The following is a 143,194-nucleotide window of genomic DNA, read 5'->3' on the forward strand; positions in this document are numbered from 1 at the left end:
AGGAGCTTCTTAATGATATTCCATACCTGTGACCAGGAGGCGGCAATGTTGGAACATGCAAAAAATCATGTGTACGAGGTCACCCAGGTCTGACAAAGTAAAGTGGTTACCAGTCAAAAAGCGATGCATCTTCAAAGCCCTGGTCATGACACACAAGAGATTCTACCAAAAAAAACCCAGCCTACATAGCATCCAAGCTACTCCTATACACCCCTAACCGCCCCCTACATTCCATAGCAGAACAAAGACTCAGCATTCCCGCAGGGAGATCCTTCCGAATGAGTACAGCGTACACACGATCCTACAGCCATTTCCTACCTCAGCTATGGAACCAACTACCCACACAGATCAGGTCGCTAGACTCACTAATGACCTTCCGCAGAGCAGTAAAGACCTTCCTCTTCTGCCAATCAGGCCATTAAAAACTGCCTCCTTAATATACTTCTCCTAGAACTCTTCGCTATGACAAGTCTGGGCTCTAGAATAAGCTCTATTTGTTGTCTTGACTAGTCTGTTTTCAAACGATTGTGAATGTCTACTTGTAACCCATTCTGAGCTTCTGGGAGAACGGGATAGAAATTGAAATAAATAAATAAAATTAAATAGTGATATTCAAGATGAAGTAGTGATAGTGATACCAGCATTGGTGAGCAGGTGCAGACAAAGAAAAATATAAAAGTCGCAATATTTATGTGATAGGTCTTTCAAAGGAGCAAAGACAGCTTTACAGTACAATATGATTAAAGCATTAAAAACTTTAGTACTATGTAATAAGTGAGTATTATCAGTAAATAAAATGTAGACTGTGAAGAAATAGGGAGAAATTGAAAACATATCTTTAAGCACTATATTAAAAATAATGCTAATATGAAGAAGAGCAGGTAATATTAGTATGGTATGAATAGTAATACTTTGAGAGAAATTTAGACCAGATAGTGAGAGCTATTTTCATAAGAGAGGCATATGCTAATAAGGAGAGCAACAGGAACAGTCCACTGAGACGCTAAGAGATATCTCTATTAGTATGCTACTGAGAGATTTAGAAAATATATTATAACTATATTAAGAAAGTTTTGTTAAATATAGCCCCATATAGTCACACTTGTTGAGAAAGCACTATAAACCAAGTACTTGCTTAACTATGAGAAACATCTATTAATAGTCATCTGAGACATGTACATAATAACGGAGAGAAAATTAGAGGGAGCCTTGGAACAAGGTAGAGCTGTCAATATTGTCTTGAGAGAGGTATAAATTGACCAGATGTTATAAATGCTAATATGTTGCTGAGAGAAGCATGAGAGTAGAAAAAAAAAGGGAAAAAGAACAGATATTAACAGTAGGAAATAGAATTCATTTGCCTACACAGATGCGAGAAAACGAGATGAGAATATACCTTGAATAGGGCATTGGATAGCATCAACCATTGCGAGGTACTGATATTCTGCTTGGTCCTTGGAGAAATTCATGTTGAACATCATTCAGCTGAAAGTTCATTGTGACTAAATATGAAAAAGGGAGCGGCGATTTGGGGTCCCCTTGCTAGGGCCTTGCTTAAGCTCACACCTATTCCCTTTTCCGTCAATAAGTGAGGAAAGTATGCAGAGTGCATGGCTCATGGAATTGTTCCCACCACCTCTGCATCTAAGATTACAGTGGATTACTGAATAGAGAATGGAGCTGCTAAACTACTGGAGGGTTTCTTGGTTTTTAATAAGATAATTCATTTGCTCCCTCTTCCCCCAACCATATTCTGAAACTTCTTCAGCCTAGAAATGTCTTTCAGGTCCTCTTCCCTTTCTATGACAACAGTTGTCTTCCAGCCTTCATCGATAGCTATAATAGAGGTAGGCAGGACTAACTTTGGCACATGGGCAATGGGGGTTGTGGCATCAGAAAGCTTGCAGGGTGGTGGCGTTGCAGTTGCAAGGGTGTAAGGATGTCGGGAGATGGAGAAACTTGCAAAAGTAGGATAGCCCACCTTTTAAATGGTCATGTCCTGCTACATTACATTTCTATGACACAGAAATAATTGGGATATTTTTTGTATTGTGGGAGGGGCTGCTTATTCCCTGTTGAACCCCTCCCCCTGACACACACTTTGCTTTAGCCCCTTTTCACACCAGATTTACCCTTTTACTAGTTTTTCCCAGTGTTAATTTTAGCCCCACATACAGACCAAGCATACAAGGACAGCGTTAAACATTCATAGAGCTAGAATGATGAGACTAAAAGATATGGGTGGAAATTTTACAGAAATATATATTCAAACAATGTGCCTCAGAGGCTATTTATATACGAGAAAACAAATCTCGCCCATGCTTATGTCTCTACAAAAGCGCAACACAATGGCGTCTCAACCCTGTCCAGCTGGTTTTTGAGCTTGGCAAGCAATAACCTTGCAGTACTGCCTCCATTCGGTGCAGATCTCGCACATGGGTAGTCATGCTGGAGATCCTGAAACACGACCTGGCTAGGTATGTCCTGAGAATTGGACCGAGAAGCCCCAGTGTAATTCCTAAGTTTAGCCCCTTCAGAGGAAATGCTAACAGTCCTTGGAGTCCAGGCACAGTGAAATGAAGGGTGACCACATCAACACTGCCGGCAATTCTCTGCTTCTGCCACTCCCAACTAAAATTCAGGCCCTTTTTTTGTCCACGACAGAAAGTGTCCAGGGCCGGCTACTCTCCACCCTCTTGTTACTAGGTTCTCCAACGTGGCTGGGCTATGCAAATTTACTCAGTGAGAGACCATGTTTACTTTCCTCTTCTTGTGCTTAGTGGAGGGTGCAGCCAATTTGTAGGGTAGTTCCACTTCAACACTGTTACACGATGTACTGTAGAAATAAAGAAACACACTTCAGAAACATCGCTTACTCACAGCAAACAACTTAGTAGGTGGCCACTACAACACTGGAGAAAGGACAGAAGGAGACTCAAGAAAAAAAATGATTGGAGGGAAAGAGGGGAACGGACTTAGAAGCTAAAGGCAAAGAAGGGATATTAAATTGCACTCTCTCACTTTACATTTGCTACAAATAAACATTTATTACATTACATTAGTGATTTTTATTCCGCTTGTACCTTGTGGTTCAAAGCGGTAAGAGGTACTGCCTCAGTAACTCCTTAGTGTAAAATGCTCCCTCCCTTAACAATCGGAACATCTAAAAAGATTTAGGGAAGGGTAAGAGGAATGAAGAAAGGAGGCCAGAGCACCTCCAATGTAAAGAGAGAGGATATAATCAAAACTGATAGTCGCAAGTGGGATGGCACCATTAAAAAGAGAGAACAGTCATTTTTTTTACTCTCAAAAATTACAAAGACTAAGGGGACACTTATTGAAGTTACATGGAAATACTAAGAGGAAGAAATATTTTTTCACTCAAATAGTTAGGTTCTGGAACTCATTGCCATAGCATATCTGGGTTTTAAAAAAGGGTTGGGCAAGTTCCTGGAGGAAAAGCTCATGGTCTGCTATTGAGATAGACATGGGGAAGCCACTGCTTGCCTCAGGATGAGTAGCAAGGAATGTTGCTACTATTTAGGTTTCTGCCAGGCACTTATGACCTGGATTGGCCAGTGTTAGCAAGCAGGAAAATTGGGCTAGATGGACCACTGGTCTGACCCGGTATGGATATTCTTAACCTGACAAAACATAGAAACAACCAGACTCCATGAAACGGATGACAAGCTGCTTAAAAGCAAAGTCTAGTTGTTTTTTTCATGAAGCTTAATGCCAGCGAATGTGGTCAATGGTGAGCAAGTTCTGGAAGTCCATAAACTTTTGGACAGATACGGTATGTGAAAACAGATCTATTTTTTAGTATCAGACCTGGACCTGTGGCCACTTATTGGATACAGAATCTCAAGTATTACGACCCTTCCTCGACGAAATTCACATCAAAACTAAAAACATTTTTATTCAGAGATGCATTTCATACATAACATACATTTCTCCTGGGGAGACAAAATTTACTCCTACAAGCTGTGTTTACCCTTTCCCCTTCCGTTTTATTGTAATTATGCCTCCCTTTCCCCCTTTTTTTCCCTCTTGGTTTCATGTTAGTTTTGTTTTGTCTGTGAAATCCCTTCAATTTGAAATAGATAAAAGAATAAAGAAAATACTCCTTAGTTACTTTATTGTAAACAGTCTAGATATTTGTGATAGATGGTATATCAAGAAAATATTAAACTTGAAACTTTTCTTACCGAATATACTTGAATATAAACCAAGATTTTAGGCCAAAAATGAGTAACATAGTAGATGACGGCAGATAAAGAACCGAATGGTCCATCCAGTGTGCCTAACCTGATTCCATTTAAATTTTTTAATTTTTTCTTCTTAGCTATTTCTGGGCAAGAATCCAAAGCTTTACCCGGTACTGTGCTTAGGTTCTAACTGCCAAAATCTCTGTTAAGACTTACTCCAGCCCATCTACACCCTCCCAACCATTGAAGCCCTCCCCAGCCCATCCTCCACCAAACGGCCATATACAGACACAGACCATGCAAGTCTGCCCAGGACTGGCCTTAGTTCAATATTTAATATTATTTTCTGATTCTAAATCCTCTGTGTTCGCTTCTTTGAACTCGGTCACAGTTTTACTCTCCACCACCTCTCTCGGGAGTGCATTCCAGGCATCCACTAACCTCTCCGTAAAGTAGAATTTCCTATCATTGCCCCTGAATCTACCACCCCTCAACCTCAAATTATGTCCTCTGGTTTTACCATTTTCCTTTCTCTGGAAAAGATTTTGTTCTACGTTAATACCCTTCAAGTATTTGAACGTCTGAATCATATCTCCCCTATCCCTCCTTTCCTCTAGGGTATACATATTCAGGGCTTCCAGTCTCTCCTCATACGTCTTCTGGCGCAAGCCTCCTATCATTTTCGTCGCCCTCCTCTGGACCGCCTCAAGTCTTCTTACGTCCTTCGCCAGATACAGTCTGTTTATATTCGGTCCACCTTAAATCCTGGTGTTCCAGTGGTATAGTAAGTCAAGCCGGGACAGGAGTGCTCCCTCCCTCTCCTGAGGTGGTGTCGGGTTTTGACCCAGCTGTTGAATCACCATGTGCCCCTCACTTCCCTCCCTCCCTGCTGTAGAATCACCATGCTTCAAGTCTCCCGAATTGCCACAGAAACTCATGGCAACCATTTTTTCAGTGACTGTGCAGGCAGCAGAGTAAGAGGATCAGTCCTGCCTCGACTCACTCTGCTGGCCTCCAGTAATTAAGGTAGGCCTGGGAAGAGAGCTACACTGCTTCTCTGAGGGGGAGCATGGTGATTCTACAGCAGAGGGAAGGGGTGTACGGTGATTCTACAGTCAGGACAGAACCCAACACCTCATCTTGGGGGAGGGGGGGATTGCTCATCCTGGTTTGGCTCACCAACTACTGGACAACCAGGATTTAAGGTTGACCCAGGAAAATGCCAGCGCTAGGATTCAGGATGGGTGGGTGGGTATACAGCTAGGTGGCACTTCAATATATAAACCCTTGATTTATATTCAAGTTAACATTTTCCCCCTTTTCAGTCTTGGTTTATATTCAGGTCATTTTATATTAGCATATATATAGTATGTTCTTAACTCAGCTCCTGCTTTTTCCATTTAGGACACAGCAGCAGAACACTTGACTAAGGGACAGTCATTTCAGAGAAGCGGGTCTTACCTAAAAGTCTCTCTGCACTCTTCCCCCTCGCTTTTTCTTTCAAGGAGAGCAACAAAGAAGCCATTAGTAAAAGTTTCTGCTGGGGAAGCTCTGAGGGTGCAAACAGCACCAGAAAAAGTGTCCAGGCCACGATGAGTCCAAGATGGGAGAACATTCACCAACCTGCCATAAAGGGAAAGAGTTTAGAAAGGCAGAAGTGATATTCCAGGTTGCTAGTCGCCAAGCACAATGCACTGCTAAAATGCCACGCTCCCTTCTAACACACATCCCTACAGGAATACAGACTAAAATGGCTGAGATGGAGCATATGAGGTCTGACAATTAAGTCCACCGTGGTCTTATGTGGCAACAGTGTACAATCAGTGTCTCACAGCTGTGTTCGTGTCAACGTGTGGCGGTGCCTTGCTGAGTGACGTTCATTATTGTTGTTGCATGTTTTTGTGTGCCCTTGCGAGAATGTCACAGCTTGAATTAGAGCAGTTAACAAACATTTAATTTCTTGTTAAACTTGGCAAGAGTGGAAGTGAAATCGGGGACATGTTAGTCCAAGTTTATGGGGATAATACCATGAAGAAAAAGTGTCACTGAAGAAGAGAGGTCATGGCGGCCAGTAATGAATAGAACTGACAAAAACATTGCAAAACTTTGTTGAATTGTGCGTCAAAATCGTCAGCTGACTGAGAAGCATAGCAGACCAAGTAAACATCGATAGAGAAACAGGAAAATTTTAACCAAAAATGGTCCCTCATGGCTCTTGCAGCAGCTCACATGGCACTGTCCGTGAGGGAGTTTTTAGCCAGTAAAGAAATGAGTGTATGGGAACACCCTCCCTAGCCCCCAGTGACTTTTTCTTTACCCAAAGATAAAGGAAGCCATTTTGATGACATTCAGGACATTAAGGTTAATATGACGACATTCCAGAAAAAGAGATCCAAAATTGCTTTGAAGGTGCTGGTGTCGGTGCACAGCTTCTCAAGGGGAGGACTTCGAAGGTGACCATAGTGATATTCAGCAATGAGGTATGTAGCCCTTTTTCTAGGATGAGTTTATGAACTTAATTGTCATGACAGCAGATAAGGACCACATACCCTGTCCAATATAAAGCCTTTGGTAATGCTACATACCCTGAAAGCACTACTCTAATTTTCTTCGACCTTTAAGAAGCCTCTTTGGCTGTTCCAAGCTAGCCTGTTGTTTGTTTGTTTTTTATGTAGAAGGTAATGAATACAAAAACTATTTCTTATGTTTACTTTTGAACCTATTGTTTGGAGCCTCACATCAGGACCTCTCTTTTCTAGAGATATACTGTATGCCCAAGATATATATGTGCTTAAGGCTCATAGAGAAGGAATAGTAGTAGCCATTTTCTAGGCTGCAAGTCCTTTCAGAGAAAGTACAATTTTGAAACTAAAGCTGTGCTTTAACCACTGAAATGGCTATCTGAAAACTGCTTCCCCTAATGAATGGGTGGGAACTTCAGTCCGAGAGTCGCAACCCAGTTTGGGTTTTCAGGATTTCTCCAATGAATAGGCAAAAGCTCTATTTGTATGCACTGCCTCTATTGTATACAAACAGCTCTCGTACATATTCATTGAGGAAATCCTGAAAACCCAACTGGGTTGTGGCCCTCAAGAACCTATACTCCCCCCCCCACACAACTTTTTCCTTAGGCGATTTTCAAATTATATGTTACTTTCATATTGAAAACTGGTGTAAACTCCACGGGTGAATTACTTGTGGCTGTCACAGATGTGGGAATATTGACGTTACCCTCAAAATCACACCAGTGGTATCACCAATACTTTGTAAGTTTTCCAAGGGATACTTAAGTTAGTCAGGAGTCATAACTGCATGTTGCACCTAATGAAATGGTCTTGTCCTTTAATTCATTGATGCATGAATTTTCAAAGGCATTATCCCTGCTCCCTATGAACCCTACCATTCCATCACTCTCTTTCATTAGCTTGAGAGGAGGTCTCTTTTTGGTGCACACTATTAATATATCATTCATGGCACGTACTGCTCATCTAGATTTCTATATCCCAAATGTTCAGTGCAGAAAAGTTCAGTCCGATACATAAGCAAATTCCATAATGTTTCTTCAGACCAGTTCAAGTTGGTTCTGCATGCCTACCAGCAGTTGAAGAGAAGTAATGCTAGCCTACAAAATCCCCGTGCAGCCCACTGCTAGCTAGTATTTCTCAGTCTCCAGCAGATGGTAGGTATCTGTGCAGCCCAGCAAGTGAGGTGGGCTGCATTTTGGGGAATTTGGAGGAGGAAAAGGGGGTTTCCCTTAGACTCCACAAATCCTTCTCTGCAGTCTTCTAGAGGTTTAAAAACACTTTCAACAGCAGAAATGCTGAGGGCAAAATCCAGGGTTTTACTAGGTCTTAGCCTTAGGAGTTTCACACCCAAAGCGACCAGGTCCCCCCCAACCAACAGCTGCTGCTCCTGTTGGGACCTGGAGAGTGCCCAAGTTTCTCTTCTCTAAGGCTTGGAAGGGGAACCTTAAGTGCTCAGAACTAAAGGTAGCATTATTAATAAACTGGGCTGAATAAAAATAGCACACACTGAGGAAGTCAATGTTTGAGCCTGTCGAGTGAATAAGATTAAGGGACTGCTTTTGACTTTCCAGTTTTGAAATGGTTAAAAGGTAAGCTTGATAGTTATTTTTCTGTTTTGAACTTGGTTGGATGTTTGTTTATAATCACAAGTCAGCACTTGTGAAAATATCAACTTGGAAGATTTTGAGACCAACAAGAGAGATGTGGAACCAATGAAGAACAGATATTACTGTAGCCTGACTTAACGGTTTCTGAAATCTTTTTCCTACCTTTAAAAGACAGAAAGCATTATCTAAGCATATTATTTAATTGAAAACAGGCTCTTTGACTGTGTAGTAGGGTTCCTATGGGTCTCATCCTTTGCTGGTCCTTCCAACATGGGCTATAGCCACCTGGTACTTGCAAATCAGGGCTCAGTTGGAGAAGCCATGTTGGTATTGGTCTTATAGCTAGTGCGATACTGAGATTGCTGGGGACTCAAAGATCTGGGCTTCTTTTCCCACTACAAAGCCATTTAAAACGGCTTTGTCACCTCTCTGACTCCTGCTAACCCACCCACCCCTCCCCTCTTCCTGTGAAACTACTCCTGAAATATTTTCATGTTTTCCTTACATATACTGATATTGTCAACATTTGCTTATTTCTGATCTGAAAAAGGGAGGGTTACCTTTGAAAGCTCATCATAAAGGGGTCCTTTTACTAAGGCACACTAAAAGACCCCAAAATGCATAGAGTTAGTCCAATAAAAAAGGTTATTTTATTTCTATATATTACCTGGGGACTCATGAAAATTCTGTGCTGATCAACAATTGGAAAGGGGGTGTAGTATTTGGAATGGACACAAAGAATGTGGCAGGGTAGCACCAGAAACATGCGGTAAGGATGCACCACCGTTTTGACTATGGCTTCCACTGAACCTATGGAACTACATATACTAGGTACACCTGACGCTCGAGTGGATGCTGCTCCCAGAGTACATCTTCCCCCCCTCCAACCACCACAAGTTTATTTCAGCTATATGTCAGGCATCTCCTCCCTGCAATACCTGAATGTTCCATTTCTCTCCAATGCATCTTTCACCACAGCCTCGTTTTCCTGTTGGTGCAACGAGCATGTGGAGTAAACCACACGCTGCACTGCAGGGAAGCTGAGTGCATGACTCAGCATCTTCTGCTGAAAGCCTGCCAGCGCTTGTAGCCGTTCCTCACATGAAGATTTCTCATCGTTTGTTAAATGGTTCAGGCGATCCACTATCCCTGGGTAAAAGAGAACCAGAGAGATGAAGCATTGCTCAGTGTTGGGGGCAACTCATCAAGCCTCCGCCCACAACCTGAAAACACGAGCAATGAAAGCCCTGCTCTGCTTTTGCCTTGCAATCTGACTTTCTGATTTGTTTCTTCCTAAGTTTCACTGCCCACTATTTCCTATTTCTGTGACCTGCTCCTTCCCCCCTTTGCCCTTCAAGTGTCAATGCATTACCTCATCTGGGCCCATCAATCTACACCCTACATCCACAAGCTGCCCTGCAGCCACTCACCAGAGCCACTGCAGGATGGGTCCAACAGAATGTGTGTCACGTTCATGTACTTAGGATCGCAGGGCTCCACCTGCAGAAAATCCTGATTGGCCATTTCATGACATGTGACGCCAGCACGCAGCAGCAAGGTACTCATGGTGGCTAAACGTTTTGTGTCCAGGTCAAAGGCAAATATCTTCCTGAAGTTAAATAAAATGAGAAGAGTCTGTTTCGCTTCCAAAAACATGGGTGAGAAGGTTCAAAATGCATAAGAGACAGAATATATGCCTTAAATCTCTGAACACTAGGCCACACCCTCCATCCACCCACCACAGCATTATACCAAAATATGCAGAATGCTCATATATGATCTCTGCAATGTGTCTGGCCCTTCATATTGCACCAGAATCCACAGACATCTAAGCCCATCAGAGCATTACATCTGGGCATGGTCAACTCCAACACCAGCTCCTTCACAGAGCTGCACTAGGACACCTTGCAAGGACTCACACAGTATCACCACAGACACCTAGCCACCTCCTGCCTAGACACTCACAGTGGTTGCTAATGGGGAAAAACATTCCATGTCTGGATCCATATAGTTCCCTACCAAAACAGACATTACACGCTTGGATCCTTGCTGTGTTACACAGCAAGATAGCCTATGTCCACCTCATCGGTGATATACTGAGATACCAAATCTGATGCATCCCAAAATACAGGGCATACGAAGCCCTTCAGTATTACTCCAGCAGTTGGCGCTACACATTACAATGGACCCAAAAGTGCATCTTGTACAATCCTTCCTAGCATTATACCAAGTAACCTCACATCAGGCTCCTTGTGCTGCCCCACAGCACACAAACACCGTACTCAGCTCGGTAGTGGGATGGTACTCTCTCCTCACTCACCCAGTGTTCTTAAGGATTGCAGCCAGGTGACTGGTTTTATTTCCAGGAGCAGCACAAGCATCAATCACATGGGAGCCCGAGGGGGGATCCAGAAGGAAGGCTGGAAGGCTGCTGGCCTGTAACCATAAGCAAGCAATCAGAATGATCCACCTCCCCAAAATGCGCCGTCCTTCTCGCATTAACCCAACCCTTCTGCTTACTCTCCTCACTTCACCTTATCCTGCAGGATGATGTGTCCAGACCGGTACAGAAAGTCCTTGTGGAAGTCCGTCCTGGGGGAGAAAACCAGCAGCTCAGGCACATGGCAGTCTGTCAGGAACTGCTTCCCTGAGAGATGGCCCAGCTCCTGCACACTGAGGAGACAACACCAATCAACCGAGAAGAGCAGAAAGGTAGAATATCAAATCCAACATAAAAACCTGGAAAATGGAATAGGAGAAAGAAGCAGCAGATAATTTACTGCACCTGGATGCTTGGCCCAAATAGGTATAGCCCTGGCGCTTGAAGTAATCAATGACATCATCGGTGCTGGTTTTTAAGGTGTTGACACGTGCATACCGTGGCAACAGAGCTGCAAAAAACAACAAAGAATTTCATGATATGAACCCTGCGGTGCCATCACTTGTAAGAGAGCTGTCACTAGCAACTGCACAGCATGACAGAGACTGACAGGACAAGGTGTAGTGCTAGCTGATGTTTCCTGCCTCTCCGTGTACTGCACTACCATCCCCTAAATCACCAGGGCACCACCATCAATTCCTCCCCCAGCTATATTCAGACTCGTAGAGTACCACCCTCCGACCTCCTCTGCCATCCAAAATTCACATTGAATGAATCTGGATCCTCCTCCTCTCCCCCCAAATCCACCTTCTGCCTGCACTCCTCCTACAAAGTCACCTTCTCTCTCGCCTCAACCCTTTTTCCACTTTTAGCTATATCTCAAGTGTACAGCCATCTTCTGCTCTGTCCTTCAAGAGACAGTGCCTTGAGAAGTCACCTCACCCTAAACAGTGGCAGAACCTCAGATGGACCCAAAATGTAACTATCGGAAAGCATTCATGATAAGAAACAGTAGAAATTCAGAGCTATTATATACTATAACAAAAAAGGTGCTAAGTCAAGTCTTATGTAATCTGATCATTTATATGGGGATGGAGATAAGGGTAGCAACAGAAGGTGCATCGCCTCTTCTGCCCCCTAATCACCTGCCTCTGCATTAGGAACCCTTTAAGAAAAAGCTCCGCAAGTTTCTTCAGCATGCATCCAGTTGGCATATTTATAATCTTGAGATAAGTAGTAGATTCACTTTGATCATGTACTTTATACTTGTTCCTCCAGCAACCATGCATTTGTGTGTGGTTCATAACAAAATATTTTTTTTTAAATACATTTTTTGATTAGAGAATGACACAGGGACTGTTTACCGTTGTAAACCGTGGTCACCGCAGTAAATCCGCAGGAATGGAGACATTTGCAACTGGTTCACCCCAGGAATGGAGACAAGACTTTTTACCGCCCTGTGGGAGCGGTGAAAAGTCTTCCTCCAACGGTAAAAAAAATTGCGCCCGTGTCAGACTCGGCATCTCCTCCCCAGCTCCTCTTGCGCCTATTTTACCTTCAGGAGCCAGCCATGCCATAATGAAGACAGAAGGAAACCAAAGCCTGAGACCAATGTGATTTGAAGAATAAAATTACCAGACAACAAAAGGTAGAAAAAAATAAATTTATTTTATATTTTGTGATTAGAATATTTCAGATTTGAAATCTGTATCCTGCTAGAGCTGGCTGGTATTAGACATAACTGGGAACTGCAAAGCCCAGGCTGTGCTTCTTTAGCTTCCAGCTGGCTTAGGGCTCTCTCTCTCTCTCTGACCAGGGGGCAGTTGCCCTAGTTGCTCTCCCCTAACACTATTCCTGTCATGTGTGACTGAAGTATTCTGCTAGCTTGATTTTTCTATGTAGCATTCTGTAGTAATTTGGTTTGTTCAGTTTTCACAATAGTGGAGGGGATATTTGTGAAAGGGAGGGGAGACAGGGGTTTTGTTGATCCTTGTTCTGTATTATTTGTGTTTATGACAATTGTACAGAATATTGTCTCTTTTTATACTTTAATAAAATAAGTTCAGTATAAAATCATAACTATTCAAGGCTTATGCAGATGGGATCTGACAGTTTGCAGGACGGGAAGGGAACGATGATAAAATTTTTTCCCCATGTCATTCTCTATTTTTGATAACTGATCTACCTGTACTAACAACCCTACTGAATGCCTGCATTAATCTGTCCACTGTAACTTCCTGGGCAACTGACCCGACTTCTTGTAATGTAATCCGACCTTGAACTGAATAGGTAAAGGCGGAACAGAAAATCTGATTAGCACTACATTTTGGACAAAGACATTGCATGATAAGTGTAATATCAAAAGGTGTAATTCGGCATCAGGCTATGTCCGATGCCACTTCACTATTATACGAGCACAATTTTGTAAACAATTTTTTTTTTTATTATAAAGTTGTTGTTTTTTAATATGTGGAGGCTTTTCCTTTATTAGCGGCTTATTTTCCCCCTTCTGTTTTGTGACTCTTTGTACCTTCAGCAGTCTTTGCCACAGGGGCAAGCAGATCCTCATTTCTGCTAACCTTCCGTCTGATCTTCAGCCGAGCAAGTTCTGCCTGCAGTCGAGCATGATGCTTCTGCAGCGTTGCCTTCCAACCACCGCTGCCCTTCAGTCCCTTGCCAAAGAGCAAGTCGTAAACCAACACCTGAAGGAAAAAAAAGGGCCGAGTCCATTATGAGTCAGAGAATGGGAAAATGAAGACATGGAATCATAGCAATCAAGGGAGCACAGCTTGCCCTGAGCTTTCCCTTTGATCAGGCACATTCTAACTTCCAAGAACATGCTTCACTCATTTCATATTTTCTAATCCTAGGAACAAAAGGGCACCCTGCACATATCAAAGCCTCGAATCTCAGGAGGAAAAGGCAGAAGAGCAAGGGACAGCATGGAAAAGGTGCCTATAGAATAAATACACAATTTAGAAGGTCTAACCAGGAAAGCCATATTTAACACTCTTTAGACAAATTTTCCAAGTTCAGGGGCAGTAAGTTTTCTTGCATTGTACTACAATGCTATATGCTTTGTAGCATTCTCCCTCTACAGAGGAAAACAAAGGAGAGGAAAAAGGTGGCAGTGGGACAGCCCCTCAACTCACATTCAGCGCATTGGTGATGATAAAGCTTCATAGAGAAAAGCCTGAGGGATCTGGGAAGCCAGACGTTCAATTAATAGTGAACATTTGGATTATTGTGGAACCTCGTGATTGGATATAGGACTTGAGGGAACTGAATGCGAATTAGAAAGAGAATTTTGATGTAGGACATGAACAGGCGCTCACACACTTCTAGCTGGCAGACAGGATCAGTTCCTCTTTTTCTATCCGAGTGGAGTACTACGAACGGAAGAGCAGCCTGGGATACAGCAGGAAAGAGAAGTGGAGTGGCGAGGCAGGTTAAGCAGAGCTAGAGGAAGGGATGGTACCTTTGCTAAGTTCATTTTCAGCTTCTTCTCTTCCTTCAGAAGCTTACTGCTGGATATGATTTCCTGCAAGATGTCCGAGTAGCGGAGGGTCTCACACACCAGTGCATAGAGCTGCTTAATGTTCTGCTCCAAAAGAAACATGAACATCAGAAGGGGAACAAGTGGCATAGGAGTTACTTCACTACTGTACACATTTCAAACTATAAAGCTCAAAGCTTCTTTCCACTCTCAGAGTCTTCACTTCAGTATTTGCTGCCCAACATAAAGAGTGCAACTTCTTTTGAAACATCTTTCTACAGCACCATTTTTAACGACCTTGACTAAAGAGTTTTCCCAATAATATGAGAAGCATCAACCTAGAAATCTCCCCTTCTCCAGGGTCAGCTCTCTGGCTGCTACAGAACAAGTTTGCCAGCTTTCTCGTTTTCTAATTTAACTTTTAAATTTCCTCTATGGCTGACTGGTGGAATGAGAAGGGGAAGGGAGCAGTTTGGAGTAGGGAGAAACTCTCTCTCTGGTTGATAGTTTTGTGGAGATGGCAGAGAATTTCTCTAAGCAGCTGGCTACCTCTATACATCAGTGTCTCAGAACCCTGAATATACTGGGAAAGGGGGAATTTCTATTTCTCCTATTTAGCCTCTTTTTACCCAGTACTGTTCTTCTGGCCTGCCTCCTGTGCACATAAAAAGCCAAATAAACCCCAACAGATATTTTCAAAAAATCTATTATCATTGGTGCATGTATTTTAAGTTCTGCTCGATTTATGTTTAAAACTGTATCCAAGGCCAGAACAAATGTGTTAAGTGCTCTAGGCAAAACTTCAACCTTGCATGCCTTACTCTCCCCTCCCCAAAAGGTGGCCAGCATCTCATCTCCAGTTTTTGAAGCCACCCACACTGGTCTCAAGAAGTCCAGTAGAAGCAACCCATATGCCCTGTATATCCATATATGTCCTTAAATGTGCTCCGATGAACGCACTACCAGAACATCTTGGACTTTAACTAGCACATCTATGTAGTAGGACAATATAAAACACACTTATTAACAAAAATTATTGGTCTAGTACAGTGGTCTCAAACTCGCGGCCTGCCAGGTACTATTTTGAGACCCTCAGTATGTTTATCATAATCACAAAAGTAAAATAAAACAGTTTCTTGATCATATATCTCTTTAGCTATAAATGACAATATTATTATTAAGACTTAGCCAAAAGGAAAGATTTATAAACTATAAAGAGTTTTACCTCTTGCAAAATTGTCATTTCTTTAATAAGACAAAAACTATTTTTTCTGAGGCCCTCCAAGTACCTACAAATCCAAAATGTGACTCTGCAAAGGGTTTGAGTTTGAGACCACTGGGCTAGTACATTTATTTTTATCAGTCACTGGCTGGTTTTTCTGGCAATCACAAACAAACAAACAAAGTTAAGAATTGTTTTATTCTCCCCTTTTCAAATAAAGGGTAAAGGGGAATGGGATTTGTATAGCACTTTTTGTTTGTGGGGTTAAAATCAAAGCGGTTTACATATTTTAGACTGGTACTTATTTTGTACCTGGGCCAATGAAGTGTTAAGTGACTTGCCCAAAATCACAAGGAGCTGCAGTGGGAATTGAACTCACAACCTCAGGGTGCCGACGAGGCAACTGCTCTAACCACTAGGCCACCTATGCTTTTTCTTATTTAATGGAAGATAATACACCCTTACAAAGGGAGGTACTGATTGTTCAGGTACATTTAGCACTTTCAGAAAATATCTCGAGGAGATATTGTAAGAATTTTTGGAAAGTTTATAAAACGTAAATTATTAGCCTGATTACTGTTCAAAAGATTCCATTTTTCTCCTTATGATATTACTATCTTTAATTTGCGCTTCTTAATTACTTTAAAGTCAGTAATCATACTCTAAGTCTCACTTTTACATACTAACACTTCTTGTTTCAATACGGATATATCGTCTTTCTGTGCATTCAGTTTTTTCTCTATTTCTTTTACTTGAGGAGAAAGTGTTTTCCCAAATTCATCACTAGGTCCCAGAGTAACTTCTGGAGGTTTAATTATCAAAGAAAAATCCTGCAGTGCAGTATCCATTTTACCAGATACAGGTTTTACCTCCATTTTCCTGGTTCTGGCTCTTCAATTGTTCTTTCAGCCACAGGTAGCTCCTGGCGATTTGAAAAATCCTCCGCCGACTCCAATGGCAAGTCCTCAGATGAATTAGCCTCTCGCGGTAAGAGCGCTGCCTCTCCGGACATGCTCAGATCACACGGAGAGCTTAATTGCCGTGGCTGTGGAGGTGGAACACTATTGTCTGGGCTCAGAGTGGCATCCAGCCCCAGGATATCCGCAGCGGCGTCACTCACCGCCAGCGTCTCCAGCAGGCGATTCCCAGACAGGCTCAACTCTCTTGTAAGTCGCCACTGAATTTAATCAATCGTGTCAGTAGAAGGGGTCATCGGGCTTCTGGAGGCTCCACTGGCATCTTTCCTCCCTCTTTTCGGCATTATGCATATCAAACAAAAGAAACTTTTGGGAAAATTTCTATACGTCTCTCCAGTTAACAGGCTGCAGTGGCCATCTTGGATCCGTTTCCCTTTGATCTAACTGCTGCTTACTGCCAACTTTAATTTACATCTGGAAAGTGTTGTTGATTCTAAAGGATGTGATTTTAGGGTTTTTTTTTAGAATCCATAGGTCTTAGTTGGTCCATGGGACCTCAAATGAGTTAGACACCTAGGGACTGATTCTATAAACTGTCCTACTGCTGTCTGGCGGCTAATTGGGATGCATGTTTATTTACAAAAACAACCAACCCAAGCCAGGCCGCCTACAGTGTAGGCGTTTGTCACGGGTGCAGGGAGACACCTAGGGACACTTAAGCTCCCCCAAGACTGGGCGTGGTTTTACCCAGAAGTGGCACTGGGCATCTCCCTAGGGCCGCAACAGACATGGCCAGCTGCACTAATCCCAGCAAGGGAATCCCCGATCAGCTGAACCGACAGAATCCAGCTCAGCTGATTGCGAGGAAAATATCCCTGTACGATTAGCTGAGCAGCTGTGGCAGGGCAAAGTCACCCAGCAGAAAGGCTGCCCACTCCCTCCTGCCAGAACCCCCAAAACCTCTGCCCACGAAGTCCCCAAGAGAGATGCCCACTTCTTCCTGCGAAACCCTCCTCCCCCCCCTTGCTGGGATGCACTGGGCCAAGTTCAGTTAAGGGGGGGGGGGTTCAAGTAAGTTACCCGTCACTCAATGGAAAAGGTGCTTCTTCTGCTCTTTTCAAATTAACTTTGCCCCAGTAGATTCTGTTCTAAAACACAAGGATCCGGCTGGGCTTACTTACCGCGTACTTGCTGTTATAAACCAGGCTCTTCACTGCGCCCTGCCTTCGCTGCGCCCGCTCCAGGAGCCCAGCCGCCGTCTGATACAGCCCCGCCATCGCCCCAGCCCATGTGCACCCGCGTCGCGGAATGCCGACATCATCAAGGCCCCGCCCCGCCCCTTCAGGCGGAATGATGACGCGCGCGGAAGGGGCGGGGTCGCCATCTTGTTCTGGCCATTTTTCAACTTGCCAGTCGCATCTCCTCCTGCTTCCATGAACTTCAACTGTTCTTCACTAATCCTCTTTTAGCTCTTGATAATATCGAGCTAATTTGGCCCTAATGGCTCCCAAATCCAACAAGTCCCTTCTCATTCCCTCACCAGCCTCAATAGCAATCACCCTGTCCCTAGCCATCTGAGCCCAAAGTTTAAATGCCTTATTTAATGTAATGTAATTTAATGTAATTTATTTCTTATATACCGCTACATCCGTTAGGTTCTAAGCGGTTTACAGAAAATATACATTAAGATTAGAAATAAGAAAGGTACTTGAAAAATTCCCTTACTGTCCCGAAGGCTCACAATCTAACTAAAGTACCTGGAGGGTAATAGAGAAGTGAAAAGTAGAGTTAGAGGAAAAATAAAAATAAAATAAAAAATTCTGGAGAAATTTAAATGATAGAAATAGAACAAAAAAATATTTGAAATATGGCTGTTGTGCTTTTCTCAAACTAAAACTTATATTTCCCATAAACTATATCTTAGTTTCCACCTGCCTGCAATCAGCTTCTGGATGATTCTAGTTGGCCTCTGCTTATCTTGCTTCTCTAGCTCTGAAATAACATAATGTAGGGATGCTTTTTCTTTCTCTCCAAGGTTCATAATACCAATTTATCCCTAACTAAACCTTTTAGCCCAGTGGTTCCCAACCCTGTCCTGGAGGACCACCAGGCCAGTCGGGTTTTCAAGATAGCCATTCAGTTGAGGATGGGCTGGGATGGTTTAGATGGGCTTGGAGTGAGCGTTGACAGAGACTCCAGTAGATAGAACCTAGGCACATTGCCAGGCAGAGCTCTGGGTTTCTGGCCCAGAAATATCTAAAAAATAACAATTGAAATGAAATCATTAAATTATAGAGAGAGTGTATGTTTGGCCAGACTGGATGGACCATTTGGGTCTTTATCTGCCGCCATTTACTACTAAATACAGGGTCGTCAGGAGGACAAAGCAGGCATTCAGAAACCAGCTGCTACCAGGCAAGCACATGCCTTTATTAGTGTAAAGGAGGAGCTTATCTAATGTAAAGAAAGTGCTTCAACTAGAGAACACATTTCTTTTTTTCCGACATATTTATTTGTTCAGAATTTTGAACTACAATTCACAGGTATCCACTTGCTAAAGTAACATGGAAAGAAAACTTACATTTAAATCCTCAAATTTCCCATTAGAAATGATATACTTCTCCTATATTAGACCACAAATTAAGGGGGTCTTTTACTAAGAGTGCTACCCGATTTAGCGCGCGCGCTAAATGCTAACGCGCTAATATTTAGCAGAAGCTAAATCGGCTAGCGCTCCTTAGTAAAAGACCCCCTAAGTGAATGAAGGAGAAATCATTAAAGGATAAGGAAATCCAAATTTAGAAACATATTCAATAAGGCCTTAGACTTTCCAGCAGTAATTTTTATATACCAATACCCTCAAACCTTAAGCTATTTTCTTAAGATCTGTAAAGGCTTTCAATTGTTCAGGAACAAAAAATATATATTTTGAACCTCCCAAGAATACCCAACATTTGCAGGGATAAAGGAGCCTAAATGTAGCCCCTAAGTCCAAAGTCTCTTGTCTATATGCAAGAAAAGCCTTTCGTCATTCCTGTGTTACATTTGTAACATCTGGAAAAATCCAAAGTTTTCCCCCAAAAAAGAGAGTCTTAGAATTGGGAAAATGCTTGAGTACCTGATTGTAAAACCGCTTAGATAGCCTTGATAGGCGGTATATAAAATCCTAATAAAACTTGAAACTTGAAAACTTGAAATAGATTTTCATAACATTATTTAAGTCTCGTTCAAAGACAACTAATGTAGCTCTCTGAGTAGATTCATTTATTGACTGCTCCAATATAGCTGCCAAATTCTTTAGGTCCAATTCTTCTTGTCCTGAAGATTGAGACGGTTGCATCATTAAATCATCAGGGCTTTTTCAAAGCCCCTAAATAGAATACCTTATTTAACAGGGGAATTATAACTGAGGAAAAATGTAAAACCTTAGGGAACACATTTCTAGTCACTGTTTTCTTGATGCATTACATTTCCTGTTCAGTCGTCGGTATATTTGTATTGGCTAATGTAGAAAGGCTGTAAGTGAGCATGTAAAAATAGAAGTGTTAGCATATAAGGTACGGCTCTCACCCCACAATGTAGACACCGTGCCCTCTATCCCTTCATGGTAAAGAAATCTGCCATTGTTGAAGTCATTCAACAATCAAAAGCATCCCACCATGATAGCACACACTTATCCAGTTACAACAGGCATTCGTGTATCACCTGTGTACCCTTTTGTAACAGTATCATAAGGGTTTGGGGCTTGTAAACATACATTAAGAGATGACCAGCAATAGGGCAGAAAAGTTCTTTATTGACTCAAAACACAAAACTCCACAAATCCTGTTGCTTCACAGGATTGAGCACACAAAAAAAACAACAGACCTGAGCTGAGGCTGGAGCTGGTACTGCCACATCCCACACACAAACACAGACTGTAAAAGTCTTCTTCAAAACAGGTAGCAAGGTCTGGTCCTAGACTGACCTTAGAATAAAGCTCCCATGTATTTATTGGTCCAAAACTGGCTTACTTCAACCAAGCAGAATGTTGACGATAAGCAGTATGCTAGGGCCACTTCTTCCTCCTTCTCCTCTGGGCATCTCTAACTTAATTCTGGTCCTGCCTTGTATACTTCCTGGAAGCTGCATCCCTGACTCCTCCTGCTCGTGCCACTTACCCCTAAGGAGGATCTACCTAGGTTAAGGTGGTTCTGACAAAATGAGGGAGTATCCAGCAGGGGGAGTGGTAGTGTCCTATAGACTCTCTCCCCCTCAGCTCAACCGTGCCTGGTTGAGCACCTGCAATGTCCAGATACACCTCCTGAGACAAAGCATTAGCAAGCTGTCGGCCTGCCCAAAGTCACACTTGAAAGCAAAGGAACCACCTCATTATGCATGCATTTAAGTCCTTCTGGTGAGCCATCCATTGAAGAGGTGCATGGTCTATGGCCAGCAGGAAGTATCATCCCAGTAAATAATATTAGAATGTTAAGAACATAAGAATTGCCACTGCTAGGTCAGACCAATGGTCCAAGGCTCATTTGACAGCTAAGGCTTCCTTCTCAATCACTGCATATTTCCTCTCCCTAGGTAATAGTTTGTGGCTAATGAAGGCCACTGGGTATTCCTCTCCATTTACCTCCTGGACCAGGACAGCCCCAAGACCAACCTCTGGGGCATCTGTTTGCACCACAAAAGGGCTGTTGAAGTCTGAGTTGGCCAGTACTGGCTCTGAACAAATGGCCTCCTTTAGAGCTCAGAATGCAGCATCCAGTTCCGATGACCACTGAACCTTTTCCGGGGCTTTCTTCTATAAAAGGCAGGTCAGGGGCTCAGCTTTCTCAGCAAATTCAGGGATGAATCACCTGTAGTATCCAATAAGCCCTAGGAAGGCATGCACTTGTTTCTTGGTTTGGGGGTAACAGCTTCTGGGTAATGGCTTCTTCTTTCCAAATCTGAGGTTTAATTTGGCCTCTTCCCACCAAATACCCCAAGTACTGAACCTCCTGTTCTCCCAGGAAGCATTTCTTTGGATTGTTTGTCAACCCAGCAATCCTTAAAATATTCAGAACTACTTCCACTTGAACAAGATGTTCTCCATTCTTTACTATAAAAGACAATGTCGTCTAGGTATGCCGCTGCATAGTCTGGTGTGGGGGAGAGTGTGGTGCAGTGGTTAAAGCTACAGCCTCAGCACCCTGAGCGAGTCCAAAACCCAGAAGAACGCCCTCCAGCCAAGAAACTGTCTGGACACCCAGACAGTCCTCTAAAAAGAGGACATATCTGAGTAAATCCGGACTTATGGTTATCCTAAAGAAGACCCTCTGGAGGGCTCATCCACTTCCGAGCATCCTCCACTGAGGAGTGCATAAGTATATGTTCATTGGTCTTTGGGAGCTAGTACATGGGGAGAGGGCAATGGACAGCTATTATTTAAAATAAAAAAATATAAACACTGATCAATGGTTTCAAACTGACAAGCATTAAATCCACAAACTAATGAATGATTAAATAGACCACATACTGGTATTATGTACGATGTGATATCCATCATGGCTTAAATCAGGGGTGTCCAACCTTTTGGCTTCCCTGGGCTGCATTGGCTGAAAAAAATGTTTCTGGAGCCGCGCAAACGCTGCAGCAAGACAGAGGAGGGGGCAGCAGAGGAAAACACTGCATCACTCTCGACCAGGGCAGCACAAAATAGTTCACGGGGCTGCATGCGGCCCTCGGGCCGCAGGTTGGACACCCCTGGCTTAAATCTTGCATATGAAATGAAAAATTCAAAATACCTACTATGGTCATTTTAAAATAATTTTTTTTTTCACCAACAACTGAATCGGGCTGTGTTAGGGAAAAGAGGTTCAGAAGAGTTCAGACCTTCCAATTCTGTCTTTTCTGATGGTCCATATACACAGAAGCACTATCCACAGTTTATAACAAATACGCAAAATTTCATTGTCTTTTAGACAATTGTCCAGTGGAAATATTTAAAACTTCTCCTATACATTTTAAAGCTGAAGTACTAGCTTGGATTAATTTACAGTTGCAACATGATAACTTTCCTTCAAGTTTAGGTCATATAGGGGGGGGTCTAGCACGCTTTAGTAAAAGACCCCCATAATGATCACTCCAGTTGTTAAAGACCATAAATGTTCGCCATCTCTTGTAAGTAATTATAGGCCAATTGCAGGAATTCCTTTTTTGATAAAACTTACTTAGTGAATGTAGAGCTTACCGATTATCTAGAATGCTTTGCAGTTTTACATTCTACTCAGTCTGGTTTTCGCCCTCATTAGAGTACTTCTTGGGTTACCAATCAATACAAACCAGGGCTTTAAACTAATTAAAGCGGCTTCTGCTAACTAATACAGAAACATATAAGAAGCCTTCTGTCAAAAATCTAATATTTTTAAATAACACACATTTATATATATATATATCATTTAAATAAACCACTGCCCACACCTAAACTCCTCATAAAAACTCAATGGAGAATATCCCCATTGAGACAGAAAACCTGGACTGGATTAGAATCTTTCAACCACTGCTCCTTTGATCGCTGCATAGATTTCACCCAGCCAGCCTGAGATCAAAGGCGTTGGTGGAGGGCCAGGATATCATCATTTACAACTAAGACTGCTGAGACTCTACTTTTGGTTTGGAATACAGCAAGTAACATTGAGATACTAAGAGAACTGGTTATGGTACTTTGAAAGGAGCAATGGTTGAAAGATTCTAATCCATTCCAGGTTTTCTGTCTCAATGGGGATGTTCTCCATTGAGTTTTTATGAGGAGTTTAGGTGTGGGCAGTGGTTTATTTAAATGATATATATGTGTGTTATTTAAAATATTGATTCTTAATAAAATATTTAATTTTTGACGGAAGGCTTCTTATAGTACTGAGACAAAATTAACTTCCATGCTTGATAATCTCTATCAGTTATTTAGTGTAGGTACAAGTGCTATGATCATATAATTTGATCTTACCAGTGCCTTTGATCTAATAGACCATCACGTTTTGTTGAGATGCTTCGAAGCCATTGGATTGTCAGACAATGTCTTAAATTGGTTTAGAGGCTTCCTGGACAATTCCTTCTTTCAAGAAGACGCTGCCAGAGGTTGTGGTAAAAACAGATAGCGTAGCTGGTTTTAAAAAAGGTTTGGACAAATTCCTGGAGTAAAAGTCCATAGTCTGTTATTAAGACATGGGGGAAGCCACTGCTTGCCCTGGATCGGTAGCATGCAATGTTGCTACTCTTTGGGTTTTGGCCAGGTACTAGTGACCTGGATTAGCCACTGTGAGAATGGGCTACTGGGCTTGATGGACCATTGATCTGACCCAGGAAGACTATTCTTATGTTCTTATAAATGGAAGAACTTATGTGGAGTCCCACAGGGCTCTCCTTTATCTCCCACACTGTTCAATCTTTATTTAACTCCACTTGGGTCACAAATTTGCTCTCTGGGTATAAAGCTCTACAGTTACGCAGATGATATCACCATAATAGTGCCATTGACAGCTTTTACAAACAATTATTTAACTTTCATTCATTCGATTTTTTGCAGTAGTAGAAGCATGGATGAATGACTTTAGGTTAAAACTTAACCCAGACAAGATAATTTTTTTATTGTCTTCATCTGATACAATCAAGGAAGACTCAATAAGTTTGAATGGCATTATTTATTCCATCTTGCCAAGTATAAAAATTCTTGATCGCAAATTATCCTTTGACTTTTATATCACTTCCTTAGTTTAAAAAATCTTACTTCCTATTATGGAAATGAAGAACAATTAAGCCATACTTTCATTTTTTTTTCATTTAGACTATTGGTAGTCTCTTATTTTGAGTACCTTAGACTATTGTAATATTCTCGATCTCTAAGAAAAATATAAAAAGGATGCAAATCATTTAAAATATTGTGTTACAGTTGATCTTTGGATTGAAAAGATCCGATCACGTATCACAGTATTATCACAGATTACATTGGTTGACAATAGAGGCAAGAGTGATTTTTAAGTTCTGATGTATTTGCTTTAAGGCTCTGGATGGACTTTTACCCAGCTACCTTGTCGATCACTTTAATTTTGCTGATAGAAAACATCTGCACAAAGTACAATTTTTTGACTTTCCATCAGTAAAAGAATGTGTTTATAAAAGATTCTTTAGCAAAATTTTGGCATATTGGGCAGCAATGTGGGATAAACAAGTAGGTACCTATATATCCATTTCTGCTTGTTATCTGGTTTTCAGAAAATCGTTGAAAACATACTTGTTTGGCAAATATTTTGACTAATCTACTGTGATCATACTGTGAATGGTCAGTACCTTCTTAGTTTGTTAACCGCACAGAACTGCAAGGTAGAATCTATGTTATGTTACTACAAACATAATTACAGGTAAATAAATTTTGAGCAAAGAACAGCGATGGCTGGCCTATACTGTGAAACTGTTAAATCTGAATTTGAGATAGAGTGTGGAAGATGTTTACATTAATTCTTTATAATTCGAGCAGGATACCCCAGGAGAGGGGTTGAGTAGAGAGAGATGTTCTGTCAAACTACCACAAGCTTCAGTTCTGATTGTGGCTAGTCCTCATGGACCAAGTTCCCATTGTCACAGGTTCTCAGATCCCAAGGGTCAAAGACAGCTTGCTCGATACTCCTGAATTAAAATGTTCCCTCTTCATCTGGGCCTCCAGTCCTTGTGCCGACAACAAAGCAAGGTGCATAGAAATGTCAGAGAGAGGCATTTACACTGCAGGAAATCCATGGACACGAACCGGTCAATATGCAAAGCAATTTAAACAGCTTCTGGCTAGTTAAATCATCCGTTTGGAATTAACCATTCATTTTCAGTAGCAGTTAAGAGGTTAGTACCACTGAAAAGGAGCACTTAGCGCCAAACTGAAAGCTGGCTATTTTGGGAGTGGTCCAGGGGCAGAATATTCGCACTTAACCATCCAAAGTAACTGCATAAATAGGACTGAGTAGTCCTATCTTTATACGGTGTGCCATAGCTGGTTAATTGCTGAATATCGTACTTAACTGACTGGTTTAGCTGGCTCTATAAAGCTGGAAATCCAGTGCCGGAGTGTGGATATGGCCCAGCACTGAATTTCTGGGTTTAACACCGGCAGCATTTTAGAATCTAACTGAGTGCCATAAGCAGAAATTTTGGACCCATTTCCATCTCTAGGAATATCATTAGTATCGGAAAAGAATCTCTGGAATGGCAACTCATGCAGGATATAACACCTCTTCCCATCTCCTTATGTGCAGACAATGTAGAAATGTGGGTCGATCTAAGTCACTGCGTCCCATTCTTACTTCTGGAATCCAACAAGAAATAAACGTAAGCTCTCTGGTCATGAAGTCAGCATGCTACTCAGTGCTTAGGGGTCTATGGATGTTTATCCCAGTACAGGGTTTCCATCACTTTGCTGTACAAGAGGCTAATGTGTCAGCAGATTCCTCAAACTGCCTCTCTGGGTCGTTACACGGCAGGTGAGGGTAGGATCAGAGGAAGGGTGTTGGTGCCCCTTTCCTGCCAACAGGTATCCAAAAGTGGGTACAGCTTGCCCTGGAATTCTGCCTGGAAGGTATAGATGTGGATGAGCTCTGAGTTGCTGTCAGCATTGTAAAAGGACAGCTCACCCTTCTCATAATCCAGGAATACTCCGATCCTCTGTGGCCGTGCAGTGAGCGGCAGCACCACCCGGGTGCTGGTGAAGGCTTCATAGATCTTGCCTTCTTTCAAGCCAATGAGCCACACACCGTTGTCAGGAGATTTCTGCAGCTTGCCCTTGCGACTGGCAGTACCCTTGATGATGCCAAGGCGCCACTTTTGCTTGGCTCCAACAATTATCTCCCAATAATGCTTGCCTGTGGAGAAGCCCTTGTTGGCCAAAACGCAGTTGCTGTAGTCAAAACGCTCAGGGTTGCTGTCCCGGCGGGTGTACAGGAGACGACACTGCACCACTGTGTCACCTTTGGACAGATCCAGGAGAGGATGAGCAGTCATAGGATCTAACTTCAATACCTCTGGGGCTGACAGAAAGGAGAGGGAAAAAAATATTGTATTACACAGTTTGTGGTACAGTTTGGCTTCCACTATGAGAGACTAGGGACTAGGCCTGGGTGACAGAAGATGGTGGTAGAGCCTCCCATATGACAGGGTGAAAGGCAGAAGTTAGAACTTGTGGTGCAAAAAGCTGGGACTAGACTAGAGCTTTATATGTGAAAGGCTGATCTGTAGGCCAGGCCTGCTACATGAAAGGCTAGAAGCAAAGACTGAATGGTTAGTGGGACAGATACCTTCAGTATATTTGCTTCCCTGTATCTCTATGTGATTGTAGAGACTTCTAAAGTTCTTCTGTGGTTATAGCTAGAGACCTCCAATCATTCTACTAAAAGTAGTGTTCTAAGACTTCTTTCTGCTACTTTCCAGATCTGGGAAGGCTCTCCTTACATGTGAAGTAATGGTAAGAGGAGACCTCAGAGGGCCTGGTATAAACACCCAGCTAAGCCACTGCCTCAAGAGCTTTCTACCTCTGCTTATGTTCATGTTTATTTAAAAACTGGATGGATCACCAAATTGAGAGAAAACAAGTTTAGGCAATTTACAAATAAGTCAAATAAAAAATATAGAGGTAGAAAGTGAACTCCATAAGATAATACAAAGTACAATCTCATAAGCGTAAAAGTCCAGGCAGTCAGAATAAGTCATCATGCCATCTGGTCAAATCAACCATTGTATCACGCAGGCCCTGCCATTGAACCAGCACCGTTGGGGTGGGGAGGGTTGCTTAGGCCACTGCACTTCACAGTATTACGCTGTTCTGGTGCACTAAATGAAGGAAAGAGAAGAGGAATAAGTTTCCACTGATCCTGCAGGAGAAGAAGAGGAGTCAGCGAATGACCTTAGATGAGATGAAGAGGACCAGGGGTTAAATCGAAGGGAATGCCTACATCTGTGTCCAGATGTACAATGTACAAGGAGTGTGATCCAGGACACTGTTCCCTCTAAGCTAAGCAGCAGTTCCTACCAATGGAGAGGGCTATTTCACTACTATGGGCATAAGATAGCCTCAGGAGTAATCTAAAGAAATACTTATTTACAGAAAGGGTGGTAGATGTGTGGAATAGGCTCCCAGTAGAGGTGGTGGAGACAAAGATTGTCTGAATTCAAGAAAGTGTGGGACAGGCACGTGAGATCCCTTAGGGAGAGGAGGAGATAGTAAATGGACCATTTGGCCTTTATCTGCCGTCATGCTTCTTTGTTTCTGTGTGGCTGTCCAGGAACTAGGGAGTGCACTTGAGTTTATAATGTCCATCGTTGTTACTCTAGAACAGTTATTACCATTCAGGATTTCAAACAGGAGGTTTTGACATGCATTTTATTTCTCCCCCTAGCAACAGGAAAAGTCTAGTCCCTTATTTTTGATTGCAATTGATTAGTGGAGGAAGGGAAGAATGGCCATTGTCTTTTCTCTTCCACCTTATCTCCCTCCTGCTAATCCACATGTACCGTCTCTCGCTCCCTCTGCTTCCCCAATTTTGACTTCAGCAGCACTCACAGCTCTATGACCTGTGCTTTGGGAATCTCCTTCCTCTCTCCTATTCTGCTCTCAGCTGAGTCTGGAATCTACACAACACCAGGCTGAGTAGTGTCTATTCCAATCTGACTTCTTCCCATGTGGGGTCTATTTAGACAAGACAGGAGGAGTGAAGTTGACATCAAAACAGCAGAAATAAATTGTTCTGCTCTCTTTTCCAGCTCCTTCTTTTCTGTTTCTCCCAACCTGCTGCCTGTTGACAGGGAAAGAGTGTGAGGCTGGAGTGGTCACTTCAGAGCAGAAAACTATAGCTATTCTCCCTCTTCCAGCTCTTTTCCCTGGCCGAAGTGGAGGGGTTTGAGGAGTGGACAGTGGAGCTCTGGCACAGCTTTTCAATTCTTTCCTCAAAGCTTGGTAATCATACAAATTCTGGGTCAGTCCCAAAGTATTCCTAGGGATGGGGATCAGCCCAGAATTGAGGAACTGGCTGATCATGTTTCAGATATGGGATCAGAATAAGGCCTGGGACTAGTTACCTATGAAACAGGCTTGTCTTTTGGTTGGGGTCCAGGATCTGGCTGGTTAAGAGAATGAGAATCAAGATGGGACCCAGCTTACTGTCTGATAGGCATGGAGCTAGGGGTATGGCTTGTTGCAAGATAGGTCTGGGATCAGCATAGGGTCCATGAGCTGCTTGACTGTGGGATAGACATGAATTTGGCAGGGGGTTTAGGCTAGCTGGATGTGAGTCAGGTGTGTGACTGTCATGGGACCCAAAAGCTGACTGACTATAAAATGGGCAAGAGATCAGAAAGTGACCTGGTTCACTGTGGGATTTAGGTAGGAACCTGAGCTTACCTGGTAGCACCCTACGGAACATGCGTTTCCATACAGTAATCTTGATGTCATCGTGACGGAAGCCTGGCTTGAAGGATACTGCACTGAAGACACCATCTATAGGGTGCTTTTGAGGAAGCTGAGATCTAAAGCAGAGGGCAGAACATAAGAACATTAAAATACTATTCTATGTCAGAGTGATGGTTCATCAAGCCCACTCTCGTTTTTTTCCCACTTAGAAGTATCTGCAGGTCCAACTAGGGAGGTCCAATCCTTCTTATAAGAGATGGGGATTGCCTGGTTAATTGTTCAAGGTCCTGATCTCTATAAACTTCTTCAAAACTTTTTTAAAACCAGCCATTATTAATTTTGACCATAACATCCAGGAACAAGTTCTACAGAGTTGACTGAATTGCAACTAGAGTGTAAACCAGTGACTCTCAAACTATTTTGGCTCTGGCACACTAAACAGAGCAAATGTTTTTCGCGACACATTATAATTTCAATTATAAAATTGCAAAACCAGCAAAAAATTAAATTTGAGAGTTATTTATTTAATGTTCTTTAAGCTAAGTATAGAATTGCTAATCAATGCAGTGGATGTGCTTGATTTTGATTACAAATAAACTCAAAACGCAGCTTGATAGTCGACAAGCAAACACACATTTCATCATCCACCATCTGCAGTCATTCTCTTTTTTTAATTTAATTTCTGTCAGAGCTGAAAATCCAAGTGTGCAAAGATAAGAAGATTCAAACGGTAGCAAAGCCTTGATTGCTTTATTGCTCAGGTTAGGTTAACTACTGCATAAAAACGAAAATGTTTTGCCATTAGTTTTCAAGGAACAATCACACCAAAGAATGATGCTTGTCTGGGTGGTTGTTTCCTTCTGCACACAGACGCTCATAACATTGACTCTTGCGTACGTGACGTACATGTCATCTTTTCAAGTGTACTCTTCAATTTTATGCTGAATAATGTACAGTTTACTATACCGGCCTCAGAGCCACCACTCCACCGCCTAGTAAGAATTTCAAGCGGGAAGAATTATATGGCTCTCTCATCATCGGCCCTAGCTCTCTAAGAGTTCTAGGAGTCGGATGACAATAGCAGCCGCGGGGGACCCTTGATAAAGCGCATTTTGCGAAACATGTTGGGTTATTCCCTCCCGGGTCACGCATAAGATAGTAAAAACACAAACTATAAAGAGTAAACAATGATAAGTTGAGGTCAAAAGCTATTTAAAATGCCAGTGAATGATATTCATTTATTTATTGAATCTTAAGTCATTTATCGAGAACGTATAGGGCCGATGATGACGCTTGAAATTCTTACTAGGCGGTGGAGTGGTGGCTCTGAGGCCAGTATAGAAAACTGTACATTATTCCGCATAAAATTGAAGAGTGAATGTGGAGGGAAAGTGCTGAATTTAATTGGGCTTAAACCTCAAGATTTGATGTATGCCTATGAATGGAAATTTTAAAAACCCACAATTTGAGAAACACTGGTGTAACCTATAGAATCAGAGCCGTTGCATGCATAATGTAGTTTAATAATGAGCTGATAATTGTTAATGACCAATATAGGCTATAATTGGCACCAATTAATAGCTGCCCTTAGTCGCTATTCTATAAGTTGCACGCTCAAATTCCAGAGCACGCTACCTTGAAGGGGCCTAGGCCTGGGAGGGGTTTGAGCAGTCAGGTTATAGAATACCATCTTTTATGCGCACTGCGTTAGCTGTTATAGACTTTGCACTTGGGGCTCCTTTTATGAAGGTGCGTTAGGGCCTTAACGCGCGGAATAGCGGGCGCTAAAACGCCAGGCGTGCTAGCCGCTACCGCCTCCTCTTGAGCAGGTGATAGTTTTTTGGCTAAAAATGCTAGCGCACCTTCGTAAAAGGAGCCCTTAGTGCCTAAATTTTGGAGACCTTCTGAGAATTTATCCCTGTCCCTTCTACATCTCGCACCCTCCATTGCTGTGGCCTCCCCTACCATATTGTTCATCCCTCTCCCCAATCTTTTTGGTTTTATCGTAACCGCTGGTTCCCTTCTTTCCTCATGTTTTCAATTGTAGTTTACGTTTTGTTTAATTTATATTGTAAACCACTTAGATTTACCTTTGGTTTTATATTTGCGATATGTTAAATAAATTGAACTTGAACATATGTGGTCCTTTCTGGTCTGCTCTCTCTCCCTTTAAGCTCCCTTTTCATAGCCACAGAAATCTATGTTCTTTTGTTTTGCACCCCATTCCTGTTTTCTTACCTTGGAGGGAGAGAGCTGTATTTCTGTAATTAAAAAGAAACAGGAGAATGTTGAGGAGATGAAATGTGCAGAGAAATTGCAAAGCCTAACTGGAATATAACATAAGAACATAAGGATTTTCATACCAGGACAAACTGAAAGTCCATCATACCCAGTACCCTGTTTTTAAAAGTGGCAAATCCAGGTCACAGGTACCTGGCAAGAACCTGAGTAAAACAGATTTTTTTTCTGCTTGTCCCAGATATAAGCAGTGGATTTTCCCAAGTCCATCTGAATAATGGCTTGTGGACTTTTCTTGTAGGAACTTGTCCAAACTTTTTTTAAACCCTACTAAGCTAACTGCTTTTACCACTTTCTCTTGCAACAAATTCCAGAGTTTAATTACATGTTGAGTGAAGAAATATTTTCTATGATTTGTTTCAAATTTACTGTTTAGTAGCTTCATTGTTTGCCCCCTAGTCCTTATATTTTTGGAGAGAGTAAACCAGCATTCTGTTTGCACTGGCGCGATGTGCCTTGAAGTGCAGCACAAGCCTGAACAAGGCAGACAGCTTTCTAAGGCCTAGCACCATAGGTCCATTTTCTATCTATTTCAAATGTAAAGCTAGCTATCCTCTTCATAACCTCTAATTTCTTATTATGTCCTTCCCTCATTTATTGAATTACCTGTAAACCGTGCTGAGCTCTATCTTTAAGATTTAGTTTAGTTTAGTTTCTCTTCCTCTCTCTCTCTCTCTCTCTCTTTTCTCTCTTTCTCTGTCTCCTTTTTTTCTCTCTCTCTTTGTCTCTCTTTTTTTTCTCTCTTTCTCTTTCTCTTTCTCATTAAAAGGCGTCATGTATGCAGGTAAATTAGGAAAATCCCCTTTCTTCAAATTCACTGAGCTTTGGAATAACCTCCCTGCCCCGCTGCGGAACCTAGGCTCATTCCAATTATTCCGAAAGCATCTGAAAACCTGGCTTTTCTCCAAAACGTAAAGCTATCTATTTAAAATGTAAAGCTAGCTATCCTCTTCATAACCTCTAATTTCTTATTATGTCCTTCCCTCATTTATTGAATTACCTGTAAACCGTGCCGAGCTCTATCTTTATGGAGATGATGCGGGATACAAACTTAAGGTTTAGTTTAGTCTACAACAACTGTCATATCAGTTTCAGTGCTAGCTGTGAGTTAGAAAGACATTTCATCAGAAATCCACTGGGTAAGCATTCACACTATCCAGGCTGACCAAAACATGGACTCTGTAGAAGCAGTTAAACATGAGAAAAGTAGCCAAGACAGCATAACCTGACTCACTGCAAGCATGCATAACAATTCTGTATCCTTACTAGTATTTACACAATACAGCTTTGTGCTCTCGGCCACACTGATGCAGCACTGCCCTCTTGGCTGTGGGTACACTATTCTCTAGCTTCACACTAGGGGGGCCGATGCTCAAAACACTTCCCCCTCCCCATTCGCGGTTTCCCCAATCTCGATTTCACATAATCACAATTTTTTTGGGGAGGGGGGAAAGAGGAAAAACCCCCACATATTTTTGTCTTCCCCCCGGCATCCCGGCCTTACCTGGTGGTCTAGCTGGTTTTCGGGGCAGGAGCGATCTTCCTACGCTCCTGCCCCGTGCAGATAGCCATTAGGAAATGGCTGTGGGGAGTTCCCGTAGTCATAGGAAATGGCTGTGGGGAGTTCCCGTAGTCTCTCGAGAGACTACGGGAACTCCCCACAGCCATTTCCTAATGGCTATCTGCACGGGGCAGGAGCGTAGGAAGATCGCTCCTACCCCAGGTAAGGCCGGGATGCCAGGGGAAGGCGGAAGGGAGGCGGGGGTGGGTCAGAGCCAGATATTCGCGGTCCGGCTCTGCCCCTATCCCCCGCGAATAACGAGGGAGAAGTGTTTTGTAACCCACCTTATTAAAGGAGGGATATAACCAAACGAACTATATTCAAATATATTTTATTGAGCAATCATGAAAAACAACAGAATGCCACAACAAGAGCAAAACCAGCTCAAAAGAGTTTGAAGTATTCCCCCCAAAGAGCCTCCCTCCCCACCACCCAACCCAAGACATCCCTCCCCCACCCAGTCCCACCCCTGGGTCCTCCTTCCAATTACCAAAAATAAACAAAGAACAAACTCCACACAAAAGTAAACAAAGAATATGCATTACAAAAAGCATCAATTAAGTATCCGGCTACGAGCCAGAGGGGTCAAAGTAGTCCAGAAGGGTTCCAAACGAACTATAAACTACTGCCAGCGTTAATGTATAGTTAAAGCCAGGGTTGCGCACATGCTATACAATGCCAAATGCTTAGCAGGCTCACGCACTAGTGTTAACATTCGTACTAAAGATAGCTGTAAATTGTATTTAAATGTTTATTAAAACTTGAAATTCCGCCAAATCTTGCAAAAGTTCTAAGCGGAATTCTAGAGCATCGGAGCTGTTACCGCAATGACCGGTGTTAAAATCCGGTTCCATGTCAGGTGCCTGCTTTTCTGCGCTTAAATATGAGGCTTTCAAAATTTTGAGGCTCATATTTAAAAGCACAGAAGATCAGCGCCAATGTGTCCTCGTACTTCCAGTTTTCTCTGGAAATGTGCACAAGAGCCTAGTTTTAGCACTGAGCGTTAAGCCCAGAGGTGAATATTGATAGAAACTGGGAAGATAAAAGACGAGTGGAAGAGGAGAGCAGAAGAGGAGTTGACAGAGAGGTCTGTAATGGAGGGCTACTCACTCGAATAAAGTTCAAATGATTCTCATTGTTCAGTATTTCAAGTGTCTTCTGAATCTCCATAAACTGCTTGAGGGTTTCAGTTGTCTGCTGGAGCTGGGACTCGATAGAGGCAATGAGGTCTGAAGCCTTCCTCTCAGTGCTTTCAAGGAAGTGAGTCTCTTCGTCCTTGATGTACCTGTGCAGCTCTTGGAACTCCTTCCGGATAATACACTTAAAGACGTCCAACTCATTCTGCGGGAGAGAGATTGGGAGATGCATTAGATACAGCAAATTTTCTGCACAGCATATCAGGAAGGGCATGTTATCAACAGCAAATGAGAGAAGGGGGGAACATATTTGGTAGATACAGCACACATGAGTCAGGGCGAGACACATTACATTCAGCTTATATTCTGCAGAGGGCTTGAGGGGAAACGTATAGAGTGCATTTGAAAGAGCATGCAAGGGCAAGCAAGTTAGGCTTCGCATGTATTCTGCAAAGCACAAGAAAGAGAAAAGCATGTTATGTCTAGCATGCAATCTACAGACCATGTGAAGAGGAGGACATGAGAGAAAACACATATTCTGCTCAATGTGAGAGGGGCTGGATCTATGACAGCACTCTAAGAAGGTAATTCTAAAGGGTGAGGCAAAATGAAAAGAAACCCCTTTAGAGTGTTCTGCCATTTTCAAAAAAGATTTAGCGGCACTAGAAAAAGTTCAAAGAAGAGCGACCAAGATGATATAAGGGGATGGAACTCTTCTCGTATGAGGAAAGACTAAAAAGGTTAGGGCTCTTCAGCCTGGAAAAGAGAAGGCTGAGGGGAGAAATGATTGAAGTATACAAAATCCTGAGTGGAGTAGAAAAGGTACAAGTGGATCGATTTTTCACTCCGTCAAAAATTACAAAGACTAGGGGACACTCGATGAAGTTACAGGGAAATACTTTTAAAGCCAATAGGAGGAAATTTTTTTCATTAAGAGAATAGTTAAGCTCTGGAACGCATTGCCAGAGGTTGTGGTAAGAGCGGATAGTGTAGCTGGTTTTAAGAAAGGTTTGGACAAATTCCTGGAGGAAAAGTCCATAGTCTGTTATTGAGAAAGACATGGGGGAATATTGCTACACCTTGGGTTTTGGCCAGGTACTAGTGACTTAGACTGGCCTCTGCAAAGAAGGGATACTGGGCTTGATGGACCATTGGTCTGACCCAGTAAACATAAAAGACTTTTCCTCTCTCCATTAGGTCCTTGCTCACGCACTTACTGTGTAACACCTGCTCTGGCAGGATACACATTTCAAATCTGACATTGTAATCAGTGGCGTACCTAGCATATGTGACACCCTGGGCCTATCATTTTTTGACAACCCCCCCCCCCCACATCTCTATGAAAAACATGATTTTTATTAACATTCCACATGTTACACAAGAGTGTGCCTAGGAAAAGGCAGCATCTTACATACTGCAGTGAGCAGTACAACATCAATACACCCACTGTAAAACTAAACAAGCCAGACTAGTACAGATCAATCCTGCACAGTCGATTCTAACAGAATACCATGTATTTCAAACACACAGAGCACAGAAAACACCTTCGCCTAGTATGGAATATGTAATCACAAACTAACCCCTCCCCCTTTTACAAAACTGTAGTGTGGTTTTTAGCCATGGTGGTAACAGCTCAAATGCTCATAGAATTCTGAGCATCAGAGCTGTTACCACCATGGCTGGTGCTAAAAACATGCTCTACAATTTTATAAAAGGGTGGATAAAATAGAAACACATACACAAAGGTTAAATTGAACCACCAAGAAGCTGGACTCTGCATACAATGCAACACCACAGAAACAGCGATGCATCTCCCCTAAAGCAAAAAAAAATTAATAAATAGAATTTTTTTTTCTACCTTGTCTTCTCTGGTTTCTGCTTTTCTCATCTTCTTGTCACTCTCTTCCTTTCATCCACTGTCTACCCTCTCTCTGCCCCTTCTATATGGCATCTTCTCTCCTTCTATTCCCCTCCCAGAAACTTTATACATCCCCTTTCCATCTCTTCCTTCACCCCCATTGATCTGCATCCATCTTCTTCCCTTCCCTCCTCCAATGATCTGGCATCTCTCTCCTCTAATCTTCTTCCCTTCCCTCTCCCACACCCCCATGTTCTGGCATTTTACTCTCTCCTCTCACCCCGTACCCCCCCCCCCACTTCCATGAGCATCTGCCTCCCTTTCTTTCCCTCCAACCCAATTCCATCCAGTATCCTTCTCTCTTATGTCTCTCTCTCCTTTTCCTGCACACCCTTCCATACCACCCTGACCCCCTTTCTCTCCCTCCACCACCCTTCCATACCACCCTGACCCCCTTCCTCTCTCCCTCCAAACCAGCAAGGTCCCAAGATGACTGCTTCTGCTGCCTCTGCCTCTGGAAGACGTAAGTAACGTCGGAGGGGGTTGGCTGGCAGACACAGGGAGTTCGGCAAGGTCCCGCGATGACTGCAGCTGCCGGTCCACCCCCTCTGATGACACTTACATCTTCCGAAGGCAGAGGCAGCAGATGCAGTCATCATGGGACCTTCCTGCACTTCAGCACGGCTGCTGACTCAGCTTCAGAATAAGTACTTTTAAATTTATTTTCATATCTTTGCATATTTTAGCGTGTGAACCATCGTCCTTGGCTGCTGCTATTTTCACCTTATCCTTGAATAATTTTTTGAACATTCAGAATAAATACGGCAGATGCTCAGAGGTGCAGGTGTCATTTAGAGCAGTGCGGAAGGTTCCGGATCTGGCTGGCTGTGCACCCCCCTAGGGCTGGCACCTGGGGCGGTCCGCACTCTCCACCCCGCCCTTGGTACGCCACTGATTGTAATCACAAAATAGAATGATTTTTTCTAACTTTTGTTGTCTGGTCATTTTATTATTCAAATCATGTTGGTTCCCTGGTTTCTGTTAACTCACTCGCCAGGGTCCCCTGTCCCCTGCCCATTTGATGTTTTCTTCTTTCTTCATGCTCATCATTCATCTTCCATCTCTGTACCTTCCCTTCCACTGCCATATCCAACATTTCTTTCCCATTGTCTACTATCTCTCTTTCCCTCCCTGCCTTGTGCCCTGGGTCAAACAGCTCTATTCCCCTCCATGCAGCATCTCTCTTTTCCTCCGCTCCATTATCTTGTGAAATATTTCTTTCTCTCTCCCCGTTCACCATCTCTCCCTGCCCTCCACCCTATGTCCCCTCTATCATATGCAGGATTTCTCCCTCTTACCCCTTTCTACCTCTTTGTTGCACTCCCTTCCACCCCATGTCCTACAATTCTTCCTCTTTCTTCCCATGTGCAGCAGCTTTCCATCCCTGCCTCCCATCCCCCTGTGCGGAGCTTCCTGACTGACCCTCCTCTATCCCCCCCAACATCTGACATACTATCAAGTCTCCTAATGCCGCAGCAGCAGGGGTGGACGGCTAACAGATGCAGGCTCTGAACAGGTTGCTTGCAGCCTGCCCTGTCAGGGCTTCCCTTTGTCGGGTCATCAGTGACGCGGCAGAGAGAAGGCCCTTGTGGGGCAGGCTACGAGCAGCCTGTTCAGAGCCTGCGTTTGCTAGCCATCCACCGCCGCTGTTGCTTTAGGAAGCCATGGAGGTATGTCAGGCCTTACCAGGGGTGAAGGGTTGTTCACTGAATCGATGAGTCCAAATTTGGGGGAAAACAAATAGATTCAAATCAATTCACAGAAGTGAATTGGTGAATCAGGCAGCACTACTAACGTGTTTCCCCCAAAATAAGACAGTGTCTTATATTAATTTGGGGCCCAAAAAAGGCACTAGGTTTTATTTTCAGGGTACATAAGAATTGCTGCTGCTGGGTCAGACCAGTGGTCCATCATGCCCAGCAGTCCACTCATGCAGCGGCCCTCTGGTCAAAGACCAGCGCCCTAACTTAGACTAGCCCTAGCTGAATACGTTCTGGTTCAGCAGGAACTTGTATAACTTTGTCTTGAATCCCTGGAGGGTGTTTTCCCCTATGACAGACTCCGGAAGAGCGTTCCAGTTTCCTACCATTCTCTGGGTGAAGAAGAACTTCCTTACGTTTGTACAGAATCTATCCCCTTTCAATTTTAGAGAGTGCCCTCTTGTTCTCCCTACCTTGGAGAGGGTGAACAATCTGTCTTTATCTACTAAGTCTATTCCCTTCAGAACCTTGAATGTTTCGATCATGTCCCCTCTCAATCTCCTCTGTTCGAGGGAGAAAAGGCCCAGTTTCTCTAATCTTTCACTGTATGGCAACTTCTCCAGCCCCTTAACCATCTTAGTCGCTCTTCTCTGGACCCTTTCGAGTAGTACCGTGTCCTTCTTCATGTATGGCGACCAGTGCTGGATGCAGTACTCCAGATGAGGGTGCACCATGGCCCGATACAGCAGCATGATAATCTTCTCTGATCTGTTCGTGATCCCCTTCTTTATCATACCTAGCATTCTGTTCGCCCTTTTTGCCGCCAGTACACATTGCACAGACAGCTTCATCGACTTGTCAATCAGAACTCCCAAGTCTCTTTCCTGGGAGGTCTCTTCAAGTACCGCCCCGGACATCCTGTATTCGTGCATGAGATTTTTGTTACCGATATGCATCCCTTTACACTCATCCACGTTGAACCTCATCTGCCATGTTGATGCCCATTCCTCGAGCCTGATTATGTCAAGTTGCAGATCTTCGCAATCCCCCTGTGTCTTTACTACTCTGTATAACTTCGTATCGTCCACAAATTTCATCACCTCACTTATCGTACCAATGTCCAGATCGTTTATAAAGATGTTGAAGAGCACGGGTCCAAGCACCGAGACTTGCGGCACCCCACTGGTGACGCTCTTCCAGTCCGAGTATTGTCTCCATTTCCTATGCTCCAGCCAGTTTTTAATCCACGTGAGTATTTCACCCTCGATTCCATGGCTCGCAATTTTCCAAAGTAGTCGTTCATGCGGAACCTTGACAAACGCCTTCTGAAAATGTCGACCGGGTCGCCCATTGTCTATCTGCTGTTTACTCCCTCAAAGAAGTGCAGCAAGTTTGTCAAACACAATCTGCCTTTGCAAAAACCTGCTGACTGTTCCTCATCAGCCCGTGTCCGTCAAGGACTTATTTTTTTCATGTACAATGATCATCTCTCCCTTTCTCTCCTTCACCCCAATTCTTCCTCTTTCCTTTCTCTCCCCCACATGTGCAACATCTTTTCACCCATCCCCTTGTGCCTTCCCTCTACAGCATCTTTCTATCTCTCCATCCCTCCCATCCCTTGTGCAGGAGAACCTTTGCCCAGCTTCTATCCTTCCCTCCCTCCCACTCCTTGTGCAGGAGAACCCTTGAGCTCCTGCCCCCGCTGCACAACCAAATGCCCACTGACCCTCCATCCTTCCCTCCTATCCGAACCCCTCCGACTGTGACCATAAATACCTTCCAGCAGAGCAGCGTCAGGCCAGCAGCACTCTAAACAGGCCGCTTCATGGCCTTCTCACCGGGGCCTTCTGTGTGCCATGTTACTGATGACATGTATAAATGATGGGGAATGAACGTAAACATCCACTTAGAACTCAGAGCAAAGACAGAATCTCTTTATGGAGACTAAGCAATGAGCAGGTGGGGACGCTGTAAATATTTGTCTTGCGTGGGAGCCAGGGCTGACCATTGTTGTGTTATCTCTCTTCCAAGGGCACTGCGAATGTCACCCCCTAGGTCTCAATGTTCCGTTTCTCTTTCTAATCAAAAGGTAAATGTTTTCTGGGCTATTATTAGGTTTCTTTCTTTAGTATATCACTTTATTGCCTTTATCCAGCATGAATGGTCCTAGCTGGCTTCCACTGTCTAGGGACAGAACTGTGCCATATGCTGGACATCCAGGTTTGGTCTCAGCCATTCGGCTGAAGGGGTGAAAGACATGGTGGAGAGCAATCATCAGGATGTTATATTGCTCTCCTATGGACACAGCACTCATGCATGATATTATTGCTTTGTGGACACAGTACCTTTAATTTGCCTTTTTCCAAGTTTACCTCATTGATTGTATTTTATGCTTACATTTGGTCATAAGTTTCAAGAAACCGAGAGAAGAGGTTCACCTCAAAAGAACATAAGAATAGCCATAATGGGTCAGACCGTCTAGCCCAGTATCCTGTTTCCAACAGAAGCTAATCCAGGTCACAAGTACCTGGCAGGAATCTCAATGAGTAGCAACATTCCATGCTACCAATCCTAGGGCAAGCAGTGGATTTCCCCATGTCTATCTCAATAGCAGACTATGGACTTTTCCTCCAGGAACTTGTCCAAACCTCTCTTAAACCCAGCTACGTTAACCACTGTTACCACATTCTCTGGCACCAAGTTTTAAAGCTTAACTATTCTTTGTTTGAAAAAGTATTTCCTCCTATTGGTTTTAAAAGTACAAGGTGTTAGTACCGCTTTTGACATTGTTGACCAAAATATACAAGCACGACTCATATAACATAACAAATGACGGCAGATAAAGACCTGAACAATCCATCCATTAGCAGCACAGTACTTGTTGTCTGGTTCAAATCCTATGAGATAACCAGCAATCCATAATATCTGATCTGATCTGCCTGATACCACAAGGACTGATACTGTAACTTATTCTGTTCAGTATCTATCTCAAACCATTAGCTGCGCTACATCTTTTCAGATGACCTGCAGCTACTCATATCTGTTGACCCAGACTTACCTACGGCATTGAATAAACGCACTATCAATTTAACGGTACTGTGGGGTCTAGGGGGGCAGAGAGCATGCCTTCGGTGGGGGGGGGGGGCTACTGGCAGGAGGGACTGGCCATCCCTCCTGCTGATGATCATAGGGAGGGTGTTGGGGGGTACCAGCAGGAGGGACTGGACATCCCTCCTGTCTTGGTGAGGTGGTGGCAGGAGGAATTGGGCACTCCTCCTGCCGCAGACATTCGGGAGTGGTGGGGATGGCTTTGGGGGTTCTGGCAGGAGGGAATGGGCATCCCTCCTGCCGGTAGTCTTCGCAGGGGGACAGGTTCCTGGCCAAGGCTGTTAAACTGATTGCAGCAAGGAGATTCCCTGTGATTCTATATAGGTCGCCCGTGTGCGAATCTCAAACGCCGCTTAGGTGGCTTCTGAGACCGGGTATCCTATAGAGAATCCAGCCCTTAGACCTGGTTTTACATTGTCGAAGTCACAACGCATAAGTTCCATCCAGTTCCATCCATAAAACTTTCGATTATCCCTGCAGTACGATCAACCCATGTCCTGCCCTAACCACTCCTCCAAAAACGCCCCTTTCGGCTCTGAGTGCACAGCAGGATTCAGAGGCCTAAAAAGTCTCTGAATACGTCTAAAAACCCGTTTCAATTATCGGCACTTGGACGACCCGACTTCGACCTGTCTTTTAGGTCATCCAAGTGCCGACTTGGGCGGGCTTTTAGACATATTTTTATTTTGATTATGAGCCCCATAGTGTTTACTTGTATATCAAGCTATATCTGTTGTATACTGCCTTGGTGACTGACAGTTATTAAATCTTAATAAATAAATATCTGTTAGCTGAAGAGAGAAACTGTCCTAACAAGCTCTTTGCGCTGATGGGGGGAAAATGGTGTATTGGTTCTCTTATGGTTACCAGATGTCTGGATTTCTCTGGACTTGTCCTCCTTTTGAGGACATGTCAGGGTTCGTACAGATTTTCTAAACCCGGCACATAACTAAGAAACTATTTCCAGTTTATTTTATTTCCCTTTGACCTTCTGGTAAGTTTCTATGTTTCCCAGTTTGCTTTTCTTCATTGAAAATCTTGGTTTTCAGAACTGAACTTCTGTTCGAATAGGAGGCCGAACGAGCGTTTAGCTCTCTGGATAGCTGCACATGGCAGAACAGAACAGGCTTTGCTTACCACAATGCGAGTTTTGTTGTTGATCAGCTTGCTGACATGCTCTTCCAGACTCCTCTTCTGTGCCTGTACTTCCGTTATCAGCAGGGAGAGCTCTTCCTGGAAGGGAGAGTTTAAAAAAAGGATCATCTTAGTGAAAATACACATCAGCAGGATAGTGGTTTCAGGCTTCAGCCTCATCTCTACTTTGCTATGTCACTCCTAACCAGTAACACAATAACACAGTAGATGACAGCAGTCCAAGTGGTCAGAGCTGTGCTCGCCACTCTATGTAGGTCCCAGTCACCTGTGCTTAAATACTGGTTGTCAAGTCTCCAAAAGAGATGACCAAGGCAGTGGTTAGAGCTACAGCCTCAGCACCCTGAGGTTGTGGGTTCAAATCCTTTGCTGCTCCTTGTGACCCTGGGCAAGTCACTTAATCTCCTCATTGCCTCAGGTACACTAGATAGATATGATAAAGTACCTGAATGTAAAACTATTAGGATATAAGTGGTAGATAAATAAATTTAAAAGAAAAATCTGTCTAATATACTCAAAGCAAAACAAGAAGAGGACCTGACACTGGCTGTGTTTCAGCTAATCCACCTGCATCAGGAGTCTATAGTTTGTTAAAGAAGAATTGTATTAATGATGTATCATAAGCTAGGTGGGGTTAATGTTAAAACAACGAAAATCTTGGCATCCACTATGCCAACTCTATAGGCAGCCAGCATGTGGCTATCTTTCTCTTTTTCTCCCCTACCTCAGTGGCACCTACTAGTGCCAGTTAGGACAGGAAGAATGGGGTGGGGGGAACTGTAGGAGAACAAGGGGGAGGAGGAGGTGAATGCTGAAATGTGATGAGAATGATTGCATAAGTGAGAAGGAATGAATGCTTTACAGGTGCAGAAATCCAAAAGATCTGGATGCAATAGGAGCTGACGGGCTAATGAACATGGATCAGGAAAGGGACCTCGGGGTGATAGTATCTGAGGATCTCAAGGTGGTGAAACAATGTGACAAAGCAGTGGCCAAGGTCTGAAGGTCTCAAGATGACCAACAGAAGAAAAGAGATGTTGATGCCCCCGTACTGGTAGTTGGTGAGGCTCCACTTGGAGCATTTGTTCAGTTTTGGAGGCCATACCTTGCTATGGCCATAAAAAGACTTGAAGCAGTTCAGAGGAAAGTGACCAAAATAGTAGGGGGTCTGCACCGGAAGACATATGAGATGAGACTTGAAGACTTAAATATAACATCATAAATTCACTTCTATACTGCAGTAGCCTCTCAGTTAAAAACAATCAAGAAACGGTAATCACATTCAGAAGAATTTGTCAAATAAGTAGGTCTTAAGCATTTTTCTAAAGGAAAGATAGGCGTTAGAGTTTGTTAGCAGAACAGAAAAGGGTTTATCCCCTGATCCAGCTTGAAAAGATAAAGTTCTATGGAAAAATCTTTTGTATATACAATCGTTTACAATAGGAAATGTAAATAGTCTATAATGTCGGCGCCCCTTTTTCCCCGCTCGTTTATGACAGTGAACCCTGCTGTATTGTAGACTACAAGGTCCTGTAATTTTGTAGTTCTTAAGTACTATTGGCTCTTTTTGAGCACATGCGCTGTGTTCCCAGTTGCTTGTGGGTTTTCCTTATTGGCCTGTCCTGTCTCCAAGCCTACGCTACCCTTTCTCATCCCACACATGAGCAAGCATTATTTTTAAACTTCTTTATGGAATATTTGACCTTTGGATTCCTTTATGTCGGAATATATACAGATCCTGTTACATGAGGAACACACCAAAGTATAAGTTATCGTTTCCCTCTGTTAAGGGAATTAAATTAACTGGGAAACTCTGTAAGTCCTATACTTTCAAGTTAGTAGAGATTTGGAACGGACTACCGGGTCCTATTAGAACGATAGGCCAACTACAAGTATTTCAGAAAACCTTACAAACTCTGCTTTTTTCACAATATTTAAAAAATTTACCTGCAGAATCCACTAACTGATAACAATGCAAGTTCGATTTTATGATAGCTTCTAATTTAAACACTCTACTCTATTCTACGTCATTTATGTACATTCTAGTCTCCTGACTATTTGTAAACTGAGTCAAACTCTGTCAAGAGATGACTTGGTATATAAACAGAAGACTAGATTAGACTAGGTTATGTTAACATACTGAGTTTTAGCACCAAAAGGATGAGTGTGTATCAGATTTCCCATGCATATTTTCCTAAAATATACTGACTACTGCAGTGACTTCTGACCCCACGTATGAGTGCTCAGAGTGTATGTCTTTTGGCTTTTATCTCTCTCTGTTTATTTGTGTTTTCCCTACCTTCATTCTACTATAGACGCTGGCGACTGGTGTGATCTGGTGCTGCCGGTGGGTGCCAATGATGCCGCAGAGGCCACAGATGACCTGATGGTCCTTCTCGCAGTACAGGCTCAGAGGGTTGTGGTGGTCGGGACATGACTCCTGATTGGGCTCAGAATCGCTCAGACTCTGCAGCGTCTCTATGATGCTGGCCAGAGACACGTTGGGAGGAGAGCTGCTGAAGTCCACCTCCTGCCGGCACACCGGGAACAGAAAAAGGTTCTCCAAGTCCCCCGAGAGGGACATCACGCAGCTCTTACAATAAGAGTGTCCACACTTTAACATCAGGGGCTCTCTGAAGACCTCAAGGCAGATGGGACACCGGAGCTGGTCCTCTAGCACAGGGAAACTCATCTTACGAGCCATGCTAGCTCTTCAGATTTCGTACAGCTGTTTCACTCTACTCTCTGGATCCTTGACATACAACGGCACCTTTGTGACAGGAGACAAAGGGTTAATGCTTCAGTCAAACTTATTCCACTACAGATACCCCACCACGAGGTTTTATCTGCACACTTAGCATTGCTTCCACAAGAGCTTTCATTTTGCCTTTTAGATAGGATTATCATATGGCTCCAGAAAAAGGAGGATGGATTGAGACATCCGGGTTTTACTTCCATTGCTTTCAACAGAAGTAAACACCGGATATCTCAATCTGTACTCTTTTTTTCTAGATATCTATGCTCTCATCATGGACAGTGGCAAGTAGCCCAGGTTTGCTCTGAGACACTTGACACATTCTTATGTAACCAGTCTGGGACTAAAAGGGTCTACTTTACCCACCTCACGGACAGAAGAGACCAAATCAAAAAGCGCATGCCAAATAAAGATGGTACTAAGACCAGTTCCGAGTCCATCTTATCTTGTCTTTGATGGAGGGGAATTATGTAGCATTTTCATTTTTATAACTGCTTATTGATTTTGTAGAAACAGCTTATACAGAGTGCAACAATTATCACAACAAAAAAATCATCAAACAGCACTTATATACTATGCTTAAATCATGAAACAACCCATCCCTCCTCCCTCCCGTCCTGGGTGTGTAGGAAAAGTAGCCAAAATAATTCGAATCGAGTAGATATCTGAGGTGTTTGACAAACGAATCTAATGAACCCCAAATCTCTTTAAACTTCCAGGATTTACCTGATTGTTCTGCTAACATTCTTTCAAACCGATAATACATACAAAGTGTCTCCCACCAAAATGGAAAATTTAAACGGTCTCAACTTGTAATCAGTTGCAAAGCAACTCCAGACATTGTAAGAAGATGTACAACTCCAACCAGCGCTGGTTCATAGGTTATACCATCTAAGATAAGTGTTGCTTCTTCTCTAATTTATTTTTGTGACTAGTCATTATACAGTTTAGTTCAATGATAATTTATAAAGCACACACTTGCAGATGCAGCTTTGTAGGTATTACACAAAATACATAAGAACATAAGAAGTGCCTCTGCTGGGTCAGACCAGAGGTCCATTGTGCCCAGTAGTCTGCTCACGCGGCAGCCCAACAGATCCAGGAGCTGTGTAGTGGTCCTCTATCCCCTTTTCATCCAGGAAAAGCTGATAACAGAAACATATACACAAATAAAATAACACTAGACACATCAATTGTTCCCTCCTTCCCCAGTCCAAGACCTGTTCATTTGCTATTGGCGATAACACAGTATTAAAGACCAAACAAGGTCTGCCTGGTGTCCTGCTGGTGTTGTTGAACATTCACACCAAAATGTGACATAGAGCATAGGGTTACCATATGGCTCCAGAAAAAGGACGGATTGAGACATCCAGGTTTTACTTCCACTAAAAGCAATGGAAGTGAGGAGGACAGATTGAGAAATCCGGGTTTTACTTCTACTGAAAGCAATGGAAGTGAGGAGGATAGATTGAGACATCCGGGTTTTACTTCTACTGAAAGCAATGGAAGTGAGGAGGATAGATTGAGACATCCGGGTTTTACTTCCATTGAAAGCAATGGAAGTGAGGAGGATAGATTGAGACATCCGGGTTTTACTTCTACTGAAAGCAATGGAAGTGAGGAGGATAGATTGAGACATCCGGGTTTTACTTCTACTGAAAGCAATGGAAGTGAGGAGGATAGATTGAGACATCCGGGTTTTACTTCTACTGAAAGCAATGGAAGTGAGGAGGATAGATTGAGACATCCGGGTTTTACTTCCATTGAAAGCAATGGAATTAAAACCTGGATGTTTCAATCCGTCCTCCTTTTCCTGGAGCCATAAGGTAACCCTAATACAGCAGGGCTTGCCACACCCATATACCCAGTTGTGAGCTCCCCAGAACAGATCCTCACCAGGGAGAGCAGGAACCATTCTTTATTCTCCACCTGATTTTCATTCTACCTGAGATTGGAATGTTTTTTTCATACGTCCACAACATGTGGACTCTGATACGGAAATATCTATTGAGCTGGGAGCTGTATAAATAGAAATATATTTATATATACACATTGTGTACTTGTAGTTTCTCAAGACTACATAGAGTTTTGGCAACCTTAGTGATAGTTAAACTTTGAAGTAAAACAAAACCTAAGTGGGCATCAGCCACTTCATCTATTATGATAATAAAATGAGAACATGCAAAACATCACATGTACAAGCAAGGTAATGCCATAAAATGTTTTCTAGATTTTTGCCATTCTCTAACACTGTAGCACCCATGTGTTAGGCCTCTCTGAAGACAGGGATCCTGGATAGTCTGTTTACATTTGCAATAAGAAAGGAGTTTGTAGTACGGAGCTCTTGTCTGGGGACAGGTGACAGCAGCTCCTGTTTCCTCGCAACAGACCCAGTGAAAGCAGATTAGGCAACCTTCAGCCTCACACACCCTCAATTAATTTTAAAGCCAACTAGCTCCTCTCCTTCCTTCCAAGACTTTGATCATTAAACTCCCCCCCCCCCACCTCTAATATTCAGCCAGTGATGGTCAGCAGAGTTTTGGAGTTTTGTTTTTTTTTAAACCTTTAAACTAAACTTAAACTTAATTTTATAAACTGTGTCATCAACCAAAAGGTGCTCGACTAAATTAGCCCCCAGTATTCAGTGCCGGGCCATGTCCATGTATAACAAAAATAAAACTTGAAACTCAAATGTTAGCAAGCTGGGTCTGGGAAGCTTCATTATTCCATCCAAGACACCGTTTTTATTCAGTTGCTGAATGGCTCAGGTACTGGCAGAAAAAAGCTCTTCCAGAGATTCAAAATGATGTCCACGCATAGGTTGTTTCAACTTTGGGAAAAGGTCGAAGTCTGGTAGACTCATGTCTGGACTGTAGGGAGCATGAGGTAACACCTCCCAGCCGTATTCGTGTAGTTTTTCAATGACAAGTGGAGAGCTCCATCTTCCCCAAGGCCAAAAAAATTTAGACGAGCTCAATCAAAAGTCAAACAAATGATGATTTTTGCTTATGATCATGAAGGCGTCATCATTACAGACAAAGTTCCATGTGGAAGAAGTGTCGCAGCAGTGTATTATTGTGATTTTTTTGCAATAAATGCACAAAACCCGACCTCAGTTGCTCTTGGCTGGGCCACTCATTCTTCACAACAACGCTCGCCTGCACATAGAGAATGTCGTCATTGAAAAACTACGCGTATACGGCTAGGAAGTGTTATACCTCATGCTCCCTACAGTCCAGACATGAGTCCACCTTTTTCCAAAGTTGAAACTGTTTGGTTGAAATAACCATATAGACAGGCTATCTATCTGAACATCATTTTGCATCTCTGGAAGAGCTTTTTTCTACTGGTACCTGAGCCATTTGGCAACTGAACAAAAATGGTGTCTTGGATAGAATAATGAAGCTTCCTGGACATTGGGACTCGGTCATTGCAAAGCAGGGAGACTATATTGAAGGATTGTAAATAAATATTTGGGAAAAAAAAAATTAAATTTTAAAAAAAATAGTGTGCATTATTTATGAAATGACCCTCGTATATTTCATATAACTTTCATAACAGTGTCAAAGTGGTTCACAATCCAATAAAATTAAGCAAAAACTTAGGCAAGACAAACAGAGATTATAAGAAGACCTCAAAAGGAAGTTACAATGTGTTGTTTGCAAACAAAAGGACACAAGGAGAATTCAGCACCGCTTCTAAGCTTCATTTCTACCATGATCTTCAAGAAATGGAGAGTAGCCCACAGATGGTGGCCTGAGAACCTAAGAAATGGAGGAGTAGCCCTCAGGCGGTGGCCTGAGAACCTAAGAAATGGAGGAGTAGCCCACAGGCGGTGGCCTGAGAACCTAAGAAATGGAGGAGTAGCCCACAGGCCTGAGAACCTAGAAAACTTGTTTCAAATCCCACTGCAGCTCCTCGTCATTTTGGCCTAGTCACTTAACCCTCCATTGCCCTGGGTACAAAACTTAGATTGTGAGCCCAAAAGGAACAGAGAAAATACCTGAGTACAATATATGTACCATACCATATTGTTTCTTATACCCAACAAATATTAACTGGGAATCATTGCGGCTTACATAAGATTCTTGAGGTTAGCAACATAAACGTTATGAATCATAACAAGACTATAATGAAAACAGCACCTTCCTAAATTGAAGATAGGAGGAGGTCTGATGTAAACTGCTTTAATTGTACCACAGAAAAGTGGTATATCAAATCCCTAACATCCTTCATGCTTTAAATTCTCAGAATGGCAAATGCGCAGCAAGAGCCCAACCCATTTATTCCCATTCCTGATTTATTTGGATATCACTGAAAGAAGTAGCTAAGGATGCTTTCACCCATTTTGTTCTGTATATATCTCTTTTGAGTAGAGCAAGGATTCCCAAACTGAGCTCCATGTATCCCTAGGATTCCTCAAGAAATTAGATTGTAGAATCTGTTTTACATTGAGAGTTCCTCGGTATATGAAAAAATATTTTAAGGGCTTCACCCTAGTAAAAAGTATGGGAATCAGTGGAGCAGAGTAACATGCAAATGCTTGGCACGGGGACAAATTTGTCCCCAACCCCACAGGAATTCAATTTCCATATCCCATCCCCGCAAATTTTGTCATTGTCCCTGTCCCATTCCTGTAAGTTCTGCCTTAACTGCACAAGCCTTGAACACTTATGATTTTAAAGAATTTGAGGCTTGTGCAGAGGACAGAACTTGCAGGAATGGGGCAGGGACAGAAAAAGAACTCGCCCGGACGGGAAAATTAGTTCCCACAGGGAAGGGGAAAATTTGTCCCTGTGTCATTCTCTACCCTAAAGTTCAATGTATTTGAAACCACAAGTGTGTGCTTCTACCTGTACACAGGGTGCATAGTAACATAGACTACTGTAACACATTCTCCTAGGGTCAACCTTAGCCAACCTGTCCCACCTGCAGTTAATGCAAAACACTGCAGCTACACTTAACAGGTGCGCCCATTAACGACCACATTACGCTGATTCTATTTAATCTGCATTGGCTGCCAATAGCTAAATGGATCAAATTCAAGCTACTTTGACTAGTTTTCAAAGCTTGGCATCTTCTGCTTCTATTATCTGTACAAGAAACTGGCCAGATATCAATCTAATAGAACTCTGAGATCATCACATCACAATCGATTTGAAGTCCCTGCACCAAGATTAATAAAACTTACAAACCAGAGAGCTTTCTCATATGCAGGTCCTAACCTTTGGATCTCCAGGCTTCATGGCTTCCTTGAGGAAACATCCTACTTCTCCTTCTGGAAACTAGTTAAATCAATTCTGTTTCATCAACACGATGGAACTCTATGCAATACTCCCCATAATCTGCAAACGAACGTCTCCCACTAACTGCAATTTCTCTCTCCGACTATTCATACCTTATTTCATTTTTATTTTGGGTTTGTCTTATTTCATTTTTTTTTCTATTTCTTTTCTCCTGCCTGATATAGTAATTGATATTTAACTAGTTCAGGGGTGGGCAACTCCGGTCCTCGAGGGCTGGAATCCAGTCGGGTTTTCAGGATTTCCCCTATGAATATGACTTGAAAGCAGTGCATGCAAATAGATCTCATGCATATTCATTGGGGAAATCCTGAAAAATCCAACTGGATTCCGGCCCTCGAGGACTGGAGTTACCTACCCCCTGATCTAGTTAGATTTACTATTCTGTCTTTTTCTCTCCAATGTAACCACTCTGCTTCACTTTCCCTGGTTCTCTGCATCTCCTTCCTCCTTCTCATCTTCTTTCTATTTTTATCTTTGAATATATGAATGATATTCTTTTTCTCTTAGGTGCTTTAGTTTAGATTGTGAGCCCGTTCGAGACAGAGAGTGAAGTCCAAAGTGCCTAATGTATTTAGTTTTGCAAACCGCTTAATACTCTTGTACAAGTGGCTTATCAAATATAATAAATCCAATCCAATCTGCACAGTCCTGCCAGAGCTGCAGCTGCTACTCTGTCTGGAAATGTACAAACAACTCAATCCTATCGGAAAATTGCTGTTTTAAAGGGCTTTGAAAGTGAGACTTGTTACGTACTTCATTTCACTGCTTACCTTCCAATCTTCTTGCACAGCTGGGCTCCTGCTAACACAGCGCTTGCCTTTCAAACTGCTTGCATGCCCAGCCCCTGCTAATACAGCACTTACCTTCCAACTTTCTTGCACATCTGGGCTCCTGCTTAATCTTCAAATGTGAATACTTCTTTACAATCTCTCTCGCCACCAATGCCCTTTTAGGTTTCCCAATCCGCTCTCAAGGTTTCCAGACTGGCTAGCAAGAGCTAACTGGGGCAAGAGAGTTGGCAGGGTGGAGACTTTTATGTTTCATATGGAAATGAATCATGTTTCCAAACAGAAACTCAGCAAGCAGCCAGCACAGAAGTCTATATAGTTCCTGGACAAAAAAATTCCATCAAGATGCCTGCCCTTGCCAAGTCCTGCTGTTGTTAACAGTAGCTGAAAAGTTCTGTGCCAGCTAAGACCAGCCTCCCAGGTGCGTGGGGTTCCTTATCTGGCCAGGGACTGCCTGTGGCTGGTTCCTCAATCATATGAGGTGTTGACACGTGCATGCTGATGATAAAGACTTGGCAAGGGAGGTGGCAGGTTGTACATACAGAGTGATAGTGACAAAAAAAACAACAATTACATTGAGAAAGAGGTATGGTTTAACAGTTACAGCACAAAATTGCAAAGAAAAACACATGTATAAACAACGAGAGTAGAATGGCAGGGGAACAAGCAACTGGAAAGAAGCAGACATAGGGGTACTGCAGGGATCCGCTATGTCACCCATGCTATTCAACTATCGTATTTCAAAGAGTAAATTATTTTTTCTTTATTGCTATGCCTCTTAATCACAATAATCACTCATCAAAATAGAAAAAAAGAAAAAAAAATCCATATCTTCCTCCAATTGCTGGGGAAATTCATCAGAAAACTGGGATGGGAATGCTACATCTACGTTGACGATGTCCAACTGATCAACCCACTGAAGAAACAGGACATGAAGAGTAAATGGTGGCTCAAGACAGGCCTAGAGAAAATCTTCGGTTGGTTCCAAACAAATGGACTAGTAGCTAACAAGGATAAAACAAAACTACGTCTGATTAACAAATGGGGAGGAAATAGCCTGAGATACCAACTAACTCTGAAATCATCCACGGAAGGGGTGAGGAACCTAGGAGTATGGCTGAACCCGAACCTAGACATAACATTACAGATGAAACACATCGTGAAAAATGCTTACGGCAAACTCTACTGGGTTAGAGGACTTAAACCCTCTCTCACCCATCAAGCAATGTCCAACGTAATAATAGCCCTGGTACTTTCAATCTTTGACTACTGCAGTGCAATCCTGCTGGGCGTTCCGAAGTGCATGATCAGGAATGGTACAAATGGTACAAAACGCAGCAGCAAGATTTTCTGCTGGGAAAATCGAGGCAACTGAGTGCCACCCCGCTACTGAAAGAGTTACACTGGCTCCCAATTGAAAGCAGGGTGAAATTCAAGATCTTGTTGCTGACACACAAAATCATTCATCTCTAGGGACCTCAATATCTAGTGGCCAGACTACATTACCACACACCAGCACGTGCCCTGTGCTCAAGCCAAGAATACCTATTGGAAATACCCCCCGTCAGAGACATCAAATACAAGAATATTCTCAGTGATGGCTTCAAGGTTGTGGAACTCCCTTCCGAAGGAATTCAAACTGGAAAAGGACACCAGAAAATTAAAGAAATGGATAAAGACCATCCTCTTCACAGACTACTTTAACTAATAAAGCAATATAGAGGAGATAGCTGGCTAGTCCCCATTAGGAACACGACATAGAACACAATACAGGTATTATGTATGCAAATAAGTAGGATTTAGTATGAACATAGCACACAATACTAGTATTTTATGTGTATACACGTAGGATTATTGATTATGGTATAAAAGTGTCTTTATTGAAAACCACTATCTCTGTATTGTAACACCATTACAGCTCACGTAAACCACTCTGAATTGACTCCTCAGGATGGGAAGCCAAAGAAGTGATTTAAGAGTGGGGGTGATTTAAGAGTATAGCAGCTCTCCTGGAATATGAGTCATGCATAATGTGACCATACATCCCGTTTTGAATGGGACCATGCTGTTTTTAGATAGAAAGTCCCGTTGTTCCCAAGCACAGCTTCGGGACGCCGAAATGTCCCATTTTCAGAAAGAGAGCAACCCACTAGAGTCTGAAGCTGCAAGTTGATTACGAAGCCTGGGCTCTTTCCCTGCTTCCCCGCCGCAGCAACAGGGCAGTATAGAAGCTTTCAATAAACCTAAACATAAAATAAGTACCTGTACATAGACTGTGAGCCCGCCAGGACAGATAGGGAAAAATGCTTGAGTACCTGATTCTAAACCGCTTAATACACCTTACCCAAGTGATATATAAAAACCCTATTCCCTTTCCCATAATATGTAAACCACTTGATTGTAACCACAGAAAGGCAGTAAAACTCTTATCTATTTAGCTTACAATGTGGTAAGGCAAGGACATACATTTTAGGCAGATGAGGTCAATAGATTGTACACTGTTTTCAGTTATGTAGGCCAGAGCAATATTTTAAACAACAGTTAACTATTTCATGACCCTACAGTTGTACTTGTAACATATGTATAACTGAATTTAAAAAAAAATAAAATAAAATAAAATTGTTCATACAGGTGCTTTAGTCAGATTGTGAGCCTTTGGGACAGTTAGGGATATTTCTCTAAGCACCTAATATTTGATTGCTTTATTGTTTGTGAACTGCTGCAAACTTCAAAAAGGTATTGATAGTATACAAATAAAAATTGTATTGAAAGGCATACGCAGCGCTGTACATTTAACATGTAACAGATGGTCCCTCCTCAGAAGAGCTTACCAATCTAATTTGGACAGACAGGAAATATAAGGTTAGGGAGTTTCTTGCAGAGAGAATGATAGAATGAACATAGTTATCTTATGGTGAGTGGGAGTTAGGAGTTGAATGTAGCCTCAAAAGAATGGGCCTTTATCTTGAATTTGAATACTGTTAAGAGACAGCTTGACGTATTGACTCAGGCAGTATCTGTTCCAGGTATATGGTGCAGCAAGATAGAAGGGACAGAATCTGGATTTGGCAGAGGATGATAACGGTATGGATAAGAGGGACTTATCTGATGAATGGAGTTCATGGGGGGAGCATAGGGGGAGATAAGTAAGGAGAGATATGGGGGGGGGGGGGGGCTGCAGAGTACCAAAGAAAGGCCTTTTGATAAGAGAGGTTAAAGAGGATCTGAAACTGATGTCTTCTTTTGGAACAGTAAATCAGACTGTTTACTGTAAGAAAAAAACTCATTTAATTTTCAAAAGGTTGACTATGATAAAATGAGGAAAATTGTCATAAAGAAACTAAAAGTATCAGCCACAAAAGGTTAGACCTTTAAATCAGGCATGAACATTGTTTAAAATTATCATCTTGGAAGCCCAGACTAGATGTATTCCACATTCTAACAAAGGTGGAAAGAAGAACAAATGACAGTGGATCCAAATCTGGTTGAGGTAGACACAGATGTAGGAGGGGAGAAGAGACACACTAGATTGGGGGGAGGGGGGTAGAGAGGAGATCAGAAGCTGGATGGGAGGGGAGAAAGAGGGGGTAGACGCTGGAAGGAAAGGAGGAGAAAGAGAAGAGGGCAGATGCTGGATGGAAGGGAGGAAAGAGAGAGAAGGAAGCAGATGCTAGATGGAAGGGAGGAGAAAGAGAGAGGAAGCAGACGATGGATGGAAGGGGCAGGGAAAGAGAGGGGGTCAAGTGCTGGATGTTAAAACAGGTATAGCCCCAAATATTCAAGTGGAAGAAGAAATTTAATGTGGACAAATGCAAAGTGATGCACACTGGGAAGAATTAGGGGACCTGTAAAAAGAGGACATGTAGCCCTGCCCTAGGGCTCCCAGATCTTCAGTAACGAAAATCCAGACCCATGGTCCTGCCCATTCCGCCCAACCCAGCCGCTAGATGGGAGGGCATCTGCGCATGCACTGGTGTGATGCAATGACATCACACACATGCGTGTGACATCACTGCATTGCATCTGTGCATGTACAGATGCCGTCCCTGCTAGCTGGAATCTTTTCAAAACCGGGACAAAGTGCTGGGCTTTGAAAAGCTGTCCGTGGAAATCCGGACATCTGGTAACCCTACCCTGCTCTGTTGCACCACCAGTGGTGCCCCATTGTGTCCCAGCCCCACCCCCACATAACTTGGGTCTCCAAACATGCAACCATGTCTCCCATCAGTGCATGCTTGGAGGCTCTCCAAAACCCAAAGTGACCAGACATCTGGTAACCCTAATCCAAATCATAGTCACCAGATGCTAGGGTCCATCTTAGGAGTCAACACTAAGAAAAAGATCTATTATAAAGTGTCATGGGCGGGCCTAGACCCACCCAGTACTTAAACTACAGTTGCATTAAAGGACTGCCCGGAAGAGTAGTTTTTCTCGGTCTCGGAGCCCGCAGTGTGACCCTGTCACCAGCCTCCTTTGGACCGCAACTCCCAGAAGTCAGTGGGCCAGAAGGGCGCGCCCAGACACTTCCGGCAGCGCCGCGTGCGGCTGCCTCGCGAGGAGAGTTTTGTCCGCGGGGCCTGGGCTCCGCCTCTGGCAAGTTCTACCGTTCGCTGCGAACATGTTGATGCTGCAGAAGAGTCCGAGAAGGGGGAGCAGCCCGGTGAGTGAGCCCCCCCCCCCCACAAGTGCTCCTCCCCAAACCCCCATCCTCCCCCCTCCAAGATGCGCTGCTCCGGATTCAAGATGGCCGCTGTGAGCTCTAGAACCCGGATGCAGCAGCACCTGAGGCTCTGAAGGTTGGGGCTAGGGGAGCTCTGGCATTGAGGCCTTCCAAGGCAAGACAGCCTGCAAAAGAAAATAGAAGTAATTTATAGTTGAACACACTACTTTGGTTTATCACTAATTTTTTTTTCTACTTCCTGTCTAGCTTGGTTTTATTATTGGGTGGGTAGATTCCTAGCTAACTAATATCTTTTAGATGACCAATGGCCACAAAGAGTTATGTCACAACAGTTTGGTTTGTACTGGTTTTCTCTGTGTGCTTTATAATTTGTATGCTTTCAATTTTTCAATAAAACAAAATAATGGCCTAAGATTTTTATCGTTAGCATTGATAGATTTATATCATTGTTTCTTCCAAAAGCAGACATTTTTCTGATTTATTAAAGTGCAAATAAATGAGGGTTCTTCATCTAATGTTGCTTTGGTTATATCTTTTTTTTGTAGTCCCTATACCAGCAGCTGAGATGTCACATGCAGGACATATCAGGAGATGGAGGGGTGATGAAGGAAGTTATCCGTGCTGGTACTGGAGAATTGGTACCTCCTAATGCTTCTGTGCTAGGTATGAAATGACTGCACACTTATATTGAAATCAGTAGTAGAACCTTGGTTATGAGCATAAGAGAAGCCTTACTGGGTCAGACCGCTGGTCCATCTAGCTCAGTATCCCATCTTCCTCGCTGGCCAATCTAGGTTACAAGTACCTGGCAAAAACCCAATACTGTTACATCCACTCTGGAGTCAGTACAGTAGGTCTCAACCCATGAACTGGGTCTTGCAGAAAGCCATACATTTTTTTCCTGCTCCTCCTTCTTAGCAGAGGAACACAGAGCCCCTACAGTTTTTATTTCTGCAAGCATCTGATCCGCTCTGCTTCTTTTTCTTATGTTTTCACTTAAGTTTGTCCTTTTTTGGTGGCTTCAGTGCCTTGAGACCCCTTTTGGAGGGGGTTCTCTGCCTGGAAAAAGAAGCAGTTTCCGTGGAGCCAGGCTGCAGCTTTGCAAGTCAAGCTTTGGGTGGATCTGTGGAGCCAGTCTGCTGTGTGCAACCTCTAGGCTCAGGGTCCGTTCCCCTGGGAGTAAGCTTGCCTCTCACCTTGTTAGAGGCTTAAGTGGAGGCCATTTATCTCCTGAGTAAGAGCCCCTGGTCGCATGGTAAGGTTCCGAGGGGGTGGAGGTTTCGGTCGGGATCTGTCGACTGTCAGCCTGAAGATTGGACTGTTTAGAGCAGTGGTCTCAAATTCAAACCCTTTACAGGCCACATTTTGGATTTGTAGGTACTTGGAGGGCCTCAGAAAAAATAGTTAATGTCTTATTAAGGAAATGACAATTTTGCATGAGGTAAAACTCTTTATAGTTTATAAATCTTTCCTTTTGGCTAAGTCTTAATAATAATATTGTAATTTATAGCTAAAGAGATATATGATCAAGAAACTGTTTTATTTTTGTGATTATGATAAATACCAAGGGCCTCAAAATAGTACCTGGTGGGCCGTGAGTTTGGACAATATTTGAGGCAGAAATTCCTTCCCTTCAGTTGTACAGACAAAGCTTGACTGGCATTTTGGAGACTGTGAGCTTCTATGTGAAAATTTTTTTTGGGGGGGGTGTCTAAAAACATGATTTTTAGCAGTTTCTGGGGGTAGGGGTCAGGTCTCCCACCTCCAGAACCCCTATTTCAGCTTTTTTTTTTTTTTTTTTTTTTTTTTCAAATTGTCTCCACCAGCTGTTTTTGATGCTAATTTACTGGTGGCAGCCATCTTGGATTTTATTGATCTTTTTAAACTTCTTTTTACTGCCTCATTACCCCTCGATTTTGCAATTAATTGTCAGGGATGGACTCCTCAACCTATCAGATAAATTCATATGTGGATCTTGCCGGACTACCGGTGGAGGAACATCCATGTACCGTGTGCTGTGGCACATGTGAGAAGGGGGCAGGAGCTTCGGGCTTTGCCTACTCTGGGTCCTCTAGGGTTGGGGAACCGGTGCGGTTCTGGGAAATGGGTAGAAAATCCTGCCCGGTACCTGTTTTTGGAGGCAATGCAAAACGCAAGCGCACTGAGTCCGGGGACTCCTCGCAAGTGTTATTTGGGTTCTGTTGGGATCCATCATTGGTCCTGGTGTGTGGCTTTTCCTTGGGAATTTGTTCAGCTTATATGGAGAGCATACCTTATGAACCTGGCTCAAGTGCAGCCGGAGAAACTTCCAAGCCAATGCATTCCTTTGTGGAGGTCACTGCCCAGTGTCTATGTTCCTACAGACCAAGGCTGCCTTAGTTGGCACACTGATAACTATGCCAGTTTTATCACCAGACGCTGTTTCCACTCTGGACAACACCGATGCCCTTTGTAGAACAGTTAAACAGGACTCCATGGATTTACAGAATGAAGGGCAAACAATGGCTTCGCTCATGTCTGTCTCAATAGCAGACTATGGACTTTTCCTCAAGGACTTGGTCCAAACCTTTTTTAAAACAGCTACGTTAACCACTTAACTATTCTCTGAGTGAAAAATATTTCCTCCTTTTGGTTTTAAAAGTATTTCCCTTTAACTTCGAGTGTCCCCTAGTCTTTGTAATTTTTGACAGAGTAAAAAACTGATCCATTTGTACCCATTCTATACCACACAGAATGTTGTAGACTTCAATCCTATCTCCCCTCGGCCGTCGCTTTTCCAAGCTGAAAAGCCCTAACCTCTTTAGTCTTTCCTCATACAAGAGGAGTTCATCCCTTTTATCATCTTGGTTGCTTTTCTTTGAACCTTTTCTAGTTCCACTATATCTTTTATGAGACAGTACTTAAGGTGAGGATGCATCATGGAGTGATATGGAGGCATTATAAAATTCTTAGTCTGTTCTAATTATTCCTAATGGCTGGGATGGGTTAGATGGGCTGAAGGAGCTTGACGAAGACTACAGTAGATGGAAACTAAGTATAGTACCGGGTAGAGCTTTGGGTTCTGGCCCAGAAATAGCTAAGAAGAAATAAAATTTAAATTAAATCAGTAATTTAAAGAGTGAGTAAGGTTGGGTAGACTGGATGGACCATTTGGGTCTTTATCTGCCGTCATCTACTATGTTACTATGTATCTTGTTTACTTTTTTGGCTGCTGCCGCACATTGGGCGGAAGGTTTCAACATATTGTCTTCAATGACAACCAGATCTTTTTCTTGGGCGCTGACCCCCAAGGTGGACCCTAGCATCTGTCTTCCCAATGTTCATCACTTTGCTTTTGTGCACATTAAATTTCATGTGCCATTTGGACACCCAGTCTTCCAATTTAAGAACATAAGAATTGCCGCTGCTGGGTCAGACCAGTGGTCCATCATGCCCAGCAGTCTGCTCATGTGGCAGCCCTCTGGTCAAAGACCAGCGCCCTAACTGAGATGGTCTGCCTGCAAGTTTTCATAATCTGCATGCGTTTTAACAACTTTGAACAGTTTTGTGTCATCTGCAAATTTAATCACTCTTTCACATTTCCAGGTCATTTCTCAATTGGTTTAATAGCACTGGTTCCAGTACAGATCCCTACAGCACTCCACTATCTGACTGGGGATGGTCTGAAGAATGTAGGAACCAGAAGAGCTCGTCCTTGCCTGACCTCATCTTCTATTCTGTCTTTCTCAAGGCTCTTATTGAGAGCCTGCAGCTCCTGTTAAATCCTTTGTAAAACAGGCTTCCCTCATAAAAACTTAGCTGATCCACTCATTCACTTTCTAAAAACATTTTGCTTTTTAATTTCAAACTAGATTACTTATTTTACCACAAACCCAACATGTTTTTTCAATATTACATTTCTGGAAAACACTGTTAGGTCTAATAGCATACTTCCTTGAACTAGCAGGATGCAACAACCAAACTACTAGTAACATAAGGCAATAGAGCCTCTTTGTGGATGATGCCAAAATCTGCAATAGAGTAGACACGCCGGATGGTGTGAATAACATGAAGAAAGAACTGGCGAAGCTTGACGAATGGTCTGAAATTTGGCAGCTAAAATTTAATACTAAGAAATGCAAGGTCATGCATTTGGGCTGCAAAAACCAGAGGGAACAGTACAGTTTAGGGAGTGAAGAACTTATGTGCATTACGGAAGAGCGGGATTTGGGTGTGATTGTATGTGATGATCTTAAGGTGACCAAACAGGTTGAAAAGGTGACGGCGAAAGCTAGAAGGATGCTAGGTTGCATTTGGAGAGGTTTGGCCAGTAGGAAAAAGGAGGTATTGATGCCTCTGTATAAGACTCTGGTGAGACCTCATTTAGAATATTGTGTACAATTCTGGAGGCAGCACCTTCAAAAAGATATAAAAAGGATGGAGTCAGTCCAGAGGAAGGCTACTAAAATGGTGTGTGGTCTTCGTCGTAAGGGGTATGGGACAGACTTAAAGATCTCAATATGTATACTTTGGAGGAAAGGCGGGAGAGGGGAGATATGATAAGAGTCGCTTAAATACCTCCATAATATAAATGTGCATGAGTGAGGTCTCTTTCATTTGAAAAGAAACTCTGCAATGAGAGGGCATAGGATGAAGTTAAGAGGTGAGAAGGCTCTGGAGTAATTTAAGGAAATACTTTTTTTTACAGAAAAGGATGGTAGATGCATGGAACAGTCTCCCGGAAGTAGTGGAAATAAAGACTATGTCTGAATTCAAGAGGGCCTGAGATAGGCACGTGGGATCTCTCAGAGAGAAAGAGATAATGGTTACTGTGGATGAGCAGACTAGATGGGTCATTTGGCCTTTATCTGCCATCATGTTTCTACCTATCAAGCAATATCTCTATAGCCACTGGATCAAACACAGAAGCAATATCCAAGAATACCATACCTGACGTATATTTGATCAAGCATCGATATCAGCACCTGAATCCAAAGCTTGCCTCTGTTCTTTGAATAACAATTGAAGCAATATCGCTTCTCAATGACCTTTGCAAGGTTTTGATTCACTGAGGTTATTCTCCCATTTGTGACTGAAGACTTTATGAATTTGGTCCCTGAGCTGTATATAGTTTAAAAAAAATGTGTGAGATTAATTTCCAAAATGCATTAACTGATTTGGAGGTGAGATTTACAGAGGGAGAACTTGTATTGTCAAATTATTTCTGTTTGAGCAATGTCATTTCAAAATCATTTTTCCCTTTCTATTTCCCTACAGTGAAATACTCCGGTTATTTCGAATATTCAGATAAACCTTTTGACACCAACTGGTATAGAAAGAACCTCCGCCTGATGAAGCTTGGAGAAGGTGAGTTCAGCTTGGGGTGGGATCTGACAGATTCTGGGCTCACTTATGCAGCCTCCTGGAGCAGTCACCTGTACTGCAGAAAGGCAGAAGAACTGCTGATGTTGTAGAAAGAACCAGAATATACAGATAAGGTCATTTTAACATGAATCTGAGAAATTTTTTAAATTTTATTTTTATTAACAGCCTGTTTTACAAAGCCACGCGGCAACAGCTCCGAAGCCCTTGAAATCTCTATGGGCTTTGGGGCCGTTACTGCACGGCTTTGTAAAACAGGCTTTAAGTTTTAAAGAATATTGACAGGAAGAAATCCTTATAGAAATCAATCTTGAGCAACAAAATAAGTTATAGAAATACAGTATGTATAAAAAAAGGAAAGACTTATTTCCTCATGGAAATACCTTAGTTCACAATTGTAGATATCCCAAGAGCTCAAACTAGTCTAAGAAATATTAAATATTAGTGAAGTAATAACAAATAGGGAGAAATACATAGTTCTTTCATTGCAGATACATTCAAGCAGGTTTTCTCATATGCAGAGTCCCATACTGTGGCTGTGCAGATACACCAGCTTCAACAGTCTTACTACTCAAAAACATTTTTAATTGAGCAGGTTCAAAGAAAATACAAGTTTTCTCTTAGTATTTCACAAGATATTTACAGGGAAGCTTTCAAAATAAAGAAGGCCCCTATTTCCTTCACCCCAGGGCGAAGGTACAGAAACTCTTTCTGATGCCTTTGAGTGTCCTTTGCCACATCAGGGGTAAGAAAACAAGAAGGCAGCTGGTCCACTAAATCCACCATGTGGCAAAACAAAAAAGCAGATCCAATTGAAAGGTCTTTATTCAAAATACTCCTAGGAACACAAGAATGTGCTCGACATGGCCGTGTTTCACTTATATGACTGCGTCAGGGGCAAACTAAAACCATAAGAAGACCAGAAATAAAAGGCACAATTCATAAACATTTATAATAAAATACACTGGACAACAAGTTTTTCCAAAAGTTTTGCTTTAAAACAAACTGGTGATTATGACAGACCCCTTCAAAATAAACAAATATAATTTCACACTGACTATCACGTAGGAAGTGCACCTGGAACACCTGCGGTGATCTTAAAACTCATAATTGAAGCCAATTTACTAATTAAGATAGGTGCTTAATTTTAGACACCTCTTATAGAATTTGCCTCATTGCTTTGAGAGGTCTAATTAGACCTTGGTGCCATCAGGGTTAATGTGGTCAATATGCAAGAATGTCAGAGATGTAAGCAGTCTCAAACCTTTCATTCTGGGTGTGCCACGGGGTTGTTCCTCCATATCACTTCCAGAACATTCTGGTCCTAATCTTTTGGTGCAGCACCAGCAGGTACAAGACCTATTCACCCTAAAAGTTGGTACCTAATTCTGCTGTTAGAGAATTTGTGCAAATCTTAACACAAATGGTAGAATCTTTAAGAAGGAGAAGCAAATAGAAGCAGACAGGAGTTCTTCCTTTTGAGGATGCTGTGTTGAGTGTTGTATTTTCTTGTCTTTCTCTCTGGCAGATATTACACTTGGAGGCATGGAGATTGCGCTGCTCACCATGCAGAAAGGCGAGGTATCTAGATGTCTTTTCCTGCCTGCATATGCATACGGGAAGATGGGATGTCCACCACTGATCCCTGCCAATGCCACCGTCCTTTTCGAGCTAGAACTGTTAGACTTCCTGGATACTGCTGAATCTGATAAGTTCTTTGATTTAGCACCTGTAAGTTACTTTATTTTTTTTCCCTTGCAGTGTTTTGAATTTACAATTAGTGATGTGTGTGCTGATGATCTGTACTGCAACTGAGCTTTGACTGCTGTAAGTGTCCAACTTCTGCATGTATGTGACATAGACTCTCTTTCTATCTCTCTCCATCCTCAGCTTCTAAAAGCAGCCCCTGTTCTCTTTGCCTGCCGGTTCAGCTGATCAGGGCAGGGGAATCCCCAATCAGCTGAGTCAGCAGGATTCCCCGAAGCCGCCATTGACAAAAAACACCACCAAATTGCTTACTGTGAGCCATTTTCTCCATCTCTCACAACAAAGAGGTATTTGCAGAGAAAATCTCTGCCCTTCCAAGGCTTGTGCAGTCCAGCCAATTTCACTTGGGCAAGAAGAGAAGGGATTCTATTCCAGATACTTTTGTACAAAAGAAGATAAGGGGGGAGGGAGGGATGTGTCCTCAATAAATATCTGGTCAAAGAAAAGGTCAGAATGGTTTCCCTAGGCTCCCTTCTCTCCATGATTTAGGAACCCAATTGGCTATGTTCTCTGGACTTAAAAGGATGCTTACATGCATATCCTGATAACTTCCAGGTCACAGGAAATATCTCATTTCAGGTGGGAACACACCATTTCCCTGACTTTTGCCATTTTGCCATTTGGTCTTGCAGGGTTTTCACCAAATGTTTAGCAGTAGTCTTGGCATCGCTATACAGACTGGGAGTCCAAGGAGGGTGCTTAGGAGTCCATGAAGAGAGGTTTTCAGGTTCTAGAGCTACTAAGGTTTGTTTTAAATTACCTATGTAACTCCAATGCAACAGTTGGAGTTCATGAGAGCCCTGGATCAGGCAAGAATAGACACTCTTGTTGTGCTTTCCTCTTAGGTTTGCACCTGCCAGCAGGTCATGGCTTTGCAGATGTTGAAGCTATTGGGTCACATGGTCTCCTTTGTGCTTGTCACTCTTGGCATATAAGAACTGCCCAGTGCACCTTAGCTTCCCAGTGGTCTCAAGCCTTGGGAACCTAGCAAATGTCAACCAGGTGTCCCTGGAACTGGCTCACTCTCTCTTCTCCAGTGGACATTTCAAATCAGTTTGACTATGGGACTCCCATTCCAAATTTCTCAGCCCAGATGCTGCTGATGACAGATTCCTGGGGTGGGGAGCTCATTTAAATGGGCTCTACACAGGGTGTTTGGTTAGCCCAAGAGATAGAGCTACATGTCAATCTTCTGGAGTGCCAGGCGATCTGGAATGCTCTAAAGGATTTCAGAAATTGGCTGCTGAACCAATTTGTGCTCATCCAAATGGACAATCAGGTTGACATATACTGTAGTACATCAACGAGCAGTGAGTTACAGGATCCTACCCTCTGTGTCAGGGGGCCGTCCAGAATGGTATAGTTCTCAAAGCCACTTTTTCTGGCAAGGAAGTCTTAATAGCCTGGCTGACACTGAGCAGGGTACTGTAACTGCATGACTGGTTACTAAGTATGGCTATGCCAGGAAGATTTTCCGAGAGGGCGGTACTCCTTCAGTGGATCTCTTTGCCTCTCCTAACAGTCACAGAGTCCCTCAGTACTCCAGGCTCAGGTCTCATAACAGATTAGTGTTAAATGCTTTCCTTCTTCACTGGAGGCTGGGCCCCACTTCTTCATTGGAGGCTGCCCCCCCCTCAAAAAAACCCCAACAAACTCAGTGCCATAGAACAAGTTCCCCTGCAGGAGAGGATCCAAGGGTTATATTCCAAGTATTCCCTCATACCGAAAATTCTGGACCTCCGTGCTCAACAAATACTTAGTGAAAGAGAAACTTTCAATGTTCTCTCTGGGAACTCTGTTACCACTGTTAGAGAAGAAGTGGGGCCCAGCCTTCAGTGAGAGGCTGTTCGGTTGCTCATCCGGACGTTGTCCGTTTTCTTAGGACATTGAGACTTTGTTTCTGCTGTGGCTATCCTGTCAACTTGGAATCTCAAGCTAGTTCTCCAATCACTGGCTCATTCGCCCTTTGAGCCTCTGGAGCAGGAGTCTTTAATGGATCTCACTGTCAATACAGTTTTCCTGGTGGCCATAACTTCAGCCCACAGGGTTTCCAAGCTTCAGGCTTTATCCTGCAGAGATCCTTTTCTTAGGATTATGGATTCCAATATGTTTCTGTGCACCGTTCTTTCCTTTCTTCTGAAAGTGGTCTCCAGTTTCCACATCAGCCAGGAGGTCCGACTACCTACTTTCATGCTCTCCAGTTTGAGAAAGAAGGTCCGAGTGTTGCGGTCGCTGGATGTGCGCAGGCTCTTGTTGTGGTACTTTGAGGTCACAAATGCATTTCAGGTTTCCAACCACTTGTTCATACCGGTTTTGAAAGCCACCGTTTTGAGGTGGATCCGTAGCCATTTTATCTGCCTACATCGCAGCCGGAAAGAAGCCCCCTTTTTCTAAGAGAGCTCATTCCATTTAGAAACGTTTCCTCTTCTTGGGCAGAGTTGTCGGCAGTCTCTTTGGAGGAGGTTTGCAGGGCTGCTACCTGGTCTTCCTTGCGTACTTTTACCAAGTTTTACTACTACTACTTATCACTTATATAGCGCTGAAAGGATCAGTGTGGATACTGCTTTTGGTCCCTCTGTTTTTGCGGCAGGCTCATCAGTCCCACCCAACTCCACAGGACAACTCTGTTAACGTCCCACTTGTCCAGAAATAGAGCGAGATTGTACAAGAACGAAAGATTAGGTTTTTACCTTTGCTAATCTTCTTTCTTGTAAATCCACACTGTATTTTTGGAAACCGCCCTGAGAGTTGCTAATTCGCCGATTGTCTGCCTTAATAAGTACTGGTAAGCTGGACTTATGGTTCTTGACCAGCCTTTCTAAGAGTACCATCTGAATATGTTAGGCATTGTGCTTTGGAGGTCCCTAGCTGTGGTGCTCTCCTCTGTTAGTGCAGGCTGTGTCTCCTTTCAGGTCTATATTGTTTAATAACCTATTTCAGTTGTTCATGATTGTTATGACTTTTAATGTTATGAGTAGATTAGACTTATTTGTTGAGGAGTGTCCCCGTACCCCTCCCTTTTGTCTGTCCTCTACAAGTGTCACTGTCTGCTTTTACATAAATTGGAAACCTGAGGACAGTCCTAAAGTAAAAGGGGAGGATCTGAAAAAATGATGTAAATGAGGCTTCCTACAAGCAGTCTTGTGACATGGGATACATAACCCACTTATCCAGGAATAGAGCGTGGATTTACAAGAAAGAAGATTAGCAAAGGTAAGAACCTAATCTCACCAGATGCTGCTTGGTGTATATGTTTTATTGTCATCTCTGTCCTGTCTTGATTATATTGTGGATGTACTTTGTAACCCATTCTGGACTTGCCCCAAAATTCAACAGTTTTGGAGACATATAGGACATTATAGTACGATGCTTTGGGGGAGGCGTTGGCTCCCACAACCGAGAGCATTATTTGGGTACTATAATATAGCCACGCCTAAACCCAAAGGAATGTCAGCTTTTATCACTAGAGTGCTCCTGATGGGGAAGAAAGCAATTCTCACTAACTGGCTGTCCTGAGATCCCCCTTCCTATGCCCAATGGAGAGTCTTGATGATATTACACGCTACGCTGGAGCGGAGACTGGTGGGAGACTTGGATCATGGGCCAGGTCGTAGATTCTGCCAGACCTGGGAATGTTTCTGGCAGGACCTCAGACTCTTGAATCAATAGGTTTACCTCCATCTCTCAATCTTTGTTTTGGCACTGGACTCTTGGGGTGGGGTGGGATGGGAAGGGAGGGGGGAGGGTGTGTGTTTGCTCTGTTATTTCCTGAAAAATTTGTTCACTGTATTCGTTTGTTTATTGTTGAAATAATAAAAATCATTTGAACATTGTAACCCATTCTGGGCTCCTTTGGGAGGATGGGCTAAATAATTGAGCAAATAAATACATTTTGATGCATGGGTTCAGATAACATATATCCATCTGTGATGACTTCTGTCTTACTGTCCACGTCAGATAATCCATTACAAATAAGTTGATTTTCATGTTTTCCAGGTTCATATGGAGATAATTTTTCATGTCAGCAGCATACCCTCTAATTTCTGGAAGTTTTTTTTTTCTGTGTAGCTGGAGCAAGATGCATTTCCATTGGAGAAGGTATTGAAGGTGGCAAACACAGAACGGGAATTTGGAAATTACCTTTTTCGACAGAGCTGTTTCTATGATGCCAAGGACCGGTACAAAAGGGTGAGGATATGAGGGAGGTGGGCACATAAGATTCCCCCGGGGGCAGGAGCACATGCTTGGTGAAGTGTCCATTTCTACCAAAGCTGAATAAATTTTGGTGAGAATGACTGCCATTTTGTTCCTAGACTGAGTTTTATGTGTGCACACAATTCAGGAAAACCTGGAGGTGGGGGAGAAGGGTGGGGAGCTGTAGGCTTTGAGGTGATGGCTGTGCCTATAGGATAATGATATCTGTCCCTGGCCTTGGGGTATCTTTCTGCTGGCAAAAAACCCCTGAAATGACAATTCTGTGCACAGAGTAATTTATTGGCATTATCAGAAAACTTAAATCATTGTAACAAAATAATTACTGAAAATAGATGCTGGCCGAAACTGCTTTTTTTTTATTCCTTTCTTCTAGTTTCAACTGAAGCTGTAGCTAAAACTTATAACCTATAAGCCAAAACCGAAATCTAAAGATTGGTTGTGTGAATGTTACCAGTGAGGCCCACCGGGGATTGTTAGAGCTTGCAGTCTGCAGTCCTCTGCTAAGCCCAAAAGAGATTACCCTCCAGTCCCAGGAATTGCAAGCACAGGCTAACTAGGAGAGTCATTTTAACAAGGGTTTCTCATTCTTGCCATGTGTAGGTTCCCAAGTCAATGTAGATGTAGTGAGACGGGAACTTTGTGAGAGAAAAAAAAATCATTGATACCAGCTTTTTATGCTTATCCAAACTACACAAGTTCCCATTTTGTATTTAGTTATAAAACTGATTAAGGAGACACAAGGCTATTAACAGAGAAAGTCCAACCTACTGGAATAACCGACTAACTCAATCCTCTTCAACCAGGCACTCACTATTCACACACCCATCATCCAAAAATGTCAAACGAAAAAAACTATATGACAACCTAATAGCCTCCAAAGCAGCTAAACTGGACAGAAAATCACCACTCTGTTATCATCGACCACAAACTACAAAATCTTCAAGAAAGATATTAAAACCATACTCTTGAAAAAATACATAAAACTCATCTAGCACGACCAGCCCCTCCCCAACCCTCTCTATACCCTTAATACTCTCTAATGTGCTTCTAACTACCCAACAAAGTCTAAAATGCTTCTAATTTACCCAATACTTATCACCTTAAGATCTCGACAACTCTTTGATACTTCTTAAGTAAATATTATGACATCGCTTATGCTGTTTAATGTAAATTCTTGATAACTTTGATGTAATCCACCTTGAACCACAAGGCATTGGCGGAATAGAAATCACTAATGTAATGTAATGTAACATGAAATAGATTCTTACTAAAATGTACAGTAAAGGAGTCCAGACACTGGTCTACACTGTGGACATTATACCATCCTGATGCATAATTCAGAATAAAAAAAATCATATTGATGCCATTAAATGTGTAAGGATTATATGCTCTGAAAAATGACAATATTTTCTAATATATAAACCATTTCATGTAATTTAATTTCATTTTGTATCAAAAGCATTTACTTGAAGCACTCTGTTTGCCATATAAACTACTATGTAAGATCATAATTGCATTACTTGTGCGCATATTGCACAAAAAAATGAAGGGAAAGGGTCATGATGTTGATAATGTGGTACAACCAAAGCGATCTACATATTCTAGACAGACCAGACATGATGTCCCGGGAGGTATGCTGTCTGGAATGCTCTTCCAGAAGTTGTGATAGGCCAGAGCACAGTATAGGGGTTCAAGGAAGGTTTGGATAGATTCCTAAAAGATAAAGGGATTGAGGGGTACAGATAGAACCAGAGGTAGGTTATAAGAATGGTCAGGAACCACTTCACAGGTCATGGACCTGATGGGCCACCGCGGGAGCGGACCGCTAGGCACGATGGACCTCTGGTCTGACCCAGTGGAGGCAACTTCTTATGTTCTTATGCCTGGTGCCAAAATCAAAGATGTTAAGGGGAACTATGCTGTGCTATGCTAAGATCCATTTATATTTCCTGGAGTGTGCATCAGGTTTTTATGGCTTTACCAAATTCACCTTATAGAACAAACAATTTGCCATGGCTAGCACTCTCCCAATTACTGTTTATGTCCTGCTGGGCACGATGGACCACTAGTCTGACCCAACAGCGGCAATTCTTATGTTCAGTATTTGCTTGGATGTGTGATGATGCTTTCAAAAGCGTGAATAATCGTGAGAGATTTTACACTTTAGCATATTGAACTTGCCTTTTGTGTAATTTATATTGTCATCTGATTGAGGACAAATCACAGCCAGACTTCTGCTTAGGAATCCTGTTCGGAAGGTTTCCATTTTTGTTTTCTTTAGGCCTCCAAAATCTTGAATCGCCAATCTGTTGGTAGCCATGAACACCATCTGATTAATGCAAGCAAGCTGCTGGTGTTCCTGAACTTGTCACTCACCTACTTGAAGCTGGACTTCCCTTCCCGGGCATTGATCTTCGGAGAGAGGGCGTTGGAGATTGACAGCAAGAACGCAAAAGCTCTCTTTAGGTGTGGCCAGGTGAGCAGTAGGTGACTAGATGTCCATAGGGGAGGTCAAAAATGAAAAGCTGGAAGCTCTGAATTTTCTAGATTGCTGGCTGAGAATATGTAGCTTCTGTTCCTCAAGGACTGATGTTTTCTTGTGGCCTGCATTAAAAATACATTTCAAGATGTAATTATCTTATTTAGCTTATATGGAATCGGCCTTATTCAATGTTTTAATTTTTGATCTGCTGGTTAATATTTGGCCGAAATATCAATATGAAAAACATCACTTAAGGAATGAACAAATAACAAAATGTAATAAATCCTTAAGGAAAAAGTTAGTTTCACAGGGGCCACACTTGGATGATCTAAAAGACAGGTTGTCCAAGTGCCAACCATCAAAATGGCTTTAGATATATCCAGGGACTTTTTAGGCCTCTGAATGCCGCTGTGCACCCAGAGCTGAAAGGGGCGTTTTTGGAGGAGTGGTTAGGGCGGGATGTGGGCCGACCTAGAATTAGTTGTCCTGCAGGGATAATCGAAGGTTTGACGAGACTGCCTAGATGGACATGCTACGGTAAGTAACTGTGCTTTTTCTTGCCATGTGCATATGTAGAAGTTTTCTCTAACTTCTCTCTTGTTCTTCAATGGTAGGCTTGTCTTCTTATGACAGAATATGAAAAATCACGTGACTTCCTTATTGCAGCCCAGAAAGTGCAGCCTTATAACCAGGACATTAATAATGAGCTGAAGAAACTAGCAGGGTATGTAAACACCACTTCTTGTACTACATGGGGAAGCAGGAATGTTTTGGCTTTTCTGATTCTCCACATGGTGAGGTGAAGGAGTTGAGGTAGTTACACAGTATTTCTACCTCTCCCAGTACAGACTAGAAAGGTGGAGAAATGGAAATACAGCGGTACCTTGGTTTGCGAGCATAATTTGTTCCCGAAGCATGCTTGTATATCAAAGCGAGTTTTCCCCATAGGAAGTAAGGGAAACTTGGATGATTCGTTCCACATCCCAAAAACAGATCCCCCCCCACCTCCCGAGGCCACTGGCGCTGATCACTTCCACCCCACCCCGGGAACCGGCTTCTCTCCCCCCGCGGCCCACCCCCAAACCCTTACCTCCAGCAGACACTGGCACGTACCAACCCACAGGACATACACGTGCCAGTGCTGAAAGAGGGTGTTGCTGATGTTCCATGCCGGGCTGCTGCGGGGCCTTGAGCATCTGTGTATGCTCAAGGCCTTCTGGTTCCAACTCTCTCCGAGATTCTCGGAGAGGGTGGGAGCTAGAAGGCCTTGAGCATGCGCAAATGCTCAAGGCCCCGCAGCAGCCGGACATGGAACATCAGCGGCAGGCTCTTTCAGCACCGTCAGCACGGGCACATGTATGTCCTGTGGGTTGATGCGTGCCGGTGTCTGTTGGGCTATACCAAAGGTACTTGCTAAAAGACAGAGAAAATAAAGCTATAAACGAATAGAGAATATAGATGTTCGTTTAACATTCAGAATGAAGAGATTGTTGCCACTACTACAAGAGAGGATGCAAACGGATCAGAAATGATTCAGATGATAGCTTCTTGTCAAAACACCAAAGAATGATACAATTGTTATGACTTTGAGTCTCTGGCTTTCTGACCTCAAAAGAGAGAGATTTTCTAATGGTTACTCATCCGGTTCTACCTACTATTTACATGCTTCCAAAAATTCACAAATTGCTTGAAAATCCACCTGGTAGACCTATTGTATCAGCAATCGACTCTTTTAGAACCACTCTCAAAAGTTTGCTGATAAATTTTTAAGGCCTTTTGTTTCCCATGTATGATTATATGTTCACGACGTTACATGTTATTAATTTATTGCCTGATTTTGATGCAGATACATCTGATCTTGTAATGGTAACTTTCGATATAGAAAGCCTATATACAAATATACCTCAGGATCAAGCCCGTAGAGGTCACTACTCAGACTTTAAACCATACGACAACTAACCTCAGGGTTCCTACAACCTTCATTATTAAGCTTGCAACATTTGCACTGAAAGAGAATTATTTTTGATTTCAAGGTAATTTTTTCAAACAAGTCAAGGGAACAGCGATGGGAGCTGATATGGCCCCAGATATAGCTGTATTATATGTTAACCGTTTTGAATCTACCTTTTTGGGAACTCATGCCTATCAAGATGAGGTTCAACTCTGGAGACGATATATAGATGACATCCTAATGTTTTAGAAAGGAAATATTGAGAAATTTCATGAATTTCATGTATGGTTCAGGTCTTAAAATAATAACTTGAAGTTAACTATGTACTATGGGGCTCATAATCGAAATGAAAATACGTCTAAAAATCCACCTAAATTGGCACTTGAATGATCAAAAAGACAGGTTGTCCAAGTGCCAATAATCGAAATGGGTTTTTGATGTATCAAAAAGCAACTTAGACCTTTTTACTGCCGCTATGCGCCCAGAGTGAAAAGGGGCATTTTTTGAAGAGTGGTTAGGGCAGGATGTGGGCTGACTTAGACTTAGTCGTCCTACAGCGATAATCGAAAGTTTGTTTGTTTGTTTTTTTTTTTGTTTTTTTTTAAAACACTTATTTTTATTAAGATTTCTTCACTGCCTAGACAGAACTTATACGTTGTGACTTAGGCAATCTAAAAATAGGTCTAAGTGCCCAGAAGGTATCCAAAGTGACCTGATAACTACTGTAGACACAAAGTACAGACACACACATACTCCCCCAGTGATCACTGACCCCCCCCTCCACCATAAAAATTGGAATAAAAACGTACATACCTGCCTCCAGAACATCAGCACCTGGCATAGGAAAGCCTAGTAGAGCTGCACAGGGGTGGCTTAAGTAGTCTGGGGGTGTGCTAGTGAACCATAGAGGAGGAGGATGCAGGCCCATTAGCCACTCTAACAACAGCATTTATGGTGGCACATGTGCACCCACCAAAACCCCCCAAACCCTACTCTACTGCCATATAGGTGGCATCTGCAGCCATAAGGGCTATTGGGGTGGTAGACAGGTGGGTATAGTAGGTTATCCCAGGACAAGCAGGCAGCATATTCTTGACTGATGGGTGACGGCACCGACGGAGCCCCGGTACGGACACTTTTAGAGTGATTGCACTCTAAGAACTTGGAAAGTTCTAGAGACCGCACCGCGCATGCGCGAGTGCCTTCCCGCCCGACCCCGACGCGCGGTCCCTCAGTTTCTTAGTTTCCGCGGAGCTAAGAAGTCGCATGTTTCAACGGCTGTTGAAAATTTTTTCCTTCGCCTTCCCGCTCGCGTAAACTTGTTCGGGTTTTTTTGCCCTTCCTTTTTTCTTTATTTTGTAAAAAAAAAAAAAAAAATTCTTTTATTTTTTCGAGTTTTCTTGATTTGCCCCGGCGGGGCCTACTGCCATCATCGAGGCCTCGGCCTTCGATTTGGCAGAAGCCGTTTTTCCGTTCATGCCCCCCCAGCCCGGGTTCAAGAAGTGCCAGCGGTGTGCACGGCCTATTTCCCTTACAGACCCACACAACTGGTGCCTACAGTGTCTGGATCCGGAACATCAGGCCTCCACCTGCACCCGCTGTGCCACTTTGAAAAAGCAGACTGGGTATAGTAGGTTTTGGGGGACTCACCATGACCTGCAAAGGAGTTGTGGTGAGATGTTTGTGGCACTCTTTTTGTGAAGTTCACAGCAGTGTCTTGTCAGGTGCTGCACTATGTTGCCATTTCTGGGTGGCCAGTCCTATCACTTTGCTGACCCCTCTCACGTCCAAAAAGTCTTGTTCTAGGCGTTTGGGACTTGGACGAATTTTTCGACAAGAATGCGATATAAAGATAGACGACTTGGCAGTCTGGAGAATCAAACAGCTGGACGTAGAAGTAGACAATTCTCAAAAAAAAAAAATTTGGATGTAGTTTTTGAGAATGAACTTTAGACGCTGCCGACTTTGGGCAACTAGCGTTGTAGGCCCAAAACAGAATTAGATGTTTGTTTTTTTTATTATGCCCCACCACAATTTTAATCAGATTACATTTTTAGATCTATGTATTAGAAAAGATACATATGGTTTTGAAACTACAGTTTTAGAAAAACAGCTGCTAATAACCATTTTTTAACATTTTCAGAGTTTCCATTAGGACCTAAAAGAAAATCTCCATTTTTCACAGTTCTTGAGATTATATAGGTTATTCAGCAGTTTTGATGAATTTAAGATCAAACTTTACTTATGACTCAGATTTGGAAGAGAGTATATCCTATGGAATGTATTACTAAAGGACTCCTGATATAAACAGACCTGTACCAGACTTTTTGTATGCAGTTTAAGATTTTCCAACTTTCCCAGAGGCATACAAAAAATTCTGAGAAAACATTGGCACTTAATAGAGGGACATAATTATTTTAAAGATAAGAACTTAACTCTAATATATATGCATGGCAAAAACATCAAAGAAATAATTGCACCTTCAGCATTATCAGTTCGGACACAATGCTTCATTAACATTAGGGCATTTGTGTGCTGATGGATGGCCTCCTGCATGTTTTTCCCCCATGGCCGATGGTAGGCAGAGTCCTTTGCATTGCTTGTCACATCGGCTGTGTGATATTGGTAGCTCCGGACTGGCCCAGGTGCCCGTGGTACACAGATCTGGTTCTTCATCTCGTGGCAGATCCTCTTCCACTGCCCCTTTCGCCCGACCTTCTGACGCAGGGTCCCATTCCAATGTTCAATCTGGGTCCCTTTTGTCTTATGGCTTTGCTCTTGAAAGGGAACGCCTAAGTAAAAAAAAAGGTTATTCAGATAAAGCGATCTCTACCCTCTTGGGTTCCCAGAGACTTTCTACCTTATGTGCAAGTTTGGTGTCTCTTTGAGGAGTAGTGTTCTGCACCTGGCATGGTTCCCCTTTGCGCTTCTTTGCCTCACATTTTGGAATTCTTGCAGGATGATCTGGACAGGGGCCTTGCCTGGTCCTCCCTCCAGGTTCAGCTTTTGGCTTTTGTCTACATTTCACGGTTTGTTGCAGGGTCGGCTTTTGGCCTCTTCTCTAGATGTGGTTCGGTTTTTGAGGGCAGCAAAATTGCTCCATCTTCCAATGTGGCCTTCGGTTCCAGCCTGGGATCTCAATCTGGTTATTTCCGTGCTCATGTGCCCTCTTTTTGAGCCTCTTGGCTCCTGCATGTTCAAGGATCTTAAAGTGGTCTTCCTGGTGGCCATTACTTCTGTGAATGCTAAAATTCTATGCCTCTGAATTAGTACTGAACAATACACCTCCAGATGAAAAGTACTAATTTAAAAGCTGAAATCTTATCATACTTTCTATAGAGCTTGATGTACACTGCTTATCATATAGTGGCTACATATGTAAGAAATTATTGTATGGACCTTCAGAATGCAGCTGTGCAATACATCCTACCAGCTGCTGGAGTCTTCATCGGTCCAAATTTTATTGAAAAATTTTTTCTTCAATATCTTAATTTAAACTTTTTCATATTTTTTTGTTTTTCTGTACATAAAAAAGTTTCACAAAAAAAACAAAAATATGACTCTTAAAGTTCAAGTGGCAGGTGTTTTGTGTTTTCGGGCACACAGTGGTTCCAGTTCACTGATGACTCATCCAGATGTGACTAGATTTCTTAGAGAGGCGCTTCACTTCCATCCTTTACGTCAGCCTTTTCCTAGGTGGAATCTTATATTGTTCTGCAGGGTCTTGTGGAAGCTCCTTTCGAACCATTGAAGGATGCTATGCTTTTGAATCTGATCATCAAGACTGTCTTTCTTGTGGCTCCATACAACGTATTATGGAGATTCAGGCTCTTTTGTGTAGAGAGCCCTTTCAGTGGATTACAGACTCGGGAATTGTTCTCCATACTTTTCCCTCCTTTCTGCCAAAGGTGATTTCAGATTTTCATGTCAACCAGGAAGTTTGTTTACCTGCTTTCTGCTCCATAGGGTTGGTGTGAAAGGATAAAATCTTGTGCAGAATCCTCCTCCACTATTTGGGAAAAAAAAACTAATGATATTCGCCTTTTGGATAAGAACATAAGAATTGCCGCTGTTGGGTCAGACCAGTGGTCCATCGTGCCCATCTCTTTGTCTTGATGGCCCAGCCTGCTGAGATAGGCCAGTATACCTGGCAGGGCCTCCGCGTGTGCGGATCGCCGGACTTGATGGACCGAAGGTCTGATCCGGAGATGGCGCTTCTTATGTTCTTATGTTCTTATCTAAGGCTTCTATTTCCCATTGGATCCTTATGGCCATTTTGTCAACTTGCATCACCCACAGCAGGCAACTGCCAGTTTCTCTCAAGGCCCTCTTGACTAGAAGTGTTGCTACATCGTGGGCAGAAGCTCAAACAGTTCCTCCAGACAAAATTTGCAGGTTGGCTACTTGATCTTTTCTCCATACCTTTACCAGATTTTACCGAGTGGATATGGCGTCGCTTTTGGGACCTCTGTGTTGAGGGCAGGCTTTTCTGTCCCTCCTTAGACAATGCCATTGCTTTGGTATATCACCTTACATATAGTGTCTGGAAGGAACGTACCAGAATGGAAGATTAGGTTCTTACCTTTGATAATTTTCTGATAATTCCTGGAGGATTTTGTGTGACCTGCCCTCTTAGTTTTTTTTTATGAATCACCTGCCTTTTTCTGCCTCTGTTTTGTTCTCCTTATAGGCTGAAGTATCTTTCAGCTAGCAGACAGGCCCTGTGGTGGGGATTTCACTATTGTGAGTACAGTCGTTGCCAATGGCAGGTTTCCAGTGGGTGCTTGTTGCACACAGCAGGTCAGTTCTACATTGTTCCTAACTGTTCTCTGTGTTGCCCGTTGACTGTGTATTAATTATATTATGTCTTGCAAAGCAGAACAGAACAGATCGTACTTAGATTTCTGAGGAGTTTCCCCGTGCCTCATTTGTTGTTGCCTTGTTCCAGTTTGGCTGCTTGGTTTTTTGACATAACTACAGGGGTTCTGCCTCTCTCTCAATAGTATAGAGAATGACACAGGGAAAAAAATTTGCCCCATCCCCGTCACTGTCCCATCCCTACGAGCTCAGTCCCCGTCATCCCCGCAAACCATCTGATCCCATCCACGCAAGCCTCGAATAGTTTTATACTGAACTTACCGTATTTTTCGCACCATAAGACGCACTTTTTCTACCCCAAGAAAGGGGGTGGAAATAAGGGTGCATCTTATGGAGCGAATAACCCCCACCCCTGTTACCTTTTTATTCATTCTGGCGCCCTCTCTTGCTGGACACGGCTGGCTGCCTGCCTGGTCTCCGTGAGCAGTGACTGCTGACGCGGTTGCCGCTGAGTCATCTTCTTTTTCCTTGTGGCAGAGCGGTGCACAAGGCTGCCTGCCCAGTCCCACGTCGCTTCCCACAAGAACTGAGTTCTCGCAGTAAGCAGCACAGGACTGGGCAGGCAGCTTTGTGCATCGCTCTGCTGTAAGGAAAAAGAAGATGACTCAGCAGCAGCTGCGGCAGAAGTCACTGCTCGTGGGGACCAAGCAGCCGTGTCCGGAGAGGGAGGGCACTAGAATGATAAAAAAGGTAAAGGGGAGAAGGAGAGGGAGTCCGGGGCCTGCATGCCCTGCTGAATTAAATATAGGGAGGGAGCAGGGAGAGGCTGGGCCTGCCTACGGAGCTGCCTGGGAGGAGGGGGGCTGCCTAGGAGGGGGGAGTCCTGCCTGCCTGGGGGAGACCTGCCTCCGTGCCCTTTCCCTACCTGCCTGCCCTGTCCCGGCTTACCACTAGACCACCAGAGGGGGAACAGGATATAGAGCCTGGCAGGGAGGGGGGACAGGGTACAGAGTTTGGCAGGGAGAATTTGTTCAGAATATTATTTTTCTCATTTTCCTCCTCTAAATCTAGGGTGCATCTTATGGTTAAGTGTGTCTTATGGAGCGAAAAATATGGTATTTTATTAAAGTATAAAAATAAACAATATTCTGAACAATTGTCATTTTATAAATCAAAGTTCTGGCTGCTGAACTAGAGAAAGAGATATTCAGCTGGCAGGGCTTTGTTTATAAATGTTTATCAACACAACTAATATACTACTTTATCCTAAAGCAAAAGAAAATAACTTTTTAACTTTTTTCTGGTTTCTGCTTTCCTCATCTTATCTTCATTCAATTCCTTCCATTCATTGTCTGCCTACTCTCTGCCTCTTCCATATGCTCTGTTAGTGTGCCTCTTCCTTCCATCTCTCCCTCCCCACCCTTTCTTCCCTCCATTCCCACCCATAGTCTGGCATCTCTCTTGCCCATTTCTCTTCAGTGTCTTCTCCCCATTCTCCTCTCCTCTTGCCATTTCCCTTCAGCGTCTTCTCCCCACTCTCCTCTCCTCTTGCCCATTTCCCTTCAGCGTCTTCTCCCCACTCTCCTCTTGCCCATTTCCCTTAGCGTCTTCTCCCTTCTCTCCCCTCGCCCATTTCCATTAAGCGTGTGCGGTCCAGCAGCCTCCCTCCCGATCACCCTGAATCTTAACAACATCCATTAAAATAAAAAAATCTTGGGTGCGATCCAAGATGGTGTTAGTACCCGACGTGCTCTGAAAGCTCTTTCCTCTCTCATGGACAGGGTGTAGCATCTCACTGTTAAACACTCCCTCCCTTCCCCTCACCTTACTGCGGCGACCCTTCAGCTCCTCCCCGTCTCCCAGCTGCCTGAGCTGGCCCCCATCAAGACATGTGTGGCCGCTGAAACCGCTCCCTCCGACAACCGGAAACACTAAACACTCCCTCCCTTCCCCTCACTTTACTGTGGTGACCCTCCGTCTCCTCCTCATCTCCCAGCTGCCCGAGCTGGCCCCCATAAAGTTGCGTGCAGCAGCCGAAACCTCTCCCCCGACGCAACTGGAAACAGGAAGTTGCGTCAGAGGAGAAATTTCAGCAGCCACATGCGAACAGACGAAAGCTGGCTCAGGCAGCTGGGAGTCGGAAAAAACCCAGAAAATCACTGTAAGATGAGGGCAATGGAGGGATGGAGGAAGGAAGGAAAATGTATGTTGATCGGTGACCGTGCAAGTTTGCTCTCATAACTGTGGAGACAAGGCTAGTCACTGCTCCACAGGGCAGCAAATGGCCTTGTCCCTGTGGCGATGACGACTTTTTCTCCCACCGTTTCGGCGGGTTACCTGCGAGTAGCTGTGGGTAACAGCCACCATGTAATTCTCTATAGTAATAGGAGGAGCTCATGGTGAGAAAAGAGTGGATTTCTGCAAGTCCTGGATCGGGGGAATGGATTGGACACCTTGCGGAAGGACGTACCAGAAATTCTCTTTATCATTAGCTGTTTTTGTTTACCTTAGCACCAATGTTTATTGGTGTTTCTGTTATCATTGAAAGCACACACCGCCAGAGGAATTGCTACCTCGTGGGCGGAGACTCAGGCAGTTTCACCTATGGAAATCTGTAGAGCAGCTACATGGTCTACCCTTCAAACCTTTATCAGGTTCTATAATAGAGTCTATGTAGCAGCCAGGAAAGACACTGCTTTTGCATCCTTCATATTGAAGGCAGGCTTGGTGCGCCTGCCCTAGACTCTGAGGAATGCTTTAGTACGTCCCTAGAGTTCAAGACTACTAGACACATTGCACTAGAAAGAAAGATTAGGTTCTTAGCTCAATAATCTTTTTTCTTGTAGATCTGTGTAGTAGTCCTGAAGCCCTGCCCTAAAACCAGTCTAGATTTGGTAAATTTTCTATCTCACAGATGAGCTGAGATAAAAAACACTCAAGAAAGTGAAGTCTGGCTGAAGTTTCTGCTCGATGACAGGACATGTGAGTAGCTATGAGCTCTATATAATATTAGTTCTAGTTGCACGCAGTTTTGTATCTGTTTTGATATGTGGTTTTGAATGTTATAATTTTCATTGGGAGGGGATAGAATTCTGGACAGGCTGGCCGCCCAAGAGGTCTCCAAGGGTTATAATTGGCTGACATTGAAGAACACTGCTGTAGGGAAATATTGATTCACAGGAGTTCACAGAGCTCCATAGGAGTCTTTATGGTTAGGGGAAGAGTAGAAAGTGTCTTTATAGTTAGGGGATCAATGACAAGAGAATGGATAAGGGTGTCCTCTAATATGGATGCAAAGTAAGGCCATTCTCTCTCCTTACAGCTTTTACAGAGACTACATGGAGAAACAAAAGACCATGTGCTACAGAATGTTTGCTTCTCTGAATTCTAAAGTTTGACATCATTTCAGGTAAGAGAAATGAAGACAAAAACAGTGTTTATATGAGCAGATTGATGCCCAGAGGAAAGGATTATATGTGGAGCCCTCACTATGTAGTGGGGTGAATAGCAGACAAGAAAGGCAAAAAATTGCAAAAATTAATATTGATATTTGCTGCCATTTTGTTGTTGGGAATTTTTCATGGTTTCATGTAGAGAGCTGCATGGGAACAGGGACGATGGGAATCCTCTGGGGACACATCCCCTGAGGTCGTGGGGATCCCATGGGGTTGGATGCACCTAGAGGGGCTCAAATATCTTAGTGCGCCTCCTTTTCATGCTCTCCATCTGTACTCGCTTCTCTACAAGGCACTCCCAGCACACCGCCCTTAGCCGACCTGGAAGCCTTCCCTCTGACATGAGAGCTGAAGGGAAGGCTTCAGGTCAGCCACGTGCAGGGCTCATGGCCCTGCAAAGTGTGGCTGGAAGGCAGGAAGGAGGCAGCTGACTTGGACGGCTCTGGTAGTTTGCAGGAGGGGGCACCGAAGTAGTTGGATCACAGAAAAAGAGGGAGGGAGTGAGTGCATGCACTGGACTAAGGAAGGGCGAGAGAGGAGGCATGAATTTGATATAAAGGAGGGAGCACGTTGGGACATGGGAGGGGCCCAAACCTGGGACATAGAAGGAATTGAGGGAGGGAGGGGGCATGAACTTGGGACAGAGAAGGGAGAGAGGAAGGGGGCACGAACTTGGGACATGGAAGGGAAAGAGATGCTGAGGTGGGGGAGGGAATAGAAAGAGAGAATTGTTGGGTGTGAGTGTGTCAGTGAGAGGGAACGAGATGGTGCACATGGGGAATGGCAGAAGGAGAATTTGGGGGCATAGGGAGGAAAAAGAGTGAGGTACAGAATGCATAGGGAAGAGAAAAATGAGAGGGAGAAATGTGGAGAGGGAACAGTGGAACAGATTAAAAGGGATGCAAGAGGGAGGAATGTTGGACATAGTAGTGGAGGGAATGGAGGGAGAGATGGGGCATAGTGCTGGAGAGGGGTGATAGAAGGAGAAATGTTGGGCATGGGGCTGGTGGGAAGGGACAAAAGATGCTGCACATGTACGTGGGATGAGAGAGGGAAACATATTAGATGTGGCAGTAGAGGGGATGGGAGAGATGCACCCTGGATCCCTCTTTCTTTAGCAAACTCTCCAGACCAGTATAGGCTTTAGATCTTACAAATGGGTTATATCTCATCATGACCAGCAGGTGGAAACTGAGAACTTTGGAATAGTACATATGTGACCCTCCCTTATTCCATCAGTCTTCATTCAGTCTCCAGCAGGTGTGAGTGAGTTGTACCCACCTCCCTTGGTTAGGGCTGTTGGAATTTGTTTAGGGCTCCTAGTCCCCGTTTTGGTGCCAGATTGAGCTTGGGTGGGCCCTGTTTGGAGGTCATCCAACCTCGGGGGTGTCAGTGAGAGGTTTGAGCGAACATGATGTAAGCGGCTCAAAGGGAGACTTCATGAGAGCAGATAATACCACGTTAAATCCCAAACAACAGAAGCAGGACAAGATGGCGGTTGAGAAGAGTGTTTGAGCTGTTATCTGCCCATGGTTTCTGATCCCCAGTATGGAAAAAGAAGGGGAAAACCCGGGGTATTCCCCCTGACACCCCCCTCATGGCCCACAGCTCAGCACTCTTCAGCTTCATTTTGGTTCAGTACTAAAATGTCCACAGATCACACCTGCCTGTTCCCAAGTAAGGCCAAATGCACATGCCAACACAATAAACTATCATACCTTACTTGCAGCCTCCCCTTCTGAAATCCCCACCACCGCATACTAGAATCAAATAGAGGAAAGGGGGTAATGTGCTCACTTCAAACACCCTGAACAAGTCCCAGTATGACAGCTCTGTAGGAAACCTTGAGAGAATCTGGAATGAGGCAGCAATGAAGGCTTTTTTTCCCTCTTCCAAAATCTTTAATTGGTTGGCACTTTATCTGGCCCCCTCCCGTTGCAGCAGAATCAAAGATGCTTCATGACAAAATCTAGTCTTCGGTCCCGGACATCCTTCAGGACAACCCCGAGGGCAAAGAGGTACGTTTAGTGACCTGAGCCACCGCCAAATCCACCCTCAGTGGGACTAAATGCTTGGAAAATTCCAAAGCCATGGGATACAATTTAGCCATGGACCCTCAGGGGACCCTCCGGGGCCTCCCAAACCTCCAAGAGCATTTCTGCTAAATCCGTGTGATCTGGAAATGCTGCGGAAAGCGGGGGCTTAGCCCTCATGATGGAACACTCCGCCTGAACTGCTAAGTCAGAATCAAGTTTCAATATCCGCAGGGATTCAGAGATAAGATCAGGAAGGCGACTGGACTTAAAGAGTTTGTGCACCGTCTGATCCTCTCCCAGATCATGGAAATCAGTGTTCTGGGAATCCCCGAGATCCGCTAGGTTAGCCATGTCAGCAGAGCTTGCCGAAGAGCCGTGCAATAGCAATGGGATAGAAATTGACCCAGGCACTGGAAGCAATAGTGGGAAGTTACCACTGGCTTTCAGGCAGACCAGCAAGGGAGCAGACTAACATACTGGAATTCAAAGGCTACACAGACTGCCGCACCAGAGTCTGAGAGGGAGACACAGGCATAGCCCGCTTTCTCATGAAAGCCTGATACATCATATCCACAAATTCCGGCAGAAAATAGTCCCTGGCGGTCAGATTTGGAATGTTTTGGAGACTTGAGACTTTTCCCCGGAACTGCGCCCTCCTCGCCCAAATTTGGCATCCCGGAAGCTGGGATTGCGTCTCCGGCGGAATCAGAGGAAAGCAGTGCCTCCCTGGAGGATAATGCGGGATCCACACGGTTCACGCCCCTCACAGGCCGCAGCGCATGTGATACACAGCTGCAAATCCATCAGGCATCCTCCACATTTACGGCATGAATCCATGCCATCCTGTCCTGAGGCAAAAACGAAGCTTCTAAGACCAAAAAATATAGTTTTAAAAACTTTAAAGAAAATCCAAGGTGGCCACCGTGGGTGCCGATTTTGACTGAAAAATGGCCGTTAATAATGGGAAAAATGGCGATTTTAGGATTTTACAGGTGGGAGGACCAGAGCATGCAGGGAAACCCCCCAAAACCACGATTTGAGCACCCCCCAAAATCGGCAAACTCTGTGACTCACAGACATTAAACAGACGTGCTGCAATGAAAGTCTATGGCAGCCTGCAATACACAGTACAAGCAAGGAGATCAGTATCTCAGGAGCTGATTAAACTGGATTTTTTTTTTCAGGTCTTCTGACCCCTCACTTTCCCTGTCACCTCAGATCATGACCACCAAAAACCCTCAGAGAAATTAGGGAAGACACGTGGTGTGGTTCCGATCCTAGCTTACCTCCACAGAACTGCAGCAGCCTGCGCTCTACCCCTTTGCAGACAAACCAGGGGGGAGATGGCTCCCGATCCCGGAGACCCGAGCCAATCTGTAGGCTGCTCAGAGGGCTTACTGCAGTTTTAAGCTTATAGAGCACCTTCCAGAAGCAGACAAATTTTAAAATGTATGTGATCACCCGCCGAAGGATCACTCGCATAGAGTTGATCCGTAGCACGTGGGCAAACCCGCAAAATAAAGACTAGAAATTGAAAACAAATCACGAACAGAAAAGACCAGGGGTGTCAAGTCCCTCCTCGAGGGCTGCAATCCAGTCGGGTTTTTAGGATTTCCCCAATGAATATGCATGAGATCTATTTGCATGCACTGCTTCCATTGTATACTAATAGATCTCATGCATATTCATTGGGGAAATCCTGACAACCCGACTGGATTGCGGCCCTCGAGGAGGGACTTTGACACCCCTGGAATAGACTGCTTTCAACCATGCAGAGAAGCTGCAGGATCAAAACTGAGCATGACAGGAAGCTCCCGGGCAGATAGCCCAAGGGAAGTGAACAAGTTTTAGTAGCCCTGCAGCAGAAGCTATCGGATGTTCAGCCTCCGGAGGGATTGTACAAGAACTGCTGTTACCTCATTCTCTGGGAAGAGGTTCAAACTTAACTACGGTATTAGTTGAATGAAAAGCACAGTTACTTACCGTAACAGGTGTTATCCAGGGACAGCAGGACCACGAGGTGGGGATGCGCCCTCTAGTGAGCAAGAAGGCATGCACATGCGTGGTGCAGTGTAGCAAACTTGAAACTTCAATCAAGTTTGCTTGAAAAGCTGTCCGCGCTGGGGCTCCTTAGATCACGTCACCCACATGTGAGAATATCATGCCTGCTTGTCCTGGGATAAAAATATTTCTTTCTATTGGTGTTTTTTTTTTTGGTCGTCTTTTTTGTGGGCAACAAGTTTATTTTACGACCATCTGTTGTTTGCAGACATCTTCAAACACAAACTTTCTGAAGCTACAAGCTAATTTTGCTTTCTGCTTCTTTTTCTCATTATTTTTTAGGTTTCTTTATTCAAAATCTGCATAATGACAAAACAGTATACAAGTCTCAATCCCTTTCCTGCATCGCCGTTGAGTGTCTTGTCGGATTTTGTTGTGCCTTCTAGCTCAGATTATGTTTTATTATTTGATTCCCTGTGATGATGGAGTGCTGGAAGAGAGAGTTCTGGGCATTTACTTGTCTTCCCTTTGGGGCTTTGGCATATTATGCAAACTTCAATTACAACTCAAGTATAACACTTGAAACTGAAAAAGAACCATCAAGAAATTATCAACAAATATTATAAAGGAAAAATACAAAGAATGGTTTAATATTGTACAACCTCAATAAGAAGTCAGCTGGGGGGGAAGCAAAGGAAAATGGGGCAGAACATTAGTAGGACAACCTACCCCCACAGACTAAACAATAAAGGAAATTTCCAGAGGCTGTCAATTACCTATAACTAAGAGAGATTTATTTATTCTGCAGAAACAACATTCGATTTGGGAGAAGACACTGCTATCAGAACTGGAGTCTTCCTAGCTTCCAGGTTTTTAAAAAAAATGATCTGGGCCATAAAAGGCAAAAGTTTTAAGCCCCCACCAATTTTATAGCACACTTACTAGGAAAGTGAAGAAAACATGTCTCTACCAGAGTCAAAACTTGAGGCTTAAAAGCCAAAATAAAAAAGGCTTTTCTCCTCAGTTCTACTTTGGTACCTATATCCCACTTTTCTTACAAACAAGCTTGTATGACTTGGTGTAGCTTTCAGTCTTGGTTAGCTCCTTGACTTCAAGGTGAAAGAGCTGTGCCTTACATCTATTTTCCTTCTCTCCAGGTACTTTTGCCAAAGGAGATGAAAGCATATGATCAGTCAGGAGGAAATCTCTTTCCTGTGTTTGATACCATGAACACTTTGTAGCTCTGCAGTTAGTACAGTCTAGAAGAAATAATGGCTTGTAATTCAACTGTTGGTTCCACAAAAATGTACCATTTTGAAGAAAGTACTGAGTTGTAAATTTTGTTTTCTCTCTGCTGCTGAGCTATTTTGTAAAGGTTTGAGCTCATTTTGTTTGTGTGTGTGAGAGAGACAGTTCCTTTGTGTAGTCAATTATTGCTGAGAAAAAAAATTGATACGGGGCTGAGGAAGTGTTTTCTGTAACTGATGTCTGTCTTGCATCTGGGTGTGTGCTATGAACGTCAGAATGTACAATCCTGCTCTATGTATTCCATATTTCTGTAACAGTTTGTATAGGAATTAAAGTATAAGCAGCACACAGATGAGCTGGAAAATGTACAACCACCATGTGAAGGTTCAAGCCTAGGGCAAAGAATAATTGAGAAAAGATATCAGAGCCTCTTGATGTTTTCGTAATTATAAACAGAAAACGTTGATGTAAAATGAATTAAATTAACACAATATTGTTTCTGAATCCAATAAAAAATTGTAGAAAAGGTGGAGAGCACTCCCAGTTGTCTTGCAGATTAACTTGTTTTCTGTCTGTGTTCTTTAAATCAGTTTCAGGAATCCTAATGGACACAAGGCATAATCAAAACATACATTTAAGTCCAATTTGGCCATATGGCGCTAGTTGCCCAAAGTCGGCAGCGGGAAAATGCCCATTCTCAAAAAATACATCTAGAATCAGGCTATTTGTCCAGACTGCCAGTACATCTGTCTTTATACCACGTTTTCATCCAAAATTTCATCCAAGTTCCAAACACCCAGAACAAGACCATTTAAACTTGGGAGGGGCCAATCTTGTAATGGACTGCCCACCCAGATATGGCAACAGAACAGTGGAGCACCTTACAGGGCACTGATGTGAACGTCACAAAAAGGGTGCCAGAAAAGAAACATCTCACCAGAACTCCCTTATAAGTTATGGTGAGCCCGCCAAAATCCACTATACCCAACTGTCTACAACCCTAATAGACCTTATGGCTGCAGGTAGCACCTATATGGCAGTAGAGTAGGGTATGGGGGGGCGTTGGGTGCAGATTGGTGAGTTGTCTGTCTACTTTTGCTGCTCTGGTGGCCATTAGGTTGTCATATAGTTTTCTTCGTTTGACATTTTTGGTTGGTGAGCGTGTGAATAGTGAGTGGGTTCTCCTGTGTCTGATTGAGGTGGATTGTGTTAGTAGGTTGGGCTGTCTCCGTTAATAGCTTTGAATAGTAGGCAATAGAATTTGAAGTGGACTCTTGCTTGTATTGGGAGCCAGTGTGAGTTGTGGTATGCCTCTGTGATGTGGTTGTATTTTTTCAGTGAATAGATAAGTCTTAGGGCTGTATTTTGTATTGTTTGTAGTTGCTTTATCATGGTCGCTGGGCAGGGGAGGGTATAGTATGTTGCAGTAGTCTATTAGTCCAAGGATAAGAGATTGTACCAAAAGTTGGAATTGTTTCCTGTAGAAGAATTTTCAAATTTGTCTTAGGTTTCTTAGTTGTGAATGATGTTTTTATTATTTTGTTGATTTGTGGTTGCATGGTACAGCCTCTGTCAATCAGTACTCCAAGAAGTTTTAGTGTGGGTTGAAAGGGGTATGAGATCGAGTTTGTTACTAGGTTTGTTAAGGTTGGGGTTTTGCTGTTTTCTAGGAGGATGAAGTTTAAGTTTGTTTTGTCAGAGTTAAGTTTTAGTTTGTGTTCTGTCATCCATGTTGCTACTGTTTTGAGTGTTCTGTGTATTATGCCTGTCATGGTGGGCGCTGGATGGTCGAAGGGGAGAATGGTGACATCATCTGCATAACTGTATGAGGTTATGCCATGTTTGTCTAGGCAGGAGCTGAGGGAAGCTATGTATAGGTTGAATAGTGTGGGAGACAGAGGTGATCTCTGGGGAACTCCGCAGGGGTTGGACCATGGTTCTGATCGGAGAGGTCTAGTTGTATGATCAGGATTTTTTTGCCTGTACTGAGGTCAAGTTGTCTATCTGTGTCCATGAGTGTTCCTAGTAGGGTCTCAGTGCTATAGTTGGTTCTGAAGCCAGACTGTGTGGGGTGGAGGAAGTTGTGGTTTTCTAGGTATGAGGTTAGGGCTTTAGCTACGAGGCCTTCCATCAGCTTGATGTACAGTAGGATTGAGGCTATGGGTCTGTAGTTGGATGGTTGGTCCGTTGTTCCTTTGGGGTCTTTTAGTATCGGAGTTATGATGATTTTGCTGAGGTCTTGAGGGAAAAGTCCATTTATGAGTAAAGATTGTATCAATTGTAGAAGCAGGGAGTGGAATAGTTTACTTGAAGTTTTCAATAGGTATGGGGGGCAGTGGTTAAGGTCACAGGCTACGTGGCTGTATTTATTATATAGTTTGTTGAAGTCTGACCATTGTATGGGTGAGAAGTGGGACCAGGTTCTGTCTGCTGCAATTAATTCTTTCTCTGGGGGAGGATTTGAGATCTCTTCTAGGTGTGTGGGAATTCCATTGAACGTGGCTCTGATGTTTGCGATCTTGTTTTTGAAGTATGTGGCTAAGAGGGTGGCTGAGGGAGGGGGGAGTTGCTGTTGGTTAGGTAGAGTGTGGTGTCTGTGAGATCTTTTAGTAGCTGGAATAGCTTTTTTGTGTCTTGGGGTCCTTCTATTTGCTTTGTGTAGTATGTCTTTCTTTTTTCTTTCAGTTTTTGTATTTTTGGTTCAGTATTCTCCATGCTGTTTTTGCGGATTCCTGGCTGCTTTTTCTCCATTTTCTTTCTAGTTGTCTGTATTGTCATTTTTTTTTTTTTATAAATCTTTATTGATTTTCAAACTTTGATAGTGCAATACAAATGATAAATTAGAAATACTGCACAACACACACTATTAACTATATAATTATTACATTAAACAATCATTTTCTCCCATCCTCATCTTCATTCTTAAAATAATAATACATATGTGAATACAATATTATAATTTAACTCTTCAAAAATACATTTCCTTCCCCCCACCCCCCCTGGATGTGTAAGGAAATCAATGGAAAAAGAAAGAAACATGTCCCTTACTGTAATGTAACAAAATTAGTCAATGGGTTCCAAATATCATTAAAGAGCTTACTAATCCCCAAATGTTCTGCCGTCATTCTTTCATATTTATATGTGGTACACACATTTACCCACCAAAAAGTGTAATTAATCCTGTCATGGTTTTTCCAATTATGTGTGATCAATTGAACAGCTATTCCCGTCATTATCAGGAAAAGGCGACTTTTATACTTATCTAAAGTAGGCTTAAAATGTAGTAACGTACCACAAATTACAGCTTCATAGGATAAAGGAATAAGTCTGCATTGTCTTTTGAGTAGGAGGAGTAGTTCATTGATGAAGTCTTTGGGAGTGTAGTCTTGGATTATGGTGTCTGCTTATGTCCAGAATATGGTGGGATCGATATGTTTGCGTGAGTTGTAAGTTATTTTTTGAGTATTTGTGAGTATTTGGAGTGCTTTTGTTATTGGTCCAGTTGATTTTGAAGGAGTAAGTGTAGTGATCTGACCAGAGGGAACGGTTCCATTTTCCGTTTGGATCTCTGGTTGTGTGGGTTGTTGGGACATGTAGGCTGCGATGTCGAGTTGGTGTCCTTTTTCATGTGTGGCTTGAGGGTCTAGGATTTTGTATGTTAAGGCCTCGAGGTATGATAGTAAAGTTTCTACTTGTTTGCAGGATTGGTTTTCGAGGTGGAGGTTGAGGTCTCCTAGGTAAAGCGGTATAGAAGCTTTCAATATGGAGTTGGTCTAGAGCAGTGTTCTTCAACCTATGGACTGACGGACCAGCGGAAATTAAAAGAATTATTTTGTGGACCGGCAAACTACTGAGACTGAAATTAAAAAAAAAACATTTCTGCCCGGTCTCCACGAGCTCGGTCCCCGCAAACCATCTGATCCCATCCACACAAACCTCGGTTATGATTTTATATTGAACGTATTTTATTAAAGTATAAAAAGAAACAATATTCTGTACAATTCTCATTTTATCAACACAAATAATACAGAGCAAGAATCAACAAACCCCTGTTTCCCCTCCCCGTCACATATATCCCCTCTACTATCAAGAAAACTGAATAAGCCAAATTTATTACAGAATGCTACACAGAAATATCATGCTAACAGAATACCGCAGTCACACATGACAGGAATAGTGTTAGGGGAGGGCAACTGGTCACAGAGAGCCCTAAGCCACCTGGAAGCTAAAGAAGCACGCACTGCCTGAGCTTTGCAGCCCCCAGTTATGTCTAACACCAACTCTAGCAGGATATATATTTCAAATCTGATATATTCTAATGACAATATGGAAATAAAATTATTTTTTTCTACCTTTTGTTGTATCTGGTTTCTGTTTTCTTCTTTTCACTCCCTTCCAGCATCTGCCACTTCCATATGGTATCTGCCTTCTTTCTATGCCCTTCTCCCCTTTCCATCCAGACTGTGCCCTCCTCCTTTTTACATGATTCATTCCAGCTTCACTGCTCTCATTTTTATCTCTCCTACACCAGATCTAGCATCTTTGTCCCTCTCTCATTTCTCTGCTGATCTCCTTTCCAGAATCGATCTCTCTCTACTTTTTCATTCCTCTCTCCCTTTTCCCTCATCTGATCTCTCCATTCCACCCTGACTTCTTCCCCTCTTCTAATCTCCCTGCTAGCCGTTTCCTTCTCCCTTCACTGTTGGAGGCTCCCCTTGATCTCGCTCGCCCCTTCTCCCAAACTCCCACGCGCGCCCTGCACATTCGTGGCCCCCCCCCCCCCCAAAAAAAAAAAAACCAAGCCGGCGCAAACAGCATTGCACTGCAGGCCCTGCTGCCCAAGATGAGCCGGAGACCCCTACACGCCACCCTGCTGTCAAGTCACCACTTGTGAGCAGCTCAGGGCCAGCGCCACACCGCTCACTCACCTGCGGATGCTGTTAACAATCCGGCAGCGGCCAGCGAACACGGCACGACCCTACAGCCACATGGGCTCAACCTGCTGCACCCTCTCAACTGCTGGGTGCCCGTACATGGGCAGACTCTTGTCGCATAAGCGAGCTGTTGTGGAAGGAAGGCCCAGATACTGTCGATGGCCCCAGTCCACATGCCGGCCCTCCTCTCCTCTCCACCTGGAGCCCAAAGCTGGGTGGAACCAGCAGCCTGCTGCCAACACTACTGCAGTTGGGGAACTTAAGACTGGTGCCACACTGCTATAAACCCTTGCAGGAAATTTCAGCACGTTGATCTCGCCGGCCCTGTGCAGACTGGCAGGAATTTTCTGCGGACCGGCAGTTGAAGGACACTGCACTAGAGGGTGGCTATTGAAATGGTCAGTGGTTGTCTGCTATTTAACACTTCTATAGTGCTGAAGTGATTAAATAGACGGTCCTTGCTCAGATCTTTTTCTTAGGTGCCTAGCCCCAAGATGGACCCTAGCATCTGTGTTCATCACTTTGCTTTTTTGCACGTTAAATTTCATATACCATTTGGATGCCCAGCCTTCCAATTTCCTAAGGTCTGCCTGCAATTTTTCAGTCTGCATGCGTTTAACAACTGAACAGTTTTGTGTCATCTGTAAATTTAATCACCTTGCTCGTTCCAATTTCCAGGTCATTTATAAATCAGTTAAATAGCACTGGTCCAAGAACAGATCCCTGCAGCACTTCATTATCTGCATGATACCTTTTCTGCTGCTGGATTATATCTATGGAATAAGCTCCAGAAAGAGCCAAGATTCCTCTTGCCCACATCAGCATTTAAATGATAGTTTAAGATCTTTTGTTGTTTTCATGGGCCTTTGCCCAAACTACTTAACTTCAGTGCTCACACCACCATGGCTTGTCAATATTTTAATGACTTTTGGCTTGATAAGCTTTATACCATGTTTTTTTCCTGTGGCTTCAATTTTTGGTACTATTTAATATTTGAACCATTTTGGCATTTGCTTTGATGTACTGGATACCAGCACTATTTACTCATTTGAGAGTTTTAACGTTTTGTGTGCTAGACTGTTTTAAGTGTGTATGTGATATACCCAGGATTTTGGTTGTCTGCTAACGGCTATAAATAAATTATTTTAATTACAGAATTGGGTGGAGGAGAGAAGCTGGTGTTTAGAACACCATAATCACATCCCTGCTTAGAATTAAGCTAGAAAATAAAGAGCAGAAAAAGGAGAAGTACTAGGCTAAGAAAAATGTTTTGATTGTATGATAAAGAGGTCTTATTTGCAACGTAACACTCAGTAAAGTGCCTATTACGAGCTTCTCCACTTTAAACAAATGGGTGAGATGTTCAAATCTTTAATATTCTAACATAGTATGTGCCAGAAAGACCTGGTTCATAGCAGTATGCAAAAAAATAAAATTAACCTTGTCAAATCTTGTCTCCACAAGGCTATTTTTGTACACTTGGTATATCTTACTCATGTGTGAAATTTCAGCTTGATTAGACAATATTTAGAGGTCACCCCAGCATGCAGTCTTTGCTTCTGTGTGCATAATTAAGTTGTATGGTGTCATCTAGTTTGCGATATGAACCCAAAAACTGGCTCCTTGGGAAGTCAGTCTGTCAGCTGGCAACTGCTGGACTGCCACACGGACTGGATGTTCAACTGATCAATTTTCATCACTATGATGAAGGAAAACCTTCACAAGAAAGCTGTAAGTTGGCATGTAAGTCAGTAATGGCAATATAGGATTGAGCCAAGATCCCGACACAACACGGACTGTTGTGTTAGAAAGCTGAAGAAACTACACAAAGCATATTTGTCTGTAAAGGAAACACAGAACTCATCAATGAGGTGACAGAATGAAGAAATCTTTAAAAGTGAATGTACAATTGCTTGATATTTCAAAAAAAGATGTGACAACTTGAAAATGAAGAGACTTCTTCCAGAAGTAAAGGCAGCAGATAAAATTATGTCCTTACCTGATAATTTTCTTTTCTTTAGTCACAGCAGATGAATCCAGAGACTAGTGGGATTATGTCCATCAACCAGCAGGGGGAGATAGAGAGCACTGAATTGTCCTCAGGTATATCTTAGAAGCACATCCTCCTGGCCAATCAGTATTGGTATTCTCAAAGCAGTTGAAATAAATCATATAAAATAAATCACATCAACCGCATTAAACATATGAGACATAGGATACCTATGGAACTTCTTCCATCACATGCACTACCTGAAGCATTGATACCTCAAAATCGAGACTGCAACTTTAGGCTAAAGGCAAGCCCAAACCACTCCTGAAAGCGACAAACCCTGCACCAGGGTGGGGCTCTGGATTCATTTGCTGTGACTAAAGGAAAGAAAATGATAAGGTAAGGACATACCTTCCTTGTCATCAACAGCAGATGAATCCAGAGACTAGTGGGATGTACAAAAGCAGTCCAAACGTAGGGAGGGAAAAACAAGTGAACTGAAACCCTGCCCTGCAGCACATGGCTATGGAGATACGACACCCAGAGACTACGTATCCTATGACCATACAGAGGGCAACCCCTCTAGCCCATGTGAGCAGGAGCAATCCGTGCCTAAGAGCACCATACCGCATAAAACCCCAGCTAGTGTCCCTCCACGAATAGTATGAGTGCAAGGTAGCCTGCTAATGCTATCTCCAGGCTTCAAATAACCTCCTGTGGAATGCAACCAACATATCTAGCAACGGTTCTTGACTGATGGCAAAATACATGAGCCTCGTCGTCAACCAGACCTACTTCCCTTGGCAGGTTCTAGGGTAGCCAGCCTGGACTCATTACAAATGAAGGTTCCCCATCTGACTGAAGCCCTCTCAAATACCAAGTCCCTAGGACACAGGCGGGCACACTGTTGACCCCAGTCAAGAATAATGCCAGAGGAGAGGCAAGGCACCCCCTTGTAACACTACTCTGTACCCGGGCCACAAAATGACAAGTGCCTGTCCCAGTGTCCCAAGGAGAAACTAACAGCCTCAGACACTGAGGTAGTTTATTCAACCACCAGTCCATTCCTCCACATGAATAAACCCAGAGCAATAGTGAGAGCTATCAACAAGCCCGCAAACAGCCTAGCCATAGCTTAACTGCCATCCGGCTGGGACCAAACAAGGTACACCAGGCTGCAAGTGAAATGGCTCCCCATCCAAGGCCAACCCACTGCCCATGTGGCAGCAACTAGAGTAGGCCGGTTAGTGGTGGCAAAGTCACTACTGGAAGCTGCAGCCAAGCCTGGCTGAAATCCACTGCAGAATCCAGGAACTGTGAGAACCCATCCTTAACCTGCTGGAGATATACTGATTGGCCAGGAGGATGTGCATCCGAAGTCAATTCAGTGCTCTCTATCTCCCCCACTAGTCTCTGGATTCATCTGCTGATGATGACAAGGAATGTGTTTTCTTGCTGTAAGTGAAGCTGACCTTCAAACAACGGCAAAAGAATGTAGAAAGAGGCAGTGTGAGGAAAAGAAAATCATGACAAACGCGAGATATGAGGAAAAGCAAACACCCATATAACAACTGAATTTTATTGAAGAAATACCCCACAGCGTTTTCAAGGAACTTTGGAATAGGGCAAGCCAAACTACTGTTAATGATGCAGCATAATGAGGGATAAGCCTCGTTAAAAAATACAATACTTTGACAAAAGATGAAGGAACAACAATTTGTTCTTCGGTTAGTGGCCAGCCGCCAAAAGAAGTTTCAGTTTCCTTCTGCATCAAAGGCCGCTCATATGGCATAAACCACTGATTATTTGTCTAAGTGCACAAGAATTACAATATACTGTTAAGTTTAGCGGTAGTTTTAAAAAACACAGCAAGGTGAGGTGACCCCTAAACTTTGTTTTAAATCAAATTGTGTGTTTTCATTTTTATATAAATTAGGCTTGTGGACAAACGAAATGTGTTAATTTTTTTTGGACCAGCCTACTGTATGGCCCATCTAGTCTGCCCAAATAGGTGTCCAGTAGTTGTATCTTGCAAGTTCCACTTCATAATTAAACACTAGGATCATAAACAGGGCCTTGCCAACCTTATATGATGCAATATTGGAACATAATATGATAACGTTAAGAATGTCTTTGCATCTGGAGTGCAGGATTGGCCTAGTACCTCCTCAGCACCTTGAGGCTGTAAGCTTGATTCCCACTGCAGCTCCTTGTGACTCTGGGCAAGTCACTTTACACTTCATAGTAACAGAGTAGATGATGACAGAATGGTCCATCGTCTGCCCAACCTTACCTACTCTTTGAATTAGATTCAATTTAATTTTTTTTTTTTTCTTAGCTATTTCTGGGCAAGAATCCAAAGCTCTGCCAAGTACTGTGCTTAGGTTCCATCTACTGAAGTCTCCGTCAAAGCTCACTCCAGCCCATCTAAACCATCACAGCCCTCCCCAACGCATCAACCAAACGGCCATATACAGACACAGACCATGCAAGTCTGCCCAGTACTGGCCTTAGTTCTTCAATATTTACTATTATTTTCTGATTCTAGATTCTCTGTGTTCATCCCATGCTTTTTTTAACTCTGTCACCATTTTCCTCTCCACCACCTCCCTTGGGAACAAATTCCAGGCATCCACCACCCTCTTTGTAAAAAAGAATTTCCTTACATTGCTCTTGTCAACCATCCCTCAAACTCAGATTATGCCCTCTGGTTTTACCATTTTCCTTTCTCTGGAAAATATTTTGTTCTATGTTAATACCTTTTAAGTATTTGAACATCTGAATCATATCTCCCCCTGTCCCTCCTTTCTTCTAGGGAATACATATTCAGGGCTTCCAGTTTCTCCTCATACGTCTTTTGGCGCAAACCTCCTATCATTTTCATCGCCCTCCTCTGGACCACTTCAAGCCTTTTTGTGTCATTTGCCAGATAGTCTCCAAAACTGAACACAATACTCCAAATGGGGCCTCACCAATGACCTGAACAGGGGCATCAACACCTTCTTTCTTCTACTGGTTACGCCTCTTTTAATAGAAACATAGAAACATAGAAAGATGACGGCAGATAAGGGCCATAGCCCATCAAGTCTGCCCACACTATTTACCCACCCTCTTAAATCTACTGACCCCCTAAAGAATAATTGTAATTATACTGTCACTCTGCTGACCCGCTCATTCAGTCCTAGTGACCCTGTCCCTTGGCATAACCTCGTAGGGATCCCACATAGGTATCCCATTTGTTCTTGAAGTCTGAGATGCTGCGTGCCTCGACCACCTGCACTGGAAGCTCGTTCCAATGCTCAATCACTCTCTCCGTGAAGAAGTATTTCCTGGTGTCTCCACGAAACTTCCCTCCCCTGAGCTTGAGCGGATGTCCTCTTGTGGTCGAGGGTCCCCTGAGAAGAAAGATCTCATCTTCCACCTCTACCCGTCCCGTGATGTACTTAAATGTCTCAATCATGTCTCCCCTCTCCCTACGCTCCTCGAGAGTGTAGAGCTGCAATTTGCTCAGTCTTTCTTCGTACGGGAGACCCTTTAGCCCCGAGACCATCCTGGTGGCCATCCGCTGAACCGATTCGACTCTGAGCACATCCTTACGGTAATGTGGCCTCCAGAATTGAACACAGTATTCCAGATGTGGTCTCACCATGGCTCTGTACAGTGGCATCATGACTTCAGGTTTCCTGTTGACGAAGCTTCTCTTGATACAGCCTATCATTTGCCGTGCTTTAGATGAAGCCTTCTCCACTTGAGTGGCTGCTTTCATGTCAGCACTGATGATTACTCCTAAGTCTCGTTCTGCCGTAGTCCTTGCTAAAGTTTCTCCATTCAGGGTGTAAGTTCTGCAAGGATTTCCGTTGCCGAGATGCATGACCTTACATTTCTTGGCGTTGAAGCCCAGCTGCCAGATCAAGGACCAACTTTCTAAAGTACGCAGGTCTTGCTCCATAGCATCCTGAAGATTATAGCCGTTTACTACATTGCATAGTTTGGCGTCATCAGCGAATAAGGTTACCTTGCCTTGGAGCCCTTGAGTCAGATCCCTAATGAATATGTTGAAGAGGAGTGGGCCCAGGACCGAACCCTGTGGTACTCCGCTGGTCACCTCTGACATTTTAGAAAGGGTACCGTTGACCACCACCCTCTGAAGTCTGCCACTAAGCCAATCTTTAACCCATGCAGTTAGAGTCTCTCCTAATCCCATAGAATTCATCTTGTTCAGCAGCCTGCGGTGTGGGACGCTGTCAAACGCTTTGCTGAAGTCCAGGTACACGACGTCCAAGGACTCTCCTGAGTCTAGTCTTCTTGTTACCCAGTCAAAGAAGCTTATTAGATTGGACTGGCATGACCTACCCTTGGTGAATCCATGTTGGCTGGGATCCCGGAGATTTCCCTCGTTCAGGATCGTATCTAATTTATACTTAATTAGTGTTTCCATGAGTTTGCACACTATTGAGGTGAGGCTTACCGGTCTATAGTTTGCAGCCTCAGCCTTGCAACCCTTTTTATGTAGAGGAACGACATTGGCTGTTTTCCAGTCCAACGGAACTTTCCCCGTACTTAGTGAGAGATTGAAGAGCACCGCCAACGGTTCTGCCAGGACATCTCTCAATTCTCTGAGCACTCTTGGGTGTAAATTGTCCGGTCCCATGGCCTTGTTTACCTTTAGCCTTGCCAGTTCATTGTAGACGTCCCCAGGAGTGAACTCAACGTTCTGAAACGGGTCATCCACGTCTTGTATTATCTTCAACTGTGGTCCGTGTCCCGGAATCCTTCTGGCAGCAGCCACTGCCTTGTCACACTGTTTTTTCGCCTTTAGATTTTCGGATACTATCGTCCCAATTTAGATTTTCGGATACTCATCCGTGCACATCAGCCTCTCACCTCCTAGCATATACAGTTCCTTCCAATTAATTATCCCCAAGTGCATTACTCTGCATTGAATTTTAGTTGCCAGATATTAGACAATTCCTTTAACTTTTGTAGATCCTTTTTCATATTTTCCACTCCCTTCTCAGTGTCTACTCTGTTACAAATCTTGGTATCATCCAAAAAAAGGCAAACCTTTCCTTCTAACCCTTCAGCAATGTCAGCCACAAACATATGGAACAGGATCGGCCCCAGCACCAAACCCTGAGGGACTCCACTACTCACCTTTCCTTCCTCCGAATGACTTCCATTAACCACCACCCTCTGGCATCTGTCTTGACAACCAGTTTCTAATCCAATCCAGTTCACCACTTTGAGTCCTAACTCCAGCCCTACAAGTTTGTTCAAGAGCCTCCTATGAGGAACCGTATCAAAGGCTTTGCTGAAATCTAAGTAAATTACATCTAACAAATGTCCTTAATCCAGTTCTCTGGTCACCCAATCAAAAAATTCAATCAGGTTCGTTTGGCACGATTTATCTTTTGTAAAGCCATGTTGCCTCGGATCCTGTAACCCATTAAATTTTAGGAAGTTCACTATCCTTTCTTTCAGCAACACTTTCATTATTTTTCCAACAACCGAAGTGAGGCTTGCCGGCACGTAGTTTCCCGTTTCATCTCTGTGACCACTTTTGTGAATTAGGACCACAGACGCTCTTCTTCTTTGCCCCAAGTACCTTCTAAAATACGTAAACTGCTTTTACTGTGTGTGGTTACAAAGTTCCATCCCCCACTACAGACCAGCATAATTTATTTGCTAATACCAACTTTGATTATATCCCTTCCCAAAACACCACCCTGCACCTGCAATCATAACATATGCTTACGATATGTATAATATGTGCATAATTTTGGAGCACAGAACATAGAAGCCTTCCTGGCCCTGCTTCCCATTGAATCCCACTCCAGCCTTGAGCCTGATCTGGCTTTGCCAGTTTTGGGATCCAGAGTATAGCAGTCCTATCCAGCCTTGGTCTTTCTCGCCAACCTCTTTCAAATTCTCTTTACCTTCCTTATCAGCCTTTGCATTTTTGCGCATATTTATGCTGTTTCCTATTAATCTTGCTTTGCATCATCTCCCCATGTCCTGAAGTATGTTCTTTTAGCTCTAATAATTTCCTTTACTTTTTAACCATGTTGGTGAAACACTGGATAGATCTGGTCAGGATTCCAGGCTAACAAACTTATAACCTTTACAGCTGCTTCTTTTAGCTGTTTGACCACATTCCTCATTTATTGTAGTCTCCATGTTACATTACTTTAGGGATTTCTATTCTGCCATTACAAATGGTTTGTCCGGAGATTAGAAGTATTTAGGGAGTAGTTTGTACATTTCTTTGAGTTGTTAAGGATTACATCTGAGTTGTCATGCTATTAGAAGTTCACATGCTGCCCTAGCCTTGTGAGTTCTTTTCCTGTCCCATGCCTGCAAGCTGTCCTCATCTGCACAAGCCTCAAACACTTTAAAATCATAAGTGTTTGAGGCTTGTGCAGTTAAGGCAGAGCTTTACAGAAATGGGGCAGGGACAGAGACAAAACTCGTAGGGATGGGGAAAAAATGTGTCCTTGTCATTCTCTATTTCAAATCAAATGTAATCATTCACTGCTACCGTATGGCCCCAACACAATTACTTCCCACATTCCACTAAAGATTAGATCTAAACTATCTCCCCTTCTTGTTCCTTAACCAGTCATTTATTCTATGACCTGTACCTCACTAGCATGCTTTGCTGATACATTTATCTAGTAAATTACAATTACAGGACAGGAGCTAATCAAAATCATTCTGCCCTATTTGGTAGCTTATCTAATTTCTGCTAACATTTCAATATGTCAGTTCTGATCAAGCAGACAGTAGTACACCTATCACTATTCTTTATCCCTATTGGAGGATGAGGGCGGCACATTTTTCCCTTAGGAATTCAGTTTCCCTGTCCGATTCCTTTATGCTCTGCCTTAACTGCACAAGTGTCTGAGGCTGTGCAGATGAGAACAGAGCTGAAAGGAATGGGGCAGGACAGGAAAAGAACTTACCAAATGTGTCCCTGTGTCTTTCTCTAATCCCTAGCTATATGACTTCAAGGTGTATTTTGTTTCCTGTGGAATTTTAATATATAAAGGAGCAATTCAGGCATCCACTTTTACACAGGCTGTGAGCCTTTTTTTCTATATTAAACTACCTGTTTAGCAATTCACATTCCCTTTCCATCTCTAGTAGGTAAAACAACATACAACTACATGGAAATAAAATTGGAACAAGCTATTAATGAAATAGCTTCACTGTGTGGTGGATATTTCAGCTTTAATGTTGGACAACTCTAAAATATGACCACCTCCCCTAACAAAACAAACCAGGACACGTTTATTGCACATGGATGGTACTGCTTCTCAACTGCAGCACAAAGGGAAAAGAGAAAGTTCTGGACTATTCAGATCAAGGGAGAATCCCTGGTTGTAGAAGGCACTCTGAGAATATGAAAAAGTTAGTTTGCTCCTAGTTGCAGCCCCTGCCTTTACTAAGGAGAAAATGGTGAGTGAGCCAGGAACACTTTTTGAACCCTTCCATGTACTGGCTTACACTTAGAAACATGATGGTAGATAAAAGCCCCAAATGGCCCATCTAGTCTGCCCATTATCTCTATCATTGGGGTGAAGAGCAAGATGAGCCCTCCATGGGCTTCCCAATGCAGCCATTCGTTTATAACATGTATAAATGGAACATCCCACGCTAGAAACAGGAGGAGTCTTAGCAATCAGAGTGGCAAGACCGTTTATAATGTGCGCTCAACAATGAAGTCCTGGCAGCAGCTGCACATGATGAGAGAGCGCGAGCGCTGGGCGGGAAGAAGTCGGCGCGCGAGAGGCTACGCGCTCGAGCCCAGCTTGACGAGCAAGCAGGTGGCGGCGAGGAGCAGCAGCGCCGCCGACACCTCGGTCAGGTGGAGCCGCTCCCACTTCTCCAGCCGCTGCGACTTCAGCTTCCGCAGCTCGTCCCGCCGGCGCTTCATCGAGCGCTCCCGCTCCAGCTGCTCGCCGTAGTGCGCCCGGTAGAAGTCGTCGAAGTTGAACAGGGCCTTGGCGGGGTCGCGGCGGAGCGAGGCGGCGGTGCGCGTCCGTCGGGGCTCGGGCTCGGCCTCGCGCGAGGGCTTGACGGCCCTGCGCACGTCCTCCGGGCTCAGGAGGCCGCGGTCGTACCTCTTCCTCAGCGCCACGCTGCCCAGCACCAGGTAGGCCTCGCTGATGCGGCTGAAGCGCTCGGCCGCGCGCTCGTCGCCCGCGTTGCGGTCCGGGTGGCAGGCGAACGACTGCTGGTAGTAGGCGCTCTTGATCTGGGCTTGGGTGGCGCTGCCCGACACCCCCAGGATCTCGTAGTAGGCGCGGGGGGTGCTGGCGTTGGCGTAGGCCCTGGCGCCGCCGCCGCTCTCGCCCTTGCGGGCTCCGTCTGCGAACAGCTGCGAGGCCGAGAGCGGCCCACAGTTGAGCAACGAAAGCGGACTCGCCGCCAACCGCCTCCCCACCTCCACCATTTTCCCGGCCGGCTAACCTTGACTTCCTGGCAACGAAAACTGCGCAAGCGTGATAGGCGGCCATCGGGAGGAGCTGCACCAATGAGAGTAGCAACCTGTACCTGCAAGGGTTAAAGAACGGGCGTGATGACGTTTAAGCATGCGCGGTGGAGGGCTGACCCGGAAGCCGTGGCAATGCTTGGAGCATGGCGGGCAGCGTGAAGCGTCCAGAGCACCGTGGGCCCCCGGAGCTGGTGAGTACCTGGCAATATACCAAAGAATAAAACCGATTGGACTTTTGTTTTAGGAAATGATCCAAAGCTTTTTAAATTCTGATAAGTTAATTTCACCATATGCTCTGGCTGGCAATGAATTCCAGAATTTAATTACGTGAAGAAATATTTTCTCCTGTTAGTAGCTTCATTGCATGCCCCGAGTCCTAGTATTATTGGAAAGAATAAACAAGTGATTCACATCTACCCCTTCCACTCCACTCAGTATGCATCTTCTCTGAATGTAGTCCTTAGCTCTGGACCAAATATCTCCTGGCAGCTTGAGGGTTGTCTTTTATATGTGTAGTACTGTGGATGTTGCTGGCACTTAAAGAAAGAAATGTAGTAAGTTTGTACAATTGTCAGAAGTGAGAGCTATTCTGGGCATCTGTTCAACTTCATGGGCTTAAGCTCTGGGCAGGGCCTAGTAGGCATGGGCCCGCCACCGGAACCACCCTCTGTATTCTGCTGCTGCTGCTATTCTTAACCAGCGGCAGCAAACTTTTAAATCAAGTGTCCAACCCGTGACCCAGCTTCTGCTCCTTTGCGAGTCCCAACATGGCCTTCTCCCTTCCTTTCTTCTGTGCCTCCATCTGGCGCGTGCTTTGTTTCTGGCCGACTCCCTTGCTGCCTGTTCAAAGCCGCAGGCGTCGGAAGCGTTCCCTCTGATGTCACGACGTCAGAGAGTAGGCTTCCAACGCAGCCGCAGATCGCAAGAGGAGCCGATGTCTACGGCTTTGAACAGGCAGCAAGGAAGCCGGCCACAACGAAGCACGCACCGGAGGGAGGTGCAGAAGAAATTTTGCAGCACAGGGGAGGGGGGTAAAAACCCAAAATGTCTGAGAAATCTCCTCATCTCGTGAGATCCTTCTCTCCTGCAACACTCTAAATGGCAGTATTTTTATTCCAAACTGCTCCCCCCTCCCCAACTAACTATCCATGAAAACATGTAGACCAAAGCCTCAGTTACCCCAAATCTCCGTCAACTGAACATAACACATACTTTCCAGACAACATAAGAAACTCTAAGTCGAGGGTATAAAGGAATGCCTGGTGCTCAGATGCTTCTCTGTTTGATGGTTATATTATACTGTGCATGTACAGGCATGGAGTTTAAAAGTGTGCAAGTGCAGCTAAGGGTTTTATTATTATTGTTATTAAGATTAATTTAAGAAATTTTGTTTTTTGTGTTTTTTAATGTCATATCTATAAAATTTCCTTATAGACAATATTCCTTTTGAAAATTCTGTTTGAGTTTGGCAATAGTTTTCCTTGGTTAGGGCCGTCTACAACTGTCATCAGAATGTCAGAAAACTCCTAACTCTAGAAAAAGCTACATATAAATGGGCATGGCTGAATACTTGTTCTTGTAGGTAAATGCCCACTTTTTCTAAAAGTTTGCCCCTGAGCTTTATTTATTGTCATGGCGAATGCTAATGTGACTGGAAATTGTTGCCTTTGTAATGTAAAGGGCAAATCAGTGGATATTGGAGCCAAATCAATATGTTGAATAAAAACTAATTCTCCTTCTGCTGAACCGGTTATTACTTGAGCAATGATGAGGTTGTTCTTTAAGTCATTAATGTTTGCACAATTAATTGCACAATCCTCTTTTAGTATTTAGATTTCTAAGCAGCATAATGATTGCTCCTTTTTTAAGGTTGGGTTTATGTTTTGGCATTCCTGTTGGAGTTAGTTCATTGAGGAACTCTATGGGATAGTTTGTGTGTCTGCTTGAGTTCAGTCATCAATTGAGGTGGAGCTGAGATATGTTACAGTTTGTCCTTCCAAAATGTTGAGTACCTCTTCATTTATGGTGTTTTGGGCAAAGTATAGATTTTTTTTTGTTAATTTTGGAATATCTGCAATAGTAATTTTTTCTCCAAAAAAGTTTTTGATGATATTTTCTGTGGTTAAAATTTGGGAAGGGATTTCAATGATGTCATCAGGTAAACCGTCAATGTGTGGTGTATCACCATTACCAACTTTAAGCTAAATGCTGAAATCAGTGTTGACTTAGCGAATATTGTTTGTAAGGTGAGGACTTTAAATTTTGGCTGCAGGTTGTGTTATTCTTTATACATGCCTCTACAATTTTTGTCCGGTCAGCATGAGGCACCACGGGAAGTGTTTGATGGAAATCTCCACCAAGTAAGAAAACTTTTCCTCCAAAGGGTTTGTTGTTATCCATTATTTCTTGCAGTAGTTTGTCAAGAGCTATAGAGGGGGCCATAATACATTCATCCCAAATGATTAGTTTAGTGGATCATAAATTGTCAGCATCAGTAGAATTTAGACACACATTTGATATTAAGTTCTCAAGTATAGGCACGGGTAATTTGAATTGGGAGTGGTATGTTCTCCCACCCTGAAGAAGATTTGCTGCTATACCTGTGGAGGCTACAGGGAGTGCAATGGGCTATCCAAGAAGAAACAACAGTGGGAGAGGTTGTTATTTTGGGTTGCTGACAATATTTCTTGTAAAGCTGTTTTTGATCTATGTTTAAGGTTGTCATCATTTGTTCAGCTGTTGTTTTTCAAAGTTTTGGTCATAGGAATTTGTTAGTAGGTAGTGTGTATGGTAATCCAAAATCTTCACACTTTTTTCCATGTAGTAGTAAAACGTTGGAAAAGTCTTTGAATGCTATGTTACGACATAGAGTGCATTCATTATTGTGAGTGATATGTGTGTGAACTAAATCTTCAATAAGGTATTCTTCATATTTTAGGAAAAGGTCATTCATATTTGTAGGGAGGCAAATATGCAGATGTATGCAAATAGTTCCCTTAGTTGTTTAGGCATGCTGTATTGGACAGCATCTTCCAGAGTGCTGTCCCATACTTTATCATCGTTAATGAGGCCTCTTTGTTTGGTGACCTCATGGAAAATGGGGTAGATACAGTCAAACCTCGGTTTAGGAGTGCCGCAGTTTACGAGTGTTTTGCAAGATGAGCAAAACATTTGCAAAATCTGCACCTTGGAAACCGAACTTTACTCGATTTGCGAGTCCCCGACATCCCCCCCTCCTCGATCCAGCATCCCCACCCCACTCGCGTCGCCCCCTCCCCCACCGTGATCCGGCATCCCCCACTCACCCACCCAAACACAATCTCTTACCCCGATCTGGCACCAGCACCAATGCACAGGACATGCTGGTGCCCAGAGATCCTCCCTCTTGCTTGGGCTGGGCCTTGAGCATCTGCGCATGCTCAAGGCCTTCTAGTTCTCGCTCTCTCCGAGATGGGGTAAGAGATTGTGTTTGGGTGAGTGAGTGGGGGATGCTGGATCGTGGCCGGGGGGGGATGCCGGATCGCGGGGATGTGTGGAGCAGCACCGGTGGCCTCGGGGGAGGGGAACGAATCAAACGAGCTTCCCTTCCTATGGGGAAACTCGCTTTGATATACGAGTAAATTGGTTTATGAGCATGCTTCTGTAACGAATTATGCTCATAAACCAAGGTTCCACTGTATTTCTATTTACAGTTCTTAGATGTTCAAAGGATTGTGCACCAGAAACATTGAGCAATAGGAGGCGCAGAGAGTAGCGTACTGGATCGGTTAGTAAGTTCACAGAATACATGCATCCAATAACTTTTTCAGCACCCTATTGATGTAATTTCCAAGTACAATGGTCAGAATCAAACACATAGTGTAAAGAAATGTCTGGGTATAATATACTCCTTGCTTCTTTGTGGTCTTGATTTAGTTTGAACCAAGCTGTCAAATGAATATTGCGTTGTGAAGCTATCTGTGCTGCTGTGGAAATGTTATTTGGGTTGAAAAATAGTTTGTTCGTTAAGACAGATTTACCGCTAATCTGTGTATGGTATGTGATAATGCATTTCAAATCCATTCAAACACCATGCTGCTTCTGGAGTGCTCACATATCTTGAATTCATAAAAGTTTTAATTTCATCATGATTTAAACTACTGTGTTCTTCAATTACAACATTTGCACAATCATGACCTTTGTATACATATTTAAAAAGGTATTTGATGCTTTTCACAGAAGCACAGTCTTCAACATTAATGTGGCAATTGTACTTGAAGGCTAGATGTCTTGCCGTTGAAATTTGGCCTGCGTTTCGTCTTCTGTATTTGGGATAACCATTAATATTTGCAATAGTTTGTTGTTGAAATGGCTTTGGGTAATCCTTAATGCATTTGCCATTTGTCATGCACGGAGAATTTAGATTGTGTACTCCACATGGTCCATGAATCATATGTTTTGTTACAATTGCATATAAGCGAGGAGTGGTGGTTATATTTGGAATTTCTGCAGATACAATTTTGTCTATCACTTCTTCTGTTTTTGGTTTACTATAATTTTTGAGAATTAGTAGTATGTGAGCATGTGGTAAACCCGTTAGTCCAAAAAAGCACAGTTACTTACCGTAACAGGTGTTATCCAGGGACAGCAGGCATATATTCTCACATGTGGGTGACGTCATCTACGGAGCCCCGATGCGGACAGCATTTCAAGCAAACTTGATTGAAGATTCAAGTTTGCTGGCTGCACCACGCATGTGTGCCTCCTGCTCCACCAGAGGGCGCATCCCCTCCTCGTGGTCTCCAGTTCGATTTTTTCCGCTATGCTAAGAAGACACGTTTTTCTTAGCGCTGCCCTAGTGCCTTCTTTGCACCGCGATTTAACCTTTTCTTTTTTTTCTTTTCTCTTCGCAAAAGTCGCTGTGCATAACAAAAATTATTTTCTTCCTGCTCATCGTGCTTTTTGCGCCTTTTTCTCGCGATCCGGGGGCTCCCGGATCGCCGCGACCGCGAGGCCTGATTGGCCGGGGCCGCCTGGATGTCCCGGCCCATTACGGGCTTTAAAAAGTGCACCGGGTGCGAGCGTCTTCTATCTCTCACAGACCCGCATCGCTGGTGCATCCTTTGCCTGGGCGCCGACCATCCAACGGAATATCATGCCTGCTTGTCCTGGGATAATATGTTTTTTTCAGATATCGTTGATCAGAACTTTTAGTTTTATGTGAAATACTCTTGCAACTAAATCTGGGCGTGTATCAGCAGTTTGACCATGTGGGTTATGAACAATCTCTTCCCATTTGGGGTTGCATGTGATTGTAATGAAAAGATCAGGCTTGCCATATTTTCTGACAATTGCTATTGCATCTTGATAATTTTGTAGCATGTTTCTGGGGCTACCTGTAAATGAGGAAGGCAAAATATAAGTTTTTCCAGGAATTTGGCCTGCTTCATTAATTAAATAGTACATTAATCCTGAGTATTTTTCTACTCTTAATTTTGGCTGATTTGGGCGCGTGTAATTTAGTCTGTTGGCTTGAATTTTGACATATGCATCTACGATATATTGTTGTGTAAGCCAGCCAGCATGTAAGAAGGGATTAAAGACATCTCTGATGGAAAGACGGTACCCATAATATTGCATTTGTGTTACCCTAACTCTAGGATTTCTTGAATGATTTGTTAAGCCTACTAAGGCTTGTGGTCTGTGTTGCAAAGGTATGTCAATTCCTCAGCTTTGATCCCCATATGGGAAGAGCAATGGGTAAACCATGGGTTCCAGATTGGGATCAAGGACACTGAAGCCTCTAGTCTCTCGCTATGGGGAGGGGAGGTAGGGGTGTTTGTTTGGGGAGGATGTGTGGTGTGTGCATGACTGTGATTGGTTTGTGGTGACTGGTGTGGGTGATGTATCTTGTGTAGGGGATTCTTTGGGATAGGTACTACGTTTCTATGACAAAAAATTTCTGGGATCAGGTAGGGGAACTGGGCTGTTCTAGTAGTTGCTGTGTTTTGAAAGCGCGGATGGGAGATATCTGCCGCTCATTGTTTCTGATCTCCTGGATTGGGGAGCTGGTTTTGCTCCGTAGCCCCACCTGTTTATTGATTATTCTACTAGTTTTTGTCTTATGTGCTCAGGGGGGTGGGGGGCAGCTGGCTCCTCATTCTTTTGGTTTTGGTTTCTTATGGCATTTTTGTTGTTCTTTAGTTTTTCGAATGTATACCATGTAACCTTTATGCCAGTACTGTGCTCTCTGCTGGTGCGGCTGCTTGTCCTGTATTGTTTTTGCACTCTTCCCAGCCGCTTACATTTGTTTGCATCTGTATTTCCGGGTTGCATTTGTATTTCCTGTATGCCCTTTGTTGCTTTGGTTGACCTCAATAAACATGATATATAAAAAAAAAAAGGATCAAGGACACTAATTTTTTTGTGTTATCCTTTGTGTTATAGATTGTCTGCACTTGGTTTGCAGTGTATAAGGAGATCTCGTTCAAGTGGTGGTTCTCCGTCATTATTTTGAAAAATAAATGCAACTTCATTATGTGTTGGTGCGTTATAGCACCTTTGGTCATTTTTACGATCTTGCACTATTGTCATAGTTACCTCCTTAGTAACATTGCCTGTTCTGATGGCATCCTCTTCATATTCTTTTACAACCTGTTGCAATATTTTGCAGTCCTCTGCAAATGGATTGTATTGTGCCATAAGTGTGCTTAGTGTTTGCATAAGTTCTGGATTTATTCCTGAGATAGGTGAAATTAGCACTCTTTGTTCTGCAGCTTCAGAGGGATCTAAAATATATAATTGTGCATACTATTTGTTTTGTCCCTGTTGCGGGTGTAGTGTGCCTACTCTGTGACAAATTGATCCATGGATGCGGAAACAGTATGGGCCATGGCCACGAGGTGTTTGCTCCCATGGAGGCAAATGCTAGGGCAATATTTATGGATTGTATATTATTGAAGAAATTTTTGCTGTAGTGATGTTGACCGGTCATGAGTTGCTGGATGAAAGGATTTGTAGTAATTGGGGGAAGATGTACTTTTCCTTTTGAGCAACATTGTGAAAATTTACAATCTGAAGGTCTTTCTGCTTCAAACTGTTTAGCATTACAAAAGTTGCAGATGTGATCTAAATATCCACATGTATGTCTTTTAATGTTGTCGTCATTAATATTTTGCATGTCATTCAGAACTGCCATTGGTTGTATTCTGGTCCTTGACTGTTGGGTATGGATTTTTTTTCTTCTGTGACAGATGCGTTATAATGGGTTGGTATAGGTTGACGTGTTGCTTTGTTTGTGATTGTTGTTTTTCTGGAGTAACAGTTTCTGTTGTAGTTCTTTGGTGGTGTTTAATTATTTTGGCGTTGATTTTTCTTTTGTTCAATAGTTATATTTGCTCGCCTTTGTTTTTCTCTTTTTGCATATTTCTGACACAGTGATTGCTGCTCTTCTGGAGTAAGAGTTGCTATTTTAATTCTGTTTCGTTCTGCGTTTTTTTGATGTTGATTTTCCTTTTCTTGAATAGACATACTTGCTCGTCTTTGCTGTTTTGTTTTGCATGTTTCTGATGCAGTGATTGTTTTTCTTCCATAGTCAGAGTTGCCTTTTTAATTCGTTTTTGTTCTGCATTTTTTTAACGTTCATATTCCTGTTCTTCAACAGATGTATTTGTTCGTCTTTGGTTTTCTCTTTCGGCCTTTTTTCTTTTCAACTCTACCTACTGAGGTGACTGTTCTTCCTGTAGATGTCTTTTAGTAGCCATTGTGTTTTTTAAATTTTGTGTGAATTTTCCTTTGTGTGTTTGTTTAATGTTATGGTTAGATTTGAAGGGGGTTAACGGGGCTCTCGGAGTTCCACCTTTTTGCAGGGAAACACTTTGATCTGGCGGTTCAGCCGCGGGATTATTTAACCTCTCTCGCCCTGTCGTAGACCTACTTGCATGTTCCACTGGTGACACTCCTCCAGTCCGAGTATTACCCCCACTCTCCTATGCTTCAGACAGTTTTTAATCCACGTGAGTATTTCACCCTCGATTCTATGGCTCGCAATTTTCCGAAGTAGTCGTTCATGTGGAACCTTGTCAAATGCCTTCTGAAAATCCAGATATACAATGTCGACCGGGTCGCCCTTGTCTATCTGCCTGTTTACTCCCTCAAAGAAGTGCAGCAAGTTCATCAAACACGATCTGCCTTTGCTAAAACCGTGCTAACTGGTCCTCATCAGCCCATGTCCATCAAGGTGATCAATGATGCAATCCTTTATCAGCACCTCTACCATCTTTCCCAGTACCGAGGTCAGACTCGCTGGTCTGTAGTTTCCCTGATCTCCCCTCAAACCTCTATTGAAGATCGGCATAACATTCGCCACCTTCCAGTCTTCTGGAATCTTTCCCGATTTGATCGACAGATTGGCTATTAGTTAAAGCAGTTCAGCTATGTTCCCTTTCAGTTCCTTGATGACCCTCGGATGGATGCCATCCGGTCCCAGGGATTTATCGATCTTAAGCCTATCAATCTGCCTACACATCTCATCTAGACTGACCGTCAATCCTGTCAGCTTTCCATCTTCGTTTCCAGCATATAGCCTGATGGGTTACGGTATGCTGTGTAAATCTTCAGTAAATACAGACGCAAAAAATGTGTTCAGTTTGTCGGTAATTGTTTTGTCCTCCTTTAACGCTCCTTTTATTCCATGGTCATCCAGCGGTCCCACCACTTCCTTCGCGGCTCGTTTCCCCTTGATATATTGAAAGAAAGGCTTGAAGTTTTTTTGCCTCCTTGACTATTTTTTCTTTGTAGTCTCTTTTGGCCCCTTTTACTGCCCTATGGCACCTGTGTTGATGTTTGTGCTTGTTCCAGTTTTTGTCCGTTTTTTACCTTTTCCATTCCTTAAACGAAGATTTCTTGTCTCTGATCACTTCCATCACCTCTACAGTGAGCCATGCCAGTTCTTTGTTCTTTTTCCTCTTGGATCCCTTGTTGATAGGCGGTATGTATAGATTTTGCTCCTTGGTGACTGTGTCCTTAAAAAGGGACTAAGCTTGCTCTAGCGTTTTTACCGTGCTTATCCTCTTCTTAATCTTCTTCCCTACCATGTATCTTGTCGTGTTGTTCTTGTGGGTGTTGCGAGTGCTGATTTTGTATTTTCGGTCGGTTTCTAGTATTTTTCTAGGGCTGGGGAGATATAAGAACAGCGACTGTGACTTGGCTGGGGTAGCTGGTGAATTGTGGGAACCTTGGCCATTTGCATATGTTCCTTTGAATTTTCCAACAGCGTTCCTTTTTGTTGATACTCCTGTTCAGAGTTCTGTTTGTTTTCTGTTTATAGTTCTGGGTTCTTCTTGGCTATTTGGCAGACTGAGGTAATTAGGGAGGAGTCACATGATATGTACTATTCCAAAGTTTTGTTTCAGTCTCCACCTGCTGGTCATGATGAGATATAACCTGCTTGTAAGATTAACCTATGCCAGTCTGGAGAGGCTAAAAGAAAGTAAATTAACAGGAAGAACCTAATTTCTCCTTTACAAAGCTGTGCTAGTAGTTGCCATGCAGCAAAAGCCACAAAGCCCTTTAACTCCCTGTGGGCTTAATAATCTACTGTGCTAAATCCTACTGAAAGAGCTCTGATTTCACATTGCTTTTTTATTATTATTATGTTGAAGCTCAGTTCTCATTTATTCGTATTCAGTAATGTATTCAGCCAAATCACTTTTTTCATTATTCATATTCGGCCGAGTAGTAAAATATGATATTCGGTCCAGCTGAATTCTTCTTAGTGGAATGGAACATTAAAATGAATATTTGTCAAACGTTTTCCCAGAAGAAATCATCTGTATTTTTGTTCTTTTCTCATGTGGACATATATAGCTCGGTTCTGTGGTGGTAGTGTTTGAAATTTTGCATAAACATTAATATTGTTCTATTTTTTAACTCTTTCTTTTTCAAATATCATTGTGGTCCCAGCAATGAGATTCCTGAGTGTTACAGTCTGGGCAGTGTTCAGCTCACGGCAAGAAGCAGTTTTTAAAAAATGTTGGCTGCCATATGCTGGCCTAGACCAGATATTTAGTAGCAGCCCCCAGAAGGTATCTGGTACCGCCAGTAAGTAAGCAAGTATGTGGTCCTACTATAGTCATGTGGGCACCAACCCTGAATTTCAGTACTGTCCAGCTCCACCTCTGCTCCATTTCCAGACTGGATAGTGCTTCGGTAGTCACACGCGAAATCTGCTTAAGTTCTGTTGAATATTGTGCGAAGAGCTGGCCAGCAGGAGCCCTGAGGCTGCTGCATTTCTGACTTTGGCCCCTACCCTAATAAACGCAGATAATTAGTGGTCTCAAACTCGTGGCCCGGGGGCCACATGCAGCCCGCCAGGTACTATTTTGAGGCCCTCGATATGTTTATCATAATCACAAAAGTAAAATAAAACAGTTTCTTGATCATATGTCTCTAGCTATAAATGAGAATATTATTATTAAGACTTAGCCAAAAGGAGAGATTTATAAACTATAAAGAGTTTTACCTCATGTAAAATTGTCATTTCTTTAATAAGCCATTAACTATTTTTTCTGAGGCCCTCCAAGTACCTACAAATCCAAAATGTGGCCCTGCAAAGGGTTTGAGTTTGAGACCACTGGCATAGAGAAACTGAAATAGCAAGTGCCTAGATGCAATGGGCCAAAAGTGACAAACTTTATCCTAGACTAGCATATCCGTATGCATTATTGAAATGTAGCACAGAATGTGGTGCTTTAGAGGGGTTTTCCTTTTAATAGAATAAAATTGGTCAGACATTCCAGTCTAAAGGAATCAAAGTAACGAAAATGCCAAATAGTATGTTAAATGCACTTAAATTGAATTCTGAGATACACTGTATGAGTATTAATGTGACCTGTTGCTTCTAACCCTACAGTAGAGCCTAGAGTCTGTCTGTTTAGTAGTCGCTGGGCCTCACTGCGGACAGCCTCCAGATCTTCATCTAAAAAAAAAAATTGCTCTTGCTTATGTTGTGCCTTTTTCTCTTTCTTAGTTTTACAATGAAGAGGAAGCCAGGAAATACACACAGAAGTAAGAACTTGTGACTGGTTTCTTTGTGCGTGTGTTTGACGAAGGCAGGGCAGACTCTAGCTGGTGTGAGAGGAGCATATCCAGTGCAATCAATGGCATGCTTATGCTTTGCATCTGTTCCCCATCTTTACAGATTTATGCCATACATTCTCTGCTCTTTCTTATTGCAGCTCACGCATGATTGAGATCCAGACGCAGATGTCGGAGAGAGCTGTGGAACTCTTGTGTCTGCCAGAAAATCGACCCTCTTACCTCTTGGATGTTGGGTATGTGAGGAGATAAGGAGGAGGCTTGGGTTTTCTTGGAGAGTCAGGAAAGGGATGAGGAAGGGAGGGACAGTTAGATGAGTTGGGAGAGGGGAAGAAATCAGGTGTATATTTAACAGTGTAGGGATGTTCTGTATTTTATTGTCTCATAGGGATAGCCATTTTGGACCCCTTTTACAAAGCTGCGGTAACGACACTGCCGCGATATTTACCACAGCAGCATCGCTACTGCAGCTTTGTAAAAGGGGCCCTTTGTGACATATGAGAGACATATGACATGTAATTAGTCCCTTATTTTCTAACCACTGTTACTCTGTCTCCTATCTATATACTCCTTTGCTTACACCTTATGCCAGGGGTCAGCAGTCTTTTTAAAGCAAAGGGGCCCTTTGTGACATATGAGAGACATATGACATGTAATTAGTCCCTTATTTTCTAACCACTGTTACTCTGTCTCCTATCTATATACTCCTTTGCTTACACCTTATGCCAGGGGTCAGCAGTCTTTTTAAAGCAAAGCCATTTTATCCTAAATGTTTAACCTAAGATTTACAAAGAGCCACAATGAGTAGAGAAGGGGGTTTGAAATACAGCTTTTTAATGCAATATGGGTACATATGCATTTAATACAAAAACAAAACTTCAAGTACTTACAGAAAATAAAAAGAAACAATTTCTTTAGCAACTCTCCAGACCGGCATAAGTTAATCTTACAAGCGGGTTATATCTCAACATGACTAGCAGGTGGAGAATGAGACAAAACTTTGGAATAGTACATATCATGTGACTCCTCCCTAGTTTTCTCTCAGTCTCCAGCAGGTGTGGTGAGCTGTACCCATCTCCCTTGGTAGGGCTTTTGGAATTTGTTTAGGGCTTTTTGATTCTATTTTGGTGCCGGATTAAGCTTGGGTGGACCATGTTTGGGGGTCTGTCCAACCTCAGGGGTGTCAAACCCGGCGGGGTCACATGCTGAGTCCCTCTCCCACAACATTTTTTTTGAGGTGCCTCAACTAAGCCTTTCCCCCTAGTTGTTAAGGCATACTGTTTGGAGAGCCAAGTGCAGTCTGTTCTGTGAGGAAAAAAAAAATCCTGAGGTTGTGCCAGTCTGAAGGGTTGCTTTCCCTTTAAACTTAATGTAAATTACTGTATTTTTCTACTAACTGGCACTTTTCTTTAGTTAGGCCGCGTATGGAGCAATGAGCACTTCACAGGGGAAGAAGTGCTCAATTTGCTGCAGATACGAGGCACTCGTGGCCGGCCTGTGTAGACGCTGGGCAGGTCGGAACGGTGGAGGAGCCTCGGCAGTGGCTGCTGGCGGCCAGGGTTTCCCGCCACCAGTGGCTCGCGAGTCGTTAGGGAATAGTGGGGAAGCCTGGTCTTCCCCTGCTGTCCATGGAGGGATTTCCTTAGCCGCTGATGGTGAGGGGAAAAAAGATTCCCTTACCACCATAGAGGCTGGTGATTCCCTCACAGCTGCATATATATAATAGTCAATGCTCGGTTTGCAAGTCACGATTTGCAAAAATGTTTTGCTCGTCTTGCAAAACACTCGCAAACGGTGCACTCGTAAACCGAGGTTTGACTGTATTTTCTTTTTTTTGCTTTAGGATAAAGTAGTAGTATATTAGTTGTGTTGATAAACATTTATAAACAAAGCCCTGCCAGCTGAACATCTTTCTCTAGTTCAGCAGCCAGAACTTTGATTTATAAAATGACAATTGTACAGAATATTGTTTCTTTTTATACTTTAATAAAATAAGTTCAGTATAAAACTATTTGAGGCTTGTGTGGATGGGATGGGGTCCCATGGTGACAAGAGGACATCCGCTAAAACTTAGGGGAGGAAGATTTCATAGGGACACCAGGAAATACTTCTTTACCGAGAGGGTGATTGATAGATGGATTGGTCTTCCATGTCAGGTAGTCGAGGCTGGTAGCATGCTCAAGTTCAAGAGACGATGGGACAAACATGTGGGGTCGCTACAGAGGTATGATGGGGGATAGTTTCTCGAGGGTGGAAGGGATCATGATTGGGCAGACTTGTTGGGCCGTCGGCCCTTTTCTGCCGTCATATTCTATGTTTCTATTCTCTAGTTCTTACCTGCTAATTTGCTTTCTTTTAGTCTCTCCAGACTGGCATAGGACCCCACCCTGTCTATTGTGTTGTTCTTGCCTGCAGATTTTGCTTTTTTGGTGGATTCTAGTATTTTTCTAGGGCCGGGGAGAGCTAAGAACAGCGGCTGTGGCTCAGCTGATGAGCTGTGGGGACCTTTACCATTTGCATTTGTTCCTGTGCATTTTCCAACAGCGTTCCTGTTTTTTTTAAATTAGTTGTTACTCCTGTTCGGGGTCCTATTTTCTTCTATTTTAGTTCTTAATTCTGCTTGGCTATTTGGCAGACTGAGGTAATTAGGGAGGAGTCACCTGATATGTACTATTCCAAAGTTTTGTCTGTTTCCACCTTCTGGTCATGATGAGATGTAACCCGCTTGTAAGATGAACCTATGCCTGTCTGGAGAAGCTAAAAGAAAGTAAATTAGCACATAAGAACCTGTAAAAACTAGTAAAAACGATAACAGACACAACTCGGATCCTAAAAAAGCACAATGAGTGCACTCCATCTGCTCAAACCTTAGCTAATTTCTTTAAAAATAAAATCACCGACCTAAGAGAAACAATACCTATGCCCAAAACCAACACAGAATGCCATTTTGGATCCCATGAACAAGAGTCCAGAGCAGACATGCTCTGGAATCATTTTGAGCTCCCAAACTGGCACCAATTCTTAACTTTTGTTCAATAAATACACTAAATCAAACTGCTTACTGGATGAATGTCCCTCTAAGATCATGAAAGTTGCTCCACCTGATTTTAAAAAGGAACTATTCGCCTGGTTAACTCTTACTAATGGAATATTGAATGAGGATATGGGGCACATACTGATCACACCTATCCCCAAAGATCGGAAAAACTCAATAGCCCTAACATCCAACTACAGACCTATAGCGAGCATCCCCCTATTCACTAAGCTACAGGAAGGATTAGTCAACTTGGAACTAGTGAACTACCTAGATAAATTTAACATTCTTAGTGAACATCAATCAGGTTTCCGGAAAGGATACAGTACGGAAACAGTTATAGCTTCCATCTTAAACCACCTCTATGCTCTTTTCAGCAAAGGTACAAGCGCTCTGATTTTACAACTAGACCTTAGTAGTGCGTTTGATCTAGTAGACCACGAAATAATGCTACTATGCCTAGACGCAATAGGACTCTCGGGAAAAGTAAAGAAATGGTTCCAGGAATTCCTAACAAACAGATCATACCGAGTGTCCAGCGATGGGAGTTACTCTAAACCATGGAAAAACCCCTTGGGGGTTCCCCAAGGCTCTCCACTATCTCCCACACTATTCAACATATACATCTCACCCCTAGGCCATCTTTTACAAAAGTTAAACTTAAACTTTTATATATATGCAGATGATATATCTATCTTAATCACCTTAAATGACATAACAAAAGAAATTATAGATCACCTTTCCCACATAATGACCGAAATCGAAAAATGGACAATCGACTTCAAACTGAAACTAAACACAGAAAACACCAAAGGACAAAATTACCAGAACATCATTACAATTAAACGGCCACAAATTCCCCATCTCCAAAACCATAAAAATACTGGGAATCACACTGGACACACACCTAACCATGGCTGACCACACGAACTTGGTGGTGAAAAAATGCTTCTGTACTCTGTGGAAACTAAGGACCATCAAAAAATACTTTTGACGCTACATCCGTTAGATTACTGGTGCAGTCTCTGAGCCTATCAATTCTGGACATCATTTATCTAAGTATCCCAAAGAAAACAGTACAAAGATTAAGAATAGTGCAAAACACTGCAGTTCGCTTGATCTTCGGATTGAGGAAAAAACAACCACATTAGCCCTTACTACAGAAGACTGCACTGGTTGCCAGTGGAGGCGAGAATACTATTCAGATTTGCCTGTATTTGTTTTAAGCAGGCCTGGGGACTAGCACCTTCTTACCTACTACCAAATTTCACATTACATAACCCCTCACGACCAACCAGAAACCGTAACATATTTACATACCCAAAGATCACAGGCTGCAAATACAAATCCTTCTTGGACAGGTCCTTCATGTACCAAGCAAGTAAACAGCAGTCCTGGCTGGGAAATTACATTAACGGAACCAGGCTGACCTATGGTGCATTCCGGAAAGCAATTAAAGCCACACTATTTGACAAATTCATCTCCTAAACTGAAACCTCACCACTTATTAAGTTATATGTTCCCTCTGTTCAACCTCGGTGTAATATGTTGTCCTCTTATCTATTTTTTATGTAATAAGTTGTACCCCCTCTTCTTGCATTCTGTAATTCGCTGATTGTCCAGCCTTCTTCGATGTGAACCGCCTAGAAGTCTTCTCGACTGTGGCGGTATAGAAGAATAAAGTTGTTATTATTATTATTATTAATGAGACTTGACACTGTATTTCCGCACATAGTTGTCTTATGTTTGGTGAGTAGATGGAAGTCTTCTCCCCCCCAAACTGCGGTCCAGCATTCATATCCCTGTCCCCTCCCCATCCCTCATGCAGTCCTAGGGCACCATATATCCTTGGGCTAGCCCCGAGTTACAGTATATATGAATATAATAGTGTAATTTGTAAAGCATTCTCGATGATGATTGGATTGTAAGTACTCCATAAAATCTCAAAGAATGCAAACATCTGAGTTGTTTGACAGTTAGTTGTTGTGTTTCAAAACCAGGCATTTGAGTTGGCTTGGGGGAAGTTTGGCATTGTCCCTCAGAAGTTCATGTGCATAATTTTATACAAGTCGGGCCTCCCAAGGCAGCAACAGTGGTGGTGACTGACCAGCAAAGGCAGCTCTATGAACAGTCTGCTTTTAGCCACCCTGCCAGGGCCTTTCTTCTGCTTAGAAACATAGAAAAATGACGGCAGAAAAGGGCCACAGCTCATCAAGTCTGTCCACTCCAGTGACCCTTCGCCCTGATTTTGCCGACTCACCCCCTCCTTTACATCATTAGAGATCCCATGTAAATATCCCATTTATTTTTAAAATCTGCCACGCTGTTTGCCTCAATCACCTGCAGTGGGAGTTCGTTCCAGTGATCGACCACCCTTTCGGTGAAGAAATACTTTCTGGAGTCACCATGAAATTTCCCTCCCCTGATTTTCAGCGGATGTTCTCTGGTGGATGAGGGTTCTATAAGACGGAAGATATCCTCTTCCACCTCGATACGGCCCGTGATATATTTAAATGTCTCAATCATGTCCCCTCTCTCTCTGCTCCTCAAGCGAGTACAGCTGCAATTTATTCAGCCTTACTTCATATGGGAGATCCTTGAGCCCGAGACCATCCTGGTGGCCATCCGCTGTACCGACTCGATTCTCAGCACATCTTTCCGGTAATGTGGTCTCCAGAATTGAACACAATATTCCAAATGAGGTCTCACCATGGATCTGTACAGTGGCATTATGACTTCTGACTTCCTGCTGACAAAACCTCTTCAGATATAACCCATCATTTGCCTTGCCTTGGAGGAAGCCTTTTCCACTTGATTGGCAGTTTTCATGTCATCACTAATGATTACTCCTAAATCCCGTTCTGCCGTGGTCCTAGCTAAGGTCTCACCATTTAGCGTGTAAGTTCTACACAGGTTTCTTTTACCTACGATGCTTCTGCTGCATCATCAATCAATTTTGCATAGATTATCACCATTTTTGTGTTTTTTTGGCTTGAATCGCTTTTCTTCTTTAGCATTCCATTTTTGCATATGACTAATTCTCATGTGCTCTTGCCATTTTCACCTTCATCCATTTTCCATTATACAAGGTCTCATACTTACACTTACATTCATACTTGTAGGACCTCTGAAGAAGACGTGTTTGTCAAAACACAGACCATGTTGGATCCTTATTTTATGCACATGTGGATTTTTATTGGTCTTGGAATTTCATTGGATTCGTATTGAGTGAATAAAGACCTACATCAGGAACATCTCATCCATAGTCTTTTGCTTTTGGTGTCATCATTGCCTTGGCAGAGGTAAGACCCTGGCGCTGTGACCACAAGCAGTCTGTTCACAGCGCTGCCTCTGCCGGCTGGCCACCACTACTGTTGCTGTTTCAGGAGGCCCGCAGGTATGTCAGGTCAGGAAGAGCTGCAGCCATGAGGTGAAAGAGCTGCAGGTTGCCGACCTCTTCCTTGTGCTGTCTATTAAAATGTTTTATTAATTACACCCCGCGACTTCAGTCACTTAGATTTCCTTAAGATTAAGTTATATTGATCTTTCTAGATTGTTATTTGTCACTCTATTGAAGTCTTGGATTATAAATTAACTGTGGACTAGAGATTGTTCTTATAAGGAGAAGATGTTAAGATGTAAATATCTTCTATATTGTATTTTTCTTTTTCACCTCTTAGTTTTATTATAATCTTACTGTACAAGATGTTATACTTGGAAATATTGTATAAAATTGATAAATAAAAAAATAAAAAAAAAGTTTTATTGCACATTGTGTTGACATTGTAAAGTAACATACAATGCCATACTTTGTATTATAATCAGTTTGTTTTTTTACTGTTTTAATTGTCTTGCTTATGTTTGACTTATTCTTGCTATACACACCTTGAGCGAAGTCTTTCAAAAAGGCGGTAAATAATCCTAATAAATAGAGAGATTAGACATGGTTGTACTGGTAAGCTGTGTCTATGTAGGCTGCATTGATTCTGTGTTGCTGTACCTGTGAGAGGGAGTTTCTGATTGGAGAACTTTGATTTCCTCTTTTCTCTTTCCAGCTGTGGCTCTGGACTGAGTGGGGATTACATATCTGAGCAAGGCCATTATTGGGTTGGGATTGACATCAGTCGGGCTATGCTTGGTAAGTGTGGGCTATGGTGCATCCTTTATCCTTTCCAGACAAGTTAAGGAACTATTCTGAGTGTAAACCTGTCTTGAGTTTTTACAGAGTGATCCTTGTTCTATGTGTGAGATGTGTCTGAAAGGCTGTGCTGACGCTAGGCTTTTGGTTTTCTCTTGCTCCATCTCTCGTTTAGATCCATCTGTGAAAAGTGTTTATTAAGAATGTTCTGTGTTTGCTTTGTGTATCATTTTTTTCTCTTCTTTTTATACTGAGAAACAATGGTTGGTGCATTTGATTCTGTGTGAGGTGCTTTACACCCTGTGCAAGGGAAATTCTCTACATTGAGTGATGGGGCTTGTCCTGCTCCTCTGTGCAGATGTTGCAGTAGAGCAGGAGATAGAAGGGGATCTCATCCTTGGTGACATGGGGCAAGGGCTTCCGTTCCGCCCAGGCATCTTTGATGGTTGTATCAGGTAAGCAGTGTGAGAATTTTGGTTCTTGCTGCATGCAGTGGTATTTGTAGATAGGCAGACTCGCTTCTCAATGGTCCACAAATCTGTTGAAACAGATAACAGGAACTGGAAAAAACACAGCTTAATGGATGTTGACGATTCTGTGTACCTCTAGTAGCACTGTAGAAATAGTCTCATCTTTCTTAAATGCATCTAATAAGATGCTCAGCCAGAGAATCAGTGGATGTGGATGTACTTTTCTAAAAATGTGAGCAGGTGGCAGCATAACACATAAATATAATAAACAAAGTCTAAGCATGCTTTGTAACAAAAAAAAAATAACCCTTAAAACTGTGTTTTGGCTTGCAATGTTTCTTGACTGTAATGAGGCTGCAGGCCCTGACTATAAGCGAGGCTGGTGTGCCACTTGGAAGGGTTATTACCTTTTGCGTTTTCAGGACTGCTGCTGTTGAATGTTGTGATTTGCTGAGAGAAGGTGTGTCTGGATGAGTGGTCCATTAAACTCTTCCTAAATCTTTTCAGCATCTCTGCTCTGCAGTGGCTATGCAATGCAGATAAGAGGATACACAGTCCTCCACGAAGGCTGTATCGTTTCTTCTCCTCTCTGTATTCTTCTCTGGTGAGTATTATGATCTGGATGGAGAACATTGCTAATACTACTACTCTACATAGAAAGATGACGGCAGATAAGGGCTACAGCCCATCAAGTCTGCCCACCCTATTGACCCTCCCTATTAAGTCTAATGACCCCCTTAAGTATGATTGTAATTATACTTCCACTCTACTGACCCGCTCTTTCAAGTCTATACCTTAGTGACCCTATCCCTTGGCATGACCCTCGTAGGGATCCCACATAGGTATCCCATTTTTTCTTGAAGTCTGAGATGCTGCGTGCCTCAATCACCTGCACTGGAAGCTTGTTCCAATGCTCAATCACTCTTTCCGTGAAGAAGTATTTCCTGGCGTCTCCACGAAACTTCCCTCCCCTGAGTTTGAGCGGATGACCTCTTGTGGTCGAGGGTCCCTTCAGAAGAAAGAAATCATCTTCCACCTCGATCCGTCCCGTGATGTACTTAAATGTCTCAATCATGTCTCCCCTCTCCCTACGCTCTTCGAGAGTGTAGAGTTGCAATTTGCTCAGTCTTTCTTCGTACGGAAGACCCATTAGCCCCGAGACCATCCTGGTGGCCATCCGCTGAACCGATTCAATTCTGAGCACATCTTTACGGTAATGTGGCCTCCAAAATTGCACACAGTATTCCAAATGAGGTCTCACCATGGCTCTGTACAATGGCATCATGACTTCAGGCTTCCTGTTGACGAAGCTTCTCTTGATACAACCTATCATCTGTCGTGCTTTAGATGAACAAAATATATGTGGGAATTCAATCGTGTAAGTCAGACTAAATGTAAAGACGCATTGAAAATACTGCTATGATAGCCTAGGACCATTCATACCACGTTATAACATCACACCATCAATATATGAAATTATAAAACAACGGAGAAAAATAAACCTCAAGTGTGAGAGGCCGGGACTACACAAGTACCCGAGTCTATTCACATCATCACTGGTTTATAAAAAAACTCCGTGTACATTTAAATCAATACTTCTTCATTCACACTCAATAATTTTTTAAGAGTTTTCAAGGAATATTTTCAAAAGTGTTTCAGGGTGATATGAAGAAGTATTGATTTAAATGTACACGGAGTTTTTTTATAAACCAGTGATGATGTGAATAGACTCGGGTACTTGTGTAGTCCCGGCCTCTCACACTTGAGGTTTATTTTTCTCCGTTGTTTTATAATTTCATATATTGATGGTGTGATGTTATAACGTGGTATGAATGGTCCTAGGCTATCATAGCAGTGCTTTAGATGAAGCCTTCTCCACTTGAGTGGCTGCTTTCAAGTCAGCACTGATGATTACTCCTAAGTCTCGTTCCGCCATAGTCCTGGTTAAAGTTTCTCCATTCAGGGTGTAAGTTCTGCAAGGATTTCCGTTACCGAGATGCATGACCTTACATTTATTGGCGTTGAAGCCCAGTTGCCAGATCGAGGACCAACTTTCTAAAGTACGCAGGTCTTGCTCCATAGCATCCTGTAGATTATAACCGTTTACTATATTGCATACTTTGGCGTCATCAGCGAATAAGGTTACCTTGCCTTGAAGCCCTTGAGTCAGATCCCCAATGAATATGTTGAAGAGGAGTGGGCCCAGGACTGAACCCTGTGGCACTCCGCTAGTCACTTCCGACATTTTAGAGAGGGTACCGTTAACCACCACCCTCTGAAGTCTGCCACTAAGCCAATCTTTAACCCATGCAGTTGAGTCTCTCCTAATCCCATCGATTTCATCTTGTTCAGCAGCCTGCGGTGTGGGACGCTGTCAAACGCTTTGCTGAAGTCCAGGTACACGACGTCCAAGGACTCTCCTGAGTCCAGTCTTCTTGTTACCCAGTCAAAGAAGCTGATAAGATTGGACTGGCATGACCTACCCTTGGTGAATCCATGTTGACTGGGATCCCGGAGATTTCCCTCGTTCAGGATCGTATCTAATTTATACTTAATTAGTGTTTCCATGAGTTTACACACTATTGAGGTGAGGCTTACCGGTCTGTAGTTCGCCTCAGCCTTACAACCTTTTTTGTGTAGAGGAACGACGTTGGCTGCTTGAACCAAGGAGAGAGACTCCCAAAGACAGGAAAAAGACCATGGGTTGTAGTGTGTCTCTTCTGTCTGCACTGCATGCATTTAAGTGAAGAAATATAATGCTTTGCACGCTTAATGGAAGAAACTGAAAAAACAGGATTTGTTCCCCTTCTTTAGTTGTACTGCAGTATGAAATAGCTATTAATTGATCTCAGATTGCCTTCTTTCAAGACACTTGTAATCTTGTGCTGCTGCTTCTTTCCAGGCAAGGGGGTCTCGAGCTGTCCTGCAGTTGTATCCAGAGAATGCTCAGCAGGTGGGTTCTTGACCATGGAAGAACACGAGATAGGAGGAGAGTGGGAACAGTTGTTAGGTTTGCTGGAAAAATGTTGGCAGGAGGCTTTTGACTAGTTATGGAATTTATTTTTTCATATATTTTTTTCTTAATTCTTGTTTGCCTATCAATTCACTTTGTTCTGGGTGTTATAAGCAGACCTTAATAATCAAAGCACATAAAAAGGTTAATAAAAGTACTATTATATGCTGATGTGAAAAAAAAGCCTTAGTTATTTAGGAAATATCATTTAAAAGGTCACTGCTCTTAGATTGCTAGTTTTGTAACTTGTCTGTCTTGCAGTTGGAGCTGATCACTGCCCAGGCAATGAAAGCGGGATTCACAGGAGGCATGGTGATAGACTATCCCAACAGCACAAAAGCCAAGAAGTGAGTGATTTCATGATGTAAGCAGGACCTTCATGTGTCTGAAATGCTGTTCTGTCTCTAGGCTTTTGGTTTTCTCTTGATCCATTGTGGTATATAATGACAGAATAAGTGAAAAACTTGAGAGGGTTTCTCTTACATGCTGTCATAGGTGTTTTCCAGTGCAAAAAGTATAGTACCCTGGACTATAGGTTTTATCCTCCTAATCAAGTTCTGCAACTTGGGCAGTAAGGGAAGCTGGCATAGTGCTCCATCCAATGTTTTTAATTCAGTTTTAAGCCTATCAATTATTTGTTCTCAATAGTCGAAGATTCATAGGCATAAAATTCCAGAATTCTGGACCTTTTACTGAAAAACATGCTGCCCTAATATGCTCCATGGACGATTTCTCAATATGTTGGAACAACAAGACATTAATGTTTGAAGCTTATCAAATGATTAAATTTCAGCTGTCCTGGCATTTCTTCAGTACAGGATCCAGAAGGGTTCACTAGGTACAGGTGGCAAGCCTCTTGCACTTTCAATGAGGAAAAAAGGGATCCCTGGCTTCTCATACTGATATATTTCCAATATGGAGCCTTAACATTATCTTGCAGGCCCTCAGTAGGACTTTGTACGATCTCACCGTGAAGACATTTTTACTGATAGGTATTGCCTCGGCAAGAAGAGTGTCAGAACTTCAGATTCTCTCATGTAGGGAGCCCTACCTCAGGTTTACAGAGGCTGGAGTGCCTCTGCACACCTTCCTTCCTGCTGAAAGTGGTGTCAGCATTTCATGTAAATCAGAAAGTCTGGTTGCTGGCATTTTTATCCATACGAGGAAAATAGCCGGATAAGAATTTGGCATTGTTGGATGCCATGAGAGTTCTTCTCCATTACCCTAGAGGTGGCGAATCCCTTTCGCCTGTCTGACAATTTCTTGGTGTCAAGCCATAGTTGCCTGGGAAAGACAGCCGCCAAGGCTACTATTTCCAGATGGATTTGCATGGCTATTGTTTCTGCATACAATGGCAGTGGTAAACAGTCTTTATTTTCATTTAAGGCACATTCCACAAGAAGTGTGGCTTCGTCATGGGCGGAGTCCCGAGCTGGTTGATGCTGGACCTCAAGTACGTCAATGTGGCTCTCAAAGTTCCTCCAGGGCAGAGAAGCTCGCATCCTGGAAATGAATGCATGGCTACATGGATGGTGTCGACAATCGTTTTGGCTTCCTGGACCATGGGATGATCTTCCAAGGGCTGCTGAGCAGGGATGATATGCATCTATCAAAGGGAAGAAGTGTCCGCCAGCAGGCTGACTAATCTACTGAAGAGGGCTTTAAACTAGAAGTGATGGGGCAGGATGATCAAAGCTCCAGGGTGAGTATAAGCCCTCAGGTAAGTAAATCACTGAATACCTCTACATGGATGGGAAAAGGGGGCAATGTCTGGAAAGCAGTATATACTAATGCTCGAAGTATGGGAAACAAGATTCTGGATCTAGAATCTGTGATAGAAGAAGAGGAGTTGAGTTGGATATAGTAGCGATCACAGAGACATGGTCCACAGAGAACCATGACTAGGATATAGTTATACCAGGCTATAATCTGTTCAGGAAAGACAGGGTAGGAAGAAAGGAAGAAGAGTAGCGTTATATGTTAAAGATCATATTAAAGCCACACAATTGCAGCATCTGCAGAGCAAGGAAGAGAGGCACTGTGGATCAATTTGGAAAGAGAGAATGGTAAATATATTTACATTGGTGTGATGTACAGGCCTCCTTCACAGACTGAAGAAGTAGATAGAGATTTAATAGCAGACATTCAGAATATATCTAAAAAAAGGGAAGTCTTACTAACAGGTGATTTAACATGCCGGATGTTGATTGGGGTATCCTTATTGCGACAGAAATTATTACAGTCCTGTAATGATAATTTATGATTTTTCATTATTGGGTGAATGATAGTGTTTCCTAGTCAAAGGCAAGGTAGATGTATTTAGGCTTTGTATGACAAATTTAGAGATAAAGGGAATGAAACTATGGAATAATTTTTTAAGAATGAACGGAGGAACTGAATCAGTATTTGACCCTTTGGGGATGAGGGAATGAATGAGTCATTCTAGCTCATTGTCAGAAGGAATAGAGAAATTTGCAAAGGTGGAGTTGAGGGCTTGAGTCTTCGTTCTGAAAGTTATTATTGGTGGGATCATATTTTAACATTTTTGATCTAATAAGATTGATTTTATCCTAGAAAAAATCAGCAAGCTGCTGAGCAGTGGGTGAGTTCTTGTGCGGTGTAGGCCACTTTGGTTTGAACTTGGTGAGTTTTTTTTTTAAGGATGGAGAATTAGTTCGATGAGTTTTTTGCTTTTTTTATACATTTAGTAAAATTTTTGTTTTTTTGCTAGGTTGATGGATTCTTTATAGACTGATTTAAGATGAAAATCAGTGACAACTTTTAGAAGAAACTTTGGATGTGTACGTAGAACCACCTTGTCATGATTAAAAACTGTGAAGGGTGGATCTGCTGTCAAGGTTTGCACTGACCCTCCTGGCAGAGGTGAGAGCAATAAGGAAGACAACTTTCCAGGTGAGAAATTTGAGATAAGCTGTGGCCATTGGTTCAAATGGTGGCTTCATCAAACTGGAAAGTACTACATTAAGGTCCCAGATATGTGGGGGCTTGAGAGGTGGTTTAACATTGAAAATCCCCTTCATGAATCTGGAGATTAAAGGACGAGCAGTTAGAGATTTTCTCTGGACTGGCGTGTGGAAACATGTAATAGCGTTGAGATGAACTCTTGACAGATGTAGATTTGATGCCAGAATCAGATAGATGAAGCAGATAATCCAATAACAAATCCTCTGATAAGGAAGTTGGACCGTGATGATGAAGGAGACACCAGGGAGAGAACCTAATCCACTTTTGTTGATAACATTGCTGAGTGGCTGGTTTTCTGGATGCATCAAGAATTTGTCGAACAGGCTGAGAAAGATGTAAGCCAGATGGATACAACCCTGTATCCAAGCTGTAGTGATTGCAGATTGGGATGCAGGAGAGATTCCTGATTCTGAGTAAGCAGAGTAAAAAAATACTGGAAGAGGTACAGGCTCCCTGGAACTGAGTTGAAGTAGAAGAGAGAACCAATGTTGTCTGGGCCACCGTGGAGTAATTGAGATTGAACAGAGTTCTCAACATGAGAGGGATTGGAAGAAATGCATATAGAAACAGGCCCATCCAATCCAGGAGAAAGGCATTTGCTTCCAGACAGAGAGGAGAGTAAAGCCTGGAGCAAAACTGGTGATTTTTTTTTTGGCTGTAAAACTGTGAATGTTCTTTAAATTTATCCAAATTAATTTGAGTTGGATTAGAGTGCCATCTACGCTCTATTGAACACATTAGTCGTTTTAAGAGAAGTAATGAAGAATTGAAGGGTAAAGTTGTTTTTTGGGAGATATGATTCGAGTGATCACGGGAGCTAACTTCTCTAAAAGAGAGAGAGACAAGCATTATTTCAGATTTTTAATTGTTCGTTTGGGGTTGCTGTAAAAAAAAATCTTTATTTTCGATAGAGAATAATGTAGAAGTTAGAGATTCGTTGAGGTTGCGATAGTCTCTTGAGAAAACTGTTTTAGGTGCTTGGGGAACAGCTGAAGAAGAATGCAATGAACAAGATGTGAATATGAAACTGTGATCTGACCATGGCACTTGATGTACATCGGGCTTAGAAAAATGCAGATTCTGATGGACAGGAACAAAGATCATATCTAGTGTATGGCCCTTTGAATGGGTTGGGCCAGAAATTAGTGGAACAAAATTAAGATCATGTAAGTGAGTTAGAAAATCAGAGGTTAAAGTATTGCTTGTATCATCAAAATGAATATTAAAATCTCCTAGTATCAGTAGAAATTGTGAGATTGTAGAGAAGTCAGAGATGAGAGAGAGAACTTGGGTAGCCATAATCTGGTTAACTGGAGGGGGGAATGTAGAATAACAGTAAATCGATAATTGGATTTGTGTTAATTTTGATTTGTTATATACTCTAGAGCAGTGGTTCCCAACCCTGTCTTGGAGGACCACCAGGCCAATCGGGTTTTCAGGCTAGCCCTAATGAATATGCATGAGAGAGATTTGCATATAATGGAAGTGACAGGCATGCAAATCTGCTCCATGCATATTCATTAGGGCTAGCCTGAAAACCTGATTGGCCTGGTGGTCCTCCAGGACAGAGTTGGGAACCACTGCTCTAGAGCACTGTTCTTCAACCGCCGGTCCGCGGATCGGTGCCAGTCCGCAGGAAATTTCTGCCAGTCCATGCAGGGCCGGCAAGATTAACATGACCATAGGTACCGTTTTTAGACCCTGTCCCTACCTGTCGCGCAAAAAAAAAAGCCTCCTTCCTTTCCCCGGGTCGGCTGCTATCTTACCGTCCCGCTGCTGCTGCTAAAACCGACAGGAAGTCTTTCCGACGTCAATTCTGACATCAGAGAGGACATTTTGGGCCAGCCAATCGCTGTCTGGCTGGCCCAGAATATCCACGTCAGAAAGAAGACTTCCTGTCGGCTTTAGCAGTAGCAGCAACAAAACATAGTAACATAGTAGATGACGGCAGATAAAGACCCGAATGGTCTATCCAGTCTGCCCAACCTGACGCAGGGCGGTAAGATAGCAGCTGACCCAGGAAAAGGAAGGAGGGAGGCTTTTTTTTTTTTTTTTTGCGCGCTTCAGGTAGGCAAGGAGGTAGGCAGGCAAGCAGGCTGGCTTTGGCCAGGGAGGGAGGAAGAGAGGTAGACAGGCAGACAGGCTGGCTTCAGGGGTGGGGGTGGGCCAAAGTGTGGAAGAAGTGAGAGGGACATAGGAAGGATGCACTGGGGGCACTAAAGACAGGAAGGGGCACTAAGGACATGGGAAGGAGGCACTAAAGACTGGGGGCACTAAAGACTGGGGCACTAAAGACATAGGAAGGAGGCACTGGGGCACTAAAGACATAGGAAGGAAGCACTGGGGGCACTAAAGACATGGGAAGGAGGCAACGGGGGCACTAAGGACATAGGAAGGAAAGAGGGAGGGAATAGAAAGGGACAATTCTTGGGCCTGAGTGCAGAAAGAAAGAAATGAAAGAAAGGATACACAGACAGAAGGAAACACAACCAGAGACTCATGAAATCACCAGACTCAAAGGTAGGAAAAATGATTTTATTTTCAATTTAGTGATCAAAACGTGTCAGTTTTGAGAATTTATATCTGCTGTCTATATTTTGCACTATATTTGTCTATTTTTCTATAGTTACTGAGGTGACCGAGCTCGCGGAGATGGGGCGTAAACGGGGTTTTTAAATTTTAGTCCTAGTAGTTTGCCGGTCCACAAAATAATTCTTTTATTTCTGCCGGTCCACGGGTGTAAAAAGGTTGAAAAACACTGCTCTAGAGGACATTTTGCTGAGGAACAGTTACTGAGAGAGAGGATTTGTAAAGAATTGCTAGGCCACCCCCTTTCTTACCTGAGCAATGATTAAAGCAGTATTTGTAACCTGGAGGACTGGCATACAGTTAAACATACAGTACCATTAGAATAAATTTTCCAGTACAATTAAAAAACAGCCAAGTTTTGAGAAGGAGAGAGAGGGGAGCAGAAGCCACATGGAAGTGGGCATCTAGCCGGTCAGATTTTCAGGATATCCACAGTGACTGTGTATGAGACTCGCATGCAGATTTATCTCATGCATTTTCATTGTGGGTATCCTGAAAACCTGACTGGCTGGGTGTGTCCTGAGGACTGTGTTGAGAATCCTTGCACTATTGTAATACAGCCTAAGCCCTGATTTTGAGACACTGTTTAGATTCCACTGTATTCCCTTTAACCTCATATTTACCAGATGGGACGTGCTCATGATGGTAGGTGGTGTGTAGGCCACTCAGGTAAAGCTGAACTGACCCTGGCTATTCAGTGCTAGGGTATATGTGGCTTTTGACATTTGAATATCCAGGTCTCAGTGGTCACCCGGAAGTTAATTGGGCACTGGCCGATATTCAGATTGGTGCCCGGTTAACTTAGCACATAAAGTTAGGACAGCCTTTTTGCTGTCCTAATTTTTTATACAGTTACTTAGCCAGTTAACAGATTGACAATCACCATTAAGTAGGTGCTCCACTCACACTTTGTCCCCAGCCCACTCCTAACCTAACTGGTTAGGTGATGGCTTTTAGATGCAATATTCAGCAGCACCAGCCAGTTATTGTGTATTGGGTCACTTAAACCCTTTTTGAATTTTGGGCAGCATGTGATTTGCTATGCATGACTCCTACATTACAGATACGACTAGAGCCATGGCAGTAGGTCACCTAGCAGTGTCCCTTCATTTGTTTCTCTTCTTATCTTTCACAGGTTCTTCCTCTGCCTCTTTGCTGGGGTTTCTGGAGTTTTACCAAAGGTAATGAGCTCTACTGAGGGACAGAGATGTGGGACAGCAGAGTACTGCATTGTAAAGGAGCAGACATGCTTGTTGTCCCATCAGATAAGGGTTGAATTACCTGGAGAGTTTCTCTAGACTCTATGTATATGCTGTATCTGAGAGTTTAAAGTATGCTTCTGTATATTTGAATGTGGGAAAGGTGAGGTGGTACATAGAAATGTTTGTGTTCAGTTGTGGGATGAGGGGATATTTGGGGGATAGTGAGGGGCTTAATTGAGAGGATGAGTTTGATTGAGGACAGAAGACATTTCTACATTTCTTTGTAAACTTCAGGATTTCTTCCATGTAAATGATTCACAATTTTCACTTGCCCTTGTGCTTTCAGGCTCTTGGTGCTGAAACTAGTGAAGCAGAAGAATCCCATCAAGCAACATTCATTAATGAGAGGTATTTTAGTGGTCTGGTCTTTCAAGGGGGAGATAGGGTACAAGTTTTAGTGTTCTCTCCTCTATTCCTAGGAAGATAAGTTTCTCTTTAAGGTAGCAGTCAATTCCAGGGCTCTCTTCCTACTGTGGAGTTAGTGTTGGGCCAGATGAATTAGTATCTGTTTCCGAGTAGCTTAGTGGTCCCTCTCTGGTTGCTGGTGATGTTGAGTGTTTTCTGCACCCGGTAGTCCTGTTCTCTCCCTGGATGGCTGTATAGGGCGAGACTTCCTCTCAGCCCAGTGGGAGAGACAAAGTAACAGAGAGTAATTGTCATGGTTGCCATGAGCAGTTGGCTTCCATGTTTTCCTGCCTCTGATATTTTACACATTTATAGTAAGCACATAGCCCATTATGAGGGAAATTTCTCTCTATAATGTCTTTAGAATTAGCCTAATCAGATCTTGGAAGTTAACTAAAAATTCTTTTACTTTCTTATATACACAAGGTTTTGTGTTCCAAGTATAGCAGTAGTATAAGAGGAGTGTATGAGATTTTGCACTGTCTTCTAGTGCTGCCCAATTCAGGAAATACAATTTCAATTCAATTCAGCCTATTTATTTTTGATTTGATTCAATTTTCCTGCCCAATTGGGTGGCGTTTTCAAACATCCTGGTGGGTTTATTTTATAGCCTCTTCACCCCTTTTTACCTACCCACACTGGCGCTGTGGTGTAAATAAAATAAACAAAAGACTTTTCCTCTCTCTGTTAAATCCTAGCTCACGTTCATGGTCTAATACTAGCTCTGGCAGGATACACATTTCAAATCTGACATTTTGTAATCACAAAACAGAAAATAAAATTATTTTTTCTACCTTTTGTTGTCTAGTCATTAGTCAAATCATGTTGGTCCCGGGCTCTGGTTGTCTTCTGATAACTTGCTTGCCAGGGTCTCCTTCTTTCTTCTTTCTCCATGCTAACCATCCATCTTCCATCTCTGTCCTCCCCTTCCGTTTCTCTTCCCTCTCTGGCATCTTTTCTCTCCATCTCCGCAGCTGCAGCAATGGTCCCCCCATCCCCAGATCCACCATCTCTCATTTTCTCAACTACCCTTTCATCCAGCATCTCTCCCTCCTTCCCCACCACCCCAGGGTCCACCAGCTCTCCCTTTCTCTTTCCAACTACCCTCCTATCCAGTATCTCTATCCCCCCCACACCATCACTTGTGTCCAACTTCTCTCCCTTTCTGTTCCTTCCCTCCCTAAATCCCTTTGTCAACCATCTCTCTCCCTCTCCTCTGTTTTTAGATCCATTATTTCTTCCCTTCCTCCATGTTCTATCTACACCAGGACTCCATGTTTCCCCAGCTTCCCCTCTGGCCTCCTGCTCTTACCTTTAGGTACCGATAAATATGGCAGCCTGCAGAGAGGATCGCCGGTGCTGTAGCAATCCTTGCGGACTGCCATCGGCCTCCTTTTTTCTTTAGATTCCTTACACATCCAGGTAGAATATTTATTTGGAAGAGTAAATTAATATTTTATTATATTGATAGCATGATATGTAATATTATTGTTTATAATTAGGATAAGGGGATAAAAAATTGTTTAATGTAATAATTGTGATAACTGTATTTTTATACAGTTTTTCTGATTCTTCAATTGTATACATTATAAAAGTTTGAAATATCAATAAAGATTTACAAAAAAACAAAAACCAAATTGATTAGAATTGGAAATCGGGCAGCACTACTGTCGTCATTCCTGACCATTGAGTGTGGAGTAGAAGTGAATCTGGGATGGGCCATTCTTGCACAATCCCACTTTATTCTGGGACCAATGGGTTATGCATCTCCAGCCGCCAGGCACTGTAGAAAGCTTCAAATAATTGAAGTCATAAACCCTCCCCTCTGCTAGCATATCCTGGAGCATGCTCAGTATAATCCAGTTTTAGCTTTCTACAAGCCAAGCCTGTAGAAGTTTATTTCTTCTGCTTGTGTTTTATTTGGATAGTTTCAGTAATGTTTCCAGTATTTACCTCGGGGGGTAAGCCATCATGCTGTGGAGGTTCCCTGTGGGGACATCCTTGTGGCGGCAGATTGCGGACGGTTAGAAAACATCTGCTTCTGGAGGATTACCTGTCCAGCATTAAGCCCCCTGGACAGCCTGCAGGACAGATCAGGGCTCCGGGATCAGGAGCCAGCTCACCCAAGGTGCGTCCGCTAATGGGTGTAGCGCAGGCTGAGTGGTTCCGTGAAGCCCGCCCGGGATTGGAGCCGGACTGCATGCCTCCGCCAAGCGGTTACATGACCCAGGTCTCTTTGGTCTTGCATCTGTCTTTTGAGAGTGTGGCCTTGTCGGCCAGGGGCTGTTCTATTGTAGTAATAGCTGTGCTGCTTCACAGCACGTGGAAGTCCACGGTGGTGAGCTACACAGAAGTTTGTCGGTGCTACCAGGTTTGATGCACTATCCGTTGGGAGGATTATAATTCTTCCTGAGTTCTTCGGGTGCAGGATGGCCTGCACAAGGGCCTTGCAGTGGCTTCCCTAAAGGGTCAGATTGCAGGTGTCCCCTGCCTGGTCACTATTGCCTTGAGCAGATCTTTGGCGGTTCTCCAGACGTAGCCCATTTCCTAAGGGACGCAGCTCATCTGAGGCCTTCCTTGCACCTCTCTTGTTTAACGTGCACTTTGCATCTGGTCTCCGCTCCCTGGCTGACTCACCTTATGAGCCTCTGAAGCCGGCGTCCTTGATGGATCTCTCTCTCTTTTTCAAGACGGTGTTCCTTTTTGACTCTCCTGTCATCTTGGACAGTTTGGAGCTTTCAGCTATTTCTTATCGGGATCTTTATTGTGTTTTGTGGGTTCCAGGGTGCTCTTGCGTGCAGTTCGTTCCTTTCTCCGTAAGGAGTTGCTGTTTTCTATGTGTTTTGGGTAGTTCGCCTTTTGACGTTTGTCCCTTCAGGTTCTGGCCAGGGACCAAGTTCTGCGGTCCTTGGATGAGTGCAAGCTCTTGTAGCGGTCCTTGAAGGTAACCACCAAGTTTTGGGTCTTTGACCACCTTGTGGGTCCTGCCAGCAAGGGCTAGTCTACTTTTTGGGGCTATCATTTCAAGGGGATTTGAGAGACTGTTCCTGCAGCTTATATAGCGGCAGGAGAAGAGCTTCCCCTAGGGTTGCAGGCCTTTTCTACCGGGGGGGGGGGGGTCTTCATCCTTGACTGAAGAGTTTGTGGTGTCCCAGGATGAAATTTATAGGGCTACTATGTGATCCTCTCTGCATGCCTTCTCCAGGTTTTGCAGGGTTGGTGTGGTGACCAAGCGGGATGCCGTTTTTGGTGCTTTGGTGTGGGGAGCAAGCTCATCAGTCCCACTCTGAATTTTCGGGACTGCTCTGTTACATCTCGCTGGTCCTGGAATAAAGTGGGATTGTACAAGAATGAAAGATTAGGTTCTTACTTCTGCTAATCTTCTTTTTTGTAAATCCACCTTTATTCCGGGAACCCGCCTATGTATGTCTGATTCACTGATTCACCTGCACTATATTTGGGGGGTACCTGAGTTAGCGCCCCCTTCTGTCAGTGCAGGCTATGTCTCCCTATAGCACTGTTTTGTAGTTCAGGTTCTAATGTGTGATAACCTGTTTTACATTTTTCATTGTTGCTATTTTGCATATGTTTATATAAGCAGAATTAATTTTTTGGCAGGGAGTTCCCCGTTTCCCTCTCTCTTGTTTCTATAGATGTTCCTGGCTGCTTGGAGACTGACTGGATTCTACTGAGCATGATCCAGGATGTGCTAGCAAAGGGGAGGGGTTATGACTTCAGTTATTTGAAGCTTTCTACAGTGCCTGGCAGCTGGAGATGCATAACCCACTGGTCCTGGAATAAAGTGGATTTACAAGAAAGAAGATTAGCAGAGGTAATTTACGAACCTTATCTTTCGTTAAAAACCTCCGGCTCCGAGTTAAAGTTAAAAGGATCTTTAGATCTCCCTTTCTGTCCATAGAATGCGTTTCAAGAATGCTCGGGGTAAGTCTGTCAAGAAGAGCAAAGACTGGATCCTGGAGAAAAAAGAGCGACGCAGACGCCAGGGCAAGTGAGTAATGGGGGTAACTCCCTAAATAAGGAAGTAAGCTTTAATACCATCCCCCTGTGATCTTGGCCATAGTAGCATTCATAATCCTAGGGCATATTTACCTGTGAAATCCAAGGTAGCATAAGATGAGATTTGCAAAAATCTTCCACCATTGTGCCATGTTTAGGCTTGCTTTTCATTTGGCAGTTTTATTATGCTTTTATTTAAACTTCGTCCAGGTTCTTCCAGTAGTGGGGATTGTTTCTTGTTTTCATTTTGAAATCTGTCCATCCTAGGGAGATCAGACAGAGCTCTACAATAATCTGTGGAGAGTCATCTCTTTCAGAAGGAAGCCAGAGTCAGGAACTTAGTGTATGATGATTTTAGTGTTTCATTGGTAACCTTCTGCTACTCTTTCTTTATGGTGCTGCTTTGTGTCTCAGGGAAGTACGACCAGACACCAGATACACTGGTCGGAAGAGGCGGCCTCAATTCTGAAATGTTCATTGGGAGCGGTCTACAATGCAGAGCAGCTATGCAGTGGTTCCACTTTCCGAGCAGGTCTTTATCAGGAAATGCACCGGCTGCTGCAGCTGTGACGGAGCTTGGGAGAACAGTGCAGTACAAAGTGATTGTGTAATATCCCTATTTTTGTATATGGTGCATAGATTCAAGTCCAAAATAGTCAGCCAGGAAATGAGGCTCGGTTAAGAGTTAGGTACTAAAGGCAGAAGATAACTTGTATTTTTCACTGATTGAGGGAAGTTATACAGGTATCTACAGCTCTCACCTAAATCTATCAATTTGCTTTGAAACATTAGAATAAAATGTAGTTCGTGGCTTCTGGACCTTCTGGAATGCATATTCATGCAGCGTTGGAAGTTTTTTTAAGTATGCTGTTTAAGAGAGAAGAGCAGCTGTGACCTCTTTTTTTTCATGCATGGCTTCTTGCCAATACTAATGTATATTGCCCTTTATTTTGAAATAAAAGTTAAGGTCTCATCGCCTTTTGAAAAGACTAAAATCTCTGATGGATGCTTTAATGAGTGGGATTGTAGTAGTAATGGCAGTCATTTTACAAGTTCTCAGTCCTAGCACTTATACATTTGTGTGCCAGTGTATTAGAAAAGGGCAGGACAAAATCTTTAAGCCATTAAAATGTATAGGGCTAGTTGAAGCCTGTCTAAGGCAGTAAAAGGGAGTGTCGAGGGTGGTGCTGTCAGTGATGTCAGTGATTTCAGATAGCACACTTATGTATATCCACCACCAAGTTACCTTTGAGATTTAAATCATGAATAAGTTCCACCATGGCATGTGAGAGAGCCGAGAAGAGTCTGAGAGCCTGATTGTCATTTGTCTACTCAGGTCTGTCATCCAAAACCCTTGTCTTCACACCTGCTACGTCTTCCACCTTCCAATGTAATGCCAAAATACCTCTTGCCCTCTTACCTTTCCTTGCCCCCTCCCCCTTTGGGGTGCACCGTATCCTGTCTGGTTCTCGGCATGTTTATCATTCTGTCTCTTGGACCTTCTCAGGTGGGCTTTCTCTTGAAGGACAAGAACCACTGTTTTGGAGCCAGTACAAACTTTCCCATGCAGCTTCTGCCAGAGATTATAAAATAGCCAGCATGACGTTTAGACAGACTGTAAATGTTGATATTTGGCTTGTCCAAGTTTCTGAAATTGTCAGCTAAAAATATTTAGGGTTATGCCCACCATTTTACAAAGCTGGAAGCTTCTCTGGCTCAGTATTGAAATATGAGTCAGTTGTTTATAGAAGATTTTTGTGTTACAGCATTCTCTGATGATCTTTATATTGAATTTGTTAATGGTATATGTACCTTGTTCAGTTTCTGTGCTGTACTGAGTAAATAAAGGTTAAAAACAAAAATGGCCTGCTGATAGTTGTTTTGGACTGTTTTGAAAGAATTTGAGTCAAGTCTAGTGCTCTAACCACTAAGCTACTCCTCCATTGGCACATGAGCTGCTATTGCCACCTGTTTTGTATTACAATGTAGCTATGCTAACTGATTAGGGCAGAATCTGCCTATTTTCCACCCCAGAGACACTCCCCCAGCCCTCTCCCTCAAAAAAACCCAAACACTTTTTAGTGCATGGGTTGCACGCATTGATACCAAAATTACTACGGTAATGTATTTTAAGCTGCGGTAAGAACATGTTAGTATTTACTACAGCTTTGATTTTTACTCCTTGGTTGTGTTTATTTTTAGTCATTTTTTATTTGCATTAGGAGAAAAATTTAACTGCATTATACATAAGTATGTTAACAAAAAAAAATAAATTGAACAGATAATAAACATCTGCACAGAAAAAGATAAAGCATTGAACTTCCTATAAGCCCACTATTCTAAGGGAGGAGATACGAAAGAAAAGAGGCTTACTAGAAAAAAAAAAGAAAACATACAATTAATACAGCAATTTAACCTAGACAATTGCTATCCTATACCTTCCATTAACTAAGTCCCATTACTTATAACCCTCCTATCTATCACTGGAATCTGTACCGATTGTTTTATTAAGAAAAGCCTTAAGTTGCATTGGTTCATAGAAAAGGCATCTATTAGAACCCAAAAGAACCATTCAACATTTACAAGGAAAACGTAAGAAGAAATGAGCACCCAAGGACAAACCTATGGGTGCATTCACAATTATTGTTTTCTGCTTTTGTTTCCACACAAATATCCAGAAAACCCCAAACCCCACGATTCTGAAAATAGTCTTCACCCATTCCTTATCAGACTCGAAAACAAAAGTTACTAAGAGCATAGTTCTAACACACTCTTCTTCTAAAGATATTTCCAACAGCTGTGTAGCATTCAATCTATTTACCGTTAGTTCTTCCAGTCTCTATTCCTGTTTTTTCTCTGGCAAAAAAATAGAGGTAGGAGGAATAGCTTCCTTAGGGATCCTCAAAGTCTCGATCAGATATTTATTTTCTTTATTTTTTGGCTTTGTTGTTTAATCATGTTTTAGTTTTAAAATGTAAATACAAACATTGTAAATACCAGCATTGTAACAATACTAGCATTGTAAATACAAACATTGTAACAATACAATACCAAAATATAATCAATCCCCCTTCTTTATCTTACCATCTTCCCTCCCCTCGCCCAGAACTGTAAAAAACCCAAAACCTTAAATCAATGCCAATCGATCAAAACATGACTTCGTGCTGTAGGAGGTAACGTATTTAAAAAAGGCTGCCAAAGCATGAGCAACTCTTGTCCCTTCCTGGTGTCCATCAGATATTTCTTAAACAACCTATAGGAACTATACTTTCAACTTGGGTGAAAGTTGACAAAACGAAGATTCAACCTTCTAGTATAATTTTCCAGCTTTTCCATTTTATTCAATCCAATAAATCCTCGTCCAGATGTTAAAGATCTCAATTGAACCTCTAGCAAATCTTGTTGAGCAATCACCACTTTCCTGTCTTAGCTCTCATTCTCCAATGACCCCCCCCTTTAGTCCTAGACCAACTTCTGAGCTAACAGCTCAGCCTCTGTAGAGCTCAAGTTTGTGGCGGTGTCTGTCCCTCCAACAACCCCCTCCATGCTCCAAAGCTTCCTTCAATTGATGTTACAGTAGCTACTAGACTTCTGCTTCCAATGGCTGCATCGATAGCTTCGGTACCTGCACCATGCTTGGGTTTGGGGGCAGAAGTCTCTCCTCTGGGCTAAGAGTCGCATCAAGTCCCAGTAAGGCTGCCTCATTGCCAGCACTGGCTCCGGAGGGCAGCACTGTATGGACTACAGACTTCTCAATGGAAGAGACTGGAAGTGGTGAAACACAGAAGGGTAAGTCCTTATCTTCTCCTTTCTCTTTATTTTATCACTGAGAAAACATTCTCTAGTAAAGAACACAAAAATGTTAGCAGAAGCAGGAGCCCAATTTCAGTATGACTGCCTAGGTTGCCATCTTGGATCTCTTATTTTTAGCAATTTTCATAAGGTCTTTTTCATGTCAAACTTTATTTGTATATGTTGTACACCCTCAGGGCACCCCTGCTTGTGTTTTTTAACTTATGGTGGATCCTATTTTTAGCTTCTTTTTTTTTTTTTAAATCAAACTGGGAAGATTTTATTGAAGCAAAAATGGTGCCCCCCCAATAGAACTAAGGTAATATGGAATTCTAGAAATACATAGTGGTCTAGGCTGTTTATAGCTTGAATTTTACACCCATGGCTGAATCGTTGACATCTTATCCTCACGACGACTGTTGTGCTGATCAGTATCTCCTGCAATGGACTTGCAGGAGTAGATTGAAGACTCATGGTTCAGCATGCCATCCCTATCTACTGGAAAAGATATTATCAAGGTAAGAACCTAATCTCTTTGTACAACCCCACTCTATTCCTGAACCCTCAGGTAGGCAATCCCTTATTGCAAGATCTCTTGTAGGAAGCTTCATTTACATACTTTTGTTTCTTCTCTCTTACCTTTGGACTGCCTTCCAATTCCTCAGTTGTTTTCCTGCAAGTGAGACAGTAGGAGCTTGTCTGATCTGCTTGTTCTTATTTTCTTTAAAATTTCAGGGGATTGGCTGTTTTGCAGTATACCTCTTGAACAGTCTGCATTTACAGAGCGTGAGCTCAGGGGACCCAGGTTCGTCTGCTAGTGGGCTTGAGCGCAGACTGCATGGCTCCATGGAGGTGTATCCATGATTGAGGCCAACTGCATTCCTCTTATGCACACGGGTTCCTAAGGAGTTTGAGGTCTCCAGCTGGGACATAGAGCCTGAGAGACAATCAGAAGATACTGGCAGTTCACTTTCCAGACTTGATGAGGCAGAGAATCTCCCTGTTTCAGCTTCCATTTTGGAGTTCCCAGGACACAGCATTGCACAGTGAGTAACAGGCTGACAGCCTGAAAGATCGATTTGGGGGATAAGTCTTTCATCATTGAGTTTTAGGGAGGGGGGTTCAGGGTTAGTCCTGGGTCCCCCCACTGAAAAATCCTAAAATTGCCAATTTTTTATTTTTGTTATGGTTTTCCCCGAGTCATTTTAGTGCTAAAGTCGCTGCTGCAGTGACCATATTGGCTTTTCCTATTTCAATTTAAAAGCTTATTTCTGCCTCAAAACACCTCCATTGTTCAAAATGGGTAGTATGGGACTTCTCTGGGCAGAATACTTCAGATTTATGCCCTATTTGTAGCAGATGACAATCAGAAGAGCATCCATGTTCTGGGTATCGTGCAGCACGAGAGGGGACAGGAGCTGCTACCTTGGGCCCCCCCGCCCCCTTGGGAGGTTCTGGGTGTCTCTTTATAGAATTTGCCACCAAAGGATTTTGTATGCGGGTAACATTTTCCCTTGATATAAGCATTGCATAATGTCACATGTAGTCGCTTCCATAATTGTAACTTTCCTGGATATGTTCCAGTTAGCTTCTTTTGTAATCCATCTAGAACTGCAAGGTACGGGCGGAATAGAAGTCACTAATGTAATGTAATGTAGTATTCATGTAGCAACTTTCTTTCTATCATAACTTCTTTCTTACTGACGTCAAAGTCAGAAACTGCACCATTGAAAGTTTATAGCTGCTTCTACTCCGAGTATGACAACTTATTGGTTAAGCATGATAAAACCTGCCTTATTACAAAAACAGATAGGACTGAGGACGTGACCCACCTGGTAATCATAGCTCTTCTGAAAATGTAACTCAGACATGTAAATAGATGGGAAGCAAGGTCCAGAACTCATCTCTCAGACTTCCTAAAGTGACCCAGAGTGGGAAGAAAAGTTTAACACACCTGAAGCAAAATGCAGGCAACAAGAGTCTCATCATGAGGGGGAGAAGGTGTGCAGGCACATACAGTACTGATGAGATAGAGATCAGAACTCGCTTCTCTGTTAAGACTCGAGTTCCCTAGAGCTGTTAAACACTGGCACACTGTTTTCTATCTAAAAGCTGACAGAAACTAATCTTGGGCAGCAGACATGGTTGGATGTATGCTGGGATTCTGTCTTTTTTTTATGATGCTTCAATAACAAAGTAGATGATGGCAGATTATGTGCAATGTCCAACATCTAATTTTAAACAGATAAGTTATACATTTAAGGGTAGTCCTGCTGTTTCCGAGTGACTGAAATTTGCTGCTCTGTATTAACTTTAGCGCTACCCACAGAATGCTCCAATTTAAAACATAACTCTGTCCAGAGAGGAGGCAATAAGTGGGCAGCTCCTTTTTGGTGCCCTGAGACTGTGCAACTTGCAGTATACTTTAAGTGGCATGTGTAATGGCAGCACTGGCATTTATGCGTTATGCCACTTATGCATATTCTTACAGAATAACGCTTAACTGTTTTGCTGCCATGCTCTTATCATAGGGGAATTCTATACATGGTACATAAAGTTAGGTGCTAATTCCACACAAGAATGAGTTCTAAGGGCCGCAGGGTGCCAAAACAGGTTTAAACCGAGAGAATGGCATGGAACTGCATTTAATGTTCCCAGTTAGAAGATAGCACATACATGTATCCGCATGCAACCGCAAAGGAGCCATTCCTATAGGAGGGGCAAGGACATTCCAAAAATCTGCACACAGCATTCTAGAATACTGAGGATGTGTACCCAATTTACGCACCAGGATTTATACCTGGTTTCAACTGGTGTAAGTCCTTGCAGCCAAAGTTAGGTGCAGAATTCAGTGACCAATGCTGTTGTCCCATCAAGGGCATTCGTCATGGGGTGCCCTTTATAAAATGGCTCTGGGCGCTGTTTACTGAATCTGGTCTTCAGTGTATATTTACCCACATTCGTGCAATTAGTGCTGAAATTTGAGCATCCAGTTATAGAAGTACCTTCAAAGTGACTTGTGCAAAAAACAATTCACCATTCAGATGCTGATAAAGAAAAAATTCTAAATTTTAAAGAACAGTCCTTTATTTTTTCACTTAATACAGTAGAGCCCTTTGAGCTAAATCAGAAAATTGAATGGCTTTCTTTAATTTGAATGGTCCTTTGGTATGGAAGGGAGTATGATGTCAGCTGAAAGGAAGTTGTATAAAGAGGGGTGGGGCCTTTTCAGTGGTGTGTCCGGAACCTTGGGGCATCCAGTTGATTTGGCATTTAGAGGTGAGAATGTTTGGTTAGTCTTCATTTTTTTGAATGAATTTTTATTAGTCTGGTCTAATTTACTTTCTGTTGCTACTGCAGGGGGAATCCTTGAAAAAGTCGCTTTCATCAGGCGAAACATGTCAGATTCACTTCCCTTGGCCGATGGGCAGAATGCATTTTTGAATATGCTAAGATAAGTAAACGTCTCTGTCTACCCTGATAAAGCTATATGAGGAATTTAGGGTTTAAAAGTTATATTTTATGAATATTTATATATATTTAAAATACACTTTAAAAGTCAAAAAAGAAAAAAATTGATATTTTCTTAAAACTAATGTGGAGGTTGGTGCATAAAGTTTCTTGCAATGAGAGGTTAACTGAGCTTGGAGTGACACTTCTGAAGTTTTGATAAAGCTATATTTTACAAGTTAAGGGGTTGTGAGTCTGCTAAAATGATTATTTAAGAGCAAATAAACCTGGTCTTTAATTTTTCTGTGGCTCTGTATTCCTGAGATTTAATATATACTACTAGATTCTCTTGGGTTAAAGATTTAATTGGTGCCATTTTGGAGATAATTTGTTTAAAGCATTCCTACTTGTGACTTAGATTGGCCTCCTTGAAGATGGGATACTGGGCTAGATGGGACCATTGGTCTGACCCAGTAAGACTATTATGTTCTTATGCTGCCAACAGCATAAGTTCAACCAATTCAATATCAAGTTGTTTCTGTCCACACTCCTAAAGACAACTGTTACAAACAGATGCCTACAGGATTTTACTCCTTAGCTGAGCATAAGATTCCATTCAACCCAACACCCATTTCCTCCCATGTCTGACCAGAAATCCCACAATAATCCAAATAGCACCCCCCATACCACTTGTCCAACATCCAGTCTCTCTTGGCTTTTCTGGATATTACTTTAAATATAAACTGTTATAAAATCATTATATATTAGCCTACACAATTTCTAGTTCATTAGCCAAATAAGCAGGAAACCACATCATTTTACAGACTGAAATGTTTATTCTACATAAAAATTCCACCAAATGGGAAGCCATTTGCATCAGAAGCTTGGGAAATAGAAGAGAGGCTTATTTGACAGGGAAAGGAGTTGGAGACACAGGATTAGAAAGAAGGCAACATCGAACATTATTAAACCCCATTTGCACACCAGGGGTAAGATATACGTAGAAAACAAGGACACTTAGCGCACGGTACATCAAAAGTTACAAATTGAGAATGGCTCCTTTCACTTAGTTTAAAATATATTCATTAAAAAAGAGCCCCAAAACAACATGTAGAAGCTGCCCTATATCCCCCTGCTGGGTTATAAATACTGTTTTGACAAACTCCAGCAAGAGATCCATGTGGCACTTAGAACAACACCAGGATTACAAGGACATTCCCCATTGGAGTTGCTTCTAAAAAGATATGAAAACACCTTCCAAGCACAAAAACTCTCATCAGAATTGAACATGCAATACATTTTTCTAAGAAGTGTGTCTGTAAGAGGAGGAGGGCATGAATCACAGGGTACCTCTTTGCTTGAATAGCAGGCATAGGGGAGACCTGTTGTTTGGCTTTGGAAAGATACAGGAAATCACAGAAAGCATAATTACGAAATGGCTCAAGCATACCCCACGTGCTGCTGAGACTCCTCGCTGTTTCTCACACACAGGAAGCTGCCTCACAATCTTCAGGATCTCTCCTCACTAGGCGGTGTTGGGAAGAGCTGTATTTCTGTATGTGTATGCATATTGTGGCAGGAGGTAACACCCGAATTCCAGGACTTCAGAAGCTGCCTGGACAACAGTGATCCAATCATACATGCATCATTTAATATGAAATAAGAGTTCACAATTTATTCAGTGACTCAGATGTAACTCCTCCTTTTGATGTGGTTCCATTGGAGGAGATCCTCTTGGGTTGAAATTGCTCTGTTTAAAGCTGCTGGCACATTTTCCATCATTTTGCAATAAACACATTGGAGTGCTTGGTTGCAGGGCCAGTGAGTTCTTAGTGCACTTTCAAAACAAATTCCATGCACCATAACAAGTGGCCTCTTTTTAAAATTATTTTTCTTCTTCAGCAACTTAAGCTAATTCGCCCCAACTTCAAAACAGCTGTTATTAGGAAACATTTTCTACAGCGGCATCTTTGTTGAGTCTGTTTTTTCAGTACTTGCAGTGGTGGGATTCTAAGCCTGCGTGAGCTGGTATTGGGGTAAAATGGCAGTGATGGTCTGTAAGCACAAAGATGAAGAAGATATTCCTGAAAGCCTAAGGGGCTCCCCCCCCCATTTTGTATTTATGGGAAAACTACTTAGGATGATTTCTGCTTACCCCTCCAAACTAATCTGATTTGTGCTGCCATTGTTCCCAAAAATTATAATGAAGTAAAAAGGAAAACCTCTAAGGAAGACCTGAAGTCTCTATGTGCAATTCCACATTTGCAAGGGTCATATGACATGAGAGGAGCTGAGGGTCTTTGTTATCATGGGTAGAAAGAGAAGGAATTGGGGGAGGGTTCTTGCTTATTAAGGGATGTCCCTCATTTATGATGTAATACCCCCATTCATTATGGAAAATAACAATAAGAATTTCTCATTAAGAAACATGGGAGGGGGGTTAACCTTTTCTTATCCTGATCTACATAATTTCTGTTCACCCTTCTAAATGCAAGGACCTAAAGCCTGTACATATCTTTACCCAAGGGTTCAGAATTCAGGTTAATAATCTACAGATTAAATCCAAAGGAGTGAGTCATGCTGGGGTACAATCATGCTGGTTAAACCCAGTGAACTTGGGCTGGAACAGTGCAATCAAAGTTTTTGGCAACTTTAAATCCCAACGATCTGGATGTCCAACAATCTTTCTCCCATTCTATGGAAATGGCATTTCCAATTTTTAACTGGAATGGCTTTGATGTTATTGCATGATACGGGTGAAAGTGAAACAGAGACACTGTCCAAAAGTAAAGGAAACCTGGTGGAAGCAGCCAACGGCCATGTGTAAATTAGTCAGCAATCTCACTCTGACAGCATGTGTCAGGGTGCAAAGATGAGTCTCAGGAGTCCTAACTGTTTCATTTTTGGTCAGAGGTAACAGTAGCACTGCCAGTAATCTATGAGCACATGAATCTCCCATAGATTCACATCACTCACTGTTTCCAGTCATTGCATATATCTGGTATTCAACAAACATGCACAGACAAAGGTCTAAATTATGG

At 42.9% G+C, this 143,194-nt stretch overlaps 6 protein-coding genes, 1 long non-coding RNA gene and 1 other non-coding gene across 16 annotated transcripts in view; 4 read left to right on the forward strand and 4 right to left on the reverse strand.

The window, feature by feature from the left end:
- Positions 1-17,691, reverse strand: part of NSUN5 (NOP2/Sun RNA methyltransferase 5) — an 18,294-nt gene extending 603 nt beyond the window's left edge. The window contains exons 1-10 of one of the 2 annotated variants that reach the window (XM_033922954.1): positions 17,537-17,691; positions 14,199-14,321; positions 13,251-13,422; positions 11,126-11,231; positions 10,875-11,013; positions 10,661-10,776; positions 9,771-9,949; positions 9,279-9,489; positions 5,670-5,831; positions 1-2,836 (exon numbers count right to left, since the gene is read on the reverse strand). The exon at positions 1-2,836 is cut by the window's left edge and continues 603 nt beyond it. In XM_033922954.1, the coding sequence (XP_033778845.1) occupies positions 2,740-2,836; positions 5,670-5,831; positions 9,279-9,489; positions 9,771-9,949; positions 10,661-10,776; positions 10,875-11,013; positions 11,126-11,231; positions 13,251-13,422; positions 14,199-14,321; positions 17,537-17,632 (1,401 nt within the window). In that variant the 5' untranslated portion in view covers positions 17,633-17,691 and the 3' untranslated portion in view covers positions 1-2,739. Of the gene's footprint in view, positions 2,837-5,669; positions 5,832-9,278; positions 9,490-9,770; positions 9,950-10,660; positions 10,777-10,874; positions 11,014-11,125; positions 11,232-13,250; positions 13,423-14,198; positions 14,322-16,307; positions 16,333-17,536 lie in introns of those variants that run through there. The other variant, XM_033922955.1, reaches the window with a different exon arrangement.
- A 6,252-nt stretch (positions 17,692-23,943) lies between these two features.
- On the reverse strand, positions 23,944-50,869 carry TRIM50 (tripartite motif containing 50). Of its 4 annotated transcripts, XM_033922506.1 has the most exons (8): positions 50,562-50,869; positions 45,371-45,537; positions 43,937-44,407; positions 41,623-41,718; positions 33,734-33,964; positions 31,003-31,025; positions 28,756-28,880; positions 23,944-26,389 (listed from the first exon to the last, which is right to left on the reverse strand). In XM_033922506.1, the coding sequence occupies exons 3-8, from the start codon at positions 44,339-44,341 to the stop codon at positions 25,836-25,838; spliced, it is 1,434 nt and encodes a 477-aa protein (XP_033778397.1). In that variant the 5' UTR covers positions 44,342-44,407; positions 45,371-45,537; positions 50,562-50,869; the 3' UTR covers positions 23,944-25,835. The 4 variants fall into 4 exon arrangements, with proteins under 4 accessions (XP_033778397.1, XP_033778398.1, XP_033778400.1 ...); XM_033922507.1 differs by lacking the exon at positions 45,371-45,537; XM_033922509.1 differs by lacking the exons at positions 45,371-45,537; positions 50,562-50,869 and adding an exon at positions 49,618-49,876.
- Positions 50,870-54,913: 4,044 nt separating this feature from the next.
- FKBP6 (FKBP prolyl isomerase 6) lies at positions 54,914-85,038 on the forward strand. Of its 5 annotated transcripts, none has more exons than XM_033922299.1 (9): positions 54,914-55,146; positions 55,713-55,830; positions 60,424-60,513; positions 62,057-62,259; positions 66,364-66,483; positions 68,792-68,986; positions 69,607-69,716; positions 79,084-79,170; positions 83,596-85,038. In XM_033922299.1, the coding sequence occupies exons 1-8, from the start codon at positions 55,105-55,107 to the stop codon at positions 79,157-79,159; spliced, it is 954 nt and encodes a 317-aa protein (XP_033778190.1). In that variant the 5' UTR covers positions 54,914-55,104; the 3' UTR covers positions 79,160-79,170; positions 83,596-85,038. The 5 variants fall into 5 exon arrangements, with proteins under 5 accessions (XP_033778190.1, XP_033778188.1, XP_033778191.1 ...); XM_033922297.1 differs by having other exon boundaries at positions 84,062-85,038; XM_033922300.1 differs by having other exon boundaries at positions 84,411-85,038.
- A 13,600-nt stretch (positions 85,039-98,638) lies between these two features.
- DNAJC30 (DnaJ heat shock protein family (Hsp40) member C30) lies at positions 98,639-99,917 on the reverse strand. The gene has a single exon (XM_033922513.1). It carries the CDS (start codon positions 99,878-99,880, stop codon positions 99,218-99,220), a length of 663 nt encoding a protein of 220 aa, XP_033778404.1. The 5' UTR covers positions 99,881-99,917; the 3' UTR covers positions 98,639-99,217.
- A 92-nt stretch (positions 99,918-100,009) lies between these two features.
- Positions 100,010-134,773, forward strand: BUD23 (BUD23 rRNA methyltransferase and ribosome maturation factor). The gene is made up of 12 exons (XM_033922511.1): positions 100,010-100,113; positions 110,931-110,968; positions 111,139-111,234; positions 118,088-118,170; positions 118,529-118,625; positions 119,148-119,244; positions 121,543-121,593; positions 121,915-122,000; positions 128,363-128,408; positions 128,776-128,837; positions 132,814-132,903; positions 133,326-134,773. Exons 1-12 carry the CDS (start codon positions 100,066-100,068, stop codon positions 133,378-133,380), a joined length of 849 nt encoding a protein of 282 aa, XP_033778402.1. The 5' UTR covers positions 100,010-100,065; the 3' UTR covers positions 133,381-134,773.
- Positions 129,068-129,196, forward strand: LOC117349494. Its single transcript, XR_004537182.1, has one exon.
- A 2,217-nt stretch (positions 134,774-136,990) lies between the features above and the next one.
- On the forward strand, positions 136,991-140,461 carry LOC117349418. Its single transcript, XR_004537159.1, has 2 exons — positions 136,991-137,749; positions 140,064-140,461. It is a non-coding gene; the product is annotated as an uncharacterized LOC117349418 (long non-coding RNA).
- A 514-nt stretch (positions 140,462-140,975) lies between these two features.
- Positions 140,976-143,194, reverse strand: part of STX1A (syntaxin 1A) — a 145,248-nt gene continuing 143,029 nt past the window's right edge. Inside the window, exon 10 of the mRNA XM_033921657.1 lies at positions 140,976-143,194. This exon is cut by the window's right edge and continues 511 nt beyond it. The gene's annotated coding sequence lies outside the window, so the exon portion shown is untranslated.

Source organism: Geotrypetes seraphini, chromosome 15 (assembly GCF_902459505.1).
Source record: "Geotrypetes seraphini chromosome 15, aGeoSer1.1, whole genome shotgun sequence".
Classification (NCBI taxonomy): Eukaryota; Metazoa; Chordata; class Amphibia; order Gymnophiona; family Dermophiidae; genus Geotrypetes; species Geotrypetes seraphini.

What these genes read in the sequence shown, in the direction of transcription:
- DNAJC30 (XM_033922513.1), bottom strand. Translation starts at nt 99,880, where the DNA reads ATGGTGGAGGTGGGGAGGCGGTTGGCGGCGAGTCCGCTTTCGTTGCTC.
- FKBP6 (XM_033922299.1), top strand. Translation starts at nt 55,105, where the DNA reads ATGTTGATGCTGCAGAAGAGTCCGAGAAGGGGGAGCAGCCCG. An exon ending in TCCTAATGCTTCTGTGCTAG is followed by an intron (nt 55,831 to 60,423) that starts GTATGAAATGAC and finishes ATTTCCCTACAG; the next exon opens with TGAAATACTCCGGTTATTTC. An exon ending in CCAAGGACCGGTACAAAAGG is followed by an intron (nt 66,484 to 68,791) that starts GTGAGGATATGA and finishes TGTTTTCTTTAG; the next exon opens with GCCTCCAAAATCTTGAATCG.
- TRIM50 (XM_033922507.1), bottom strand. Translation starts at nt 44,341, where the DNA reads ATGGCTCGTAAGATGAGTTTCCCTGTGCTAGAGGACCAGCTCCGGTGT. An exon ending in ATCATTTGAACTTTATTCGA is followed by an intron (nt 31,026 to 33,733) that starts GTGAGTAGCCCT and finishes TTTTAATTACAG; the next exon opens with AAATACAGCTCTCTCCCTCC. An exon ending in TACAGCTCTCTCCCTCCAAG is followed by an intron (nt 28,881 to 31,002) that starts GTAAGAAAACAG and finishes CCTCTGCTTTAG; the next exon opens with ATCTCAGCTTCCTCAAAAGC.
- BUD23 (XM_033922511.1), top strand. Translation starts at nt 100,066, where the DNA reads ATGGCGGGCAGCGTGAAGCGTCCAGAGCACCGTGGGCCCCCGGAGCTG. An exon ending in TTTCTGGAGTTTTACCAAAG is followed by an intron (nt 128,409 to 128,775) that starts GTAATGAGCTCT and finishes TTGTGCTTTCAG; the next exon opens with GCTCTTGGTGCTGAAACTAG. An exon ending in GCAACATTCATTAATGAGAG is followed by an intron (nt 128,838 to 132,813) that starts GTATTTTAGTGG and finishes TTCTGTCCATAG; the next exon opens with AATGCGTTTCAAGAATGCTC.